Source organism: Diplotaxodon limnothrissa, linkage group LG23 (assembly GCF_057381915.1).
Source record: "Diplotaxodon limnothrissa isolate DT_005_m linkage group LG23, D_limnothrissa_male_GT1.1, whole genome shotgun sequence".
In the NCBI taxonomy this organism is placed as follows: domain Eukaryota; kingdom Metazoa; phylum Chordata; class Actinopteri; order Cichliformes; family Cichlidae; genus Diplotaxodon; species Diplotaxodon limnothrissa.
Window position 1 is genome coordinate 26,952,410 of NC_140617.1, and position 144,179 is coordinate 27,096,588.

Consider the following 144,179-nt stretch of genomic DNA (forward strand, 5'->3'; position numbering starts at 1 on the left):
TGCGAGCGCTCGCAAAAGTATTGCGAGCGCTCGCAATAAGTATTGCGAGATCTCGCAAAAGATCCCGCTCCTTTTTGATAGCGTTTCAGTTGAAGGGTGCGGTGCTACGGTACGGGGCTCCATACGGTGCGGACATGGAGGAGGATTTAGAACATTTCTTGCGGTCAAGAGAGGTCCCACACGACGACATCATGCACATGCAACAAGACAAAGTACGTATAAACAACAAAGCATTAAACACCGCGGTTCAAAAGGCGAGTAACTTGTTGAAAAACCGAGGTCGTATATGCAGGCCTTTAATGTTAATTCTTGTAAATATGTTCAGGTTCATTAAACATAACTCGTTAAGTGCACATATGTTTTGAAATTTCAAATCGTGTCCAAATTCATGGGCTGCATCCTCCCGAGGACTCGGGCTTCGTGGTCTACGTGGGCCGGGTTCTCAGAACGGCTGGGGAAATTGGACGGTCTAGCCTTCTGATTAGCGTCACCGCTGTCTCGGTGGAGTGTAATAAGCTCGTCCGTCTGCTCCTTTCTATCTAAAATATAAGACGACACTGGAGTAAATTCTCGACCATCTCGCACTTCTGTTTAATCAGTTTTCTGTGTGACGTTGATTAAGCGCTGTAAAACCAATGTGGAACCCACCCGGGGGATTAATAAAGTTTTATTTTATCGAATTTAATCTAATAACTTTAATCTCAGCCAAACCGTTTTACTCACGAACAAATGAAACACTGAAAAAAGCCAAACATTAACATTTTTAGGTTGTCTAAGTGTTTTATATATTAAGTTTAGCCTGAGTAGCTAAAGTCCGCGGTGATCTGAAAATAATATGCCGCGAGTTGTGCCGTTCTTGGCGGCTTTAGTGACCCTTGAGCTCTCGGCTACCTATCGAGCTGGTGGGTAACAGACATCAAGGAAAACGTCGAAGCACTTTTGCAAATATGCGATATCTTGATAAACCGAGAAGATATTTCAAGTTTATACACCCACGTTCTCCCCTGAAATGTGTTTAAAAAAAATTTGTGACCCAGAAAGATTAATAACGGTCATTTTAAAACTTATTAACGGCCGCCATTACCGGAAACTGGAGTTTGGCTGGGCCGCACTTTGAATTCTGGGATATGGGCCACGAAGCACACACCGGACCCATCCTTCAAATTCGGTGAAAAGTGAATGTAATTCTTTGTATTACACCCCCTGGCATATGTTAATTTTGTTCTGGTTGTATACATGTTCTGTATACTGTTTCTTAATAAAGTTCAATAATTTAAAAAAAATAGGTGAAAAGGAGGACGCATTTGTCTGCTGCATTCGGAGGAGTTTACGAATTTAAAATAGAATCTTTGTAGAGATTGCCAGAATTGTTGTACATTTCTGTGCAAATAAAAAAAAAAGGAGTCTACGAAATTGGATAGCCTTCGGTGCATCGCTGTGACATAATCGGTCTACAAAAGCGTCCTCAGGAGGATGCAGCCCATGAATTTGGACAATGTGATAAATACAGTTTAAAAAAAAAAAAGAGGTTGCAGCCCATGAATTTGGATGTTGTTATCTGGCTGTGCCATTACCATGGTAACATGGACAGCATGGCACAAAATACTTGGTGGAACTTACCTTACTTATACCTTACTAGCAAAATATTTTTTAGTAACGTAGTATATTGCTACAGGAAAAATGATTCTATGTTTCTTTACCTTCTTTTAAATGTACAAAGATGCCCTTTGTCTGTGGTTAGATTAGTTTAGAAGTGTCTTTTTAGACTTTCCCAGCAAAGACATATTGTTTCGGGGACATATTGTTTCAGATTGTTTTATCTCTCCCAGCTCTCTGCTGACGAGACTAGCACCATATATGGAGTTGTTTATTTTATCTGTTTATTATTTTCTTATCCTGTTCTCACTGTCTCTGTGATTTGTGCCTATAAAAATGCCAAGCCACTGTCCATGGTTGTGGGTTGTTTCCAGCAGCTCACCCGTGTACACGTTAAGCATAAAAAAGTAACTTTGTCTCATTGTGTCTCTATTCCTCCTGGGTTTATTTTTGCAGGGTTTTCTCCCAACATATATAAATATCTACTACTATTACTATACTAATACTAACACAGCAACAGTAAAGTAATAAGACAGAAGTTGACAGAGTAACTTTTGATAATGATCATGAACAGTGATTAAGAACTCTATTCTAATACAGTTAGTATTCCATGTGTGCTAGTGTGGCTTCCTAGAGTAAAAGTATATTAATACCATTTCTCTAATGTTTTATGTCTGCAGGTGGATAAGGCAGTGCTGTCCGTCATGACTGATGGACAAATGGCAAAATACATAAGGACATATGGTGACAGACTAGCTGTCCAGTTCTTCTGTCAACAAACTAAGTACAGCACAGATAAAGAGACTGTTCTGCAGAACCTAAGAGATAAAATTGCGGCACGGAAAGTAGGGCTGCTCGATTATGGCAAAAATGATAATCACGATTATTTTCACTGAAATTGAGATCACGATTATTTGACGATATTTATTTAACCCTTTAAGACCTACTATAGAACCAAGTCCACCAGAGCTTATATTATTTTTTTTTACATGCTGTAGTGCCATTTGTGGGAGCATTTCAAGTTGCTATACATCAATACAACTGTTATAGCCCATATTTTAATAATATGTATGCATTAAGTGCATAGTAATTACATAAATTGCAAAAAAGTGCAATAAACTACAAAAAAAATTGAAAATCGCTTTTGTTTTCTTTACATATATTTCTACTTGGAGAAGTTTAAGAGGTTTATCCCTCAAAACTTTAAATACAATAAAGTTGCAAAAAATAGTTTCCCACCACAGGAAATTTATTTTGAGTGTCTTCATAGTTTTATTTTGGAGATACAGCAATTTTTATATACTGCAGGAAAAACAAAAAACAATCCTATGATGCAAATTTGCAAAGAAAACAGCATGTGCATCATTTCACTGTGGGAAGTGTTACGAACAGCTGATAGGAACGGCAAAGCGTGTTTCTGGAATATTATGTTTTTGTTCCTGCAAGCGCTTTTTATGCAGTTTTTGCAAAGCTATATGTGGAACGAAACCGTGACCGAGGACAAGCTGATGGCATAAGATGTAAGTACAACTCCTCCGGTTTCATATGCAAAACAAATTATTGCGCTAGCTTACACGGTTCAGGTTCTACAGGGATTTAAAAATAGTTACACAAAACGGAGCGTGCTGCTCTGACCGGCTTTAAAGGGTTAACAATGACTTTAAAAAAATAATATAAAATAGTGTGCAACACCACTGAAGTTTTTTTTTTTTTTTTTAACTCTTTTCAACCAACAGCAGTCACTCTCCTCTCCAAATAACTTCTGCTTAGCTTTCCGAGCTTCCCTCGGGTCCTCTTAATCAGCGGTCTCCAACCTTTTTTGCGCCACGGACCGGTTTATGCCCGACAATATTTTCACGGACCGGCCTTTAAGGTGTCGCGGATAAATGAGGGAGGGGCTAATAATCGGCTCAGTCATTTTTAATGATCGTTGAAAGCCCAGATCGTAATCGTGATTAAAATTCGATTAATTGAGCAGCCCTAACGGAAAGTAAGATCAAAAACCAAAGGAGTGCTGTGTGGTTCATCAGGTGTGTTCCAAAAGCAAAGTGAAGGGATGGCAAGACAGAGAAATACTGCAGCAGAGAAGACCTGCAGAAAAATAGAAATCGGATGGCTTCATTTAAGCAGTAATGAATACCGTCAAGTGAGAACCAGAAATGGTGGAGGAACAAGACATGCAACTGTGGAAAAAACTACAACTGTAGCTAAGATTTTGGAAATGGGAAAGGACCTGTTTTTTCCAGATGGGTACTCGCCAAAAGGGAGAGTTGAAGACTTTGTCATTGATATCTGTGATTTTAAAAAAAATCCGATTGCTTTAGATGACACTGTTGGCAAACTTTATGAACAAACCAAATTGAAGCTCCTGAGATTTTACATTTGCACGAAAGATGAAACACTGTTAACAGTTCAGTCCTCATCTGAAGAGGATTTTTCTGTCAGCATAACTGAAGAAGATTCACCGGTGACATTACTTGGATTTGACAGTGAGACAGATGATTTTGTCCCAGATCTACTTGAACATGGGGATTCATCTGACAGTGACACTGGCAAACAGGTTTGTTAAAATAAGAAAGTTATTATTAAAAATAATGATCACTTTAAAGTTACTGTATTTTGTTGTGTTTAGTAGTGCTCGGTGGTAACATGCGACATTTTCTAATTTTGTTGTACTATTGTACTAGGTTTGACTGTGCAACTGCAATAAAGAGTTGTCTTATTCAAGTGCTTTATGTACATCTACGAATATTTGCACTTCTGAAGGATGAAATTATTCCAGGAATTTGTTGTTGACTTGTGTGGTAAGGTACATTTAATACATCTGTGAAAGACTTACAGCTTTGTATTCATTAACATGTACAAAATGACTGGCTGCTGAAAAAATAATTGAATTATTTTCGTTTGTGTCTTGTGTTTGTTTTCTGGTTCACAGATTCACAATTTCCAGATGGAACCCAATCCAAAAAAACTGAAATCACTCTGTGAGGCAGTGACAACACAAAGTCCAGGAAAATCCCATCATATGCATTCAACCCCAACAGACATTAAAAACACTGTCGTGGGACAGCGGCAGCAGACTGACTCAAGTGATCATGATTTCCCTGACCACTGCTCTGAAATTATTGATCTGACCAGTATAGTTCCTAACAAATCCTTCAAACTAGAGTCCTGGGCCAAACTTCCAGAAGATTTGGAATGTCGTTTTCCACACATAGACGAAGCGGATACGGTTGTATGGAATCCTGAAGAGGATCTTGTCAGAGCAGATGGTGATGACACAGTCGTGATAACCCTGAATTATGTCAACAGTGAGGATCTCAGACAGGTAAGACCATGGACAGTTGTGGTTGATATGGTTCAAGTGTGACAAAATATGGAAATTTATTAATAATCAAATTCAGTAACTTGCATAGTTCTGATTTTAAAAAAGCTGATCATGCATTCCTGCTTGGACAAAATTTAAGCATGTGTGTTATTTTCTGTAATATTCTTTTGGATCTTAAAAGAAATAACTTACAGTACTGTGGAAGAATTGCTCGATTTCTATTAATCAGAATTCATCTCTTGTTTGTTTAAAACTTGATTTTTTTGCAGCAGTAATACAACATTTTAAGTAGCAATAAGTACATCAAGATCTGATAAAAACCTGTGGGATTCCACTGTAATATGTCTTTTTACTCTTGTAAGTGAGACATGTAGGCTGAAAATAAAGTGGTGTATTTTTGTTCTATTTCTTAATACCTATTGACATATTTTGCAGACTTTTTAAGAACATTCATGACTTAGAATAGGCCAAGGTGTCTGTTGTCAATTAATGCAATACTTCCTTCTCAGAATGCCGACACAAATGGATTACCTATGGATGGTTTCCTGCTACCATTGTCTTCAGCTAATGGCTTGACCACACCCCATATGCAGTCAATACAAGAGGAAGCACCCCAGATTGCACAGGTAAGATGGATCAATTCAGGCAACCATAAACACCTACCTTTACATACTGTAGAGATGCCAAAAATGTCATGCTATTTTCTGAGGATATGGCAGTTTGTGGGTCTATTTGAATTAAAAGGATATTGTCAGTTGAGAGACAATTCCAGTGTTTTACATTAACATAAGATTAAACAGGAAATTTAGTCTTGAAATCAAATTATTTACATAACACAGCAGTGAGACATTGTTTTGGTGTCACTATTGTGTTCTCTACCTATTTTGCACAGAAGTGAGTCTTCTCATACATGTAAAGAACACTTGTATAATTTTCTGTGAGGCATACAAGGACATCCATCAGGCCACAATGTTAATGTTATATATAAATTGTCAGTGCAACCATGGTTTGGGAATGTACAGCCCACTAAAATTAGACAAATAAATTTCAAACTTTTTCAGAACATTGATATTGTGTAATCTGTACAATTCATTTGCATTTCTTATGGAATGTGCATGTTTTGTCTTTTACTCAGGACCATGGACTGAATTTCATCGCACAAGGTTTGCGTTTAGATTCAAGCAACCAACTTTCCCCATCAAATTCAGGAGACCCACAGAGCCCCCTACATGTATCAATTCGCAGGATAAAAGTTGTTGATGATCTTTTGGCTGTATTTATGGACAGTCGCATTCTGAATGTGACTTTAAAGATGAACTTTGTAAATGAAAATGCTGTTGATGATGCTGGGGTGTCAAGGGAGGTTTACACTGCATTTTGGGAGCAATTTTTGGAACAGTGTGAAGGTGAAAATGAACGAGTTCCAAGGCTGAGGCCAGACTTTAGTGAGGCTGAATGGCAAGCAGTTGGGCAGATATGGGTGAAAGGCTTACTAGACCATGGTGTCTTTCCAGTGAGGCTGTCAAGGGCTTTCATTTTAGCCTGCATCCACGGAATGGACTCAGTTGATGTAGACATTCTGATTGCATCGTTTCTCAGCTATCTGCCTCCTGTTGAGAGATCAGCTGTTGAGAAGGCTCTCCAAGGCACAATGGATGAAAATGATGAAGAGGACCTGCTTGACCTTTTTACAAGGATGGGTTCCCACTTCCTACCACCTAAGAACAACATGCAGCCTGCCATTGAAACAATGGCTCATAAGGCCATTCTCCAAGAGCCAAAGTATATAATGGATTGCTTCTCCACACCCATGGCACATCTGCAGCTGAAACTGGCAGACAAGGAAAGTGTGTTATCTCTGTATGAGACAAAGAAGGCCACAGGCAAAAGACTAGTGCAGCTATTTGAAGCAACAAAAATCATGCTGTCTCACGGAGAACAAACAACGTTTAACCATCTTCAGCGTTATGTTAAAAACGCTGATGAAACCAAAGCTGAAAAAATCCTGCGCTTCTGCACAGGATCTTCTGTGATATGTGTTGACAAAATTTTGGTGTGTTTTAATGCTGAAACTGGGCTCAACAGAAGGCCTGTTGCTCACACCTGTGGAGCTACCCTTGAAGTGCCATGCACTTACAGTTCTTATCCTGAATTTCGCACAGAGTTCGACAATGTCCTTTCCAGCAATTACTTTGAAATGGACATCATTTGAACTTGATGAGTGTACTAATGGTTAGAGCTGTAATTTTTATTTGTATGATTATCCTTGAGTTCATAAATTCTGTCTTGTTTCATTTTGTCATTGAAGCATTTGATATATTCAGCCGTATAACAAGCAGTCACAAATTTAATTTTCTGATGGTTTAGTTGTATGTTAGGTCAGATTTCACAAGGACTCTTTATTGTTTAAAATTCTTTGAAAATGACCACATCTTTAACTTCTGTTGAAAACAAGGTTTGTGTTTAGCGTTAGAGGGACAGATCACATCAAAATTTGCTGTACACATTGTCATTATTTTCTTTTACTCCAGCCATCAGCCAGAATAAAGGCTCGCTTTTGTTTTAAGTTGATTGTCCTCTCTCTCTCCTTGTCTGCTTTTGGGTACGTTCTCTCAACACACCTGCATACCCCGCAGTGACACACATTGGCTTGCTGTTTATCCATCTAGAATGTTTTGTCGTGAGTTGCCTAGTTTTGGGAGATATTAGCTGTAGAGATCTCTTCCTTGTTGAAAAACAACATGAAGCTACATAAGGTCTACATAAGGACTTTGCTACTAAGCATTAAGTACCATGTGAAACGAGAGGGGTAGGCTTGTACAGTCAATATCTCTAAAATTGGGCAACTCACACTAAAACAATGTGGATTAAGGAATACTACAGCTAGCGAACAGAAAAATTTGTAAATTTGATTTTAGGGTGAAAAGTCCATTAATATTAGTAAAGAATGTCACTATGGTTGCGAAAGAAGTTATTGAAAGTTAATGATAAGACCCTGTTTACAAATTCTTAAAGCTGATGTGACCTATAAACATCATCTTGTAACAATAAGTCCTATTTTCCCTTGATTAGCTTCCAAAATGTTTACTAGTTGTTTTGTTAAAAATCATATTGCCATCACAAGTTTTTTTTTTTTGAAAGGACTTTGCCATAATGTGACATACAGATGATTCACAATTCTTTATACTGTCTTATATAATTACAAATTAACAAGCAATGATAATCAGATTTAACAGTTTCTAGGATAAACAAGATTGTAGGCCAGGATTTCTAATTAGATTAAATAGTATATATGGTTAATTATAAAGTATTGCTACATTTTTGACAGATTATGCACTTCTGTCTACCTTTCTCTGAAATTAAAGTGCCTGGGAACACAGGCAGTCAATACACAGATGTTGTCGATATGCTTTTGTCATTTGCAATTTTTTAGTTGTCTGTACTACATAGTCCAAAAATAATTAGAAATTGATTAGATTTCAGTTTATTTGTCCGGTAGTTCAACAACACATCATCCTTTCAGAAGTGGTGAGTTTTGCAAAAATAGCATTCGAATGAAATTGCTGTTCATCAACAGAACAGGTGGGTGCAAAGAATTTGTTATTCAGCTGATAAAATAAGCTTCAGATAAATTCAGTGACAAAAAAAGAATGTTTATATCTATTAGAAATTCTAAGAGTTCAAAAGGTCTCTATTTAGTTCTTTATTTTTTTAGTTTTGTTTAACCAACATTAAAAAACTAAAGCTCTTCTGGAATCAGAATAAATAGTTTAAAAAAAAAGAAGCAAAAATGACATGAAATAACTATATTTTTAGCCAGAGAAACTGGAGTTCAGAAAAATGCCAAGGTGCCCCCTCTCAGATCATGATGCCCCTTAGTACCATTTCATGTAGCCTGCCAATGTGACAGTTGGCGTTATAATATATATAAAGCAGCAAGGCATAATATCATATCTCTTCGATTTTAAACAGTATTCTAGCCAATATCAACAACTAAACATTCCCATCATTAACAAATACAGATGGTGTAAATAAAAACCAACTCACCATTTAAAAATTATTACAAAATACTCAACATAAACCACCATTATCTGATTAAACACTGTACATTAAAACTCCTAACACATTAAATTAAGATGTCTTATGTTTTGATCCATGTATCAAGCCAAATACACAGTTAAAGTAATTCGAAGTAATACACATAGACATGGAACTTGATAACATTTGACAGAACATTACAGTGTTTTTGTGCTAAAGAACACTCAGAATATCATTAACAGGCAGAGACTCCCCTTTATACTTTAGTTCACTGACCCTCCTGGAACACAACAATAAATATTTCTATATAAGATATTCTCATAAATGACTGTGTACTAGAAAGCTTACAGTTTACAGTCTGTTTAACATCCAGAAGTTAGCTTTCGCACATATCACAGGTCAATTTTGAGTAATGTTCTCTGCTGCAGTGTATGCAATTTACACTAATGCCATGATGTTCTCTCTTAAATGCATGTACAAGTTCACAGCCTGATATGAGTCTGTTGGTGGAGTCAGATGGGACTCAGTCATGATGATATTGCACAGTTCATATACATCGGGGTCACATGGTTTGGTCAGTCGAAAAACACACTCAGTTTTACACATTTCAACATGTTCTTCTTCAGTGGGGCAAAGGAAGTCTCTTGTCCCGTAGAGCTCAGGTAATGTATACATTACATTAGGTCGACCACTGGGGATATTGATGTTTGCTGATGGCCTGATGGAGTGTGTATTCCAAACCTGTGCAGTGTCATCCAGCTCATCCTGTTAAAAAGAATACAGAAATTTAAGAAATGCGATCGCATGTACGTATATACATATACGCAAATCACGATGAGACAACTCACTCACTGAGAGGAAGGTTTATTAGATTTATGCAATTTATTATTTTTAAACAATCATGTGCATTTTTGTAATCATGTACTTTACCTAATGTCATCTGTACAAGTGTTTCACACACTAACTACGGTTACTGTTATGCTGTGATATCTTACATTAGTACTATTAGTCTTATTACTACCTGCTTGGCTCATCTACTCACCTCATAATAATCAATTTGTTTTATGTCACTGATCATTGTATTTTGTATTTGTAAGTTATTTTGATATCCCAATCGAAATAATTCCAAATTGTAAATAGTTAATATTATAGATAAGAAAATTTCATATGCCATGTCAACATAAACAACATAGATGTTACTGTAGTCTTGGTTGTTGAGCTCTTCCTTAAGGCGGCCGATTGCTTAAACCTAAATTATAGTATTTACACAATTTTTGATTTCATTTACTCCCTGCTCCTCTCACCCGCTTCTCCCTGTCTTGTCTCTTTCTTCCTGCAAGTCTCTCCATTCCCTAAACCTGGTACAGGGCCCTATTTCAGGAAGTGAAAAACGATACTCAGGGTTGAGTAACCCCGAACTGTCCAACTCGGAATATTCGGTTTCAGAAAGGCTGATAACAATTAGTTCAATCAACGCGGAGTTGCTTTAACCCCAAGTTAAGCACGCGCACGAGGATACATAAAGCCCTTATTAGTGGAGCACAGATTAAGCGAGTCACCATGGAGACGGAGGGAAAGAAGGCGCGGTCAATGTATTTTACAGCGCTTGAGGCCGAAATTCTGATGGCAGCATATGCCGATAACATGCAAATTTTGCAGAAAAAAAGTAACACAGCCTCAGCTGCAAAAGAAAGGGAGCATGCATGGCAAAAAATAGCCGACAGAGTCAATGCGTGAGTGTTAATTTAAACATTGATCTAGGGATTTCCACCCATTTAACACGTTATTTATTATATTTTATTTTTTATTTTATACATTTTATTTTGTGACGTGATGTGAGCGCAGGTGCAACCCAACAGGTCCCAAACGTGCCTGGCAGCAAGTAAAAATGAAATATAAAAATATAGTCCAAACAGGTAAGGTGTAATTGTATTATGAGCCATAGTGCTTGGTCTGTTTGTCCTATGTAAATCAATTGCAGTTAGAGGCTACATTAATTGTCTTTCTGTAAACACTTATTAAAATTATCTGAGCACATTACAAGTACATATTTGCTTACTCTGTATGCTCAAATGTGACCCGTTATAGCCACTAGAAAAAAAACGGAGGCCTGAAAAACAGGTGGGGGTCCTCCACCACCACCACCACACAGAGGCTGAGCAGTTGGCTTCCACATTTGTGATAATGGGAACACCACAAACGAGTACAGGAGACGTTTCACTTCCTCAGTTTCCTTTATCTCTCACTCACACACGCATGCATCCAGGCACGCAACAAAACATATTTTCATCAAGGACTCCAGTCACCCCAGCCATAAACTGTTCAGACTGCTTCCATCAGGAAGGAGGTTCTGCAGCATCCGGTCCCGTACCAGCAGACTGAGAGACAGCTTCTTCCATCAGGCCATCAGACTGCTGAACACGTCATAGACACCTCAGCTTCACTACTGGAACTTCAACGTTATGCACTCCACACTGTATATAAATGCCACTTGTTTTGCACATATTCAACTCTGTATATTTTATATATTTTATTATTATTATTATTATTATTATTATTATTATTATTTATTTATTTTTTTTACTATTTAATTTGTAAAAATGTGTATACACACACACACACACACACACACACACACACACACACACACACACACGTAGGAAAATATTTAGTATACACATCCAGAAATGCATACACTATTATATATTGTACATATATTTATTAGTTTCAGGTTGGCCATTCTTGTATTTTGCTCGTTTGTGTTGTTGTGTTTGCACATCTCTGTTGCTTGTGGGGCTCGCACACAAGAATTTCACTCGCATGTGCTGTGCCAGTGTGCCTGCACATGTGATGTGACAATAAAAAGTGATTTGATTTGATTTGATTTTATTAACTCACCTGGATGAGTCCCATGCAACAAAACTGAAGGAGGTTTTTGTCCAGAAACCCACCATCAAAGTACCCGTTGTCTCTGATGTCTGCAAATAAGGATAACCAGAACTCCAGACACTGGCTGCGAAGAAAACGCCACCAGTATTCAATCCTTTGATTGGCGGTACTTGCTCCCTCCAAGTAACTCTCAGGGGTGTCGTTAGGAGCCACGGGCACAAGGAAACGCTGAAAGCCTCTAACATGGCCATTTTCAGTTCCAAGATCGCCCCTCACAACTCTAGGGCAGCCCTTTAAACGCTGCACCGCTTCTATGTAATACCCCCCGATCACTTTCGGATTACTATTTGTTGTGTATGCATTAAGCCAGATTATTTTTCTCGAGAAACCGTCAATACTACCATTGATACAGATGCCATATGGCTTCAGTTTGTCGTAGGAGTCCATGTGCCAGATGAAATTCGGCCCTTTTGAAAAATAGTTCCTCCGCCTGAAACGTCTTGCTTGCCTCAGTGCGACGCCTCGGGGATCCAGCTCCTTCAAAACCAAGCGCACATCCTCTTTCCTCACGCGTAGTCCATGTTCCCTGCATTTAGCGTACATCCATCGGTATCCGTGAAGCTGCCCAGAGTACTGCAATTGGTTGTCTATAAATTCAACCAAGACGGCCAGGTCAGAGTACGCTTTGTGGCGAGTGTGTCCCCTTGCGCTAAGAACTCTCTTCAGATGTCTTTCGCTTATATGAAAACTGTGTCTAATGCAAAGCACAGTTTTAATGTCTTTATAGTTTAGTCCAAGCTCAAAGTAAAAATCTATGAATCGCTCAAATGGGTGTGTGTCCTCCATCGCTGTGGTTGTTTCTAAGGTTTCAGTGCTGATTTGGAGGTCTATGGTACAGACTTTTGCGAGATCTCGCAATACTTATTGCGAGCGCTCGCAATACTTTTGCGAGCGCTCGCAATACTTTTGCGAGATCTCGCAATACTTTTGCGAGCGCTCACAATACTTTTGCGAGATCTCGCAAAAGTCCGTCTTAATTTTTTTTTTTCTCCCTAATTTTTTTTTTTTCCTCCGTAATTTTTTTTTCTCCCATGTCCCCTGGGGGGCTCCGTAGAATCCCAATTGGTATGTAAGTGTAACTTAAGGATTGCCTGTGTGCAAGGGTGTTTTCCAAATACTTGGGAACAATCCCTTGGAGATCAACAAATTGACCATTTCTTACAACTGGATTTACAAAAGTGTCTCTCAGATCTTTGATTGTTACTGTGTCCATAACAAAAACATCCCTGAGCAATGACGACTACTGAGTTTACAAATTAATAGTTAAAAGATTCATTCACTTTTACCGAACTATGTATTAATTTTCAATTTATCTTAATTTCATACGATTTTTATATTGACAATAATTCCCTGTCATCTTATTTTACTGATTTTAGTTACCCTCTGCTTTTGTTACAGAAATAAGGAAATCATCCTCGGGCTTTCATAATTCCCTAGTAACCGCCTAAGAAGTGCAATTTCAACTGCACGTGTCGGTGTTTTTACATCATAATTGTGTAAAATTACAGAAAGTTTAGTTAGACTGTCCTGTAATTAGGGATGGGTACCGGTATCGGTTCTGACATAAACGGTAGTAACCAGACCGAAAAGCACATTTCGGTGCTTTATTTTTCCTGAGCTGTGATACACTTTAGATTCTAGCCAATCATTTTACGTTTCCGAGGAGAGTACGTACGTTCTTTTAGAGCAGAGCTACAGATTAAAAACGCCCAGGGCGAAGCGGTCAAAAGTCTGGCTGTACTTCACAGCAAAAGATGCAAACTCAGCAGCCTGCAACAAGTGCTTTAAGCTGATACTGTGATACTGTCAAAGGAGGTAACACCTCAAATCTGATGAAACACCTGGCGACGCATAGCGTTTTTTTTAAAAGCCGAGAAATGCGCCGTATTTGATAGCTTGCTGCGAGACCTCACACCGAGCACATCTACTGCGGGTGTGGTGCCTGTTATCGGACCCGGAGTTAGCAACATCCCCCAAAAACCCGAAGAGGAGAGTCCTGGCCCCTAGCCCTGCCAGTGTAGCAGAAATGATGACGGATGATGATGGCAGCAGCAGCCGTTCTTCTCTGCGTGAGTAGCTTAATGTTGTTCGTGTGTAATTTACATTGAGTAGGCTCACCACTAGGGCTGGGCGATATATCGAGTTTTTAAAAAATATCGATATATTTTTATACGAGATATAAGGTGTGACAATATCCTTTATATCGATATAGTCTATGTTACGTTATAATTATCCGGTTGTTCAATGATGACGCGACGAATCCTACTTCCGGGTCTAAAGTAGTCTGCGTTTAATATGGCTTTTGTGTTGTTAACATGTTTAATGTTATGTATTTTCTTCGATTTGATCTCAAAAAGCTCCTAAAACAGTCAGTGATCCCTGTTGACCTCCCTCAGCTTTTATTACCGCTAATCATTTATTTAAGCTCAGTTTTTAAAACCTTAGGATGTATACCGCCCAGCCCATGCAGCAGTATATGAATGACTAACCTCGTATTCTCTCAGTTGTTCTCCTGGCTGAAGTTTGGTCCTGTTACAGCATCCTGCCATGCGATTACATTTGTTCCTGACCACCGAGAACACTCACGTTAACTTTTATCGAGTGGAAAAAAAGTTAGCTTGTTTATATTATGCTAACATAGCTGTGTCGCTAGCGGTCATTATCATTATATACCAGCTAGCCAAACTTCAGTAGCCCTACAAACGTCACTGCTGTTTAGTTTTCTGTCTTCATTTATGTTGGAAGTGATAGCAGAGCTGTACGTTTTAATTTGTTTCCAAAACCCTGCAGTCAGGACATGCTATATTGTATTTAGATAGAAGCTAGCGAGCTAACTTCCTGCTAACTTCTAACTCCGTTAAATGTCATAAATTCCGTTTTCATGGATGCCTGGATGTTAAACTCAATTGTTACACCTGGTAGAGCAGAACGCTGATCATTTTATTAAAGATGAAGACTTTAGACAGTTTTTCAACTCTCAGTAATGCCATAGTGATCGTTTGATATATGGACCTGCAGCGGAGTTTAGACCCAGACACGGCTAGTGACGTCAGACTGAACAATCGGATACTTGTGGAGCCGCAAGTTTGCCTCTCTTTCGTCCACTTTTGTCTTTACGCAACGTTACTCGGCCTCGCCCCTCCTCCCCCATCGCTTCACCTGCAGGAAGCGACAAGATGGACACGGCAAATCTCCGTTAACGAGTTACTGCACATTGCCGTGCGTGGGGCTGGACGCCGTAAACGTGTTAGCTAGCTAACCACGCTAACGAGCTAACCACGCTAACGCCATGCAGCCCAGAGGCGCTGCACAGCCTAAAATCCTTGCATTTTCTCAAAAGTTGACAGCGCGCCTTATGTATGAATTCTGTTTGTGCTTGATGGCCGCGAACCGATTTTATGTGGTACACAGCGCTCAGCAATCTGTCAAAAATGTTTTAGTACAACTTTGGTAAGCTATGGTGCTGCACCGCTTGATGGATTGTCAGAGCATTACGGCTACCGAGGAGCCTTTGCGGAGTGATACGTACTGTGCTTCAACGTAATATTACCCTACTGTGTATAAGGACTATAAATGGCACCTGTTAAGAGACGTGGTTACAAGAGGATTTCAAACTCAATGCTGTCAGTCACACAGTAGAAGTTGGGAACAGAGCAGCTGTGAAATCTGTCTTTGTTACTATGCTCAGCGTCTTTTAGTTTACATTTTGACTGCACAATTGTGAGCTTTTTGTTATGCACAAAAACAACATTGTTTTCTTTTATTTATGGAGCATTATTATTTAATAAATGCTCATAATTTATTTTTGAGTAAATCTTATGTACATCTATGCTCTATGTTAATAAAAGTGCCTGTGTGACATCTGGGACACAGCTTTGACTAAGAACTCTCTTTTTGTTCTTACTTTATGGCTTTTAAAAAAAATATCGAGATATATATCTTATATCGCCGTCCAGGTAAAAAATATCGAGATATGAATTTTGGGTCATATCGCCCAGCCCTACTCACCACGTTATTAAATTAATGCATGTAAGGTGAACTAGCAAACACCGTCGTAGTTACATGCGGCCTTCACCCTGGCCAAAAAGGCTAAAATGACCAAAGAAAAAGTGGAAAACGGTTAAACATGAGAGGTTTTTGGACAAAGTTTGTGTTTTTTCCATTGTTTAAGCACTGCTTCCAGCCAAGAGTGATACCATATATGCCCTCTAGCTGCAGAAAAGGCTAACATTGTTATCTTTTTACAAAAAAACAGCTGAACATGAGAGGTTTTTGGACCAATTTTGTGTTCTCCATTCTTTAAGCACCGGTTTGAGCACCGGCACTGTTTCAAAAGTACCGGTTTGGCACCGGTATCGGATAAAACCTAAACGATACCCATCCCTACCTGTAATTATAAAATATATTTTTGTTGACTGATATTTTTTTTACTGAAATTTTTATTGTAGACAGGAACATTTGTTGTTTAATACTTTATCTAATTTGGTCTAGTATGAATGGCTGTGGAAGAGGTATTTATTAGCAGGAAAAGCTGTAAAATTTATTTTAAAAAATACAGTTAAAAGTCCAAAACTTTATACCTTCCTTCATATTCTCCAAAGCTGGAGTCCTTGTCAAGCCAATATTTCCCCTATTTCCTCCACATTTGCCTTTATTTTTTGGCGTCAATGTAAAGAAATTTGCTCTTGGTATCTCATCGGTTTAAATAAAGGTTGCATTGACTCACTACACAATCTTGTGGTCCAAAGTGGTATTACATCAAAGTGCAGCCTAGTCCTAATCTTACTTCTGTTGATGTCTCTAAACATAATAAAAGACACTTTAGACATAAATCAGTCTTTTCTTTTCTTTTGACTGATTAATGTCATTTTGGGAAGTTACACAAAGCGTGCTTTTACAGAGTTTGCAAATTACAAGCACAACATACAGTTTAAGGCCCACAAATGAGAGACAATTGAAGTTTTGATATCATTGTTTTTATTTTTATTGTACAAAAATACATTTTTCTCTTCGAGCAGCTTCTCAGTATGTGCGATGTGCAAAGAACACAAGTTGTCAGGTATTCAAGTACTTCTTACTCATTGGATTTGGAGGTAGGCCTTCATATTTCAAAACACAGTTATGAGGTAGTGTGCAACAGCTCCCAGTCATAGTTTAGTGCTGGAACAATAAAAATTGATGGATCCAGCTGATTGAGAAGGATTAAATACACTCCAATTTAGAGCAAAAGGAAGCCTATCGCACAGTGTTTTTACAGTGATGAGGAAACCGTGTAACAATGCAAAAGTAAACATTTACGCAAAGAACTTTATCTTGAAATCAGGCCAAAAACATAACTTCTGACGCACATACAGTTACCAGGAAGTTTCCAACTGGACCTTCAAATTAAGAACACACTGCTTATTTCAGGAAACCGTTTTAATGCTAAATGTCCTTCAGTATCTAAGTGTATCCAGATTAACTGGAATTGACCTCCCAATTTTGTGAAATCATGCAAAGCACGCTGAAAATAACTCAACCGATCCTTCACTAAGTTCCCATAGAACTAAACGACACTCTTGTGTTTAATGGGATATTTTACCCCACAAAGGAAGTACTTTGTCCTGGAAAGATGGCAGCAAAACAAACTGCAGAGTCTGACTTTAGTCCACATTCATAATTCTTTTCAGTGCCAAAAAAAAAAAAAGAAGCTTGGCATCACAAAGCTTCTAGGCCAAAGCTGGTATTACTGATGTCAAACACCATCAGTCAGTCACCGGTGCTGATGGCAGCTTGTTGACGAAACAAACACATTCTTGTACGCTCATCCAATTCAGTGTTGTGGGGCGGCTGGAATCTATACCAGCTACCAGAGGTGGGATACACATCCTCATACTCAGATCATTACTATTCAGATAATCTGGTCTATTATTGTAAAATATCAAATGAATAACAGACCACTTTTCCTTTAGGAGACATGGCTTTCTCCATGTGATCTGTTAAAATGGTGGCATTTGGGAATTTGGGAAGGAACAAAAGGATTTTCCAGAGTGCTTTGCATGCTGGGATCAACTCATTATAAGGTTTTCTTGCAACATTTTCACTTTACGAAAAATATGCTCAAAAATTAACCAGGTAGACATAAGAAGAGTGGAGTAAGGAAACAGCAGTGTAATCCAGTGTGTAAATTTCAACATCTTCACTGACTGTTGTACTTCTGGGGGATTAAAGTCCTGAGATATTGACATGCAGGGTTTTTTTTTCCACATGTATATGAGCATTTTTGCAGTTCCCACTGTTCACTACTATAGGCAACACATCAGTTAATGCCCCTTTAAAGCGCAAGGTAACACTGAACTGACAGCAGCCACTAGTTTAGTTGTTTTTTTTTAAGAGGTCAGACATAGGGTGGTGGGGTGTCCAAGGGGTAGTTTGTACTATTGGTGGGACCAAAATAGCCCCACGTCAGGTGCTACTTTACACATCGGCTCAGGTTACAGTTCAACCAAAACACAGAGGCTCCAGAAGCACATGAGCGTGAACAGAAAGTGCTTTTCAGTGTTTAAATCTGTCCTTAGTTTTCTCGTCTCGTCCAAAAATAAAGATATTTATATTCATATATGTACAAAGTCCTACATGTAAACAACACCACGGGGTGGTGGACTCCTCGCCTGTCTGGTGCCAAGAAGTTTCACACAGCAGCTGAGTGTTTCGCTCCATCTCTGAGCTGTGGAGGCAAAAACAAACACACTAACAGACTTCAGTGAAACCACCGTCACAACAACTGCATGATCCTCACCTCTAAACAGGTCAGTTAAAATGTGTGTTGTTACAGATTTTTACCTTTAAATGTAACAGCGACATAATAATCCCGATCCTGTGGCAGATTCTGCTCTGCATTTATAACCGTAAAGGGTCCGAGCCAGACTCCAACACATGCTGTAAACACTTGTGACCCACACGGATTCACAAATGTTTCATGAACAAAGAAACATTTGTGATGCTCAAATCATTAATTTAAAGTCTGCAGCTGGGTTGAGGGCTCTTGAAGGCACCACAGCCTGATTTCATTTTGTGGTGTCAGTCAGTAAGGAGACAGGTGCCACTAGCTATGTAAAGACCGTGCATCATTGGGTCTGCATTGAGCAGATCTGTGTGGTTTGAGGACCTGAGCAGACCCAAACAACAAGTGATAGCGTCTCACGGAGCCAGAGGAATCATGGATGTGGCTAAAAGCATCTGTGGTACATTCTCCCTGTCCTTTAAAATGAGATTTCAATTGTACAGTAACATCAAACGACAATGCGAAGAAACAGTGTTGACCTCCTCAAAGCATGACTATAACTATATACACCAATAAATTTAAAAACATGCAATAAAAAACATCCTAATTATAAATGTCAAAAACTTTTTTTTCATGTCTTAACTGACTGTATATAAAAGATGGACATAGCCATGTGGGCTCAATGTGAGAGTTTTTGAGCCAGCCTAAAGTGGTGTATTATGAGCACTTTGGCTTGTAACCAGTGTTTATTTTGATTTATTTTAATCGACTAAATGAATATGATTATAATTGACTAAACCTAAAACTGACTATAAAGTGTAAATATTTGTCACATCAAATGCAAATTTTGTTTTCATGCGAAACAAAGAACATTGAAGTTGTATAACAACAACACCAGCAACCTTGGATGCTGAAAAGTTGTATTGTTTCTCTTTGGCAGATCAAATGTGCCATCTAACCTTACTGCACGAGGAAATTCATTGTGATTGGATCACTTCCAACCTCATCCCGCCTTTTTACACAATTGTTCTGATTGGGTCTCACCTTTCCAGAATGTTTTTATCTCATTTTTCTTTGTTGATAAATGTGTCAATACATTTCATTATAATTTTTGTCCTCGTGCATGACTTATTAGTTCTCCTCACCTCTTCTTCCTGTTAAAAGGGAGTTTTTCCTTCCCACTGTCACCAACTGCTTGCTCAATCTTCTGATTTCTGGGGTTTTCTCTGTACTATTGTAGGGTTGCTACCTTACATTGTAAAGCACCTTGAGGCAGCTGTTTTTATGATTTGGTGCTATATAAATAAAATTGAATTATTTAGTCATCTTGTCATAACAAAAGGTGAAAAGTATGACAAATTATTATTTGGCAAACTTAACAGTGGTTGTAACCAGACTGTGTCCATAAATTTTTCTTCTTCTTTACTTTATTCCCTCGTGGCTGACTCTCATGCTTCTGTGTTGCCACCATATTGTTACGTCCCCTAATTCATGTTCATGGAGGCAGGATGTGCCCACAATTAAAATGATCACAGTTCTGAGTATTTGCAGGCAGTTTGCTTTGGGTTTATTACAGAAGAATCTGACCACCCCCTAACTGTTTCTTGCCCCCCTCCTTATGTCCACATGCCACCCCACCCCCAGAAATCCGAGAAACGTCCCTGGCACTAATCGACTCTATGGGTGTGAGAAGCCACTCACCAGCTTCCTCTGGTTGCTGAGGCAGAAGGTGCAGATGGGCCGCAGGGAGGGTGCGTTGAGGGCGGCGGGGCCGTGCAGGATGCTCTGGTAGCGCAGGCAGGGCTGTCCGTCCAGGCAGTCCTCCCCCAGCAGCAGCACGTTGGCCAGGTGGGAGATGTAGCTGGAGGCCAGGCGCAGTGTCTCGATCTTGGAGAGTTTCCTGTCGGCGGGCTCGGTGGGGATGAGCGTGCGGAGCGCCGTGAAGGCCGTGTTCACGCTGTGCGTCCTGTCCCGCTCCCGCGCGTTGGCCGCCTGCCTCTGTTTGCTCACGCCGGGCAGACGCGAGTCTCCTCCGCTGCTCCTCCTCCGTCTCCTTCTTCGTTTCGGGGCTCCCTCCTCCTGGACCACCTGCCCCGGCTCCCTGCGCGGCGTGCAGCCGCCGTCGGAGCTGTTGCTGGCGCTGTCCAGGTCCTCCAGGTCTGAGGTGAAGCAGTCTGGCTGCACGGTGCACTCGCTGCCGGTGGACTTCATCCTGGCTCTGCTGCAGCGTGACTGGAGCTGCTCGGCCGTGCGGGCGGCTCGCTGAACACCACTTTATCCTGAGGGTGAAAATAGCTCTGGGGGTCGAGCAGCTGCCGCCGATCCGGTGACTTAGGGGGCCGGCACGCCATTTGTAATGACTGACGGCTGCTTTCTGGATCGCCAGCCCGCCACGGAGAAGAGAAGACAGGTGGAACGTAAAGGGAGTGGAGGAGGGGGGCACCTGTTGTGGTCTGGAGGATATGGGTTTAAATTAGGCTCCACCGAGGTGGGGCTCCCCTCAAGGCCAATAGGCCATATTCCATATTTGATTCAGACTGAAGCTTCTGTCCACCGATATCTGTTTACACTTTAATGGAAAATAAAAACAAAGCAACAATTCTGCAAATCATTTTCAGCAGCTTTCTCGTCATTTCTTCAAGTCGTCTTCAGGAATAGTTCTCCAGGCTTCTTGAAGGACATTCAAAGCTCTTCTTTGTTTCTGCCTTTTGTTCTGTTCTCTGTCAACATGATCCCACACTGCTTCAATAATGTTGAGGTCCGGGCTCTGGGAAGGCCGATCCATGACTGATAGTGCTCCGCTGTGTGTTTTTCTGTCCAGGGATGATTTTACTGCATTGGCAGTGTGTTTGGGATCATTGTCATGATGAAAAATGAAGCTGTTGCCAATCAGATGGTCTTCCATGGTGGTTTAAAATCTGATGGGACTTTTCTGTGTTCTGTAATTCATGAATTTTAACAAGATCTCCAACACCACTGACTGAAATGCAGCTCAAACCATGACTGTGTTTTACTGATGGCTGTAGACACTGTTGTAGCTCTCCTGACCTCTTCTGTACATGCTGATGATGATTTGGACCAAAAGTATTTGGTGCATTCATCACTCCATCAGACCTGTTGCCACTGATTTTAAGTCCAGTTCTTGCGTGATAGTTTTTCAAGCTTGCTGCTTCTTCTTTTGTCCAGTTTCCTCAATTTCTTTAAGGACACACTGCACACCATGATGAGATATGCCAGGTTTTCAGCTCATAGCTCTTTGGGAATCACTTTGTTGGTGCAAAAATACTATTTTATGTCAATCTGTCTTATCTTTGTCATTTTCATAGAATTGTCTAAAGAAATAAAAACAAGTTATGTGTTTTTATGAGGCTGTTAGTAACAAGGTGCCTAAAGAAACACATTAAATGTGGTTCTGCCTCTTTTACAGATTTGATCCACTATGGAGCGTTTTCTCTTCCTTCCTTCTTTTTCATGGATGAATTATCAATGTTAATATTTACTGAAAGGAAACCATTTCACAGTGATTCAGTCTGGACCTCTTTGACTTTGAACTTTACTGTGTGTGTGTGTGTGTGTGTGTGTGTGTGTGTGTGTGTGTATTCACTGGCAGCTCTCCTGGCTTGGCTGTCGGCTCCGAGCTTCACTGAGTGAACAGTCCAGGTGTTTTCCTCCCTGTCCGTCCCGTCCCTTCCCGCTGTCTGTGCCCACCACGATGGACACACACACACACACCTCCTCCTCCACCTTGCCGAGTGCCATCTTTGGCGGTGGATATAAATATCTGTGAACACACTTGTGTGTGTGTGTGTTGCTGAAAAACCTCTCAGCCTATCACTTTCATTCAGATTAGACTTGAAAGGGGAAGTGAGTTTGGGCTTATTGATGAAATTTAATCTTAACATAAACATTTAAATTTCTCAGATTTTTTTGTTTTTGTTTTAAATAATCTTGATATATTTGTATTGTTGTCACCAGAGGGCAGTTAACTCCCAATCATCATTTCCACTCTTTTTGGGGGGTTTTTTGGAGAGCGCAAATAACCTCCACAGATATGTGTGAGGCCCTGTTGCCACAGGAGGCCAAACAGGATTTAAATGAACATACTGGACTTAAAAGCCCCCCATAACCTTTTTTAAAAAAAAGTTAATATGGAACAATTGACTCAAAACAGCAGAAAAGTCAGCTGGCTCTTTTGCCTTTGGCTGAGAGAGGGAAGGAGAGGAATCCTAATTGGTGTTGAGCTAATGCAACCTCATTAATCTCTTAATCCTCCTTTCCTCGCAGCCTTTGTTGCCCCGACCTGCTGGCTGTGAACTTGTCTGGCCCCTGCAGCAAAGTCAAATGCCTCTCTGCTGCTGCTCTCAGCCAAAGTACTTATTGTAAAACCTTATCTTTAAGAATAGTTTAAAAGTTTACATAATTAACTAAACAATCAGCAAAATGTGAAGGAACAACTGGAGAGTTTATTTCCAAAGTGTTTATGTGCTGTGTTGTAGAGATAAAAACTAAAGCTGAACTAGGGCTGGGCTGTACATTCATGTAATACCATCTTGTACCAGAAGATGGTGCAGTGAGTCAGCAAACCCTTATTTTGCCAGACACCCTTTTCAGACGTTCTTATTTGCAATGACAGTCTGCCAGAAGTTAAGCAGCAGGTAAAATGCTGCCCCCGTGGTTAAAAAATAAAAGAAAGAAAACGAAATCTTGAATTCAACAAAGCTTAATTACAGAAGGTACCTGTAAGGAAATTAACAAATTAAAAGCATCATCAAGTTAAAAATACACCAGATCAGTGACGTAGCTAAGGGGAGGGCCTCAGGTGCCCCCTCTAAATTCCTTCTGGAAGTCATTTTTTCTGGGAAACAGCCTTTTTCTCTTCCATGCACCATAGTAAATACAACTGTAGACTTATTTACTCTTAAACTCATATAAATATGGAGCCATCCATTTTGTTACATGTCACACCTAATGAATTTTTATGGAAGCAGGAAGTCTGTCCACAGTCTGAAAATTCAGCAACTTGTAATGATTTAATCACATATAAGTGATTTAGTTTGGTATTAATACCCCCCCCCCCCCCCCCCCCCCCCCCCAAGTTCCTGTGCCACCCCATCTAAAAATTCCTGGAGACAGCCCTGCTTCCATATATATGCAGGTTTTTAGGAAGGACAACAAGCGGTACCTCTAAAGGAGCTTTATTTTCTTACAAAACAGCCAGTAGCCAATGCTTTGATAAGAAATAACAGATTATACACTGATTAAGAAATGTACAACAGCAAATATGTGACAATATAAAACAACAAAGTAAATAAATAAATACTCTTACTGAGGTTTGGATTCACGGTGAAAAGGACAAACCCTGAAGATTTACTGTAAACTGCTGTAAATGAGTGAAAGAACCCAATGAGTCAGCACAGTTAAACTCTGAGGACGTGTTAATGTGTTAGGGTGACAAAATATCTTTTAGTGTTGGGACTGCAAATAATGTTGAACCTCAGGTGAGGATTTTTCCTTCTGAAGTGTAGGTTTTGTAGGTTTTAGATGTTAATCAAGTCTGGAAAATAGTTTCCCTCTGCAGCTTAAGAGCAATTTCTCATCGGTGTGACCAATTCCCCAAAACAAACAAACATAAAACAGGGGTCCGTTCTTCGTACCTCGCTTACTACATCCAAGATCAAATCATCGTGCTAACTTTGAGCTCGCTATTCCGGTTCTCCGAACACACCTGTTGTTGACGATTAGTATAGCTGGATGAAGTAATGTGAGATCACTGGGTGGCTTAACAGGGGCTACGCATCGATAGTAGAAACATTGATCGGCAACCCTTTGATTGGTCGGCGAAAATGTCGAAGGAGTGCGCTCAGTATTTTTCGGCAGCAGAGCAAGAACTCGATTGAGGGATTTCAGGAGTTTCAGAGTTTAATTAAAACGCAAGGGAACACTGCAAAGGCTGCAAAAGCAAGGAGAGAGGGCTGGCAGAAAGTTGCTGACAAATTAAACTCATAAGTAATTTATTAATAATAATAATAATAATAATAATAATGGATTGGATTTATATAGCGCTTTTCAAGGCACCCAAAGCGCTTTACGATGCCACTATTCATTCACTCTCACATTCACACACTGGTGGAAGCAGCTACGGTTGTAGCCACAGCTGCCCTGGGGCAGAGTGACAGAAGCGAGGCTGCCATATCGCGCCATCGGCCCCTCTGGCCAACACCAGTAGGCGGTAGGGTAAATTTATTATATTACACTATATTATATTATATTATATTATATTATATTATATTATATCATATTATATTATATTACATTATATCCTCTTTCACATTAGAGCCACAACAGGACCCACTAGAACATGAGAACAAGTAAAAGTGAAATATAAGAATATTCTACAGAATGGTAATATTTATCACTTATATTGCTTTTCGTCTCTTGGAAAGAGACCCTGAAATAATCTGTTTGTTTGTTTATAACAGCAACCAAGAAAAGGGCAGCGCACAAAAAGACAGGTGGTGGTCCTGCACCCCCTCGTCAACAAGTTGGTTAAGTAAATAATACCCTCACGGGAAAATCGACATCTCTCTATGAGCACACTGTCGCGCTGAGCTAAAGGATCCTGTCTGTCCCGCAATATACGCTGGATTCTGAAAACTCTCCTTATCAATCTTGCACCTTCCGCAATGGGTGGCTCGCGTATACGGACAGGACATGGCTGCGACAGGCTTCCCAAATCCACCTTCGCTTTTATAGCCGTGGTCTCTCATCTTGATTACATGAAGTAATTTACTATTACTACTCTAAAATACGAATTACATCTGAAATAATCAAATACATGAAATAGAATGATTAATAGTACATTTCCCTTTTTGTTAGGAAATGACCTGTATGTATCTGTATGGAATCAATAAAAGGATCAAATACTGCATTAACTTTAGTTACATTGATAATATTTATTTATGGTGAAACAGTGGTAAAATATCGCTGTTGCTTTCGTATACATGAAGCGGACATACCTGAGTGGCCGCGATCTAATCTTGTTTACATAAAGTAAGCCTGCTCCCGAGCAGGTTTACGCTTACGGATCTGTTGCTATGACAGCAAGTCCCGGATGAGCTTTGGAGAACCGAACGATCCAAGATCACGCGAAATCGTCAACAATCAAATCCAGCTAACCTACTTAGCGAAGTACGAAGAACGGACCCCAGGTTGTCCACGTGTTAGCTTAGCTTAGCACAAAAACGAGGGATAAGCTGCCTTTTTCTCCGTCTTGTATGTCGGCATCACTAGTTTCCATGCTAAGCTCAGCTGATGGTGACCTTTGGAGTCTGATTACGTCTTGGTGCTTTCCAGATCACCTGAGGGTTTTACCGCCGGCTGTTTGGTGTCAGCCTCGTGTGATAGGCAGCTGGAAAAAACAAAACAAATAAAAACATGAGGCTGGATAACTACACAGATCATCACTGAGAAGCAAAAAGACACAAACAGCAGAAATTTAACCTTATTTTGTATCTTTTAGTTGGTGTTTTATCTCCCTACACTTGATTATTTTCACTTTTTGTACTTTTTTTGTCTTTGTTTTGTCTTAACTTCTATTTTCTGCCATTTTATCTGCATCGTCTCTGTTAAGACTTTTAGCATTCCTCTGTTTTTTTATATCTTGTATATCTTTTCTATACTGTAAATAATATTGTTTTAACTTTTGAATATTTCATTTTAATTCACCGTGGCACTTTGAATGCCTTAGTTTTACTTTTTCACTAATAATCCAATAATCACACCGTGACGCCTCTGCCTTTGTAAATGGAGGGACAGTAACTGCGTGTGCATATGTAAGCGTGTAAAACCTGAAGATAGTCAGATTAACAGTATTTTGTCTCTATCATTCTGCAATTCATCTGATGTAAATGTGAAAAAAGGCACATAACTTTGACGTTGGATGACGAACTCTGTATTCCTCGTCCACACGTAATTTTTATTTTTTCTTGTAAAACAAAGGGGGGCCCAGCAAAAAAAACTTTGGGAACCATTGGCCTAACCTAACACTCCTGCTCATCCTCCAAACCTCCGTAACTCCTGACTTCCTCTTTAAAGATTCGCATGCAGAACTTTTGTATGTCTTTCTCTGCTGAAATTCCTGCACTTTGTCTGTCCTCCAGCTGGTGCAAAACAAACAAAACAGCTTCAGTTACTGGGAAGTTTGAAAAATAATAACAATGATACATGACATGTGATTGTAACGTGAGGCTGGACTGTGGCAATGAACTGCAGCTTGTAAAATCCAAACATATAGAGCAGCATTTGGCTTCAATACATCATCGTCTGTAAGTGGCCAGTTCATGAGGACGGACTCATGTGTTTCTGTTTTTCTTCATGTGAGTCTTCTGTCTCTCATCTGCGAATCTGACAGTCTGGAAAAAGTGACGTTCCTCCAAACAAGGAGTAACAAATAAGAGGCCAAGACACAGAAAACACTTAACAAGTAGATGCTCTCCTCTTTAAACTGAGGCTCCATGTTCAGTTCTTACCCTCCTGGCGCAGAACGACCCAGAGAATCCATTCTGGCAGGCGCAGACATTCGGCCGGATGCAGCGACTGCCGTACAGACACTTCTGCTCACAGAGAGCTGAGACACAACAGCAACAGATACACAGTTAGAAGATCAAATAAATCAGTCCTGCTACAACGTTCTCTGTAAGATCCCAGCTGAAGTTTATCATTCAAGGCACAAAGAAAACATTTCTGAAACAAAATGAGATTTAAAAAAAGCTCTTACTTTATATTTAGTGGGCCTGTGAGAGAAACATATCTGTACTAACATGGACTGCCACGTCATTTGACAGAAATGAAAATGATCAACCTACTGAATTCAAAGACACCCTGAAAATCAGAGTGAAGAAATGATGCAGTGGGCTGATCCCGTTTCTTGGAATTTCATTGCAACAACTCAAAACTGTTCTCTGTAGTTTTTATGCAAGACTGACAACCTCGGGAACCTTGGATGGTGTCCCAGTCTGAGGTGCAACCTTGTGGTGTCAGATGGACCAAAACATAATGTCCAAGAGGAGTTCTGTTGAGTGTGACAACGAATCAATGGTATCGATGCCTACGTCCTCCATGCATCCTGCCTGTTCTCACCACATGATGCTGGGCTTTGTCGCGCACCAGGAGCAACCCGGGACTCACTGCGCCATTATATGGTCTGACAGTCAGTCCAAGGATTTCATGGCAGTCAGGGTACGGTTGTGTAGCCTGCAGTGGTCTGTGGGATATTCCTCCCCAGACCATGACTGACCCACCACCAAGCTGTTCATGCTGAACGATGTTACAGGCAGCCTAACGTCCTGCACTATAACACATCAGACCCTAAACTAAAGTAACTGTTTGTGTCCTGGGATCTCCTACATGATCCTGGACACAGCAAACTTTCTGACAATGGCATGTATTGATGTGGCGTCCTGGAGGAGTTGGACTACCTGTGCAACCTCTTTAGGGTCCAGGTCCAGCCTCAGTGTCACTACTGCTACCAGAAATGACACTGAGGCTAGCCAAAGGCAAAAGTAGTAAAAAAAAAAGCAGAGTAGGAAGGAAAAGCTGTGAGTGTCCTTCACCTGTAAGGCCTTTCCTGTTTTGGAGGTTGTCTTATTGTTGTCCCTCTAGTGTACCTATGAGTGTGTGTTTGGTTTTGATACTCACAGATCTGACACAGCGTGCCATGCCACCCTGGGGCGCAGTGGCAGGTGTTTGGACCGACGCACTCGCCTCCATTCAGACACTTCTGCAGACAGCTGGCTGAGAGGACACACGATGACAGAAAGCTCTGAACATCATCATCATCAAATATTTGTTCTGTTTTTCATTCACTTAATACATAATGTCAATTAACAAATTGACATCTACATTTTTAAATAGCTGAGGTGCAGGGCTGTGCTCACACCCGACATGTCAATCACAGCACACAGCCACGGCTCTCACAGCTGGAGTCCAACTGAAGGATGTGTCATGTGGTCTTTGTGGTCACAGAAGTCCACACAGAGCCCCGCCTTCACTCTGATGACACATTTAAATCACTTCGACCGGAGTAGGACTTGAGGGTAACAACAGTTCTCCTAAGAAAGCTTGAGCAAGTCAGCAGGTAACACTTATCTGTAATTAATCTCTTCTTCTTTTGAACTTCTGTCTCTTAGGTAACTGTTACCACTCTGCGAGGGTCAAAGGTCAGTCAAGTGAAACTCTGCAGGCACTACACCTGATGGTTTCCACATGTGAAGCACCTCTGCGGAGGTGTTGCCAGGTCAGTCTGAGAAACTCGCTGCGTGCTCAGGAGGTCGGCACGAAAGCAAGGCGAGAACAGAGGAACGTTTGCAGTGTTGTTTGTCACCTCACAAAAACTACAGAGCAGAATTTCATGAAACCTATTGGAGATGTGGATCATGGGTGAAGCAAGGACCTTAAACTGAGCAAAAATATGTTCTTATTTAATGTTTTTCATCTGAGGTTGTATTTACCTCATTTCCAGTTCTGCTAAGGATGTTTTTTATCCCCAAACATGTAAAACCTTAGAAGTGAAAGAGGCTGTACTCTGACTGTAGGTCAACATAAGAAGAGAGCAGAAGAAGTGTTCAGGTGTTCGTGTCTGCCTGAGCGTTACGGATCATTACACGTACGTTTGTCACATCTCTTCCCTCGCCAACCGGACAGACAATCACAAACATCTGGACCAACGCACCGCCCACCGTTCATGCACATGGGCTCACACACACCTGGAGAGGAGGAATGAGGGAGACAGTTTTAATCAATTAATTCTTTAGTTTGTCCAAAACATGACAGTAAAAGCACACAATCTGGAAATTAAAGTGACACAAGTTCGTCCACTTCGTCATCTTTAAAAGCAACTGAGTGATAATTAAAGTAACTGGAGCATCTGCAGACAAGGAAGATGACCAGGAGATGAAGAAGAAGTGCTTACTTCTCTCACACAGTCTCCCTGTGTACCCCTGCAGACATGAGCAGACGTTGTTTCTCATACACAGACCACCATTTTTACAGGGAGGGTTGCAGACAGCTGGAGGAGAAAAAATATATTAGAAAAAGTCCTGTTTTTCCTATATTATTGCACTCCAGTAGCTTTGCATGATTAACAGCTCAAAATAATCCTTATTTATCTTCTACTGGGCCCCTCAGCTCATCTTTTTTCTGAAACAAGGCCTCTTAGCCCCTCCCCATTTAACCTAGCTTTCTTCTGATTGGCTAGTCCTCACCAACAGACATCTGTAATGTCAGTATTAGGATAAACAGTCTCTATTAATACACTACACATACATAACCTGATTATTTGAAAAACTGGTCATGTTTAATATGAGAATCAACCACTAAAACAGTATTTTTGTGATTTTGAAAAAGGTAAAAGCAGAATAGCTCCCAATTTAGATGCTTTTAGACACTTTAAGCTTTGAATCTAGCCTGCTGTAGATTTACCGTTCTGACAGTGTGCACCATAGAAACCGTGAGGACACTCGCAGGTATTCGGTCGAACACACGAACCTCCGTTCAGACAGACAGGGGAGCAGAGAGCTGGAAAACAAAATTTGCAGTTAAACTTTACCCTAAACTTAAATCAGATCTTTGCCCCCTACAGCATGAGTAACACAACTCACCGGTCTCACAGGACGGTCCAGTCCAGCCTGGTGTACACATGCACTCATCTGGAGATGCACACTGGCCTCCGTTTTGACAGTGACGGCTACACACCACTGCAACCAACAAAAAAAAAACCATTTATTTAATTCAATTCAGTGGATTTTTATGTTGATTTTTGTGGCCTTGACGAGTTTTGTCTCTACAACATTAAAGACAAAACTCCAACAATCAGACAATCCCCTTTGAACAGCACTTAGCGAAAGTGGGGAGGAAGACCTCCCTTTTAATAGGAAGAGACCACAATAACAGTTATGAAAGAAAAAGTTTTTAAAAAAAAATATTGTAAATTAAGACCGTAAAATTAGAAAGAAATACCCGAAACAAAAGAACAATGTATACAAATGTACTGCTGTTTTAAAAGATCTTCACTGATATTGATATAAAAGAAGTAAACTCACTTGTTTCACATCGAGGACCAACAAACCCGTAAGGACAGGAGCAGGTCTGCAGTCCCACACAGGTGCCTCCATTTTCGCATGGTGACCTGCACAAGGCTGCACACATGGAGTTTAGAAATGAGATGTAATACTGACATGTTTTTAGTGCATGCTCTTATAGACTGTAAATAAAAGTGGACATAACCACTGCGACATCAGTCATTGGTTTGTGAAGACTTATTTTGAGAGCTCAATATTAGCTTCACACCCACACTTACTTTGTATTGGTGGAGCTGGAATTAATCTGATCTACGTAGCTAGCTTGCATGGTGTTCAATTACATCTATCAAAATACATACCCGCTAATTAGCATTAAGTAACAAAAAGATAAAATAATGACGATTCACAGAACATGTGGGACTGCACAGCAAACCATATTACCTGTCTACTAAAAATGCCCCAACAGGCACCAACACTATAAACATAGTCCAAAGGTCCAGTTAAATGACTCTGATTAACTAAAGTGACGGCTAGTGCCTGTATTCACTGAACCCTGTGTAATTTTAAGCCTTAATACAGTTTAACTGGGTTACTTATAAAGAAATAGTTTTCGTTTTAGGCTGTAAATATTTTTATTTCTGCTGTAAATTTGGATTTTTTAAACATGGGGCTCAATGGGATTGACATACTTTTTGGAGGCAGCCTCAAGTGGACATTAGAGGAAGTGTAGTGTTTGTCACTTCACTTTTCATCACCTCAGGTTGTTACTTGTATACATGAGGTGGTGTTATTTACAGTATTACTTAATGGTTAAGTGAGCTTCATAGCAGCTACCAGAGGTAGTTGAAGAATTTATAAGCTATTATAAAAGTTAATCATTCTTAAGTTTTAAGCCTTTAATTAATTTGTTGTCTCAGTATGTTATACTAAAAATGTGCATTAAATAGATCCTGAACTGGATTAACTTGGAAACAGAAGCAAACGTTACCTTCCTGACAAGTCTCTCCATGGTATCCTCTGAGACACTGGCAAACATTTGGTGCAATGCAAACCCCACCATTCTTGCACCCCGGATCACAGATGGCTAATAAAATATGGGAAAACAATTATTTTACACTTAAATTATTAAAAAATAAATTCTAATGCTATTGCTTTTTACCTTTTTGGCAGCTAGATCCAGTGTAGCCTGGTTTGCAGCGGCATGTGTTGGGCGCAGCACACTCCATGTTCCTACCGCATGCATGCCTGCAAACAGCTTGAAACACAGATGGGGAGGAGCGTTAAGATGTTAAACCTACATATATTTTTCTATTAGACTGGTTTATCTCTCTTTTGTGGCACATGGACTACATACTAGAGATGGCACATACCACTTTGTTATGTCTGATACTGATACTGATATCATAAATTTGGATATCGGCCGATACCGATATGAATCCGATATAGTGTGTTTTTTAATCAATAAAACTGTTTTTTTAATATCTTGCTGCATTTTGTATAAGTTCAAACTCAAGTTAAAAAACAAACAAACACTAAGGCTATTCTGTTATACCTGTATGCAAAAAATACACTACAACCAAAATATTTCATAGTTCAGCAATACTGATCAATCTAATAAAGTTAAACCTACTCCATCCTCCCTATTCTGGTATTTTAAAGAGTAAGCAACCTAACTAATAGGGTTGCAAACTTCCAGCAAAAAAAAAAAAAAAAAATAGGGAACCACCCCCACCCTCCACCTCATGATGCTTAATCGACGTAATCAACTTTAATTTGATGCAGTGTCAAAAAAAATTCACAAAAATAAAAAATTTTTCAAGAATAATTAAATAGATTCAACGTCTTTCTTCAACAGAACTGCAGACTGCACAGATGGTACCTTCCCAAAGGAAAAAGTACTATAGCTTACTAGGGTATATTAGACTTAATAGTTACTATATACAGTAATGGACTTCTATACATTTTACATCATATTAAAACTTTGGGTGTAAGATTCGGATAATTATTTATTAAAAGCTAGACATTTTAAGTGAGAATAAGAAAGAAAAGTATGTCTTTGTGCCCCCTTTTCCCTGTTCATGCCCTATCGGCCCCCCTGGCTAAACTTTGCTAGATCCGCCCCTGCACAGTTACCAGCCGACAGCTACATAGAAAAAGATCCTGGTGTAGAAAGTAATATTAAATAAATTCTAACAACAGCTTATCAAGCTTAAACGTGCTGCTGTTGTTCAGCCGCTGGTTTCCTGTTTGTGGCGCGAAGTGGGCGATAAACAAACAAGAGAGTCTCTGCTTCCACTTGTCTTTGCAATAGGATGATGTCGGCGTAAATGTGCTGTCATATTCGTTGTGTTCCCACTAGTGCTGTCAGCGTTAATCTCGTTAAAATGGCATTAACGCCATAACGCGGCAAATCTCCGTTACCACGGATCGCCCCGTGCTTGGGGCTGGACGGCGTCAACACGTTAACAAGCTAACTGCGCTAACACTAGTTCCCACAAATTGAGCATTGCGTGGCACATCCGACATACTGTTTTACTTTTGTCCATGACGTGCTTACCATCAGGGTCATACTTCACATGAAAACCAAGATAGTTCCAAATGCCAGATCTGAATGAGGGTGGGGCAGGTTCAATTTTGGGCAGCATTGAGGCAGTTGCCATGTTGCAACGAGCTTAGCTTCTGTCTTGCTAGCTTGTGTTGTGCTCAGTGGATCTGCACTCGACAGTGCAACCTAGGCGGAGTAGTCAAACACAGATCCACTGAGCACTCAACACAGACAGCATCGTCAGAAGAAAAGTTGATAAAATAAATAAAAAATGTTGTATTGTTCAATACATATGCGTACCGAACCGAAAGTACTGTATCGAACGGTTCAATATCGATACGAGTATTGTTGCACCCCTAGTAAAGACCCTACAATAATACAACTGAACATGCTGCAAATTTTAGGTTTGCAAATTTGCATCAGAACTGTCAAGAGGGGTGATGATTTGGGCTTGTTCCCAGCCCCCGGACCTGGGTACCTTGCAATCAGTGAGTTCACCATGAACTCCTCTGTATACAGAAGAATTCTGGAGTCAAACCTAATGCTTGGCTAAAACTGGGTCATTTAACAGGACAATGATCCCAAGCACAGCAGCAACAGAATGGCTGAAAAAGAAATAGAATCAAAATAGTCAAAGTCCAGACCCCAACCTGAACCTGCCAATTTTTTTGGCAGACCCTATAATAGTCGTGCATTAACAAACCTTCAAACCTCAATGAACAGAAACACAGTGATCCCCAGTGACGTGACAGTGACAAATTAAGTCATATATGTTTACTTCATGTTATTGCTGCTAAGCTATTTCATGGGGTGTACTTAGTTAACACAAGATTGCTGCAGAAGAGTCCTGTTGAAAACTGTTTTTCATAGCTGTATCTTATATGAATAATAACACCATTAGAAATTGGTTCTGCCGATTTGAGATATTTGGATATCAAAGAGAGAACAAGTTTACCTTTACAGGTATGCCCATTTCCAGTATATCCTACTGGACACCTTCCACAGCGGAAGCCCCCATCCTTAGCTGGTTCACACTGGACACCAGGAAAACATGGCCGTTCAGCACAAGCCATCAAATGTTCGTCAGCTAGTGTACCACTTCCAGTTGATGACTGGCTGGATGTAGATCTTTGTGCCTGGGAGCTATAGACCTTGTCGGGTGTTGTGAGGGTCAGCACTGGCACAATCTTCGGCATCTCTGATCCTGGCTCAGTTTCATCCCCGTCTGCAGAGAACTCAGACTCAGAAAGGGAGTAGGACAGAGAAGTGAGGGCTGCTGTAAGTGGGAGGGCAGGTCTTGGTGGAGTCCAGGGTTTGGTCTGGGTGGATGTCAGGTGGTTGAGCTGATGCTGGGTTGTTTGTTTAGCTGCCGTTACTCTTCCAGGCTGAATGGAGAGCCGAGGTGCAGCGGCAGTTACTTTAACAGGCGTGGCACCAGTAAGAGCTCCTTCAGACTTCTGGAAGATGATCATAAAGTGAGTAAATGGACTTTAATGTCCATCTGTACGATTTTCTTTTAATGCTTTGAACAGTTACCAACTCACCTTGGAGACTGTTACATGGGGCATGACAATCTCCCTGGAGGCACTGGCGTATGTCCCAGTGTCTGATCTAGGGTTGGCACGTGTGATGTGAGTATTTGCAGCGACATCCCTTGAAGCAGAAATGATGGCCTCTCTTCTTCCTGTGCCACCCTCTCTACCTGATCCTGTAACTTGGTGCGACCTAATGAAGGATGAGGACAGGTGCTTGACACCATACCTGTTGGGCAAGTTGGGTAGGTGGACATGGACGACTTTGCTGCTGCTACTTCCATATGAGGATCGGCTGGACTTGCCTAGTGTCTGCTGCTGAGGCAGGTGATTGGATGCTGAGGAAAGGGATAACGGTCATATTAGCTTGTATATCACATTGATGACACAATCATGACTATAATTTATACAACTGCCCCTGGGATATTGTTCCTACACAGTTTTTGGACACTCCAGAACCTTCAATTTCCCAGATTACAAATTTTGCTAACAAAGCAGTCCATGTCCTTATTAAATAACCTTGCCTGAAAAGAGTTAAGTAATTTTTATTTCTGAACTTATATTTCTATGATGGAATTCATGGAGAAAATGCTGTATGCTCAGCCTTTTTCTTTTTTAGACTAAGCCACTGAAAATTTCCGATCACACCTCAGGACAAAATATGCTCTACACAAACTTTTTAATGATGACGTGCTGCCTTTAAACTCCAGTAATTGTGCCATTTTGTTTCCAGTAAGATTTAGATCTACTTTCTTGCGAACCCTCTTGAGGATTAGGCTAGCATCTAAGGCACTGTCCTGAAAAATGGGTTCTTCTCTTCATGTACAGCCCCAATTACTTATGGTGTGCCTCAAGGTTCCAGTTTAGGGCCTATTTTATTTACCTTGCATATGCTCTTGCAGAAATCTAATAGTTCATCCACTTCTTTGCTGATAGAATCCGGATCAAGCCAAAAAGGCATTACTTTTAAGATCAACTGCTTGTAGTTTTTCTACAAAATAAGGGAGATTTGGCAGTGCCTACTCTGGAACAATCAAATGTTAAGTCTCTAATGAAACGAAACCCCCAAAGATATGCATGTTTTTGATGGCCTTCACATATTCTTACTGTTTATTATATTTTAGTGTTACATTTCTTTCCTGTTCTGTCTTGTTTTTAGAATACCTTTGTTAATTTTATTTATATTTTGATTTTATACAACTGGATCCTGTATTCTGTCTTTCTTTCTATTTTTTCGATCTATTTATGTTCTCCACAGTGGTATGGACAGCACTTTGGTCATCTCCAGTGGTTTAAAAATATGTTACAGAAAGAAATATGATTTGGCCTTAACTAGAGTTAAGTAGAACAGCAGAGTGGCCTCAGTTACACAGGCCTCAGACTGGTGTGAGGGGTTATTGGCAGTTGCTGTGAAATAGATTGCCAGTCACGCACACTAGAGGCCTGTCACAAAGCTGCTTGCAACTACCAGTTACTAGGGAAAAATGTGTATTTTCCCAACTGATTGGTGAATGGTTGCTAGCTGTCTGTAGGTGAAAGTGGTCACAAAGAGAGTGCAGTATGAAAACCCTTGCCACTAGCAGATTGCTGCAGTCACATGTATTCTTATGACACTAACCTGCCTGCAAACAGTATGCAATTGCTCACAAAATTAGTGAAATTTGAAAAAAAAATTGTCTCAAGATGTAAACAGAAAATGTTTAACTTCAAAGTAAAAACTGCAACCAAGACATTTTAGAAGGTGCAACTTTTCAAATGACTGCCACTTCCTATTCATGTTGGATTTTTCACAGTCTCACCACTCTGTGAGTAGTTGGTAAGTATTTGTAGACAGCATCTTCCATACAAACAACTGGTGACAGCGTCCCAGTGACCAAAATAATTGTAAGGAGGTTTTCAGGGCAACATTATAAAGTTCTGTGTGACCAATTTCACCTAGCAACAGCTCGCAACCTTCAGCAACGACATGCCAAGCGGTTTATTCATTGGTGGTTAGCAGGGGTTTATTGATTGGTCTCTAGGCATGCATAACTGAGGTTTTAGCAATCAGTTTCATTGCAACCAGTCAGGGAATATAAATTTTTCCCTAGCGGCCAATGGTTACCAGGTCAACCAGCAACTAGATCTGAGGTACTGAGCCCTAAGATATTCATATTTCTACCCCAAAACGTAAATTTCCAGTCATAGCTTTGAAATCTTTACTGAGAAGCATTAGATTACTAAAATATGCTAAAGCAGCAGCTTTGGGTGCTACAGATCATGTCATTATAAAGCTGCCATTGATGTCATTCTGCTGTGTATCGCGTATGTGTCGCTGCGTACTAAACACAGCTTGACAGGCTTAACAGAAGTTTGACAGGAATCTGCAAAACGCTGCGTTAAATGATAAAATACAGCAAAATAAAACTAAAATTGAAAAGCAGAACATCTGGTCAAACGATGACATGCTGAAGGAAAAAAGCATGTCTGCTTTCAGTCCTTGGACAAATAAAAGTAAAGAGAAGAACAGCAAAGCAATTTAAGCGATTAATGTCTTGTTTGTGGTGATGTGACTCTCCAGACAAACACAGTCCACAATAAAGGGATTTAAGTTGGAATCAGACTGTCTCTTTAGAGTTGGGAGCCCCCCCACCATCTCCCCTTGTGTGAAGTCACATTAAGGAATCTGCTGTAGAAACTTTGTGGAACCGACTCAAAAAGCAATGCACCAGAGGTGGTTATTTCATTCAGGCAGTCTCCAACCACTTATGCTGATTTATCTCCTGCAATAAATGACATTCTTTCCAATCAAGAAAAACACATAAAGCAACATCAGGGAAACCAGAATATAACGAGTGCAAAATAAGCTCTTAAAAGCAGACCACAGTGTATGGAAGGATGCACATTACTGACAGATGTTTTCATCAGATTAATGCTTATTTTTGTCCTTTGAAAAACAACACAATGTGTTTTTGTACAAAGAATCGGAAGAATATGCTATATAGAGCAGACACCCCAATTTGGGCTGCTTTTGTGACTCAATTACAGCATTGACCAATCATGTGTGGGGCTAGATGTGACCCAAAGGTTATGAAACACCTGATGTCCAGCCAGTGTAAGTAGATCTATGGCTGAATTAAGCCAACAGCATTAGTTAGTTTAGGGTTAAAGGAAACTTCAACTGCATTCAACTGCTTTTTTTTTCTTTTCTTTTTTTTAAAATGTCCTAAAGGCCTGTGAAAAACTCTATAATCACTCTGGTTCCTGCAAAGTCCCTGACAAGACTTAAAAATCATGGAAGCTTATCCCCAAACGCATTAAAATATTAAATGTAAAAGCTCCCTCACCTTCCTTGGAGTTCTTCATGCAGATGCGACCGTTGCCATAAAGTCCAGGTGGGCAGCGGCCACAGACGTAGCCCACATGTGGCGGTCTGCGGTTGATGCATTGAACCCCAGGAAAGCAGGGCCTGCTGGCGCATGTAGCTGATAAACTGACAGCCAAAGACCTCACTGATCCTGGGAGATAAAGTTGTATGAGATCAATCATTGTCCTATAAGAAGGCTCGGATTGTAGCAAACACAATCTGCATCTCTGACATCTCTGAAAACATACAAATAAAACTGTTGCAAAGTTCATTTTTGCTTTCTTTCATTAGTTCTAGTCTTACAAGTATCAAATATTAATATACTTACAAATATCCTTGTGTGCGCTGTAATGGTTCAGACTAGAGTAGTAATAGGCAATGAGGAAAAAATCAACGATTACACTGACGGTGTTCCACCTTCAACCTGTGGGCGTTCACTTTTGATCACAAGGCACACAGGCCTCCTTGTGGGAGGCAACGTGTCTCCATACAGTCGCAGTCTGACCTCTCTCAAACAGATTGGTGAAGGTTTACAAGTAGTTGCAAACTCATTTATAAATGCAGACAGACTGCCAATGAGTTTATCACAGTTAATCCCGTATTATCATAAACAGTAAGTAACTGACGCATGTAATTGCCAACTTGACTCCATTCAATTGCAACCAAGCCTGATTTGATCTTATTGCTTGTTTTATAACTATCTTGATGCACTGATGACTCATTGAAGACGGCAGCTGACTGCGAGTGATCACAGATCTGGTCCTCGTCTTTGAAACAACCATTTCAAGAAGCAGCAAAATTGAAAGTTGCTCACAAACGATCGCAATGATCTTGGGTGTGCCATGGTCTCCACTGATTTTCCTATTGTGACTGCAGCATTAGCTCTGTAAGGTAACATATCATTGAACTACAGTTTTCCTGAATACAGAGTAAAAAAACAATATTTTTTTTGTCTAAATTGTTTTTGTTTTATGTGAATTTCCCTGTTTCTGAATGGTTGTTCAAGCACACACAGTGGTAAGATCTCCAAAAAAAGATCACATTGGTCGGTTGTTCCTAACATCTGAAAACGACCTGTTTAAGTGTTCTCAAATTGAAATCCTGAATCCCCTTAGGGCAGCTTTTATAGCTAAACTAAAAAAAATATGTATACTACAGTATGTGAATTATTTTCCTGGTACTTATTTTAATGACTGTGATAAAACATTATGGCCAGAATGACTGAATGTTCCCTTTTAAAGTCTCCTTGTCTTCATATTTGCTTGAGGCTCAGCACAGTGTGATACCTCGCACATTAAGGAAAACTTAAATGGAATTTATTGGAAATTTGGGGCTTACCTGCAGCTGGTCTATCATGATCTGATGGTGAAGCTACAGTCGGAGGATTGCTTGTAGTATTTCTGAATTTAGATTGCTCCTGTTTGACTCGGCGTGGAACAATCTCTGAGAGGTTCTTGAACATGTCTGTGTTAGTCCTGGATAGGTTTAGGTTAGCTGCTTGAGTTTCCCGTGAAGAATCAATATTTGTTTGGGGAACGGTTGGTGTTTTGCGCCTGCTGGTTTCTGCTATTGTGACTTCAGGGCTGGAGCTAATTCCTGCTGTCCTTGTCCAGGTGGTTGATTTCATTTGTGGGTCAATTCTTGGAACTGTTTTCCTGGCCTCAGCTGTCATCTGCGGGGAGCTACCGCTTGAGGTCTTCAGGAAAGCGCCTGTCTTTATTTTGGGTGGTTGGAGCAGAACATCTGGTGTCTCGTAGCCAGTCATATGAGGAGCAGATGTTGAAGGGAAGGCAGCTGGACTGAGAAATACTGTAATAAGAAAGCCACTAATTATGTTCTGGATTGCTATCCTCAATTTTTACATCCAATTGAGCATCAAGATCACCCACTTCAGAACACATTGCATTAAATCAATAATAAAGGACCAAAAAAGAGAGATGGTACAGTGAAGGATGTGGAGGTTGCTGTAAATCAGAAAACCTGGAAGGGCTCAAAAGGTTACGTTTAATGAACTGTGACTCCCAGCAAGAGACGAGACCTTGGGTCAAGTTTGTGTAAAGATATCTCTTGCCACAGTAGTAGCAGAAAACCTCAACAGGCTTCAGACATGGCAGCAGGTCAAATAATCTGACTCATCCTGCTTTACTACAGCAAAGACTTCTTACTTACTAGAATTAAGGCAGATTCAATAAGACTTTGGAGTCTAGTTTTGAATGCCTCTCCAAAACCTTTACCTTTGACACTTGACTTTTCTCAACTTTTTCATTAGAACTGAACTTCCTTCTGCCCGGTTGACTCGTCAAAACTACCAATGACGGTTGATTTGTCAAACCACAACTGATTAGTTGGAGAGGTTAAAGGGTTTAAAGGGTTCGTTTCATTAATCTCAAGGTAACTGCTTTGTAGCTTTGGGTGTGTATTGCTAAGTTTCTTTTCTTTCTGAATAACCTGTACTTAATGTGCAATTGTTGTGCAACTGATGATCTGGAACCTTCAGCATCAAATACTAAAAGACTGAAGTGAGTTTATGAATGTATTTGAGCCTGTATGTATACTTTTGAGCCTTTTTGGATTATAAAAAATCCAAAATAAATTCAAACTTCTGCACACAATTCTTGTTTTAAAGACATATGCTGTCCAATTATTCCACCGTGGAAATAGAACATTTCAAAGAAATCCTCAAAAGAACCACATTTACTATGACATTCATGCCGTTGGTGAGTGGATCTAAACTTGTGACCTGCTTGTCATTTAAAATTTAAGGACCTTGTCCAACTCCACTGACACACAAAGTTATGCGTCTTAAAATGAACTGAGCGTAGAGGTCAAACAAGTCAAGCTGAAGGCCCTCAGTGGACATGTGGAGGATTAAAGAACAAAGGGGATTAGGAAATCCAACTATCTGTCCCTGTGAATCTTCTGCCACAAGGTCCCATAAAAATGGCAAATAATATGCTGCTGAGTTTAATTAATGTTCTGTGCTTTACTGTAGACCCAGATTTTTTTTCCTTTTAGGGGCAGAAACTCCTGTAAACACACACCACAGAGTTCTTCTGTTACTGGAAGGATAATGTGACTGCAGGAATGCAACATCAGCCCCAGTGCTTACGCAAATAATATAAAGCACCTTGAGGCAATATGGTTAATTTGGCACTATGTAAATAAAACTGAATTGAATAGAATATGGATCAACATGATGTCTTTTAGGTGAGAATTCTGGGGCTTTTTTTCTCTTTAGATCGTGAAAGCAACTAATTTAACCCTGTATTAATATTCACCTTGACAAGTATGGGTACGTGCACCAGTGTTGTGCTTGCAGTATTTAGTATTTATTTATTTATTGTCATTGTCAAGAACAATGAAATTACGTTTGGGGCTTCCATACAACCCAAAAAAAAGAAGAAAATAATAAATACCCCTTAAAGCATGCTGTTAACTTCTCATCTTCAGTTAACAATATCTTTGTAGTTAAAATCCAGGAACCAAAAGTGAAACAATTCCCGTAGACACCCATAAATCCTGGAGTTAGGAACGTGACTGCTCTGCCTAACTCGGGGGTGTCGAACCCCAGACCTCGAGGGCCGGTGTCCTGCAGGTTTTAGATATCACCCTGGGTCAACACACCTGAACCAAATGATAAGTTAATTACCAGAGAACGTCTGGAGAACGTCAAGACATGTTGAGGAGGTCGTTTAGCCATTTAAATCAGCTGTGTTGGATCAAGGACACATCTAAAACCTGCAGGAATCGCCCACTACTGATCATTAAATAGAATGCAGGTTTATGGCAGGATTTGTATTGTGACAAGTATCTTAATTGAGATAGCATTTCTTCGTCACGTCACCATAGCTGCCTAAAGACACGGTTATGTTCCTTGAATGTTGGAGAAAAAAGACAGATCTCTGCATGCCTGAAAAATAATAACTGATTAGCCATTAGCCTTGAAAATTTTGGAAACACCCTCTTTGACCTAAAACAAAGTGTGCTTCAACATCGAGGCATTTCCCACCGACTGGCACAGATTGCAACAATATAAAGGAAACAAATAAAGCTGCAGGTTTGCAACAGCAGAAGTTACCATATTATGCATGTATTTTTATATAATTACTGAGTTTTGGTGGAAGCCAAAAGTCTTTCCAAAACAACGTGAGCAGTCACAGTACAAGGCAGCACTATCAGCCATCTGGTTTCCATTCACTGCTGAGTGCTCCTCCGGGACACACGGCTCCAATGAACGAATTCACTCTTTTTTTGGATAGCTGCTTTAATTTAAATGTAGTTGGAACAACAACAAAATTAGCTACAAGTTTGCTGGAATGCTCGAACCAATATCACAGCAACAAACAGATGAACATATGATAAATGCTGCTGGGAAATGAATAGAGAAATTGACTATTTTTTTATTATGTGAGGCTGTAAACTGTACAGAGGGGCTACACCCTCTCAGACAACAGCAGTGTCTGTTAAACTCAGGGCTGTTTTGGAAAGCAGGATTAACTATAGGAAAATAAGTGGTCTCGTTTGGGTGCCGTGACGCCACCTGACGTCACTTAATCACGCCTAGCTTCCTTTCAGTTTCTGCTCAAGACATATACTATTGTGTAGGGCTGGGCCATATTATACCGTTCACGGTAATACCGGTATAATGTTAGGCAACGATAGGAAAATGAAATATCGCGATAGAATGGGAGTAAAACGCGCATGCGCAGTGCCTTTGTTTTCATACGCACATGGCCGATTGTTGAGTGAAACAGATGAACCAGAATTGGTTTGTAAAAATGGTGCAACTTCCGTGATGTGGAACTGGTTTGGTGTTTGTCCGTCAGATACACAACAAAGCACATTTTTTTGCAGAACATGCAAGCGGCCGTTCTAAGATGCTCTTAAATCTGGGAGTAATCTGGGTCCTAAACTCCGTATGCTTCAGGTCAAACAACACTGCAGCATCACTTAGAGTTAAAAACTGTCTAAATTCTTTCATCTTTAATAAAACGATCAGCATTGCTGCTTTACCAGGTGTAACTATAAAGTTTAACTTCCAGGCATCCATGAAAACAAAAGTTATTACATTTAACGGAGTTAGAAGTTAGCAGGAAGCTAGCGGAAGTTAGCTCGCTAGTTTCGCTAGTTACCTAAGCATGATATTGCATGTTCTGACTGAGAGATTTCTGAAAAAATTCAAACGTACAGCTCTGCTATCACTTCCAACATAAATGAAGACAGGAAACTAAACAGCAGTGACGTTTGTAGGGTTACTGAAGTTTGGCTAGCTGGTATATAATGATGTGCTACGTGATCGCTAGCGACACAGCTATGTTAGCATAACATAAACAGTGAAGCTGGAGGACGAACACTAACACTTTTCCACTTATAAAAGTTAACGTGAAGGTTCTTCATGGTTAGAGACAAATGCAATCGCATGGCAGGATGCTGTAAACGGACCAAACTTCAGTCAGGAGAACAACTGAGATAATCCATCCACAATACGAGGTTAGTCATTAATATACTGCAACAACATGGGAATAGAGCAGCTACCAGAGAATTCAACATTAATGAATCAATGGTACAGAAGTGGAGGAAGCAAGAAGAATGAGTTTAATAAAGTTTGATTTATCTGACTGCTTTGTTTCGCTTAATGTGCCTTATAATCCCGTGCACCTTATGGTCCGAAAAATGCGTACTGCACACTGCAGTTTAATGTTGCAAAGCACCTCTTTTTAACTTCAGTGGATATTATACATGGTTATGCTCAGGATATGTCAGCCCATTTCTACTGGAAATGCCTTTTGGTTAAACTTTCAGCAAGGAATTTGCATTTGCACTGTTACATTTTTATAAAGCTTTAATGTACATAAAAACCAGCTTCTTGTTTAAGTGAAAATAAATGGAAGGTTGTCTTTTTGCGCTAGTAATGTTGTGGAGTTGTATTTTGTCTTGCATCAATTATATCGTCGGTTATATCGTTATCGCAAATTTTCAAATATATATCGTGATAAATATTTTTGGCCATATCGCCCTGCTCTACTATTGTGGTCAGAAGTTTACATCTACTCATCATGGGCACGAATGTCATGGCAATTTTGGGCTTTTAATGATTTCTTTGAACTGTTCTTTTTCCAGGGTGGAATGATTGCACAGCATGCAATGGGACAATGCTGTACAGCACTGTACAGTTAATGACTTCAAAAAAACAAGAACTGGGCGCACACGTTTGAAGTTGTGTTGGATTTTCTCTAATCCACACTGGGCCAAAAGTGTACATACAGGCTAAAATACAGACACACACTCCCACTAATATTTTGTCGGGTCCCTTATGTCATTTAGCAAGTTGCACCTCGACCAGATGCGTTTGGTAGCCTTAACCAAGCTTCTGGTTCAGTCTGGTTATCTGACCACTCATCATGGAAGAGTTGGTTTGCATTAGGGTCAGTTAGCCATAGACTTCTATACAATCTGGCTTCTTCCTGAAACCAGAGGGGTCACCCCCTGCTGGGTATTATAAATAATGCACAATTAAAGAACTTCCACACAGCCTTAATATTTCCAGACCTAGAAGCTACATTTTCTGTCACTTATTCTGGTGACAGGGGCAGCAGTTTAAGCAGGCATGCCCAGACCTTCCTCTCAACAGCCACCTCCTCTCTCTTATGGGGGGCAGAAGCAGATATATTCCCAAGCCGGCTGAAACACATAATCTCACCAGGTCTGCCTAGGGGTCCACTCCCATGCTGGGAAAACCTCAATTAGCAGGCATGCAGGAGGCATCCACCTCAATGGCTCCTTTAAATGTGGAGGAGCAGAGGCTCACGAATGAGTGTCTCTTAGTGGAGCTCCATTTTTTATAAACTGCCTATGGGTAGTAATGCAGTAAGCCCATACTTACCAGTGCACGAAGTCCCATTTCCCACCATTCCTTTGGGGCAGGGGCCGCAGCCATAGGAGCCAAAGCTGTTGAAGCACTGCACTCCCGGAAAACAGGGCTTCCTTTCACATTCATTGATATCCTCCAGACACGTTAAACCTGCCAAAAACACACACAGAGGATGTTGATTCTGTAATCAAAAACCATCACTGGGATTAATCCTCCGCGACTGCAAACATGTGATGTCAGAACAGCCCAGTGTGTCTAAACAAAACAGCCTTAAACATCAAGGGCTTTTATTTTGTTCATTTTTGATTAAAAATCTTTAGGTTTTTAATCATTCTTACCTCGCAGCCCTGCAGGACACTCGCACCTGTACCCACCGGCCACGTCGATGCACTTGCTGCCCAAGCATGGAGCCGACAGACATTCGTCTATGTCGTCGGCGCAGAGTTTGCCCTGAGTACCCTCGGGACACACACACAGGTACTTCCCACTGCCGGCGGGAAAGTTAATATCCGTCACGCATGAGCGTCCATTCTGGCAGCCACACGGCACCACGACAATCTGTGTTGCAGATGGGAAACACAGACACTGCTGAGGAATGTCTGGATTTTATTAATATCTAACAACATCAGTGTATCACATTTACATCAGCAGACTACTGCTTAGCAGCTTATCCCCACTCTACCTCCACAGTGAAGGTGCTCTGGGCGTTACACTCGTCAGACAGCGTAAAGCGGACAGAGCTGCTCGTCCGGAGCCCCTCCTTCTCTGGAACTGATGGGACCCTCCAGATAAGGAGGCCAGCAGGGGAGAGGACAGCACCTTCTGGTCCCTCTTCCAGCTGGAAGAGAAGGGCCGAGCCCTCGGGGTCCGATGCAGTAAACTGGAAGACGAAGTTCTCGCTGGAGAATGTCTGCAAGTCGCTTTGAGGCCGGTGGAAGGTCGGAGGCTTGTTGACTGATAATGCAGACAAAAACAGACTGAGATGCACTTCATCCCACCTCTTATTCCCACCGTACTATTTACTGTCTTCCTACTACAAGCGTTTGATGACAGGAGCTTCCTGTGCTGAAATAAGCTCTTTACAGGGAACCCTGGTTTGGCAAAAACACACCTCCAGGTTTGTTCTGGAACAATCATTGTAAGCACGCATGACCGCCTCTGGACTTGAGCTTTTCTTTTCTTTTCAGCTTTATTTCCCAGTAATGTTTTGGCTGAGGCTGAGGTATGCCACATTAAACAAGAGCTAGACTGAAAATCAGTGGCAACAGGTCTGATGGAGTGACAGATCCAGATTTGACTTTCTTGGTTGAAATCATTGTCAGTATGTACAGAGGAGGTCAGCAGAGAGCTACAACAGGGAGTGACTACAGCCATCTATAAAACACGGTGGAGGCTCTGCCATGGTTTGGGCTCCATTTCAGTCAGTGGTGTTGGAAAACTTCTCAAAATTGATCAATTATGAACACAGAAAATATTTTGAGCTACTATGCAATGCTATCTGGAAAGCATCTGATAGACAGTAGCTTCATTTTTCATCACAACAATGATCCCAAACACACTGCCAATGCAATAAATACCTGGATAGAAAAACACACAGTGGAGCACTATCAGTCATGGATCGGCCTCCCCAGAGCCCGGACCTCAACACTACTGAAGCAGTGTGGGATCATGTGGACAGAGAACAGAACAAAAGGCAGAAACATCCAAAGAAGAGCTTTGAATGTCCTTCAAGAAGCCTGGAGAACTATTCCTGAAGACAACTTAAAGAAATCACAAGAAAGCTGCCTAAGAGAGACAGACTGTGCTGAAGAATAAAGGTGGTCACACCAAATATTGACTTTCAAGCTTGTTAGAATTGTACAAACTCATATACCTCATATACTGTATGTACATACATGTTTATGCGTTTCCTGCCTTCCTAAAAGAGGATTTTCACTTTATTTTGTACTAAAGTGTAAACCGATATTGGTGGACAGCAGCGTCAGTATGGATCATAACTGTATATTTATTATATAAGATGAATATACAGCTTAATTTTTATAGATGCATTCAAGTTCATCTGTATATTGTGTTTTGTTCTTGTGCATTTATTCCTCTGTTTTCTACTTTGTAGTTGAGTTTTGAGACGTGAAAACTGAGAAAATAAAATCCATTTCTACATTTTAATCCTTAAAGTAAGACTAACTGTTACGCTGGTCATTTATTCCAGCGTCCCTTTGCTTTTTGCATGAATCTTGCCTGTCTGTGCTGCTGTGGAAACCAACCATGTGATTTACTCCCGCTCCGAGAGTGGTTAAGTGGCAGGTCAGGGCATGCTGGGAAACCTAAACCTCTGCTCCTTTGATCTGCTAATGGAGACAAACAGGACCACAGTTGGATGGCTACCACTGCACTGACACGGTGAGATAAATGCCTTTTTTCCCTGATGTTGTTCATCTCGAGTTGACTGGAAGGCAGATAGAAAACCAAGTACACGGGCAGAATTTAATGATGGTTCTGAGTTTGTTTAGGTAGAAAATGTTGTTCTCCTTTCAGACGGTGAGATCCACTTCGAGTTGTGTGTACCTTGGTTCACAGACCAGGTGAATTTGGAGGCGTCTGGGTCACAGAGGAGGCAAGGACTGCTGGGATTGGAGTCTCCTGCTGCAAAACACATCCCATCGATGTTGCATGTCCGCTCCTGACAAACAAAGAGAAGCAAACAGATCTGCTTGTGGACTCACTTTTTTTTCAATATTAGCATGTTTTCACATTTTAAAACACATTTTTTTCAGGTGTTTTGTTTAGTGATGAACAGGAAATCAGCTCTAAACACACATCTCTACTGAAGTTAATTCAGTTTAGCTCAGTCTTGGCAGCCACATGTCTACATACTGTTTGTCTACAGCTGTTTGTGTGTTTTTGCTCTGGGCTGTTTGTCTGTCTCCCATAAAACACAGTTCCAGGAACAACAGGACCCCTCACGTACCTCTTTTACACAGAATGTAGAGATTTAAAATAGCCAACTGCTGCTGCTGCTGTAGTCGTCCAAGCAGCAGACCGTCTCGCCCCCCCCAACAGCATGTAAAATGCCTCATCACACTTTTCCACTAAACACCCACTGAATCACATCTGCATCCTCAATCAGCATCCCCGACTAGCACGAACAAACGTTGGAGTGTCCAGGTTTTCATAACATGTCACCTGTTGAGACCATGTGAATAAGAACAGACCAGCAAAAACAGAGCAGGCTGTCTCACAGCCTAATTTATGGGCCTTTTGTCTCCTCCAGTGCCTAACAACTGTCCCTGTGCCCTTCTAGTACAAGAGTGTTTTGCCGTTCTTCAGCTGATGGCTCGGAACAAAGTTTATTTTAGCAATTATGATTTTGTGGATACTTACACACTATGGTTAGTCTTATTTATAAACTGTAAATGAAACAAGGGTATGCATTTTGGTTTTCAAAAAGAAGTTAAACCATTGTGAAAGCTTTGTAAACAAAAGAGAAAAATGATCATACGTCTCACTTGACCCATCCATCCACCCATGACCACAGTAAACATTTTATGATGAGTTTATGATCTTAACTGCTGGTTTCAAGTCTAAAGCTTCCATCACACGGGCCTAAGGACTAGTTAGCAATGATTTGCCAACCACTGGTTGCTAAGAAAAAGTGCAAATTCCTCAACCGGTTAACGAGTGATTACTGGCAGTTGCTAGCATAAAACTGGTTGCCAAGATGTATATGGTGCTTTCAAAGGGTGATCTACTGACCTGCAAGCACTGTCCACCCAGAATTGTCATAGGACCACTTGGTCAATGGGTAACATATAAGCCTATTGGCCCTTTGCAATAACAAGATAACAATAACAAGATAATAACAAGAAGTTTTTAAATTATAAATGTAACTCAATTACAATAAAAGTACGGTGGCCCCTAGAGACAAAGTACGTACAAACTCCAAAACACAAAGGAAGTGCTCCAGGACGCTAGGGGCAGTGTTGAGCTCGATTTGCAAAAAAAAAAACCCGGCAAGTTTGTTGCAAACACATGGAGTTGCTGGAAAACACCTGCAAGGAAAGAACAACCACACTCATGTATATTCAAATAATTTAAAAAAAAAAGTTCATTTACCTGTTACTACCACACACCAAATCCGGTCGTTGGTACTTCCTGGCTTGTGTAGCTACTAGGTAACAAAAGCTTGCACGTGCTTCGGAGCTTGTATGTGCTTTGGAATTTGTATGTGCTTTGTCTCTAGGGGCCACCGTAGAAAAGCATATAAACCAAGATTAAAACTTCTGAAATGTATATAGTGACTGAAACTTTACAATAAAGCAACTGTTTCCTATGATCGACATCAGGGCAAATAAAGAATTTTAAAATTGTGAAAAGTAGCAAATGGGATTTCTCAAATTAAGGGCTCCAGATGGACAAACATCCATATTTTGGCATTTTTTCGACTTCCCTACCCTTTTCTGAGTGCTTTACAAACAAAAAATAAAGATGGCAAACAAATGATGCCAATTTTAATAATGAATAATAATAAAAATAATACTTTTCATTAAGATGTTATCCATCTTAATGAAAAGTATTTTTATTAGCTTCCCAAGAACAAAAACATTGCTCCGTCTTGCATGCGAGTTACCTTTAACTTACAGAGTCCAGAGCGTGAGGCCTCACAGACCTGACAAATACCATCGTAGATTGTCAGCGTCTTTGCCTGGCTGTACTGAGAGCCGTCATTGCTGACCTAGTACAGAAAAAGAGGAAGGCGATAACGCAAAGACCTTTAGACAAAGCAGTCAACACCTAACAAAAGAGATTTTAATTCCAAGTGAAAATGAGAATGAGCCTTGCCTTAATCTCCCAGCGTGCGTATGGTTTGTCATCCATCATAAAGTCTTCTGTATTGATGGCAGCAGTGCTCAGAGATGGTACAGCACAGTCTAAAACCTTGGAGCTGAGGAAGGTGGCTTTTGTTCGCTGTTTTTCCCCTGGAACCCACGCTTTGTTTATGTACTGCAGAAGGAATTCAAAGGAAAGGTGAACAAAACAGCACTTGAACTCTCTTAATTGATTTTAGCCTTAGCCTCATCTCACCTTCAGTCTAGTGGCATAGCAGCTTAGGTCAGGAGAGTCAATGAAACCGAGGCCAAAGACCCGAATGCTGCGACAGTCGAAAACTCGAATATCACAGAGGCCACTGTTCTCCAAATCGGTTATCTCAACCGGTTGGCCTATTAGAAGAGAGACTGCTCAAAGGCAAGTTTTTTTTGACTTGATATAACTAATTTCAAGTTTTAAGAGATTAGTATCAGTGTGACTTTTAATCTACTTTACTCTGTAGTTGTATGTTTGGTATATGTATAACTGTTCCTGATACTCACTGACAGCCAGGCTGCAGTCATGGAAGCTGTAGTTGGGAAAACACTGGCAGCCCCACTCTGTACACTCTCCATTTCCATTGCAGAAATTGGGGCATCGCAGCGCAGTAATCACTTCCCCATGCATTCCCGGTGTACTGGCCACCTCCAAGGCTCTGTGGGTCAGATTTTCCAGCAGCTTTCTCTCACATTCATTCTCCAGGTATGGCAACAGCGCCTCTTCCCATCCCAGGTCATCTTTAAGCTGTAGGTCTAGCATGCAGAGATCCACTGCCTCACCAAGGCGGCGTCCCAGCAGCTCCCGGCACACTGCTCCAACAGTGGAGTTGACCAAAGCCAGTTGGCATACTTCAAGGGCTTTGGCTGAGGTGAGACCACTTGGCGTGGGCCACTGGGGTTGCACCTCTGGTCGAGCTTCCACCTGGTGATCCTCTGGGAAAAAGTAGGCGTAGCTTTCCAGATCAGCCTGGCTTAGGCTCTGTGCCATTAACACAGGCTGGAATGACGCCTGTCTCTTTGGCCTGTCAACAGAAAGCAGAAGATCCTTTCTGAACTCATCGTCCAGTTCAGGATCCCTGTCACTGTTCTGATTATTCTTGCCGTGAAACCAGAGGTGCCGCCTCTCGACAGGGTGACTGCTGAAGGCAGATATATCCAGAATGCTTTCCTCTTTTTCCAGGCTCTTGATGTATTCGACTGTTGTGTCCATTGAGGGGAACACAGATGTGTAATCCACATTATCATATGCTATGCAGTCTGAGTGAGCAGAGGGATTGTACAAGTTTCTCGTCCCCCTTCCAGCTTCTTGAGAAGTGCTGGATCCTGTTTGGCACCGACAGAAAGGCCTCCTGAGGTCCTGTGTCATACCAGGAGGTGTTTTGTCAAATAAACTCTCACCAGGAGCTATCCTAACACACACAAAGTAAAGGAAAACAAATAACGTTGTGGAGACTTCAGCTGAATTATGGTGGCAATAAGGAAAGATTAGAATTCTGAAAATTAGAAATCTACACTGTGTCCCAGACTGACCTCCAGGTTTCTATGAAGCTGTGCAAGTCATCAGGGCCATAGAACCCACCATCAGAGGCCTGGAAGTCATTGTTGCCGTTCCGGTCGAAGGTGCCACAGAGGCCTTGAGTGTTTCCATAGTCCACGCTGGGTGCCCGGACAGACAGGCTCATCCCCCAATCACCAACATCAGCCCTAACAAAGGCCCCGGAAGGAAAGATCAACTACAAGAGGAGAGTCACATCCAACAGCTAGTTAACATAGTCTCCTCATGCATTAAAAATTCAACTTATATGACAGATCTGAATGAAGGACAGATCATTCTTGCATGATTTTACCATGAATTTAGCCAAATAACTAGACACCAGTTTCCAAATGTCCAGATACCTACGGTGACCTTCTTCCCTTGGTGGGACTCCAGCACCCTGACCCGACTCCCCTCACTGTCACCGAGGTTCTTAAGATCAAGCTGTGGCCTCGTTTCCTGCGGTTGCCCATTGCACATGTCAAAGATGGCAAGCTCGTTCCCCTCTCGCACTACAACGCCGCAGTTACATGCAACGGAGTAGTGTCGACTGCTGCAGTCCCACTGGCGAGAATGGACTTCGAATTCCCTGGAGAGGCTCTGGTAAAGGACAAATGTGCCAGTCTGGTGGTTCTCGTAACGCCTGAAAAGGAAATGCAGATTTTTTAATAAGAATTTGAAGACTTTAACTGTTGCACTAACTGCCCTATAAATGGATTCATTTAACAAAAGCTGGAGGTAAGTTACCTGCCATCTAGTGTAATGATATGCGGGTCAGTCAAAGAGTAGCACGTGGAAGTGGGAATATCCTGGACCGTGACCTGGGGGTGGGAGGTAGAGGTCACCAGAAGAAAGATTAAGGGGGCTATACCCTCTGACCCTGTGGTCTTAGGCTTTGATGTTTTCACTGAACACAGATGAAAAAGCTCCTCAGAGACAGAGTGTCTGGAGGGCTGACATCACATCTTACATAATGTCACCGCTTGTATGGACACAACTAATGACCGCTTAGAGAGGCGCTCTTTAAGTATTATGTCAAACCATCAAACAAGTGCATGTTTGGTCCTGAACCACAACCTCTCCTTCAGTGTTAAAAAGAACTGTATAATTGTGTGTATGTGTAAACAGTATGATGGAAAAACCTGCTATTTGGAGCCATTGTAGTACTTCTCTTTAATTAAAGTAATACTTTCATTCGACATTTAGCTTTAGAAGCTGGTCCTCTCTTCCTGTTAGGCATAATGGAATCCATTGAAATGCCACTTGAAGACCCTCTATTTATCCTGAATAAGTCCAGGAACCCATTTAAGGACTGTGTTTATTGTAGGACCCTAGCACAAAGCATCCATGGTGCCACAAACCCAGCTTTTACCCACTAGTGACCCTATAGATCTTATTAAAAGCTCCTCAAGGGCCAGAGGAGAGCCTTTGTGTGACAGTTTTTCCAAAAAAGAAAGTCCTCTTAAGGTTGCTCCACATGCCACATTTAACTTGCATGCCTCAGATTCCAGCTGTCGCCCAAACCTCCTCAGGGTTTCCTTCCAAGATCCTCACGAATGGTTTGAAATTTATTTCAAAAGTGGAAAAATCGTCAAGCATCTCTCAATCTGCCTCAAGGATATTGTGTAGGACAACTGTAGCTGCAATTTCTAGCTCTTCAGATCCCAGCAGACTCTGTATTCACCACACAAACAAACCCATTTCCAAAACTTTGTACACATAAAATGTAAATAAAAACAGAATGCAATGACTTGAAAACTTCATATAATCATATTTTATTCTGTTTTTATCCACACGAACAATCTGTCGTTCTAAATGACCTCACTCACTTTGAGGGATGTCGGGACGTAGCTTCTCCAAAGGCGTGGTGCAGAGGGTCCAGGCGAAGCACCGATCAGGCTCATGCGGTTCCCATCACGTGTGAAATCAGTCACAGCAGTGACAAAAAACTTTGCCCAACCGCAGCTGCCTTCACTGCAGGTGTTTGGCTGGAGCTGCACCTGGCAGGCGGACAGCACCACGTTGGAGACCTCATGGCCCAGGCTGTCTGTGGATGTCAACACAGCAGTAAATTAATGTTAACAGACAGCACACAGCTGCCTGCACAACTGTAATGATGTCTTTCTTAGCCGGCTTCAATGCGATGATGTACAAGGTGAGTCTGGGAATAACAATAATAAGATCCCAGAGGAAATGAGAAATGCTTGAAATTGTTTTGATTGTTTTATTAATGCGCGACTGTGGCCTCAGTAGTTAATTCAGCTGCTCTAATTTGTGTTTGGTGATTTTTGTTAATTACCCAATAACGGGTACATTAATGCTTAAATGGGGGCAATATTTGTCCAACTGTAGTGGTTGCTGCAGGCAGTACTTAACTAAATTGCAGGTTAACCTTAAATATACTCAAGCTGTAGATTTATTATGTCCTTGCAGATAAAGGTGATGACACAGACTCTATCTCCTGTTTTCCCACAGGTCTGACCTGGATTGTTGACAGTCAGAGCCAGAGGGACTCCACACTGGTGGCCGATGTTGGAGGTGAAGCAGGGGATGGGGACGGTACTGTGGACAGTCACCTCGTGCTCCTTACTGTTCTCTGCTATGTGGAGCACATCTGGAGAGAACTGAGGAGAAAGGAATAAGAGTCTATGAGGTTCTCACTGAGAAATGAAACCAAACTGGGGTTTTAAAACAGTCAGAGGAGGCTTTACCTTCAGCCCAGCGTAGAAACTCTCACTGTCTTTTGAAGTCGATCTTGTGTGGCTGGAGTTGGCTCTGAAAGTCGACACACTGCAGGAGAACTACAGGGGAAATATCAGCTGAAGCATGAAGTCTGAATCAGCTGCTTTTAAATCGTTTTTTCATCCGACTTAACAACAAAGCCAGACCCCAAAACCCCTTTATGGTTAGAAAACCATCTCATCTCTTTATCCATAACTATTGGTTTCTTATCTAAACCATTTATCCACTACCTTTAGTGGCTACTGAAGAACAAGCATGATGATGGGACATGAACAGCAGAAACTGTAGCTACAAATAAACGCATGCATCAAATAGATAAATAACCAAACAATGAGCAAAAGTGGTTGGACTATGTCTCTAAACCTAAACATGCTAGATACTGATAATGGACAACAAAAAAACAAAGAGACTTTAAAGCGATGGCTACAGTGAGTCTACGTAGAGGTCGGCCTTCACTCAAACTTTAACCTCAGTCTGGCTTCTTGGCTAGCTTTGTGTTAGCATCAGCAAACATCGCTTGTTAAACTATGAATCTGAAAACTGAGAAACACTAAATCTGGATGTTTAAATAAATCATTTATCCAATTCTTTACTGTTAGCTACAGCAGTCGGTTTACCTAATAATGTCTAACATTTTATACATTTTAACTAGTTTTTCAGTTGTTTATCGTGCATGTTTGGCTCAAAATCTAAATGCGCCGCTGATTTCCACTGCTTTTAGTTTTTTTACACACTTACTAGTTTCATATTTTTAGCCAGCAATATCAGCTGTTAGCATTCTTTTAGTGACCAAGTCCAACGTATTTTCATTTTATAATTGTTTTCATTTAACTCATGTATGCATTTATTTTCTTTCAGTTGCAGTTTCTGCTGTTCAAGTCCCATCATCACATTTGTCCTTCATATACTTTTTTCTTGTTGTCTTTTTTCAGATCAGTTGAGCTAATCTACTTCTGCTACAGAAGTACACACTGGGGTACTTGTAGCCCTTTCTGTGAATCACTGATCTAAGAGAAGTAAAAGATGAAGGTATACTGGAGTTTGAAACCACCTTTCACATTTTGATTGCTCAAACAAACTTGAGCTATGTAACTGTCAACTGATGTGGATAAACGAGAGTGGAAGAGTGCATTACCTTTTCACACTGTGTTATGAAAAAGACCAGCAGTGTGCAACTGTCACTGTATTGGTGATTCATCAAAATGTTTCCAGATATAGCTCATAACACAACAAACCAATGCTCCAAAAGCACTAATATTTAACTCTCTTTCATGGTTTAAAAGAAATGAAGATGACCTCTGACCCTGCCCAGCTGCTATATCAACACACGCTAAAGACGAGCCCCATGAGCAAACCCAGCCCTGCATAACATCTGCTAGACCAAACTAACATAACCCCGGTGTACAGACATGGGAGCAACGTGGTCCACAGCTGCAAGATGACAAAAACTGGGAGTGACATCACCTCGGTGTCAAATGGTATCACGCTGAAAAATCAAATAACTTTGTGTTTCCTAGCAACATATCACTTCTCAAGGAAATGAAAGCTATCAGCAGCCTGCACAGTCTGGCTGTATGGAAATGAGGCTGTGCAGCAGCGTGTTGACATCCTGGAAAGACAAAGGTCAATCATAACAGTTTTTACTCCAGTGCAAGGCAGGAGTGCAGCGACTCAGCGTCAGCTTCAGCTGCAAGAAGGCAATCTTGTCGACAGCTACTCATATTTAGTTGTCATTTTAACCAATCTTCGGATTTCTTTATTCTTTTGCTGCTGTCTGGTTTTAGTGCTATTAGCAATTATTCTTCCTAGTAAATCTTCAGTTCTTCTGATTATTGTCTTGCATACTGAGCTTTCAAAACAAAGCTAAATTCGATCCTCCTAGGACACAAAGATGACGTCAAAGAACATCCACGTGCTAAGGTTTATTGAATAAACTCTTTCCATCGCCCTAAAGGCAACCTGGTAAAGAAATAAAGCTGCTGGCATTCTGATTTGATTATTAATAATAATTTGGAGCATTCTGAAAATAACCCAGAACTACAACAAACCATAAAATGTATCTGGTATTTTCGTGCTACTGTGAATCTGCTCTCTCCTAAGCCCTGAATGCAGATGGTTCTTGGTGCTGGACACTTTTTGTTTTTTGTAGAGTTTTGCTGAGGAGTCACAGTTGAGAAGGTGTTGGTAGCAAAATAGCAAACACTACCTGCGAAGGACAAAACAGGGTTTGCATTTGCTTAATTCAATCTTGAAATCATAAACTTTCATTTGGCTTTTTGTTGCCTGTTAAAAAAAATCTACATTTTTAAACAATGACCAGGAGGACATCTTGACCCACCTATCTGGTGGCTATGTCGCAAACCCCAAGAAATGACCAGATTACAAGATGCAGACAAGCCAGTGGGTACTGTAAGGTCTGCCTCTGTGTGATATTTTTCAAAGCCATTTTTCCCTTCTCAAGATAATTAAGTGTTGGGCTATTTTTCCCTTTGCTTTTTGGAACATCTGCATAAACACATTTTGTGGGCCTCCTAATAATGCAATCTTTCTGCTGAAACTGGATAAAAAAACAAACAAAGGAAAACTTTGGCAGCCCCAAAACCCAAGTACTCGAGAATTTTGAAAAAGGAAAGCCACATGGACAACTCTGGAACCATAAAAAATACACATTTTGGGATTTAGGCAAATGATAACGTGCAAAACTTCTCTTCGTCTGCAAGAAGGCATCATCCAAACAGCTGACAAGATGGTATCTCACAAGAAATATCGATATTTAATGTCTATATTTAATATAACCCAAACACTTCCTTTATCGTTGTGCAAGAACAGCTACACTACTGCATGAATGAAGAGTTGCCAAGATTTCAACATAAGAAACAGCTTTATTTTATATACGTGCGTCGGTTCATGTAAAAATAACTTCCTAGAATTCACTGTGAAGATGTGAATGGAGATCGGCTTAAATGGGACACATATGGAGCAAGGCTTTTCCAAACTGCAACTGATTTAACTTCCCCACCCTTTTCTTGCATTCTCTCGACTGCATATGACACATGTTGCTTCTCTGCGTTTTCTCTGTGAGCCTGAACTCATGAAAAAAAAAAAAATCAGTTCAGCATGATCATGGGCCACTCGAGGAGGTCAAACCCACCACATGTGCTCCCCAAAACTTTCAACACAGTCTGGCAGGAATTACCGTTTCTCCAAGCCTGAAGCGAACGCCATCCATCTCCACCACAGAGAAGGGCTTCAGCGTGGCTTCCTGTCTGATCTCGGCCTTCATGCTATTGCTGATGTGTCTGGCCCAAACCACCTGGAAGCCCAGCGTCTGGCTCCATGGTGGCGAGACGAAGGAGCACCTCAGGTGGACGCTGTGGCCGATGAGCTCCGCAGTGATCACCGGTCGGGAGGGCAGGGACGGGACGGCCTCTGAAAGCAGATTTGGGCAGTTGCTGAAGTCACAATAATCGGTTTTCTTTTTAATTTTTTACAGTAAATTGAGGATGCAGGGACCTTCTTTATACAGAGATGAACACATATTTTAAGAGTCTTGTACCTTTGCATTGACCGTTGTTTTCCACCTCCCCTGCTGGGCATAGCCTGGGCCCCAAATCTGAAGCAACTGAAAGATGAGATTCATCAAATATCTTTCTACTATTAGGCTAAAAACATATACCATAATTCATCTCTGTAATCTAAGAATAAAGTTAATTCAGTGAGGTTTTCGTTTTCTCATCCAAATGAATCCCTTAGAGTGGCTTGGCCAAACCATCCAACCTCAGGTTTCCTTTATTAGGGTCTTGCTGATATTTCCATCTACATCAGCTCCAACACTTTCATTAAACTTTGAACTTCTACAGCAAAAATAAAGCAGATGAATGCTCACCTTTTGCACAGTATCCCATGCACCCCTGCGTTGGCTGCAGGTAGTAAACCATGAACTCTCCACAGTTTCGCACCTTGACAGGGATACGGAAAAGGCAGCAGTCTTTGGAACTTCCGTGGAAGAACTGCCAGGTGGCACAGGCGGAGAGCTGGCGGATCTCGCCAGGACGTGGCAGTGAGGTGTCTTTCAGTGACAGCCACACCGGAGCCTGGGTACCACAGCGGTTCATCTGCAAGAGGCCGCAAACAGAAACAGTCATTACCTTTATAGAGGTGGTTATTATACCCTGCACCTGTACTGGAGGTGTCTATTATATCACTTGTTTGAATGATAGATATTTAATGGTGCTTTTTGGCAGTGAAGGAAGCAGTCAGTGTAGAGACTTGAAGGAATGTGAGCACAGACACCTCTGTGACAGAACTTGCTTGTCATTTTGACCATTTTACCTCAACACAGGCGGTCGGCATCTCTGCTGGCTTGTTGTTGATCCAGAACCTGTACCAGCCTGGTGACAGCGAGTGGTCACAGATCAGATCCTGGATGGCGGTGTTCTGGATTTCAGTGGAGTCAAAGTCAACACTTCGATAAGGATTGCTCAAACTCCGATGACCTCCCGGGTAACACTCTGGAGCTGAGAACAAGAACGACAAAGATGTCAAACTGAGAACTCGTGAAAGGGGTAAAGACGGCAAAATAATGTGGAAAAGAATTTGTTCATATGCCTTAAACAAAAAGCTACAGAGAGCGTATGTTATGAGAACCTTAAGTTGATGATGTTCTCTTGGAAGCTTGCCTCTGCAGGAAAAAGCAGTGTTTTCAAACCTTAAACCCCTTCCTCTCAATCCATCTGCTTTGAGCTAAATTAAATGAAAACTGGACATGATTAGATCAGGTCTTTATCTGTGTCAGAGTCCTGCTGTTTAGTTGTGTAAAAGACAGACATTGCAGAGGTAGACAAAACAAAATCACAAGACTTTGGGTGAAAACTTTTAACTTTTACTCTTTTTTTGTTTCCTACGCCACTTCACACTGACCTATGAATCACTCAAGGATAAAAAAGGCCCCACCTCAAGTGATGCACCAGCGTTGTATCTACACATAATAGACAATTTAAAAAAAAGAAACTGATTTAAAATGTATCTTTAGGCACTATGTTACTAGCAGCCTTTCAGAAAAACACATCGTTTGTTCCCATTTTTTTAGTTGGATCTATAAAAAAATGCAAATGTTCAACAGTGAGTGTTTACAGGCAACTGTTAAACACGGTGGAGTCTTTGTCATTGTTGATGCTGCATTTCAGTCTGTGGTGTTGGAGATCTTGTCAAAATTGATGGAATATGAACACAGAAACAGTGCCATCAGATTTTGATCCACCATCTAATACCATCTGGAAATCATCTGATTGGTAACAGCTTCTTTTTTCATCATGACAATGTTCCCAAACACACTGCCAATGCAGTAAAATCATACCTGTATAGAAAAACACACAGTGGAGCACTATCAGTCATGGATCGGCCTTCTCAGATCCTGAACCTCAACATTATTGAAGCAATGTGGGATCATGTTGACAGAGAACAGAACAAAAGGCAGAAACATCCAAAGAAGAGCTTTGAATGTCCTTCAAGAAGCCTGGAGAACTAGCGAACTCAAGACTTTTGCACACTAAAGTACACTCAATATCAAAGTTAATTAATTCTCAGTCTTGCAAAGCCAGAAAAAGGTGAAAAAACAATCAGTTATACACTAAACGGACATAAGCCTCGGTTTAAAGTTGAGGATGAAGGATTTAACTGAGCAGGCTTTAGTTTTAACTTCAGTATGACCTTCTGATTTGATCTCTAAACCCAGGAGTGAGAAAACAGTGTGTTTATTATAACAGAAGAATTATGTGACGAACCAGTAAGTGACCAAAACTCAAAGCTGTCTAAAGGAAAAGGTGACAAACAGAAACAATTTGCTGTTTTGTGTTAGGGTGTTGAACATCTCACCGCCACAGGTTATCTAAATTGCCTAGAATAACAGAAATTCCAGTGAGCCTCTCGCTTCTCTTAACTCGCCCCAGGAAAGGACGCTAAAACCAACGGCACATGACAGGCCTCTGAACACCGCCTGCAGCTGGAAGCTGAGAAGACCGGAGGAATTATTTCCACCAAACACGTACTTTTCCACACCGCCACACTCCCAAAAGCTCTACATCTGTGGAGTGAAATAGGTCAAACTTGTCAGCAGAGGTCTTTGTTAACAAACCTTAGAGGCAGATGAGTAAAGTCACATCAGGGAAAACAAATGTTCAGGGTATTTAGGATGTTTTAGGAGCCACAAAGTCATGATTGGGCAGGGTAAAGTTGCCGCCAGTGATCCCAAGCCTAAACAAGGGCTTACCGGCTGGTCTGCATGCTGACAGCCTCTTGAAACCAAATGCTTTTGTTTACACTGTCGCCTGTCTGAGCGTCCACCTCGTCTGGAAGCTCCGCTGACAAGATTCGAGGTCACAGGTTGTCCAAACAACTAGGGCTTCAGGAAGGAGGTGCTGCTGGCTAAACTGTTCCAATTGGCGTCTTAATGAGTTTACAAAGAAGTGGGGGAGGTAAATGAGTAGCCCCCCTGGGGGGTTTAGAGTTATCCCACTGGGAGAGAAGACCCTCAGGAGCCCAGATGTGCAGGGACTTAACTGGGAATACTCCAGTTACTCCAGTTTCTCAGCAAAAGTGTTGTGTTATCACCAAGGGAGTTGTTGGCCTTTTTCCCAGAGGGCCCACAGTCAGAAACTACACAGTCAGACCACCAGGGAAAGGGCAAAGAGCCTGAATGAATTGTGAAAATACTAAAATGATAGGATGATGATGAGTTACTCTCACTGATGAAAGCATTTTTTGTGAAGGGTAACACTTATAATGCTTCATTGTCTTTATTTAAAAACACGGTTTGAAGCAGTAATGATAGATAACCAGAAAATACATATTTTGCCACAAGTTCCTTAAAGAGGTTGGAAAGTGGCATTTATACTACTGACAGACCCCGAAACTCTTTAATAAAACCTCAGACTTCAGGGAAAGTGAAGAAGTCTCGCATTGTGTTGGATTGTTAATCTCTAGTTAGTCTTGGGGAGGAAGAACTTTAAAAGACAGGAATTTCAACAGGATGTTTCAGGAAGAGGATGAGGACAAGTGGTTGTGTAAAGAACAGGTAGTTATTAGGACATTATTACATGACAACATGAGTCCTCTGTACTCACAGGTCGGCCTTCACCTGTCTTTGAACCCAACCTTCATTTGTTCTGAGCAGCACACCTGTAAAACCTTTTTATCACTGGACAGTGATGCTGTTGTGTTCATAAAGGGGACCAATCTCTCTCTCTGTCACACACACACACACACACACACACACACACACACACACACACACACACACACACACACACACACACACACGCTAAAAACCTTGAGACTTATAATTCACATATATACCTAATGATAACTTTATTAGGTACATCGTTTTAACTAATTACATAGCAGCAACTTAATGCACTTCGGTATGTAGCCAAGTCAAGATGAACGGTTAAAGTTCAGTATGAGCATGAGATTTAAGTGACTTTAAATGTGGCATGGTTGTTGGAGGTTCAGCTGGTTTTAACACTTTTTGTTCATGGTACATCTGCAAGGTCAGCAGGTTAAATGTACTTTTTTACTTGATAAGCTTTTTCTTTTCTTTACTACTGAATGTCACGTACAAATCAATAGAAGGCTGCTGTCAACAGGACAAAATGTGCTCAAATTGTGGTAAACTTTGCTTTGGCACAGTAATGTCTGGAAACCTCTGGGAAGACCCCACAGTGTTTCATTTTATGACTTAAAGTTTACAATGGTGTGCTTTGATCTGCTGCTGGACGCCCTGCAGACAAAGATGTGAGCGAGATCAAGACAGGGTGACAGGTTGGAGTAAACTGAGCGCATTTTTGTTACAGTCAGGACTCGTAATCGGCACAATTGCAGCTCCAAGATTTTCTTTGTTTTGGTCATTGCATTCACTCCCATCCTAAATTCTGACAGCTGGGAAAACAGCAGCTCACCAAATCTGACCTTTATGCGCACCTTTTTACAGTCCTCTTTGAAATCCCAGCAAGGGAAGAAGACCAGGGAGAGCAACAATCCCTTGAAATTACTGTATAATATTAAGTAACAGTGAATTATACTCTTTAATGAGTCATAACTCTGTGTTCTGATCTTGTTTCAATTATGACCACTTAACTTCCTGCTCTCTTCACCAGTTTGACATTTTTATTTCCATTTGGGTTCAACTTGCCACATTTTTTCCAAATGATAATCAGCTCCATGTTGGTGAATTAAAGCCCACACATGCATGACTTTATCTCTAAATGATGGGAAAAGAACCCCATTGCATGAAAGGGAAAATAAACTTGTGATCAGATAATAATTTCTGCACCAATTAAGAATCTTTTAAAAACATCTTTAGATCAGAAGGAGAGAAAAAAAAATCTTTTCTCCAGATTCAAACATCTAATTATTGTTTCTCTCTGTTTCTTTGTGATTGGCTTGGCTGTGTTCTGGTGCCTTTGAAGGGTCCATTTAACCCTTTGGAGCTGAGTGATGGGAATGCAGTCCAAGTCACGCAGATTTCTTTTCTTTTCTTTCTTTCTTTTTACACGTAACACTTTCTTATCTCTGCATTCCATTTAAGAACACATTTCGAAGTCCGCTCTCAGTCTCGCTTTTTGCATCTGCTTCTATTTCAGCTCAGATCACGGCAAAGTCTTCAAACTAGTCTTTAAAAAGACCCGGTGCGTTTAAACAAGGCATGCACTTACCATGTTGCGCTATTGCCGCTAATTGCACGACCCCCAGCAGCAGAGCGATGCGTAAAAATCCAAAGAACGACAGGCGCACTGAACCAAATGCGCAACAGACCATGACTGCGGCTCCAGGTTAAACAGATGCAGCAGGCTCGGACCAGTCCACGGGTCCCATTGAAAGTTTGGAGAAATGTGGCGAATTTGGGGCAAAGTGCACTTTGTCTCTCCTCCGCGCATTCGCGTTTTGGTGATTAGAGGAAAGCTTGCGCTCCGCTCGCGGGAGACTGGCTTTCAGATCACTGAGAGAGAATAAGAAGAGGAGGGGAGGGGGGTGAGAGTAAATCACGGAGATGGTAGGTGGGTCCTCTTCTCTGTAATCCCCCGAAACATCACGTGGCCACAAATAAATTAATCATCCATCCCATTCGTCTTCGTCAGAGCTGCACAAACACGCCGTGCTCCTTGCAGGCTGTTTAGACCTACGGCTGGAGAGCCTGGGGACGCAAAGCTGTGAGTCAGTGTGAGCAAAGTGAAACTAAAACAACAGTTTAAAAAGGGTCACAGAAGCCCACCAGGGAGAACATGTGCATGTTTCGTAACGTTCCCCTCCTCAACCACAGCGCAATTACTTTTAAGTCTTTAAATCCCATTTTATGTGTTTTGCCGCTTTCTGCACATGGATGAAATAAACACGCATTTTTGAGCAAAAACATCACAAATTTTCGCAGAGACAATATCTCTGCAGCAGACCGCGCACACTGTGTAACTGCAGTGCATATGTGCGCTCCTGTGCAGCTGTATGTACTCAGCGCATGCAGTGAGAGCACGAGTGAAGCTGCGGAGGAAGTGAACGTCCAGTCAGGCTTTACTTTAGAGGAACAGGATTATAAAATGATGCACGAGAAATGAACAGAGTTACTCATAACTCATAGGTTGTTAGCATCGGTTGGGACACTGCAGATAAACAAAGAATGCACTGATTTAGAAGCATATATCCAAGCAAATGCTTCAAAACTGTTGGCACAGGGGGCACATGAGAGCCCCAAAATGTTTTCTCATTCTTAATTGATATCAGATTTTAGGACCTGTTTTGTCATGTTTCTTGTTTTGCAATGTTTACATTGTTCCCTGAGTCTGGACTGCAAGAGGTTTGGCAGGAAATATGCTGGACTAAGAAAGACCTTCTGTTAAAAAACAAAACCTCAGGATGACGGCGCATATTGCTTCAAACCTGGATAAGTGTCGTTCAGCTTTAATGGTGCCTTTGCAGATGTGCATGTTACGTCTGGCATGCGCGCTAATGACACACCCACATACCAACATGGACGGTAGCTTTGAAGTGTGACCTGATGACAAGTCAGATCATCCCTCTCGTCTTATTAGTTTCCCACTTCACAGCAATCAGCTCAGTCCACCTAAATAAGGGGTTTCCTGGCTCAGAGTGCGTCTTTGGGGTTGACTTACGGACGATCCTCCTGTTGGCGTTGTTCCCACATCATGATAATAAATGTTGTTCCAGGTTCAACATTGCAAGTGACCAATCACCTTCTTGTGACGTCATACTTCTGCGACTTCTCGACCTTAAAACAAATTTTCTTCACTTGTGCCCGCCTCTGTCTGTCAATCCAGCGCTCCACTTCACTTGCGAGAAACCGCCGCCTGTCCGCCGAATTTGAAGTCCTTTTAGGATAGTTTTTAAACGGTAAGCATTATACATATGTTCCTCACTTGGCTTGCTGTTTGTTTGCTAGTGATAGGCTACTTGACGACAGCATTAGCTAACCAGTGTTCTCTAGACCAGCGTTCCCCAACTTTTTTGGTGTTTCGTGGCGCAGGGTCAGGCAAAATTGCAGTAGCTTCCCTGATCATTTTACAAACATAAGTGAATAGAATTTGAACTAAAAGGGCTAGACTAATGGTTGCATGCTGAATCTATGAATCAAAATATCACCTGGAAACATAATTAACTGGTCCACAGCTGTGAAACTGGACATGAGTTCTTGATTCCATGGAGATTAACAGTAATCCAGAAATTAACAAATTTGTCCTGGGCCATCGTGTAATTGTTGTCCCAGGGACGACATTTACGCGGTGTCCCAGTTAATTACGTTTCCAGGTGATATTTTGATTCATAGATTCAGCACACAACCATTAGTCTAGGCCTTTTAGTTCAAATTCTATTCACTTATGTTTGTAAAATGATCAGGGAAGCTACTGCATTTTTGCCTGACAACATTTTTATGACAGCTATATTCACCTGTACATTTATTATATATCATAATACATTGACATGCAATTCTGTCTGGAGAACACTGGTTCGCAAGTAGCCTATCACTAGCAAACAAACAGCTATCCATTTCAGCCATTTCAAGGAAAATATATGTATAATGCTTACCGTTTATTAAAGAAAAGTATCTTGAGTGGAATTCAAACTGCTGGATCGGCGGACAAAAGGCGGTTTCTCGAAGAACATTTGTTTCTGAAGGCGGGTAGTTTTCGAAGTCGCAAAAGTATGACGTCACAAGAAGGTGATTGGTCACTTGTAATGTGGACCCTGGAAAAACATTAATTATGATGATGTGGGAACAACGCCAACACGAGGATATCAGATCGTCCGTTGACGTTCATACCAAAGCAATCCTAGTCTGCATAGAGTTTACAGCTAACAACTCAATGTTAGCTTAGACCAGTCATGCAGGTCTAGAGACAGTTTGGCAACCTCTTAGCAACGTTTGGTCGCTAGGGAAAAATTTGTATTTCCAAAGTTTTGGAGTTCGCTGGTAGATGCCACAGATTATGGATAACACTGATTCCTTCAACAAGAAAACGAATCAGAGATCATTTCTTATCAGGACGTTTAGAGGCTCTGGAGTTACCCACAACGTTTTGGAAAGAGTTTAACTCGGCTTGACTGAAAGCATTTAAAATCCCAGTCTCCTATGGTAACCTGACTGTGGCGATTAGGAACAAACAGGCAGTTCTCAACAGGATTGTCAGAAGTACCAGAAAGATTTTTGGTCACCAACGAACTTCATTGGATAAGCTGTATCACCATGCTGTCTGTAAGGAAAGCCTGGTCTATTGTTGCATACCGAGGAAACACTCTTTATTCGGATTTTGAACTAATGCATCTTGAAAAAGTGTGAAATCAACAACTTTCAAAAGGTGGAACTTTTACTTCATAGGCGTCAGACACGTCACAGTTCCTCTACATCTTAGAAAGTAGTTTCATGAAATTTACGGCGGACAGTCTTATGGCAAGCAAAGTAGTCACAATGCAACTAACTAAACCATTTAAAAAATCAAAATACATAAATTTGTATTTTATGCCTGAGTAAATTGTGTAAATAATTGTTTTAAATAAAATATAAGAAAAAAAAAATCCTAATCATTGCTGGTGATTTTCCTTTGTTGGAAGGCTCTTTATTTGAATGTAGGAAACACTCAGAGAAGTTGGTGACTTTCCTGGATTCTTTTTCTTTTCTTTCTTTGTTTTGAGTTTTACCTTTGCATCTGTGGATGTGGAGCTCATGCACTGAATTACGTTATTCTGAAACCCCTAGACTCTCTCGGATTCTCTTTTTACTTAGTATTTTCTTCATTCTCTTTCCCATAAACACATATCAGACGAAAGGGATTGAATTATGTGGGAAAAGCCTTCAACTTCTTCTGGTGTGCCACATGATAGGAAAGCCCTTCTGAATAGCAGCCATTGGAAAGCCTCTGTTCATTATCTCTTCATGTGACTAAAAACAGTTTGTGACTGAGATGATTTCGCCGCGGGGGGGAAGCATGAACCCGGAGAGCAGAAACATAGAAGGTTGCCCTCCTGAGTTTAGAGTAAATATCAGGTGCTGGAGCCCGTGGAGACAGAACGACATACCTTTCCACTAAATCAAAGAGCTGAGAGGAGCAGCAGGTGTTCTGCAGTCCCCCTTTCATTGAGACTTCAGCTCTGTGAGAGAATCTCAGATCTTTAGCTTTCAGACTCACAGGGGTGGATGTTTGTAGCAGAAACATTGTGAAAACTGTATAATTTGTGTCTCTGTGTAGATGGCGAAAGAACGTATTATTTGATATATGGTGCTGCAGCAGTGAAGTATTACATTTAACTTAGTAACCTTTTAAAAATGGTTGCTGAGATTCAACCCAACAATGTTCCTTCAACACAAAACCTGCTTTAAGAGGAAATTTGTTGAGGTCTTTCTGCCTGTTATTTTCTGTTTATCCTGCCTCATTTGTGTGACGCCAATTTAAAGAAGAAAACAGACAAAGAAACTCGAAAAATACATTTAACGTCACAATGTGCCCAAACAGGTGTTTTCAATATTTTAATGCTTATGGCAAAATACATTAACATCCACCAGGGGGCAGCATTTTACCAGCATGTTTGTCGAGATGTATTGAATGCTAAACTGTTGAACAGTTGAATCCTTCCGCCTTCTGCTTTCAGGTAACAAGGAAATAATATAATATATATAAAAAAAAAAAAAGGAAATAATATACATTTATTCATCTGATTGGTGGCAATAAGTCGAAATTTTGACTCATTAATTTGAAATTCTGAGCTATGGATGACTTTTTTTTTCCAGTGCCCAAAAAAATCTTCCATAGTACGACCAGTTGATGTTTTCTTTCGCCTTCCAGCGACTTGCCTGATTAAATAAATACAACAGTAAGTCGCTGCACCATCTTGTGGCAGAAATTGGTATTGCATAAAAGTGCAGCCTGGCACTAATTTGCAGCACGTAGATGTTTTAGACATGAAGACGTCTCAGTGCTTTCTTCAAATTCTGTTATAGGTATTTTTTTACAGGTCTTTATGTATTTTTAAAACAAGATAGGACATAAGTACATTTAAAGTACCAGTAATATCACTGTGTACAGCATGTTGTCAAACATACTGTACACAGTTTTTGTTTGGTAAGTCATCTTTTTCACACCTGTCCTGGAGACATTTCATCCAAATTAGACTGCAGACCGGTGGTGGCTAACTCCTGGCGGGTTAGAAAACATTATCTGCCGCCTCCTTTGATGTTTGTGCCCTGAGAAAGGACAAGAGCGGGGGGATTCGAGCTCCTGCCTCCTGAGCACTTCCAGATGTCACAAATCCTCTTTTACTGTGAGAAAAACAAGGGAAGAACATACTGGAGGCCTGTCTGGAGCTACAGTGCTCCCAAACATCTTGCAACCATACCGCTTTTGCACTCTTAAAAAAACGTGAGTCATTCTCGACATGTCTGCTAGTCTGACTTTTATAAACTCAAGCTTGGCTACTTCTAAACATGGCATGTTTTTCACACCAGATTACATCTTTTCTGTTGGGGAAAGAATCAAAAGCTTTACATCATTTTTAAGAGCGCAGTGAGAGGAAAATGTGATCACTGATTGCTTTGTTTACATCTGTTAGAGGAGTTACGACAAGCTAATTGGCAATTATTGCCTCCAGCCCTTGTGGGAAACACAAATGAGGAGCTCGTTTTCTAAAGCGTTTCATTGTAGCGCTGGGGGAAACGATCACAACTAGAAAGTTATTGTTCAGCATCTCAGGTCAGAGGTCAATCAGCTTGAGATAGGTGTTGTCTGAGTTGAACTGATGTGATTTTTAAGCCGCCAAGAGATTGTAACAGATTTTCAAGGATACAATGTTAAGTGATTTAGGTGACTTTGACCGTGTCATGGTTGTTGGTCTGAGTATTTCAGAAACTACTGATCTGCTGGAATTTTCCCATACAGCTATCTCCAGAGTTTACAGGGAATGATCTGAAAGAGAGAACCTACCCAGTGAACAGCAGTTCTGTGGGAGAAATTGCCTTGGATATGTTGGAGGAGAATGGCTAGACTGCTTAAATAACAGGTAACTTAAATAACACTTGTTAAAACCAGCGCAGAAGAGCATCTCAATAACAGCAGAAGAGCAAGCTGGGTGCCACTCCTGTCAGCTAAAAACAGGAAATTGAGGCTATAATTCACACAGGCTGACCAAAACTGGATAATAGAAGATTGAAAAGCGTTGCCTTGCCTAATGAGTCTTGATTTCTGGTGTAATATTTGTGTGGTAGGTCAGAATTTGGTGTAAATCAGTGGTCCCCAACCCCTGGGGCATGGAGCAGTACCGGTCCGTGAGTCGTTTGGTACCGGCCTACGAGAGTTGGGGCTCGGTTGTGAAATGTATGGTTTTCAGGGTTTTTATCGTTAACTCAGTTTCCCTGGGTCTTTTCCCGTGTTGTAGTTGTGTGTCTTGTTTTGCAAGAAATATTTACGCATTACCATAGCGACCAGAGCGCATTAAGGGACAGAGAGGAGGATGTTACTCTCATTGTTGTTGGCACATTTCAGGAGGACGCTGCTAATAAAGTTACACAATTACACAGTGAATTCGTGTTTATTATTATATTTACAAAACACCACAGGTTTTTTCTTGGTCGTATCATTTTATTTTGTTGTATTTATCTGCAACACCTTAAAGGCCAGTCCGTGAAAAATATTGTCTGACATTAAACCGGTCTGTGGCGCAAAAAAGGTTGGGGACCGCTGATGTAAACAACATGAAAGCATAGATCCATCCTGCCTTGCATCAACAGTTCAGACCCTTTTTCCCTTTTAACAGGAGGAAACCTCCAGTAGAGCCAGGCTCAGAAGGGGCATGTCAATACCTTTGTGACTACAGTGTACCCATCTTCTGATGGCTGCTTCCTGTACTCCACAGTCACCAGATCTCAATCCAATACAGCACATCTGGGAGTGGAAAAGGAGATTCATATGATTGATGTGCAGCTGACAAATATGCAGCAACTTTGTAATGTCATCACATAATTAGAGACAAAATCTCTAAAGTGTTTTCCAGCACCTCATTGAATCTATAATGAAGAATTAAAACAGTTCTGACGGAAAATTCACGCCAGTATTGACAAGGTGTACAAAATCATAAAATCTTCTAAAAGTACCAACTGATTGTTAGGTGAAAAGGAAAAACCCACCTCAAACATCTTCACATGTTGGATTTGATTCAAGAATAAAGTTGCGTCTTGCAGTGAAACAGAGGTGTACAACTTAACACCTTTAAAACATGACTTAGTGTTGTCCAGCCAGCACCCTTCCTGTGACACACGGGCCACTGCAAGGTGACTTTGACTAGTGTAGTGCCTATAAGAGATGTTTAAAAAACTCCTTCTACTCAATAAATCTATCATTTGAAAGACTTCTGAACATGCTGGCAGAATGTCTGTTACAGAAAATCAGTCAACGGATTTGATTTAGTTAACAAAGCCAGAGAATCAGTAATTAAAACCCTGATTGCTTTTTCACTTCTGCTCACTGTCCTCACTTTCAGAGGGGATTTGTCTGCTCCTTTCTCCCAGACAAAAATCTTGTGTCCATTTTATTCTATCAAAATTCGTTAAAACCAATAAAACTTTAAAAGAGTTTATAGTTTTTACATGCACGCGATAACATTCAAAAACAGTGGTAGCAAGCATGTTTGGAAAAATTCCCAACACTGCACAACATTGGCCTGAGGCAGCATAAAGAAAAGCAGAAGTTTTGAACTCACACACACACACACACACACACACACACACACACACACACACACTTTTTAAAAATGGTTTATGGCATCTTAAAGGTACAGTCAGTAATTCTGTACTCAGATATACACACAGATTAATGTTTAATGATGTCTCCCAACAACTGAGTTCTCATAATACTTATAATCAATGTATGAATAATACACAGGAGCAGGTTTGCACTTTGTGGAAGCAGCCACGTTGCTCCACCATATTTGAATACAGTGGCTGTGAAGGACGCTGCTGTAGCCAAACTAAGAGACCTGTGACTAAACTTTCACCACTGTCAGAGTTTGAAGGGAATGGACCAGACATGGGACATATTGTTAATAATGATTTGCTGCCATCTAGTGGACAAATGGCAGAAGCCTGAAAGAAAAGGAATGACAGCCTCCAGCTCATCACCGTGCAACTCAAGTCAAACTTGGTGGTGTTTATACTTGTATAAATCAGCAGTTTGAGAGCATGCTGAAGGAAGAAATAAAAAAAAAATCTTTTTTTGCATGGACACAAAATCAATAAAGGAATGTTTACAGTTTGATTCCGGCGCTGGATGGGAGTAAATCCTCACACAGCCTGGCTTAGCATCCGTTGGAAAGTCTCAAAGCAGAAGAGCGGACACTGATGCAGCTACAGAATAACGTCTTTTGATCACATGGCCAGCTCTGTTTTCACGTGGAACTTCGCTCTGTAAGTTTGTTCCATTTTCATACATGAAACAGAAACCACAAAATGAGGAAGTCTTTCCTGCTCTGCCTTGTGTGTGTGCGCACAGGCGAACTTATGACAGGATATTAAAGAGCGTGTTTGAGTATGTGTCATAGTTCATGAAAACAATGATTAACCTGATAGTGCAAACAAAGAGCTCAAAGAGCGTTTGCAGAGGACACGATTCACTCAGTCTGACTGCTGAATGCATAGAGGAAGCTCATCTGCAGACCAACTGATCCAACTGTGAGTTACAGCTTTCAGAGCTCGAAAACTTCCACTTTACAGCAGAATGAATAAATAATGAGGCATGCAATGCTTTAACAAGAACAATTGTCAGCAGAAAAGCCTCTAAACTCAGTGTTTAATTGTAAAAGAACTGCAGTGTTATTGATAAGGAACGCAGAGACTTATCAGGCATATTAAAAGGAAGCTGCCTTGTGCTTAGACAGTGTGAAACAAAACATTTTAAAGGTGTTTGGGTGTACTAATCTTGCAGAATGTCATGTTACAGAAAAATCCTGGTAAAGGTTTTTTAAAAATTTGTGGTTTAAAAATGAAGAAACCAACTCTGGAAAATCAAAAATTAAATTTCTTTCTATATATTGTCTAGTTTGTTCTTTTGAGGACTCTTGGAGCCTAATGATCTCAGCTTTGATCAAAAGTCTCTGTCTATGTTAGCTTAGGAGGATATTGCAGACAAGCCCTCTGAAAAGATCTTAGTGATTCAGCTGATGGATGTTGATTATAGACAGAGGAAAACAAAGAGAAAAACAGAAGGAAATACGAGTTTGTATTTTAAATTGATTTGACAGACCAACACTTTAAAATATGAACATACAACATTTAATATGGTTGCTTCGTGGATGTGCAAGTAGTCACCAGTCTTTGCATGGATCTTCTGTCCTGATCTGCTGTTGACTCTCCATTACTGGCCAGTGGTCACACATTAACCCAGCATAACCCCGTTGTGTTCCATAGGAGACATATTGGGGCTAAATTTAGGCCAGGGAAATGTCTGGATATGCCCAGAATCCAGAGGATATGTGGGGGTAGGTACAGACAGGGTGGAGTGCTGCTGCAAGAATGGCACTAGGTTGGAGCACCTCATCTCAGTGCCTCTGTCCAGTCAGATTTCCACTAAGAGCAGTCAGATCAGAGACGGTACTCTAATGGCTGCAGGAACAGCTCAGAATTGAATCCAGCATGCCAGCAGCCCTGCCTTGGCCAGCGTCAGTCACTTGTAGCATGTGCATTGAATATAGAGGTGTACAAAGGTAAATAACCAATCAGACCAATGACTAAAACATAACATTCACATTTCAACAGAACAGGTTTGGGGTTCGTATGATATTAAAATGATGCAGAGAAAGAGATTTAAAAGAAAGACTGAAAATGTCCTTTACAACACAAATGATCCCATGTGGATAATGAATCTTTCCAGAGTAACAGTGTTGTGATTATAGGACAACCCAAACTAATTTGTATCTTTACACAATTCTACAGCAATCAGATCTAAAAAAAAAAAAAAAAAAGGACCCTTGAAACAGTTTATTCCTTTATTACTAGCCACTCTAAAGAGTAGCTAATAATAAGCCCCTATAAAGGTGGACGAATCCTAAAGTTTGCACCTGGACCTTTGACATGAGCTCTAAGAAAAAACAAAACAAACGACCTGTTCTGCTAAGAACACTTAAAGTTTACTTTGGGTGTATTTCAGACCACAGATGATGTTAAACTAAGAGACCTGTGACTAAACTTTAACTTGCCCTTAGAGTTAGTGCTGTTTTCGGGACATTTGGTCAAACAAGGAATCACACAGTGTCTGTCTACATGTGAGCTTAACTACCAGAAACACCAGACTTGGGTTTTTGTTGTTTTTTTTGTTGTTGTTCCTTTACATGTATCTGTAACACCACCACAGAGGATTTTAAATTAAACCCTGAAGGCAGACTTTTAGCTTTAAGGGGAGGAAGGTCAGACAATGTCAGTAAACACCTAAAAAACAGATCTGGAAGTCTACGCACCCAGAGACTGCAACCCTATTCCTAATAAAGATAAAATGTCTTCCCTAACTGATGCTTTTCCTGCAGGTCAGCAGCCCACCGATCCCTCCACAATGGATGAGTTTGACGGCTCGACTCCCAGCGAAACTGTGAAACGAGTGTCTGACTCTCTGGGCTGCAGTCCAACCTCTGCAGAAGTGGCTGCTTACTTCGATAAACATGACAAACTGCGACACTTCAGGGAGGAATTTCTGGTGCCGAAAATTACAGAGCTGCCGCCTTGTGAGTGAAAAATGTTTCATTAAGGTTGATGGAGAAGAATATTTGTTATTAGCAGTTGTTTAATTCTGTTGATGTTTCTTTAGCTGATCTCTCACTGGTCAATGGTGCCAAGGACTGCATCTACTTTTCGGGCAACTCGTTGGGGCTGCAGCCTAAAAATGTCAAGAAGTACCTGGAAGAGGAACTGGACACGTGGGCCAAGATGTATGTTAATGCTTACATTTGATATTTAACCAAAGGATGAGGCACAGTGGCATGTATTGATGTATTCTTTTACAGTGCTATCCATGGACACACAATGGGTGCGAGACCTTGGGCATGGGCTGAAAACAACATTGAGGAACTGATGGCCAAAGTTGTAGGTAAGAAACACTGACGCTTGGCTGGTCCCTCTAAAGTAGGTCAGGATTTTTGGAGAACACGATGTTTTCCAAAGCTGCAAATTTTGGCTCACCTGAACTAGTCTGACAATGGCTGTAACAGTTGACTGATTAAGAAAACCCAAAAGGCAATTGGCGTTTTTGAAGGAGTTTGGGAACTTTCTAGCACTGCACTTCTCACAGTTTTGATACCGTTGAGTAAATTTAGAATCAGAGTACTTTGTTAATCCCTAAGGAAATTATGGAAGACCATAATTTGCAGACAACTTGCCATCATCCATGCAAGCTACCACGGTCATGGGGTACACATATTGCCCTAGCAACTGGTGGTTACCAGGGGTTCACAAACTGGTCTATAGGCCTGTGTGATTGCAGCTTTAGCAAATACTTTCACAGCAACAGCCAGCAAACAGCTGAGGAATAACGTTTTTTCCTAGCAACCAGGGGTTTCAAAGATGGTCACTGACAAGTCTCTAGGCCCGTGTGACTAGGACCTAAGCTGCTTTAGCCTGCCCACCGTTGGAGCTCTTCTGCAAGTAGCTTTACACCCACGACTATTTTTCCCAATTTGCTCTGTTTTGTTCAACAGTCATTTCTGTGTCTTTGAAAGGACTTGAGAGGTCCAAGAGCAGAACCTGCCAAAGGAAAGATGGTTATTTCCAACGATTTTAGTTGGAAATAAGTCTCCTTTTCACTGAAAATACTCATAGTGGTCCTAATAAAAATGTTTTCTAAAGCTTCCATTTTAACTTGAGCTAAGTGTTGGGTGGTTCAATCTAGAGTTTCACATTTGTGTGTTCTTCTGTGATGCTCACACACAGCTGTAGTTTTAAAACAGTCTGTCCCATTTACCTTAGCTGGTAGTCACTGCACTTTTCCATCCAGGCCTGTTTTGAAGAGTGCAAAGTCCATCTGTGATTTCATTCACAAGTTCTGGATGAGGAAGACAATGACAAGAATACATGTGATCATTTGAGTCCTTCAGATAAAGATGACTATCCGGTCGTTAAGTCTGACGTCACTAACCGTGTCTGGGCCTAAACTTGCTGCAGGTCCATATATCAAACGATCACTATGTCATTACTGAGAGTTGAAAAACTGTCTAAAGTCTTTCATCTTTAATAAAATGATCAGCGTTCTGCTCTACCAGGTGTAACAATTGAGTTTAACATCCAGGCATCCATGAAAACGGAATTTATGACATTTAACGGAGTTAGAAGTTAGCAGGAAGTTAGCTCGCTAGCTTCTATCTAAATACAATATAGCATGTCCTGACTGCGGGGTTTTGGAAACAAATTAAAACGTACAGCTCTGCTTTCACTTCCAACATAAATGAAGACTGAAAACTAAACAGCAGTGACGTTTGTAGGGTTACTGAAGTTTGGCTAGCTGGTATATAATGATGTGCTACGTGACCGCTAGCAACACAGCTATGTTAGCATAATATAAACAAGCTAACCTTTTTTTCCACTCGATAAAAGTTAACGTGAGTGTTCTCGGTGGTCAGGAACAAATGTAATCGCATGGCAGGATGCTGTAAAAGGACCAAACTTCAGCCAGGAGAACAACTGAGATAATCCATCCACAATACGAGGTTAGTCATTCATATACTGCTGCATGGGCTGGGCTGTAGTTACATCCTAAGGTTTTAAAAACTGAGCTTAAATAAATGATTAGCGTAATAAAAGCCGAGGGAGGTCAACAGTGATCACTGACTGTTTTAGGAGCTTTTTGAGATTAAATAGAAGAAAATACATAACATTAAACATGTTAACAACACAAAAGCCATATTAAACGCAGACTACTTTAGGCCCGGAAGTAGGATTTGTCACGTCATCACTTAACGACCGGATAGTTTGACCATTTTGTGAACTGAAGGTTTCAACAAAAGCTACTATGCTTTAAATAACCTGGATTTCCTCATTTCTGCTGTTACTGAAATGAAATGAAAGCCTTGGGGAAATTTCTCAAACATTCACATATTAATTAAGAACATGACTCATATTGTCTTTCTTCTTTTGTTTTTGACAGGAGCTAAAACTGAGGAAGTGGCACTGATGAATGGTCTGACAGTAAATTTACATCTTCTGCTGGTATGATACAATCACTTACTGTTTCACCCCATTTAAATGATGAGATATACAAACATAACACACATAGTTCAACAACTTTCAAACTGAACAGTAATGTCCTTCAATTATTCGGCAGCTTTCCTTCTACAAACCCACTAAAACTCGACACAAAATCCTTCTAGAGGACAAGGCCTTTCCATCTGATCACGTGAGTACATCCACACATGATCACATTTTTCTCTCAAATCCTCCCTTTGGGGATTTTTCTTTCCCTGATCCATGAATTCAGCTTTACTAGTTTTGTCTAACTCAAAAGAAAAATTAAACTTCACTGGATGATTAGTTGGGGTCTGATCTTGTGTTTCGCACCAGTTTTAACACTCGAGAAACATTTCTAGCCCAAAGAACTGACATTAATTGAAGGAGGAAGGTTTTTGAGATCTGTCCAGAGTGTACATTAGAGATACCCTTGACCCTATGTTTGTTAAGTACAATACCAATTCTGAAAAAGCTGTGTAAAATATGAATAAAAACAGAATGCAGGGATTTGCAAATCTCATAAACCCATATTTTATTTATAGTTGAACATATGGACTGGTTCTCATACAGCACTTTTCCACTCAACTTTCTACTCAAAGTGCTTTATGCAATATGCCATACCAGCACATGTTTTCTACAGCTAGGTGTTTTCTATCTAACATTCATAATCTAATGGATGCATCAGAGAGGAACTTGGGGTTCAGTATCTTGCCCATCAATACTTTTGCATGCAGACTGGACCTAAAGGGTCCTAAAAGGGCTTAAACGGAGTCTTTTCCTGCACTCAGTGTTTCTCTTACTTGTCTATGGTGTAAATAATCTCTTGTCTCCTCAGTTCAAGTTGGTCATTAACCGCCCTGTTATGTTCGTTTCTCAGGAACACTGTTTGTAGGTCAACTTGACCCAGGGCATGTTTACTATGTTCATACCTGATTATTAACTCCATTACTAACCATTTCAAACAATAATTGGTGTAAATGGTGTTTATTTTTACCTCTCACAGATCGTGGTTCAATGAGGGTAATTCACTTGTTTTTCATAAAAAATGCATTTTAAAACATTTTTAATGCACATTAGAAAGACCTGCATATAAAACACAATAGTTTTACATGACATTGATTATTTTAAAATTTTGTTTTATAATTTACATTTTTTTTCTTTGTATGTAGTGATGTAGAGAAAGTAACATGTGACATCTCTTCTGTTCTGGGTCAAACTGACTTAAAATCAAGACTAATGACTCAAGAGGATTTGTACTGAAAGTAAACTCTAGAAAGAAACAAAAGAACAAAAGAACAAAATAAGGGATAGCAATATGAACACAGTGTGTGTGTCTGTGAGTCTCCACAGCACACAAGTGACATGTCGTTACATGTTGCAATAGTAAACACTATCCAGTGTTTAGAACCAGAAATACACAAAAATTAATAGGTGGAAATGAACAAGGTGCATGTGTCTACACAGCACATGAGGGACATTTCATCACTCAGGAAAGATCTCCGCCCAAATGACAAATGTGTTGTAGGCTGATACATCGATGTTGTAAAAGATGACAAGTGGCCAGCGTGCAGTCATTCACTTGGTGCTGTAGGACCCTGTGACTTTGTCCAAGTTGTCAACCCACCCTTTGGTGGCACTGCAGTCTAGAGTCATTTCTGGTCCTCTCGTGTGCTGATTTCAGCATTTTTGTACAAAGTGCTCATGAGCACAACTTTTTTCCCCTTTTGGTGGCAATAAGGTACCAGGGCTGTAGTGTCTGTGAAGGCAAATATGGAAGACTGAGGGGCCCTGTTCTTGGTTTTCAGCAGCTCAGCAGAGAGTTCTGTTCTTTCGGACTGTTCTAACCATTGTGAGCTTTCTCTTTAGAAGCTCCTGAACCAAGTTGTAGTCACAGGTTATGTTGTGCCCCTGAGACCTTGTGCCATATCAAGCACAACCTTTGTGACATGATTCTTCTCTGGGGCTCTTCCAGCCAGCTTCCCAGTGTTAACCTGCATGTTCAGTGTATAGCTGGTGTTTGCATCACATGCTGCCCATAAAAGGTTCCTGTCCTACCCACTTGTCCTGGGACATGTGGGTAACACATGGGTTGTACATATGTGAAAATGCACAATTTTTATTTTATATGTTGATTACCTTTATGAAGCCAAGCACAAGAAGTTTCATACTGAAAAAATACTTTAAACTATTTATTTTAGATTTTTACAATTTAAAATGGTTCAATTTGACTTGCAATATAACAGGAGGGTTAAATCTTCAGTGTCCTTCTTGAATCTCTTTCCTCAGTACGCTGTGGAGTCGCAGATCCGTCTGCGAGGACTCGATCCTAAGGACAGCATGCTGTTGCTGTCACCCAAGCCGGTAACACACTGCACACTTTTATCTAAACTAATTTCTCCATGGAGGAACAATTGATGGATAGTTTTCCTCCCCAAAGCAAATCCTCAGGTCATCTACTTCACGTCACGTGTTAGCATATCACTACTAAAACTTTCACAGCATCTTAACTTTCAAAGATGAAGAGCAGTTGCCGACCTATTGAGTGCATTTCATGCTGTTATATGAACAAACGTGTCTGTAGCTCTGTGTCAGTTAGAAACTAAACACAGTTTAAATGACAATGCTGAGCACTTTCTGTGTGTTCAGGGAGAAGAGACCCTGAAAACCGAGGACATCCTGGAGGTGATCGAGAAGCAGGGCGACTCTATCGCAGTGGTAATGTTTAGCGGGGTTCAGTATTACACCGGCCAGCTGTTCGACATGGCCCGCATCACTGAGGCTGGCCAGAGGAAGGTGAGGAGAGGATACTGTAACCCAGTGGTTCCCAAAGTGGGGGGCACATTACTGGGGGGCGCAGTATGAATAAAAAAAAAAAATGCTTGAACACTGCTAGCACAATGGACAAGTTTTTGACGGGGCTCCCACACAAACGCAAAGCAGAAGATGAAGCATCGCCAAATATGTTTCCAAACCAACTCCCTTCCAAGCCAAAGACTTGAAAATATGGTGAAGCATATCTTGCCTTTGGCTTTACCTGCACAAGTGCCAAGGTAGGTCTCCCCGGCAGAGTTTGTTTCCCCTGCATCAGGAGCACGCGCTGGGCTGTCCAAATCACGGACAAACAGTATCCCACATTCTTGATTAGTTCACAAACACGTCTTATAATGACTAACTACTCCTGAAATTTTGGAGATGTTAGCTCTTTATACAGTAAAGCTACAGATTTTCTTGTAAAACAAAGGGGGGCCTAGCAAAAAGAGAAACCACTGTAAGCAAAAAATACTCAATGATGTTTCAATGAGGCCTTCCAGTCACCAGAACTTTCCAATTTTCTTGTATTACTTAAATGAGAGTTGACACTTACATAAAGAAGCATGTATATGATTTCTCCCGGTGCTTTCATTATTTATTTCCAAAAAAGTTCAAAAGAACAGAACAGATGGAGAAAAGTACCAATCGCAGATCTGCATTTCCAGCTAGAGTTGGTGGGTATCACACCCACTGTGCGAAGTTTGATGGGCCAACAATAATACTGATGCACAATTTTTTAACTGAGTGAGTTTTGCCCACTGTGACTCTGACTGACCAACGTTAACAACAACGCTATTCCCTTTTTCCAATTGTGTGTTTACACCCAAATCTTTTACCCATTTTCATCTCAAATTTTCACCGCATCTCGCCATCATTTTATGAAATATTGGTGTTATTTGCAATAAATCCCATATTTTTTGATGCAACTCTTCAGTTGTGAAACTTTCCGGCCTGACCAAATGTTTCCTTGAATTGTGGAAAGAGTCAATGTCCAAAGAAAACTTAGAAGTCTCTAGAAGTCCTGGAAAGCTATTGCTCAAGACCACTTACAAAAATGTGAAGAAAGTCTGTTATCTTGGAAGCAAAAGAAAAATTAATCAGGGCCTTCTCGAGACTTTTGCTTTGTGCTGTATATTAAGTTGTTACTGTGTCCTCTGTTTGTCTGTCAGGGCTGTTATGTCGGCTTCGACTGCGCCCACGCGGCAGGAAACGTCGAGTTGGAACTGCACGACTGGGGTGTCGACTTCGCCTGCTGGTGCTCCTACAAGGTCAGCTGACAGGAGACTTCTAAAGTCCTGCTCACTGTTTCATCCAGACACAGTCCAGAGTGAATGAGACTCTGTGGAGCTGTAGGACAAATGTCCTTTCTGAGGAATATTAATGTTCTTTCTGGCAAAGGTTGAGACAACACAACCAGTTCCGATTTTAGACGCTTATACCAGGGTGTCAAACTCATTTTACATCGTGGCTCACATACAGTTCACTTTGATCTCAAGTGAGCCGGACCAGCAAAACTCCCATTTAATCCCTGAGATATTTTAATGTAAGAAAAAGAACTTCAACAATAGATCTGTTTTTCTATTTGATAAAGAAATGGTGCTGTAGTAAAGGAAAGAAGTGTGGCAGCATGACTCTTTGGGCTTAAAGTTTAAGAAATGAATTACAGAAAATTTCTGGTGTCTCATTGTCCACACTGTCCTGTAATTATGTAATTATTATAAAATCAAAGTTTTGTTGTTAATATACAGAATATTTCTTTGTTTTGCCAGGATGCACAAAGCAGCTCATGAGAGAAATTAAGCACACAAACCTATCAGGGTTAGATTTTTCTGAACTCAAGAGTAAGAAATCATGCAATTCTATAACAGATACTGAAAAAACTGGAACTACCTGTCATTTAACAGTTTATTACTTATTTATTTTGGTTTATGAATGACCATGGGGGATGTCTTTATCAAAAACCAATGGAAGGGGCCTTTAAAGATCAAAAGCCTTAGGTAATTCAGCTGATCTCCCATTCAATAACTTCTGTAGTGCTACTTTCTGATCTCTGTGCAGCAGTGATGTTACATCTACCTTAGCGCCATCGCTGAAAACTATGGATCATTTAAACTGAAAACTGCTTGTTAACTGCCATAATCCTTCACATGTAATCCAGGACAGTTTGAAACAGAAATTGATGTAAGAGCAGAGCGAACAGCCTAAAAGGACAGAACGGGGCGTGTGAAAATGTCCGAGATTATCTTAATTTCAGACAAATTTCACAGACTTTTTTATTCATGTATCATAAAGGCAGCGGTAAATACTTATCTCCTTATCACCATTCACTCCAGCTTACTGAGGACTACCTTGCTCACTAACTGCCCTGTTAATGAACTGCAGGCGATTTCAGTACAATTATCAGATAAAAGTATAAATGAGAAATGCTTTGTGATGACTGTGGCTTTTTTGTTTGCAGTATATAAACTCAGGTGCTGGTGGTCTCGCTGGGGCGTTTATCCATGAGAAACACAAACATACCATCAAACCAACGTAAGAAACATTCCTCACAGACATTTTAGCTGGTGGGGATTTTTGTTGGTAGGGTATCCCAGATATCCTTGGCCTAATTTTGGCACTCTTGGTTCAGTCACAGCACTGGCAAGTGACACCTTGAGTCAGTCACGGCCAGATGTGGGACATCTAGGATAGTGAAACTAATATCAAATGATAAAATATATCAAACTCAAGTATCTTTCTCTTAAATTAGTCAAAATACGTTAATAGACATAGGATTAAAGATTGGATTAAATAAAGTAACACAGCTCTCTGTTCCCGTGTCCTTCAGGCTGATGGGATGGTGGGGACATGACCTGAAGTCTCGGTTTCAGATGACTAACGGTAAAACTCATCACAGATTCCTCACTGACCTCTGCCTCCTCAGTACCTCTCTCAAGCCTGCTGTGTGCTTTTAGAGTTGCTATTTGCTTCCATCTTGTGGTCTCATGTGAACATTACACCTGCAGTTCTGCCTATTTGGAGACCTTTATGTTTAGAGTGTAAAGAGCACACCTCTCAGGCTCTGAATGAACTGAATGGATCCTGAAGCTTTGAAAGGGTTCTTGACTTTTTCCTTCTGTTTTTAGTGATGGAGCTGCAGCCTGGAGTGAGCGGCTTCAGGCTGTCGAACCAACCAATCCTGCTGGTCTGTCCACTGCAGGCCAGTCTGGAGGTACTCCTTCTAGACATGTTAATCAACCTGAATGAAACGTATTTCATAAGCTTGCTAGGGTTCAAGGATTATTAGCATCTATTTAGTGTTCGGGAATTGTGAATCGTTACAAATTATATGTAGTTTGTGTAGTAAATGATCTCAAAACGACAACTATATTACGTGTACAATATATGCGCGCCATTGAAATTACACGCATGTTGTGGACATTATATGCAAACCATTGACATTACATGTGTGTTATGTGCAGGTTATTGAAGTTACATGTCCGTTATTAACATTACAAGTGTTATGTGTATGTTTTTGTCATTACGTGTATGTAATGTATGTATGTAGTGCACTGACACTTTGGGGTAACTGGAATTGTTGTCATGCATATCTGTAAGTAAGTGTTTATCAAACAGTGATGCTAATAGTGCCTGTAGTCGATTACAAGTTGAATACACAGCTTGAAAAAACTATATGTGTTCATTATTCATCTCTTTCATTGTTTAATTGTTGTACATGTCTATTTAATGGTTATTTAGTGTTTGCTTATTTCAGCAGTTTATTATTTATTATGGAAACTTGTTTCTGCCACTGAAAACAAGCATTTTTTGCCATACATAAGTTCAAAATTTGGGTTATTATCTCGCCTTAATTGCTCAAACTTATGGAAATAACTGAAAAATTGAGAAAATTCCTTTTTTAAAATTTGAGAGAGTAATCTAAAATCATGTCTTATGGAAGGGAAAAATGCTGTTTTCAGGCTTCCTTAATATATCAGCATAGTCTTGTACACGAAAAAAAAACCATTTGCCTGAAGTAACATCTATTTTTCATTTTCTTTCCTCATACACGATTTAAATCTTGCCAGGTGTTTAACATGACCACCATGCAGGCTCTGCGCAAGAAGTCCCTCCTACTGACAGGCTACCTGGAGTATCTGATTAAGCACTCCTACACTAAGGACCCGGCTCAGCCTCACAAACCTCACGTCCACATCATCACACCGTCGGACCCTCAGCAGAGAGGCTGCCAGCTTTCGCTCTCCTTCTCTGTTCCCATCAAAAGAGTCTTCGAGGAGCTGGAGAAGAGGGGCGTCGCTGTGAGTATAAACCCCGATATCTGTTTCTAGTACAAGCCTAATCAGGTAAAAATACAAGAATGTAATTAATTTTAACATCAAATGTAAATTTTGTCTTTTTAAGTTCTGTGTTGTTATCATCAAAAGTTTAGAAAAGGGGTTGGTCACGTATTTGGCATCTTAGCCAGTTCAGTTTTGTATTTGTTTTCTTTTTTGGAGCCAGAAGTGTCCAAAGTTTGTGAATTCAGCTTGTTTTTATAAACCGATACCTGATCATTAGTGCCAAGTACATACAAATAAAACATTAGCATTTAACTCACTAAAACCAGAGCACAGACTGGTGGAGGATCTTAGCAGCTAACTTCATAAAAACAACTATAGGGACATGCTCGCTTTTGTAACTTGCCTACAGTGGCCATTGGAGGAGCTCCAGTTTTTGGCACTTTAATTCCTTGTGCTTCAAAAAATGACCACCTGAACAATTTTGAACTCTTTTGTCATTTCCTGTCTCATAGTGTGACATGAGGGAGCCCACCGTGCTGCGAGTTGCTCCGGTGCCAATGTACAACTCCTTCAGTGATGTCCATCGCTTCATCAGAGCGCTGGGAGAGGCTCTGGCCGCCAGCAAGCAAGATTGGGAGAGGAACTGACTGCTACAAACTCCTGTGTTTTTTCATGGTTATTAGGAAGGTTGTAAAGCATCATGCTTTCTTTAAACGCCTCAGGTCTCTCATTTTGTGCCTTTTGGAACCATTTGAGCCTCATTATCTTCACTGTATTTTTAAACTTTTTTTTATCTGTTGCAGAGATATTTGTCATAAATTCTCAGAAGTAAAATATTTTTGGTGACAGTTTAAAATAAAGCTGAGAACAGCCTTCAGATTGAGAGAGAACCCTGACGTTCCCTTGGTCTTTGTTTTGTTCTCTAGGTCTCTCTTTGAAATTGCACATAAAATATGGCTTGTTTTGCATACCTACCTAACACACCAGTACTTAAAGCCTTATTGCAAATTTTTGCAATCTTATTGTTTTTTTGAAAATTATTTTTTATTATTTAATAAAGTATATTAATGTAATATGACACAGGGCTTTTGCATGAACAGTAACTGAATACATGACTAGCTGCAGTAAAATAAAAGATGGATGTACTCACCAAAGCACGACCCACTACTTTGGAAAGTCCCAAATTCGCAATTTTATCCATTGCCGTTGTGGTTTTCAGCCAATAAAGCTGATTCTGACAGGAGATACACTCTAACTGTGACTACTAGTACATCAGTAGTACATCAGTGCTTCACATACTTCTTCAACCTGCAGGTTGGCACAGTTACCATGTTGTCAACCAAAGACTACACCATGAAATCGGTATGTGACCAAATGCTACGAGACAACTAACCTTCAGTTTTAAAGCTGTGGCTTTAAGTAATGGTAAGAAAACTATTTACACAATTCTATGACACCACAGCGATGTGAAATGTATCGCTTGCATTTAAAATAGCGAATTGGATATAAATCCTTTGATTTTAATAGATATTTAATATATTTTCTTATACATATGGTGATGTGAAAAAGTGTGAAAAAGTATTTGAACCATTCTTGATTTATTAGCTTGTTGCTATTTGATCAAATAAAATGTAATATTAGACAAGGATAACTCAAGTACCTGGCCCTGTGTGAAAAAGTACATTTAAAAACATCAGTAATGATTTTTTCTTAGTTATTATTATTATTGCTATTTTTACCTGCTGGTTATACAAGTCTTTTCTCGTAGTATTTATCACATCTAAACAGACTATTAGTGTTAAGGTGTTAACACCGGTGTCACACCAATTATATTTCTGTATATTTCTTCTATATAAATGATCATAAACATCTCATTAAAAAAGTGACAATTCTCAAAAGTTCAATGCTATTCAAATAATGAACTATTTGTATAAGTAGGAGAAAACTAAGAAACAACCCCATGGTTGTTTATTGTACACTTATATATAATTTATTAATAATTAATGATTGATGAGTGATTTCTATGTCAAAAGGCAAATTAAAATTTAGTTTTTTTTAATTTGGAGGACATTTTTCTTATTGTCATGGCTTAGCGCAACAGCACATGGGGAAACACGATGATGCAGTTATATTGAACAAAAGTTAGATCCCACATTATGATTGCAAAAACACTTTCTTTGAACAGCCCGTATCAGAATGCTGCCGTAGCTCTCACTCCCCTCACCCCTGTGACCCTCCTTTTCCGTGGAGCATTTGGGCACGACACCCAGCGAGCTCACAGCATGAGGTTTGCAAATTACAGCATTTTTTTTTTCATTTGGGCTGTGAGGGAGGAATCTAATGAAACCCTTTTTTTCTCCCCCTCTCTCTTCCTCACCCGTCTGTACATTACACACATGAGTTAGCCGACAGTCCTCCCCTTACCAATTAACACCTACTTTATTATAACGTTGACTTCTCCCTAATGTTCTTGCATGTGTTTATGCACTATTACCTTGACGGATGCCTCTTCCACGATTAGACATAATTGGCATATCAATATGCAAAACCTAAATGGATTAACCTTCTTTAAAACTAATGAGCACTTGGATGCCCAGCTGGGGAATGGACCAAAATTAGCATTTGTCATCTTTTTGGGATGATGTGAGAATAAATAATTGAAGAGTGGCTGGTATTGTCTTTCCTGGGGCTACTTAACCTTACAGTGACTGTACTGTAAAATGGAGAAAAAAAAAAGAGAGAGCGAGAGAAGGAATATGCAGATTTACTGTCTTAATGATGACCGCCGGCTTGCTGGGTTCACACACACATGCAGGGGAAAAAAAAAATACAAAGTAGCTCCGTCTTTGCTGAGGGAAGTGGACAGTTTTGATCAAAGAATTGGCAAAGTAAGGTTTAGTTAGGCAAAACAAACTGTGGCACTTTTGAAAGGTTTTTCATGATCAGTAGAGGAGGATTAGAAATATACCCCAGATCTAAGCACTTATGGGTAGATTAAAACATTTTTAAACATCAAAACATGGGTGTAATAGAAGAAGTATTTCCAACATGTTATTGAGCTTTCCTAAAATTAAAAAAAGTTAAAATTATTGCAGTAGATTGTAATTTGTTGCTAAAATAAATTGCCCCAGAGGAAGGGCAGTGTATAACTAACTTACAGTGACTTACATATGAAAGTTTCAAATGTAAGTATTTAAGTTAAGATCAGGAAGTATTTTCAGGAGAATGAACATAAAATAAAGAGATGCAATGTTGTTCTAAAATACATTTATGAAACTGCTCCAATGGTTACAGAGCTTTTTTGCTATTACAGTGAGATATTTACACCTCTAAATACTCCAATTCAGGTCAGAGTTTTAGTCAAGATACTTCAGTACTCTTTGTTTTTAACATGTTTTCTTAGATGAGCTTCAGAAAAAGACTGAAAGCTGTAGGGGGCAAAAAACTGCTTAGCTTGGGTAGCACCAAGACAAAAATATCTCCCGAGTTAGTTTTAAACTTGTTGTTAAAATTTGGTTTCTAAACTGTAATGTCCAGCACTAAAAAGATAGAAAGACTCGCACTATGAAGTCTCAGTTTCTCAATGAATATGTCACCATGAGCCAGTGAATTCTGTGTACTGCTCAACTCTGTGAAAATTACACGGCTCCAAGAAAAGCTTGGGCATGGTGTGGTCTGGCAGGAGTTCAAGGTTGTGTGATCAACTGACAGTTAAAACATAACTTTTTAAGTCCAATATCCAAAGTAAAAAATGCTCCAAAAGCTGCTTGCGTGTGGCTTAGTAGGTCAGAGAGCAAAAAGATAGTTTCGGCTTTTAGAGACAAAAGTGAACTTTGGAGTTTAACATCCAAAAGAAAGACTGCAAGCTGGCCAGAAATCAGATCAAACCTCTGACCTGATAGGTGAGGGAACATGGTTTTCTGCAAACACACAACTATTACTATTACTTGTGGATGACTTTTAATAAAATTACTTTGCCAAGTACTGAAGCCGTAGATGAACTATTAACATTGTTTGCAAATGCTGTACTTAAAAAAACATTACATTATCCCGTGGCGATGTAGCTGATGACATATTAATACATTGCCCATCAAAGGTGACGGACAGGTTGACAGATGAGGTCCGACAGGAGTCTCCATGGAATATGATGACACTGTGATCTGCAGTGAGTGTAGGGAGCAGGTGGAAGAAAGACTGGGGAGGTGGAGGTATCCTCTGGAGAGAAGAGAAATGAAAGTCGGTAGAATCAAGACAGAATACATGTGGGTGAATGAGAGGCAGACAGGTGGAAAGTTGAAGGTGGATGAGGTTAAATACTAGGGGTCAACCACTCGAAGCAACAGACATTGCAGTGCAAGAGAGGTGAAGAAGAGAGTGCAGGCAGGGTGGAGCGGATGTAGATGAGTGTTAGAGGCAGAAGTAGGTTCAGATGTGAAAGAAATACTTCATTTGCTATCTTCAGCTGAACAACAGAACTTGTAGGGTAGCATTTATTCTAGCAAACCTTTTAAACATTTAAGTTTCTAATAAATTTCACAAGTTAATGAAAGAGCTGCACATTCAGTCAAACCGACTTCAGATTCACATTCATACTTACCCAAATTGTTTTGTTTCTTTGTGCTTCACCCAAACAAATCCAGGTAAAAGGCCAGGCTGGCAAACAGGAAGTGGCAGTTGTATTCAGGGCGCAGGACTATACCAAGTGTGACAAAGTACAGAGGACGGATTGGCTGTTTTAAAGTTTCCAAAGTGGAAGAGATGTCCTACCCGGTACCCAGTATGAGTAAATGGGTAAATGCATATATTTTCTAAATCTTTGCAAACACATTGATTATACAGCACTATACTGTATGTCGATTATATCAACATACAGTGTTGTGAGTTTGAATAGTACTTCCAATACTAAGAGTAGGAACGCATAAAAAAATCTTGCCAAATGATTAAAATTGCAGCACAAACTAATATTGGTTATCACATACAAAGATATTTTATGGATTCCAGTCAAAGCAGATGTAAAAGAGTCCGATATCCCCAAATGTTAATCTCTTTTAAGTTAAACTGGAAACTAACTCAAAGAAAGAACCAATGTTGTGTCTACACGTAATTAGATCTTTAGGTGTTGTAGCCAGTCACAAAAACGCATCATTTGTTCCCATTTCTTCAGACATAAAATAGTATTTTTGCACCAACAAGGTGATTCTCAAAGCGCTATTAGCTGAAAACTTGGCATATCTCAGCATGACGTGCTGTGCTTTCTTAAAAAAATGTATCTACAGCAGATAAGCCAAGTCCTTAAGACACAGGAAAAAATCCAGCATCTTACATGGGCCATTGTTGAAGCCGCAGAGAACAGGACAAAAAGCAGAAACACCCACAAAAGAGCTTTGAATGTCTTTGAAGAAGTCTGGAAAACAGGTTGCCACTATTGCTCCCCGATTGAGAAGGTGACCCATATGCCAAAAACTACTACAATGACCCAGTTTGAAGTTCACCCATGTCCTGTGTGTCATTCCCCCCTCACTAATATCCTGCTTTCCTGTCAACTCTCTCTGGATTGGCCTACTTGTTAAACACAACAAAAGCTTGGAGAACTAAATAAATGACAAGAAAATCTCAAAATATAAAGAAATGTGGGGTGGCTCAAGAGTTTTGCACAGTACTACATGCCATGAATGAAACGAAGAAGAAACAACACTTTATAATGTCTCCTGATGGGTTGGTTAAGCAGAAAATAAACTTAAACCGTGATGTTCGGCTGTTTTATCCCATAAATGTCAGATTTTTAGGAACAGGAAGCTTCAGAATCCAATTTGATTAAGAGCACTCAACAAAAGAGCTTCCTAAAAGTTCACTCAAACACAATCGACCTTTATTTCAGGTTGACTGTACTTCTGCCTCGCCCAGACAACATCACTGGTCATATTTTAATAACCCAAACCTTTGATTGGATTCTGGCATCCTTCTGCTTTCCGTGCCTTCAGTCTTCACATGAACGCACACGCAAAGCTGAACTCCCCAGGCTGAACGCTGGTTGATGGTGGCAGCAGTTAACAGGTAATAGGGATTGAGAGCTGCATGAATCAGAACTAATTACCTTAAATAGCCACAGCCTCGGGCTTATTTTTCCAGTCCACGTCTCTCCAATTTGACAGCTGGCAAAGGTAGCTGCTGCTGCTCCAGAGGCGGCGAGGTGCTGTGTGGGACTTTTTCATCCCATTAATTAATTGTAGAGCAACTAAACCGTGAAAAGCTACAGACGGGAACTTTACTGACCGCTCTCTTGGCAGGTCTGCTGTGACAGCCGCCGAGGGGAAGCACCCACTAATAGAGTCAGGTAAAGAATGAAAATGGTGAAATAAATTTTTTTTTTAAAAATGTGACTAGATTAGTTTTGGGTGGTTTAACTTCATTTGAGGCAGAGCTGAACTCGGAGCTATCAAAGAATTCCATCAAATGGAGTTTAAAGTGGATAAAAGCAGCTTGTTGTTCAAGGGTTTTGTTTGAAGAGCAGGCTTCATGAATAAGAGACGAAATCACAATAGAGACAAAAAAAAAAGGCAAAATATTAGCCGAAAAGAAAAAAGGAAAAAAGAAAGGAAGCAAGGGAAGGGGCGCTCTGTGCTCAGATGATTTGGAATCAGATACTACAACCTTGTTAGCATCGCAAGCTTATTTCCATATTAACGACCCCTTCAGAACCTTCAAAGTAATGAATAATTGACAACAAATGAAATGTTTTGATTGTCGTCAGCGCCCGGCGTGTTTAATGTTTCATATGTTGCTTTCCAGCTAATTATGGAGATGGCACATTTGTCAGAAATACGTCCCCCTCGCAACCCTGGCGCAACCCTCCCGCCGTCCTCTGCAGATGCCCTGTGTTTTCAGGCAGGAGGGAGGGGTGCAGACAGACACACGCACCCTGTTGTAATTAGCTAGCAGGGAGTGCTCGGCGACCTGTGAGGGGAGTCGAATGGCGTCCGCTGCTCACGGGTATTGTTTTGGCTGCAGACACAACAGAAGCTCTGCTGATGGGGTGTGTGTGTGCAACAAAATGGAAAGGTAGAGAGTGGGAATGCAAGTACAAAGGTACATGAAAGGCTTTTCGCACCACTTTTCCTTGATGGGGTTGTGCAACCTTGTCAGACTTCAGCAATGTTTTGATTGTAACGTCTGTGCAGACCTTTCTAGATTAGACTCACTGCATTTGTTTTAATCACAAAAGATCGCTTGTTGAAAAGAACTAAAACAAAATATAGCCTTATATTGTGTTAACCCCCACATGGGACCTCTGGGGGTCGCCAGCAGTGGGTAGCACCAGGAGGGTGGAGTTTTTGGTTGAGGCCTTAGAGGATTCTTATGCTCTGTTGGGGAGTTTGGTATAGCTGTCAAAGTAAGACCTTCACAAGGTTTCCCAGCAGAACATTGGAGTTTAAGAAGAAGCTGTCTGCCTCACCTGTCGGTGGATTTTATGTTTGTCAACCAGGTGACCCGAGGCTGCTCTCTGTTTACTGCAGATTTTTTACTACCATGTATTGAGCATGTGAGAGTTGGAGGGTCCCATGTTGCAGACTGACTGAAGAAGAAAGTAAGAACAGCCAGGAGGAAAAAACAATAAAGAAAGAGAGAGAAACAAAGAAGGAAAGGGATAGATGGAAGAGAAAAGGGGTGAAAAGAACAAGAAAGGAAGAAAGTTCAAGAACATAAAGAGTAAAAAAAGTAAGAATGTAAGAAAGATGAAGAAAGACAGAAAAGGAAAGAAAAATCAAAACACGAGGAGAGAAAAAAATCAGCAAAGAAAAAGTACAGAAATGAGAAAAGCAGGGACAAGCAGTAAGTGAAAAAGATGAAGTTAGAAGGAAAAGAGGTTAAAAGAACAAAGAATAATGGAGAAAAAAAGAAATAAAAAGAGAAAATGTGAGAAAAATTAGAAAAAAGACAAGTAGAGAAAAAGATAAAAAGAATAAAAGAGATAAAAATAGATATGGGGAAAGAGATAGAAAGGAAGAAAGAACACAGGAAAAGTAGAAAAAGAAAGCGTGAGTGCAACAAAGACAAAATGTCATGGTCCTGGGCCATGTGGGCCCAGTATTCTTAGTTTCTTGTATTTTTGTATTTCGTTCCTTATTTAGGCCATGTTTCCTAAGTTGTCCTGTTGTGGTGTTCCTTATTTGACTTCCCCTTGTGACTTTTATCCCCTGTGTGCCCCTCTATGTATCTGTGAGCCCTCATCTCCCCTCCTTGTTTCATTCCATGTTTCCCCAGCCCACTATGCCCGTGCTCTCTCTCTCCTCCTGTTTGCACCTCTGTGTACTTCCTGTTTTACTTTGACAGTCTCCCGTCAGTGTTGTTTACTCCTGCCATGTCTTGTTATGTTTATCTGTGTCAGCTGTGTTCCCATGTGTGGCCACTTCCCCTGATCATCCCTCTTGTGTATTTAGTCTCTGTGTTTCATGTAGTCTGTGTCGCGTCGTCTGTGTTACCACCCCCTGTGTTCCGTATCTCCAGCCATAGCTTTTTCTTAGTTTATGTCCAGTTTAGGTTTTCTGTTTGAACTATTACCCTTATACTGCCCTCGCTCTGGTTTGTTCTGTTATCAGCCATAATAAAAGGCTCGCTTTTGTTTAATCCACTCCTGCATCTTCGCTTGTGTTCGCGTCTGGGTCCAACACACACATTCCCACACGGTCTATCTCCACGGACCGTGACAGTACGACGCGACCATGCCGGACCCAGCGACACAAGAACGGGAGATCATCCGGACAGTGGAGTCGCTATGCGGCAAGTGGTTGCGGCGTTCCAGAGAGGAGGAACGGAACGAGTTAGCCCGCCAAGTAGGGGTATGCGTGTCCGTATTCCCTTGGTTATGGGAGGCGCTGCATCCCCTCGTCATTGACTTTCTCGTCTCCTCTCTCCAACTCTGCCTGCAACTGCAGCGGTCCTGTGTGCGTGAGCCGTCGCCAGAGTCATGCGGTAGCTCTGTTTCCCCACTGCCTCGTGAGCCCGAAGCAGTCAGAGTCGGTACGGTGAGGCTCACCGCCGACACACCCTTGGCTCACGCTCCATCGGCTTCCGCATCCTCGCCACCGCCTGACTGCACTACGCGGATCAAGGAGATGCCAGCGGCTATTGACTTCAGCGAGGAGGAGCGGCAGCAGGTATTACGGGCGTATCGCGAGGACGAGCGCCGTTGGAAGCCCTGGCTCATCCCCGAGGAGGAGTTCTCGCCAACCGCCCCGCCTCGCACCTGCCGCCCGCCCTCGCCGCCTCGATCGGACTACTCGTCTCCTGCTGTCTTTCTGGCACGGATGTGGTTGGAGGACGAGGAGCCGGTCGCTATGGAAAGTCAGGTTTTGTCCAAAGCCGCTTCAAGGAAAAAACGGCATTCTCGCCGCCGTCGCGCACCGCTACGTCCCGCCTCGCCCCCCACGGAGCATCATGAGGATGCTGTGGGGATCCTGGATGTCGATCTCGAGGAGCAGCAGCACGCCGCATACGCGCAGCTAGAGGAAGAGTTCGGGAGGGAGCCGTGGCTCGCCCCTGATCGTGATGAGCGCTCTTTCCGGGGAACACGCCTGGCTCTGGGGGGCCCTCGGAGCTGCCAGGGTCTGCCACCCCTCACCTTCCCAACAGCCAATGCTTCAGCCTCAGTGGCTCCCTCAAGGAAGAGGCGACATCCACGTCGCCGCAGCACCTTGCAGCAGCTGGAGGTTGGTGGAACCCTCGTTTCCTCTCGGACTCCCTTAATAATAGAGGTTAGTGACAATCTTTCGCCTCAAAGTCTTCCTGAGTTGCTGGAATGTGACTGTCATGAAGGGTTCGCAGATGCTCCAGAGATAAAGACAATTTCTACATGTGGTGGAGGAGCGATAGCTACCCAGTGCTCCTCAACACCACCCATTCTCTTGCTAAACGACGAAAGTATTGATCACGAACTCATGTTTGGTGTGAAGGGTGGTGATATAACCTCTGGTCATGAGCGGTGTGACTTAAATAATGACACCCTGTCTGTACCCAGTGATCAACCTGACTGTTCCTCAGCTCGTTCATCTCGTGACTCTACTACTTGTTATGAATTGTGTGAGACCAAATTATTAGGTAAACCAGAGGAGAACAATTCAAAGCAGCCTCTGAGTGATGCTCTCACTCCTGTACTCAATAAGCACAATTCACCTGAGTTCTGTGTCCCAAGTCAAGAGGACAGTAATGGCAATGTGGGTTATGTTCTGAACTCTAAGAGTGAATTGTGCCCCCCCAAAGAAGATGGGGGACACATGTCTGAACCACGTAGCTCCAGCACCCCGCAGGGCGCAGTGAATGCTGGGGCTGAGATCTGGGCCTCCGATACTGTCTCTAATGATCATGTTTTACCTTCAGTTTGTGTAAATCTGGAATCATGTTCTTTTGTTTCTTCTAACTCATTTCAGGATGGGGTGTTTGTTGGGAGCACTACTGATTTAGTAAGCTCACAGTCTGCACCACCACTGGCAGCCACAGCTCTATCAGACACTGCGTTAGCTGCACTTCCATTCATAGATGACTCAGAGTCTCTGTCTAAATCAACTTCTGGTGGGGGGCTAGCTGGGGAACGCAGGCCTGAGACTGCCAAATACCAGGCCGAGCTGCATGATTCCTGTCAGTCAGAGCATAATAAGGCTTCAATCCCCTCTGACAGCATCTCTTTTGATTTGTTTGTGAGTAATATGGTCACTGCTAAAGCTACTGGCTCTGTCAAACCAATCACAGAAGAGTGTATTCAGACTCTTGGCGTTAACCTAGTGCCAGCCGTCCCATCAGAAGGAAGTGTAACTGCTGTACGTGTAAGCACAGACTCTAATGAGGTTACAAGTCCACCACATGACTGCAAAATGAATGTGAATGTGTCTTCTTTGACCAGTTGTGCCAACTTAATGGATGTCCAGGAACCTAGCCGTGAACTGATTAATCATGTTTCTAGGAACGGTTCAGTTATAAATACAGCTCATGTGGTCGAACTAGCCCCTTTGGTGACTGAAACCCTGTCACAGGTGGAGACTGAAGAAACGTCACGTTGTCTTCCTGTGACAGAGGAAATAAACAGTGCTGAGAGCCTTGGGGGTCCACCTTTCGAACAGGGTTTGTCCATAACAGTTAACTTGTTTGCTAAGAATGGCGAGATTTCCGCTAGAGATGGTGCAGAGACTGTTACTGACTCTGGGCAATATTATGGGGTAGACGCTGCCTGTGTGTTCAAGATTAATCAATGTAATTCTGGTGAGAGTGAGGCAGCCAATCTGAGTTTGTGTTTTTCTGCTTCTGAGATAAAAGAACCAAAGACTGAGAATAAAGACTCTGGCTTTATGTTTGTGAAGGAAAACCAAAATATGAATTTGGACAATGACAGGCAGACCTCTGAAAGGAACACACACCTAGTACTTGGCTGCGACACCACTTTCTCTCAGACTGCCATGGACATTTCTGTTCTGGGTTCTGAACCCGACAGTGACCAAATGACTAATGTTTTCAGGGGCGATCTGGTGGGAAATGAACCATGTGATGTTACATTACATTCCCCAGAGAGTCAGCGGCATCTTTCTTCTGCCAAAGTAACGGCTCAGCCCCCTGTTCAGCTCTCTGTTTTGCCAGGGGTCTCCATAACTGCTCATCCTGCATCCGTAGCTGAATGCCTGGGTGTGCCACTCCGGCACCCTGCAGCAGCCACACCTCTTCACGCCACGCCAGCTGGAGGGTCCGAGGGGCCCGTTCAGCCACCCGTCTCCGCTGGAGGGTCCGAGGGGCCCGTTCAGCCACCCGTCTCCGCTGGAGGGTCCGAGGGGCCCGTTCAGTCTCCTGTCTCCGCTGGAGGGTCCGAGGGGCCCGTTCAGCCACCAGCTGCTCCACCGGCAGCCTCGTCCACGTTTGCTGCAGCCGTGTCTTCATCCACGCTAGCTGCGGCCTCCGTGTCTCCGTCCACGTCGCCGCCTGGTCCAGCTCCAGCCTGTGCTTCGCCTGGTCCGGCCTCAGTCTCAGCTCCTGCTTCACCGTCGCCTGGTCCAGCTTCGACTCCGGCTTCAGCCTCGTCCTCGTCTGGCCCAGCTTCGACTTTGGCTTCTGCTCCTCCTGGTCCAGCTTCAGCCTGTGCTTCGTCTGGTCCTGCCTCGTCTGGTCCTGTGCTCACCGGGCCATGGCCAGCACGCCTAACACTGGAGAGCCGCCGCTGCCTTCCGCGCGGCCGGCCTCCTGAACTGCTCCGTCGTCTCCTTCGCCGCCGCCGCTGCCTTCCGCGCGGCCGGCCTCCTGAACTGCTCCGTTGTCTCCTTCGCCGCCGCCGTTGCCTTGCGCACGGCCGGCCCCCTGAACTGTTTCCACGTCGTCGCCGTTGCCTTGTGCACGGCCGGCCCCCTGAACTGAGCTGTGCTTTCCTTTTTGTTTTCTGTTCCGAGCCCTCCGTCCTGGGCCCCCGCCGCCCGCCCTGGGTCGTTTTCTGTTTGGTTTTTGTTTTCCTGTGTTTGGGCTGTCTGGAGCCAGCCCTTAAGGGGGGGGGGGGGGTGATGTCATGGTCCTGGGCCATGTGGGCCCAGTATTCTTAGTTTCTTGTATTTTTGTATTTCGTTCCTTATTTAGGCCATGTTTCCTAAGTTGTCCTGTTGTGGTGTTCCTTATTTGACTTCCCCTTGTGACTTTTATCCCCTGTGTGCCCCTCTATGTATCTGTGAGCCCTCATCTCCCCTCCTTGTTTCATTCCATGTTTCCCCAGCCCACTATGCCCGTGCTCTCTCTCTCCTCCTGTTTGCACCTGTGTACTTCCTGTTTTACTTTGACAGTCTCCCGTCAGTGTTGTTTACTCCTGCCATGTCTTGTTATGTTTATCTGTGTCAGCTGTGTTCCCATGTGTGGCCACTTCCCCTGATCATCCCTCTTGTGTATTTAGTCTCTGTGTTTCATGTAGTCTGTGTCGCGTCGTCTGTGTTACCACCCCCTGTGTTCCGTATCTCCAGCCATAGCTTTTTCTTAGTTTATGTCCAGTTTATGTCAAGGATCGCTGTGTGGCAAGCAGGAGGAGGACCCAAAATGCAAAACTCACACACACGGGGATGAACTCAAAAGGCAGCTTTATTGCCGAAGAGGCAGAACATAGGAAATACAAAACTAAACTGGGAAAAGTAAACTAACACTCGGAGAGAGAGACACAGGGAAATCCACGCAGCATGAGGGACGACGTCACGCTGAACAGAGGGAGACGCAGACAGAAATACACAGAGGGTTAACGAGGGAAGTGGGAACACACGGGGAACACAGGTGACACTGATAATCATAACGAGACAGGGCGGGGTGAACTGAACACTGACGGGAGAGGTGAAACAGGAAGTACAGAGGTTCAGACAGGAGGAGAGAGAGCACGAGTAGAACACCAACGTAACAGGCAGGGGAGACACGGAATAAACACGAAAGGGGACGAGGGCTCATAAATACATAGAGGGCACACAGGGGGAAGAGAGAGCACGGGGAGAACTTAGACATAATGGGCAGGGGAAGCATGGAATAAAACATAAGGAGAGACGAGGGCTCACAGATACACAGAGGGGCACACAGGGGGTAAGAGCCATGAAGGGAGAACACTTAGGGAACAACACAACAGGGCAACTCAGAAAACATGGCCTAAGCAAGGAACAAAATACAAACATACAAGGAAACTAAGAACAGTGGGCCAACATGGCCCAGGACCATGACAGTTTAGGTTTTCTGTTTGAACTATTACCCTTATACTGCCCTCGCTCTGGTTTGTTCTGTTATCAGCCATAATAAAAGGCTCGCTTTTGTTTAATCCACTCCTGCATCTTCGCTTGTGTTCGCGTCTGGGTCCAACACACACATTCCCACACGGTCTATCTCCACGGACTGTGACACAAAATGAAAGCGATAAAGACACAAAGTAAAACAAAAACTAAACAGAAAAGAAAGTGTAGGAATGTAAAAGAGAAAGTGAAAGAGAAATACAAAGGAGAGAAAGATAGTCAAGAAAAAGAAACAAAGACAAGGTGACAGGATAAATGAAAAGACAACAGAAAGAAAGAATAAATCTATGGTTGTTTTGTCACATCAGGTGGTAAAAATAAACAAAATAATACCATATAGTACCACCTCTGTAGAAAACATGTAGGGACCAATCAGAACAAGTAGTGAGGGGAAGTCCCCTGTTACCAGTTCATCTGATATCATCAGCCTGGTATAAAAAAATAAGCTTAGTGTCTCTAATCTGAGCCTGAAATTATATTAAATCTCAGCTGTTCTGTTTTTTTTCTCCTTTTTTTGCCCCCCTTCATCCCTGAAAACATCTTTTCAGACACGGTTAGTCTGAGATCAACTTGTTGTGCAGACACCTTGTCTCTCCGATGCACCTTTACAAGACGACAGACAAACCGGAGCTGACAGAGGTCGTCTGTGTCACGCTGACAGACAGCTGGAGAGAGCGTGAGCGCTATATTTAAACTGCGAGTGTTTGTTTGTGTACATCTGCGTGAGCTCGCGCGTTTATCCGAGCATGAGTGTGTGCGCGATGGTTCAGTCAGGTCAGTGTATCCTGAAGACACTGTCAGGCAGGATTGATTTCCTCTCTCTCGATCCGTGGACACGTTCCTGTAACACAGCTGACCCCCCGAGTTGCGTTACCTTGTCATTTTGCGACACGGATCAAAGCGGAGACGAGCTGGAAATAGCCACACGACGACCTTGAACTCTTGGAGGAAGCGGTGGAAGGAGGAGGAGATGTGAGTGCCAGGGCAGAGGTTCAGTTCAGATTTCAAGCAACAGTTTCCAACTAAAAGTGAGCACACGTCAAGGGCTGTACTACAACTTTGATTTATTTATGATGTTTTTATTACACTGCGATGACGCCTCCGTGCGCTTTCATATGATCTATTACTGTGTTTTTTTTAAAAAGTTTTTTCGAGGCCAGCTTTGACCTTGGGCGCTAAAAGTGAAGGTCAGATTCAAATACTTAGCTAACCTAGGTAGTCATATCCTCCAAGGCCTATAAAGGTTGAAAATGATCCATAAAACATCATGGGTAATATAAAACTTTTAATGATTTTCACATTTGGTGCAACCTTAACCCAATTTTCACCTAAATTAAATCAGCTCGGACTGTTATTGGTATCTACCATCACACGAAATTTGAACATGATATCTTGAAAACTGTGGATGCTACACCGCTAACAAACAAAAAATGGACCCAATTACAAACTCCCTCCCTTCAGGGTAGAACAGTGAGCTCAATATACATCACCATTTTTTAAAGCTTATAACCAGTGATATTTGGAGTCACTGGTATTCACACATGTGACTTTGTGTTTCATCAGAGCCTGACTGACCAAACAAGTCTGAGTTATCGGTAAAACTTAATCTTTCTGAACGCGTTCTGCCTCAAATTTACAATTGATAATCAAAGATATATATGTGTGTGTGTGTGTGTGTGTGTGTGTGTGTGTGTGTGTGTGTGTGTGTGTGTGTGTGTGTGTATGTATATATATATATATATATATATATATATATATATATATATATATATATATATATATATATATATATAAAATATATAAATATATATAAGATATACCTTGTAAAGCACTTTGTGATCTTTTATCTAGCAATATAAATAAAATTTTACTTACTTACTTATGTACAGCATAAAAAAACACTCCTATTATTCACGTTAATATAAATAAATGTTAAGACTTTTAAGTACAGTTAAGGCTTTTATTACATGCAGACTGGATTTCTGAAATTAATCATATACTGGACTGAGCAAAACACTCACATCTCGATTGCAGCTGGTTCAAAATGGTGCTGCTGACAGCTACACGGAAGTGTGATTGAATTTCATCCATTCTTGAATCGTTTCACTGGCTTCCTGTGAAGTACAGGATCAGTTTCAGTATGATGCACAGACTTCTTCACATTAATCTATCAGATCTTTTACAATCCTAAGGCCCATGCCGCTCACTTTGGCCCACTTATCAGCAACTTCTAGTCCCAGATTCCAAATTCCAGATTTACTTTTACAGGTGACTGGGAATCCCCAGGCGTACCTCCGAAACTCTGGAACTATCTTCCTCCTCACATTAGGTCCTCTTGCTCACGTCACAGTATTCAAATCTGAACTGGAAACATCTTTTTATTAACTTTTTCATTTTCAGATTATTTTCAGTTTGTTGTATCAATTTCCCCAGTTCATCTCTTTTTACTACTGTTATTTTACTTTTTATCATTATTTTCATGGTAAAGAGTTGTATTGTCTTCATCTGTTATTGTATTATCATTGATTGTTTTACTTGTGCTGCAGCACTTAGGCCAGTGTCTGTTGTGCTTAAATGTGCTACATTATTAAACTTACTTAAAGTCCAGCTTTAAATCAATATGGACGACTCAGCAATGTCCAATATGTAAAAGTAGTGATACCACAGTACTTTTAATTAAGGGGTTTATTTGAGAGTAAAAACTTAAACCGGTCTTGAAGCAACACGTGAAAAAAGTCATGAAAAAAAGTCTCGTGTGTTGTAATAGTGAGCACAACTTTTTTTTATTACAGTCTGAAGCCTGTATTTTCTTGTAAGATTTTCTCTGTTTACTCCAGGAGATTTTTTTTGTTTTACAAGAAAAGATCATGCAGTTTGAATTAATATAAAAATAGTGATACCACGGTGCTTTCACGTAAGGATTTGAGTGAATTGTCAAACTTGTCTCAGAGCAAAACGTGAAACTTTCACGAAAAGCTATTTGTTCATGTTCTCTAAGTTAGCAATATACACTAGCCACATCATAGAGGCAAAGCAATAAAGAAGACTAGGATGTACTCTTAAAAGATAAGATGACAGATTAGGTAACACAGTTTGTAACCTTTACTAGCATCCTAACCCTCAACCCTAATCCAGCCTACGGCTCTTCAATGGGGGGGTCACAGAGTCCCCAGGAAAAAAAATTGTAAATGTAAAATAATAAAATAAATATTCTTCTGTAGCAATAACAAATTGTAACATTAATTATTCTGTAGAAATTACACAAGAATATCCAGTAATGTCCCTGCCTACAATTAAACACATTCACTTACCAAAGTGAAATCGGGGGCATCTGCTGTGGCAAATGGGTGCAAACCTTTGACCACAAACTTAGTCACTGCTCGGTGACATTCGTCTATCCTGGCCTGAAAGGAGACGCTACCGGTAGACTGCAGCGAGAACTGCCAGCATCTGAGCCAGACTCTGTCTCTCTCATCATGGTCACCTAAATGCACAGTAATGGCAGGTTTTGTAATAAGGCAGATCGCGCTAACATAACATGCACTGTTAGTTGATTATTTACCTGCCGCATTAACGGGAGAGGACGTGCAAACGTTACCGCTGCTGCTGGGTTGAGATTCACGAGTCCGGAGAGCGGAATTAAAAACACGACATTCATTTAAGGTCATCACGTGTTTTGTGAGCAAATGCTTTTGCATATTCGTAGTGTTTCCTCCCTTAAATGAAATATCTACTTTGCAAGTATTGCAAGTTGCCCTTTTGCAAGTATAACCAAACTTTTGAGCGTTTGAGCCGCCGTGTTTCCTGCCAGGTAAATAACGCTCCGCAACATGGTGACGTCATTCGGGGCGACTGGAATCGATACGGGAATCGTTTGCAAAAATGGCAAACAATTCCAAGGAACCGAAACGGTGGGAACCGGTTCTCAACAAGAACCGGGTTTCGATACCCATCCTTAACTGGAGCCGCAGACACCAACATACTGAGTTAACTATGTGCTGTATATTATTCGCATTAGTGTCCTTATTAAAGCCATCATCATTTAAACTGCTGTAAAGTAAAATCTCAGCTGCTTAGTTTTTTTCTGTGCCTCTGTAAATCACTCTGAATTGCTTTGTACTACACAGCTAAGCTTGACTGAACCTTGTGTGGCTGGAGCCCTCAAGGTACACCCTAGACAACAATTCATGCTCACTTACATATGATTTACAGTCATCAGTGAACGTAACATGCATGTCTTTGGACTGTGGGAGGAAGCTGGAGTACCCAGATAGATAAAGAAAATATTTGGTTCAAGCTTATTATAACAAATCCAGATGTCAGGTCCAGCAGTTAAAAGAACCTTTTCTTTTATACCCGTAGCACATTTTATAAAGTTGAGTTGTTACAAATATCAAGATCCAAAGTAACTTTTCAGTGCTGATGCTTTTACTTGAATATTACTCCACTATACTCACAGAAATGGGGAACATCTGACTGGGAAATTATACAAAATATTTTACAATTACCTAAAGCTGCACAGTGCTTATTTTACATATAAACATATATAAATTATACATATGTGCAAGAAATGAGCACTTTTACCTGTTCTCACCATAGTTTTACACAAATATATCTTTTACATAGTTTAAGATGTGGAGTATTTCGTAATATGTTAATGCTACTTTAAATCAACTAAATGGATTGAAAACTTTTCCCAAAGTTTTTACATCCTGACACATATTCTGGGCGTGAAGGTTTACATGTTTTGCAGTGACCCTTTAACCCTCTTTAAAGGCTGTCTTTTTCTAAATGTTTCTGAAGAGGACAGCAAGCAGTATGAAAAGGAAAGAATGATGCAAAAATACACAAAACTGAATTAAAAGCATGCAAAATGCTGCAGTAAAGGGCTGAAGGAAAGCAAAAACATGCAGCTTTAAATCAGCAGTTTCCCTCTGAAGTTCATGTGCAACACTTCCACCAAGCAGCCAGTAGAGGGCAGGACAACACCGGGAAACACACAACTCTAACCAGCAGCAGCAACCTTTTTCAAAGTGGAGTCTCACAGGGGCTCTATGTGACCTTTGACCCCAATCAGCTGGAACCTGTTGGTCTCAGAACCGTTACCTTTACTCTGTTATTAAAGATGCTCTATCCTTCCTAAAAAAAATCCAAAAAACAAAAAAAGAAACCCCCCCCCCCCCTCCCCCACTTTTTCTTTTTAAGCTTTGAACTTTGTGCTGCTGATTTTTTAACTTTCAGATTTTTCTCACGTTAAAAACACCCAGCTGTAATAAAAACAATATCAGAAGCCTCAGACTCCTGGAGATAACATTACAATGATCAAATATCACATTTTGATTCACAAAGACACTTCACATGAGTCCAGATCTCTGTAGCCTCCATAAAAAAACTGCAGAAACAGCTCAGTTTGAACTGTTAAAAGTCACTTTCTCTTAAAAGGAAATGAAAGCCTGACTGTGGAGGTCAGTCCTTTCTTTTAAACCCTGGTGTCCTTGTTTGATTAAAAAAAAAGAAAAAGAAAGACAGAAAGAAGCAAGTTGCTCGGCATTAAAATTAAATCTGTCATTTAAATCATTTTGATTTGAAAAACGAGTGCCAGTTTTCTTTATTCTTTTATGTTTATGCTCCTATTTATGCACTGTTTATCTTAATCTCAACATACCTCAACTCAGCAATCTATATACAGCAACCTTCCAAAGGCATTTATTAATTAACTTACTTACTTACGTTATATGACAAAAAAGTTTGCAGACACCCTTCCAAAGATATTTAGTTTGGAGAAAAGTGATGACTAGCTGAAACCCCCAGGAACATTAAATCCTGTGACTGGGTAAATAAAGGAGGTAGACAACTGCACAAACCCTCATACATCAGGGACTTTGGTATGCTCACATACCAAACATGTTTATGTCTGTGAGGTTGACTGTCACTGGGCTGGATTTGCATCTGGGGCAAAAAGTGTTACTAAAGCTCAGAGGTATTCTGAGATTTTGATATGCCAGACTCCAAAAACACACACAAATTAGTCAGGTTCGGCATCTTCACTCTGGAGGATTTTACTTTTTTTCAAAGCAAACTGAAAGCTTCATTTCTTTTTATTGACTTACAGTCTTTAAGCACTGCTTTCTACATTTGGTTATTTTACCCGTTTAATTTATTTAAAGGTCCTTAATCAGAAAATCTAGTGTTAAAAATAATAGCAAAAACCTTTCCAAATTAATTGAACCTATCAACAGAAAGAAAAAAACTGTTATGGCTTTATTTACTAAAATCTGTTTAATGTGTTGAAGAGGTATCAATTAAAGTTGAAGCAGACCTTGGTTATACTTTCATGTTATAGCACTTTGTCCCAAATAATAGCACAATGAATCAATGTGACTTTTAACCAGGCAAGTCATAAAAAACATGTTCTTATTAACAAAGGCAAAATTTAGGAAATTAGCTTAGCTAAAAAAGCATTAAACAGTCTGAAAATACCTCAGCCCAAGCCCTTGTAAAATGTTATTTATATTCTGCAAGGGAAAATAAAAAATATTTAAATTCAAAGTTTTTAAGGTCTAGCTGCCATTTAAAGTAATGCTGAATATCAACAATAACGCCTCTTACAAAAGGTCAAACAAAAATGAGAACAATTTGGTTAACTCTCGGTAGTGCTAAACGTCACCTAGCATAGATGTGCGCTAAGGTATGCACACAAGCTTCCACTGTTAGACTGAAAATTTAAACTTAACTGCACCTCTTTGATTAAGTGTATAAGACCTGATACTTCAAATACGTTTTTAAAATACAATGACTGCACTTGACAGAGTTAAACTAAAATCAGAATGAGAGAGTTAATGCTAGGTAGTGCTAAATATCTTCTAGCATTGATTTGTGCTAATATTAGTAAGGGATACTAGCCAGTGACTACTTTTAGACTAAAAACAACGCAATGATTTCTACAGACCTTTGAATGTTTCAAAGGAACAAGCCACCAGCCACTCTTTTTTTAAATAAATATATTTTAAGTATTAATCAAATACTAAGTTTTCTTACTGTGTTATGTAGCTTTGTTTAGATTTTTTGATGTGCATGCTAGTTCTGTAGTAAAATGTATCATTTTAAAGGTTGGGTGATTTTAAGTGTAAAAGATTTTATACTTAAAACAAGTTTTAAAAATACTTAAGGTCGCGCTAAAGTATAAATCAGCACTACTATTAACAAAGCAGGCCACCTAGATTACTCTATTGGACTGGAATTTTAAAAGTAATAGCACCTTTTTAACTGTATAAAGGAGGAATAAATACTCTTCCTGACAGTAAACCTAATACTGGAAAGTGATAGGATAGGTAATGCTAAGTTGTAGCATAAATATATGAGACAGTTTCCATTTCTAGACTGAAGATTCAAACCTAATGGTGCAGCAGTTTACTGAAACCTTTTAATATTGTGAAGGAATAAAAGCTTTTAGATTTTAAGGGTGGGCTGATATTACGTGTATGAGATTTTATTCTTGAAACAAGTTTTTAAAGCACAAGAACCTCTCCTGATAAAGTTACACTCAAATTAGAAGAAGATGGTTAATGGTAGGTAGTGAGTAACTGATATTAGCAAAGTAGGCAAACTAGATTCCACCTTCAGACTGAAAACACAGGTGTATCAGCACAGGGGTTGCTAGAGAATAAGAATTCTATTGAAGGACCACAAAAAGAAAGAGGAAAAAAAATCTTTAATAACCTTTTAACATACTTTAGCGCTTGTGGTTTAAGAAGGAACTGTAGCTTGTTAACTAGCATCAATTTATGGAACTGGGAGATTAGGACTACAAATAAAGTGGGACAATAAAGAGGCTTTAAGACTGTACCTGGAAGCATTACTATTAACATGTCATATAGTGCAAATGCCATACAGTAGAGACTCCATATTCTATCCACAGATCAGCTGATCGACCTCATTTCATCCACTGTATTCTAAGAGTCGCCTGCGTCATCTGGTCCACCATCCTCCTCCTCCTCCCCTCACACACACACACAGAGTGAGAAAGTGCTGAGGCCCAGCTGGGTGAGCGAGCTGCTCCTGCTCTTTCTCTCTCTCTGAGAGCTATTTGGTTGGTTATGGATCCCTGAGGGACGCCGCTGCCTCCTGTGAGTGGGGGATCCATGCCAGGCCCTCGGTCGAACCCTGTGTGTAGATGTGTGTGTGTGTGTGTTTGTGCAGACGTAACTCTGGCTGGCACTTTCTCAAACATGTGCCAAAAGACGACCAAACAGCAAGCGTGTCTGTTAGTGTGTGGAGATGCGCTCATGCAAACACAATGCAAGGAGAGTTCAGCTTTCATGCTGCACAACACGACTTTTAAAAGGCCAAAACTAATGCTAATTGTCTGCAAATCTGAACATTTTAAAGCTCAAAAATAAGAATGTGTTATTCTCATAGAGACTGTGTTTATTTTTTAATGCTTCTGTATTTTAAAATAAAGAGACTAGTACTGGTTTGAACCCCCTTTTTGCCTGCAGACCTGACTTGCTTCTTCATTAATTAAGACAGAATTAAGAGTTAATTCTGTCTTAATTCTTTGGCATAGATTCAACAAGGTGGTGGAAAAACTCCTCAGAGATTTTGGCCCATGTTGACACGACAGCACACAGTTGCTGCAGATTTGTCGGCTGCACATCGATGATGTGAATCTCCCGTTCCACCATTGACATCTGGTGACTGTGGAGGCCATTTGAGTACAGTGAACTCATTGTCATGTTTGAAATGTGACATTATGTTAAGTGTGGAAAGCCTTGTGACACCATGTTACTTGGTCAGCAACATTGCTCACGCAGGCTGTGGTGTTTAAACTTGTTTAGTTGGTACTAAAGGGCCCAAAGTGTAGCAATAACCCCCACACTATTATACCCTCAGCATCAACCTGAACCATGGATACAAGGCAGGATGGATCCATGCTTTCATATTGTTTACACCAAATTCTGACCCATCTACCATCTTAATGTTGCATCAAACATTGAGACTCAGGGAATGTTCCTTCTGTCTTCTATTGTCCAGTTTTGGTTAGCCTGTATGAACTGTAGCCTCTCTTTTGTGCTCTGAGTTGACAGTGCCACCTGCTGTGGTCTTCTGTTGCTACCGAGATGTTCTTCTGCATACCTCGGTTTCAACAAGTGCTTACTTGAGTTACTGATGCTTTCATATCAGTTTAAAGCAGTCTGGCTACTGTTCTCTGACCTCTGAATAAGCCATTTTTTATCCTAGAGAATTGACACTCACTGTAGTTTTACTCTTTTACAGACCATTGTCTGTAAAACCAAATGATGGCTGTATTGGAAATTCTCAGTAGACCAGCAGTTTCTCAATAACTTTGATTAGCTTGTCTGGCAGCAAAAACAACAATGCCACATTTGGCTGAACAGGTGTACCTGATGAAGTAGCAACAAATTGTGATTCAAACTTAGTACGCCTGATGTAAAATATGATGTTAGGTATAAAAGTATAAAAAATTAATCTGTGAAAGATTTCTCAAGAATGTCTTGATGCATTCTCAATAATCCAGGTAAGTAAATCTCCAAAGGTTGATTCTGTTTATCTGGACAAAGAATGAGAATTTGTAAAATCATGGTGAAGGAACTGACCTCCCAGCCCATTGTTCCTTCAGTGGGCTGGTTTCAGTCATTATGCAAATGTACTGTTTATAAGATTGGAGAAACCTGCAGTCAGCTGAGACTGAAGAAGTCGCTTGGATGAGTGATGAAACGTTTCTCCCACTGAAAACAGAAAACAGATGAACAGAATCAATCTTTCGAGATTTCTCAAGAACCCATCTTCAGACACTCAGACTCAATTCAGAAAGAGATGGTTAACATCACTTAGTGCTAAACAACAACTTAGCATTAATCTGTGCTAGTATTAGCATGGCAGGCTGGTAGTTCTAAAAATAAGAATGTGAAAGCTTTGGATTTCCAAAGTGTTAAATGTTATGGGACAAATCCTGCGGATTTTCAATAAAGAAACCAATTATAACATATTTGTGGTTTTCTAGGTGTTTTGCATTCCTGTGATGGTGCAGAACTTTTTAACAGTAACGTTAGCGCTGTTGCATATCTTCAAATTTCAAAACTTAACTGATGCCATATACAGAAGTTTGATGATTTTGGTGATTCTTAACCAGAGTTAAATTATGATTAAAGAGAGTGTGCTAACTGTAGAAAGCATTAAAGTCAATTACCATAATTAAGGGCTATTAGCAACACAGGCTAGCTAGTTTACACTTCTAGACTGGAAATACAAATACAACAATGCAGCAGCTGCTCCAGAGTGTGAAGAAGCAAAAATCCATAATACCCTTTAGCATTTTTTATTTTTACAAGCTAAGGGAGGGAACTAGCACCTCACTTAGGCTATTTTGATTAATATTTTTATGCTATAAAATGGTAGCTCATGACAGGAGATGTGGTGCGATAGGTAAAAAACAAAACAAAAACAAACAGACCTTCTGATGGAGATAAGAGAGTTTAAATAGTAGCTTTATTTAATTTATCTTGTTTTTTCCCCAGTGTTGCTTTAAATCATGTTTAAAGCCACCCACATGGAAAAGAAATAGTAAAAACTTATATGATTTCCTCATGAAAGTGACCACTTTCTCATTACTTTCATATATTGTTTTAGTAAGTATCCAAAACATACAAGTTTCATTTATTTAATTTTTCAAGGGATGTTATATCTGTTATATATATCTTTTCCATATGGACATACACACCAATAAAACTGAAAACCAATTTCTGTTTGCAAGGATATATATGGAAGAGCTGCACAAAAAATGTATGGTATTTACACTGCTTTCTTAAAACTGTATTTTTTTTCCTTATAGAAAATCAGAGAAATCAAATGTTACATATCATTTTCATATCTGCAAAATAAAATAAATACAATTGATACATTTATTTTAAAAATGAAATATTTGTATTCTCTCTTCTATCACAATTGATTATTTATCAGGTCAAATTTACTGCTTCACTCAACTTTTCTCTTAAATTTCTAATTATTAGAATCACAATTTTTGAGTTTGACAATCTGTTTTTTTTTTTTTGGAGGAGGGGGGGGGGGGGGTTAAAGTCGTCAGTTTTACTCATCCCGTTCTACACACTTTGCCAGTTGCTGTATTCCGTTTTAGTCACCAAAATGGTGTTTTGCTTCTTTTGCTTTGATCATCCGACGCTTCAGTCTCGGGAGCGCTTTCAAACTCCTTCTGCGTTACGAAAAAGTGGACACGGACTGTTTGCAGTTATGGGAGACTGTATATTTTGACCTCTTTCTACACTTTACATTCTTCATCGAAAAACCTGACGGATGCAAATGCTGTTGTTCGTGCCGGGTTTTAATTGTGTCGATCCTGCTGCTTTGGCTCTTTGCATATGTAATAAAACTACTTTTCTTTTCACCCCCTGAGCTCTAAATTTCTAGCTCTTAGTTTCAGTTTCTGCGTCGCCTTTTTCTGGCTTCAACAACTTTGTTCCATTTCTCATTCTCTGGCATAATTACAGCTTTATAGCATTCTCCACCGCTCGGGCATGCTGTAGATATCACCCCCTCCCTTCTTCTCTGTCTCACTCTTTTTTCTTTTTTCTTTTTTTTTGTCTTTTTTGGTTTGGCTCTCATTAATAATTCACAGAAAGAGACTGGGAAATTTTAGTGCAATTTGCAGCTGCTGAATCCCAGTTATTGTTTTGCAGGGTGTTGCACACAGAGAGAAAACCTCGGACGAAGGCTTTGTAGCCCTGAATGTAATTTGGCTGCATGTATCTGACAGGCCTCACATCATTAGTGGGAGGTGAAGTAGATGCAGTGGGGGAAGCTTTGTCCAGACAGTCAAACACACTGTCCTCATCTGTCGCTCCAAAGCCCCAACACTCTGTTTCCTTAATGCTTTTAGATGCTGTTTGTTCATATTTAGGCCTGATAACTATCTATGTTTTATTCCGTTTGTTTGCATCCGACCAGGCAGACGCTGAATTATTCAAAGTGGGCCGAACGCAAAGAGGAAACTTCGGGCTGCTTTTCTTTTAAAAAGCAAAGACCACAAGCTACTTTAAAGAGCCACAAAGAACAACAATGGATGGTTTTATCTAAAAAATGTTCTTTAGAGCATCCTAAAACCATTGTTCTTCATTTTTCTTTAGCATGTCTGAGTTTAAAAAAAAAAAAATCGAATAAAAATGCGAATAAAGTGCACTGAAAAACATCCAGACTGATGCGTCTCTATCTGACAAATCAGCAGGTGAAAGATGAGAATCAAACTTTTAAACCTCAAGTGTTACCTGTTGAAAATCCAGCCATCAACAGGACCCGTGACCTGACAGTATGTTTAAAACTAATTGATTCAAGCAATGGGCCAAGCACGTATCATTTTATGCTTTCCTTTCATTTCAAATGGTATTCTTTAGGTCTTACATACCTCAATCAATACACTGTAAGATATAAACGGTTTACATTTAATTTTGCCCACGTAAAGTTCTCAAAAAATAAATCAACAAAATTCCATCAACTTGGCTCACTTTCCTTACACTTAGTTGAGCAAAAAAAAATCACCATACCGTTACACCATATGGCTGTTTTAACAAGTGCCTGGTCTTATAGGTCACAATATACCATCATGTAAAGGCAGTATATGAAAAGGTAAAGAACGTTTGAACATGTCGTCATAAATTTGGTAATTTTAACCTGAACCTAAAATGCGACCTGGTCTCATATAATTACAATATTTAATGAATACAGTTATTTTTTTGTCATGTTTCTCAACATATAAAATATGATCTTTCATCAGTCTTTTCTCGTTAATTAAAAGACAAATAAGTCCACATGTAGCTGTTGGAGCAGCGGCAGTAAAGTAAGTTATTTCAGCTTTTATACCACTGACACAAACTTGAGTCCTTCAATCCACTTTCCACACATCATTTATACGATTTTAAGTCTTTATGATCTGCATGTTTGTTTTATTTTATGCCAGACACCGTTCTCGACGCACTTCTCCTAATTGATCTGGGTTTGGGACTGGCGCTGGTCATTAAAACTGGCTTGTGGATTACTTGTATGATATTTAAATAAATTGTTAATCCAAAATATGTTGCTTGGTGAGATTTAGGCATTAAAAATGACTTCCTTAGGGTCAGTCATTAAAAATAATAGAAAAAGATCACATTTTGTAAAAAACACAGCATTTGCCTCATCTTTGAAAGCTTTGTTTTCAGGTTTCCCATGATGACACCTTCCTTCTTTCCAAAACACTGAAAAAAATGTATTTCGTACTCACAGATATGAAGAAATGTAACATTTCGTGTCAATGAAAGCAGACTTTTGCTGAGAACTCGTGTTTGTGAAATAGACTAGGGTATATATTGATAGAAGGGCCAAATTTGTTGTTATTACACATGAATTAAATGTAAAACTCAAAGAAGCAAATTTACATATGCTATTTTAATAAAAACAAATGTTTTTTTCTTGTCCTACTTCATCTTTTTCGCTTCTCTGTGGTTGATCAGATTTGTGACAGGATTAATTTGTATTGCAGGAGATTGCAGCCCACATTATTAAATATTTTCGGGAGATTTACACAAAAGATTTTAAAGAATATCCAGTAGAGGGATTTTGTGTTATTCCACTGCTGCAGGCATTACAGGGCACAGATTTTCCTTTCAAATTCTGAAACTTAAACAAAAGTTGTAGCTGATATTTTAAAAGAAAATAGTGCAAGTTGTCCATTTCAAATGGGGTTCAGCAGCAAGTAAGAAATTACAACACTTTTGACATGATGAACAAATTGCCAACTACAGCCTTTTAAACCTTAAAATTGAAACGATTTAATGGATGAACCACTTCTAATCAGATCCAAGGATTTGTGGTGTTTTTTTCCCTGCATTAGAAGATCCCAGTTTAGTCCCGATCTTTAGTTAAAACCTGTAAATATGTCAAATATTTAATAAAATTTTACACTTAAAAAATTTATCCTTCAGTCATCTTTACTCATCTTTTTAAATTCTGTTTAAAAACTGTTTAAATGCTCAAAAACATTCTGGATCATCTTCAAAACTTTAAATTTAACGTTTACAGTGATTCTGAAAAACACTGTGATCTTTTAAGGCTTCAGTCCAGAGTCTTTTCATTATTTTACATAAAACTTATTAAACTTATTCGGCTCCTCTGCGTTTAAAATCGAAGACGAGTGATTTGTTTATCGTGTCGTTTGCCAGTGTGCAGCATGCATGTGCGTGTGTGAATTCACCATCCACTGAGACAAAAGTCCAGAGGCTGCAGGGCTCGAAGGAAAGCAAAAAAAAAAAAAAAGACAGAAAAGAAATCTAAACCTCTGCTTTTCCCTTGTGATTTCGCCCAGCCTGACCTATTTTGCGCAGAGTATCTCATAACCGGAGAGTTTAGGACTGTTTAATGCTAGGTGACACAGCAGTGTCCTGCAGTCTTTTCTTTCTTAATCCCTGGCATCTTCGGTAAAAGATCTCTCGGAAGAAACAGCGCTCGTTTCTGGCATCCAGCTGCCGGAGGGAAGGGGAGATTGTCAGGGCGCATTTCTTCCCTGCTCGCCAGCTATTCCTCGGGAGAGCTGTGTGTGTTTGTGTGTCTGTCTATGTGTGTGTGTTTGTGGGTAAATCTCCCCCTGTTTTGTTGGCAGGTTAGGTAAACTGAGGGGATGAAGAAAGAGAGGTGGCAGCTTTCCCCCTCCTTGGAGAACAATTCCACCTTAAGCTCTTTCTGGAAATTACAGGAATGTTTCTCTTGTACTGCTCTTGTCACCTTGCCTCCAACATGGCCACAAACAAGCTGCAGTGAAACTCACTGATGCGTTTGCTCCAGAGCAGTGGAGGAAGGAGGAAGAAAAGGAGGAGGAGGATGCCCGGCGGGTTGGTGTTTCGTGTCATCCTCTGATAGCGGGTTTTGTTTGGCCGGAGGTGGTTTGTGCAAAGGGATGTTGAACGCGAGGCTGACTGCGAGTCCGGTAATCTCGCTGACCTCCCTGCCCAACCGCCGAGGAGGAAACAGTGTGAGGCTGAGGTTTTCCTCTCTCTGCTAGTCATTTGGCGAAGCTGGGACACACCGGAATCCATATTTTACCCTCTAAACTCTGTGTTTAGAGTTAAATGGTCACTCAGGATCATAAAATAAAAATCTCCCAAAAACAACTAATTAATGTACTTTAGTGGAAGCATTTTATGTCATTTTTTGGTCGTTTTGGTGAAACCTAAGAGTAGTGCCATTTAAGATATTTAATGAAGGCCTTGTGCAAATTATGGTCATTCCAAAAAGTCAGATCTCTGAAAACACCAAGATGGTGAAAAATGCTCAACTCAGTGGGTGACGTCATACTGGTTGCACCCATCTTTACAATGCTAGAATGACCCAGAGACGTACAGTAGCCTCATAAATACTCAAATACTGGAAAAGACTAGAATGAAAGAATCTGTGAAAGCCAACTCAAATATAGTAAAGAGAAACAAAAAAAATAGTTGTAGCAGCTTCTGCAGTACCAATTGCTTACTCTAAAACTGCAATGCAATTACAGTAACCACTCTTCAGTGCAGTTAGTGAAGATATCAGCTCAGACAGCAAGTTTGTTACATCTGACTATAATGTAGAAGCTCTGAGATTTACTGCTTTACCTAAGATGGCTTACATGTAGTTTTTGGAGTGTACACCCAGCTTGATTTCATTATAAGGACAGAAACAATGTCTCAGTTACACTAGCGTAAAGAGAAGAATGGCACTTTCTCCTATGACTAATAAAAACTGGTGGTTGTCTAGTGATTCCCTGTATTTCAATCAGTCAGTCAGGGGTGGGGGGGGTAAAAAGGGTAAAAAGTACACCCTCTTTGAATTCTAAGACTTTACAGTTACAGGTTAACAGACAACAAGTATTCGAGAACACCAAAGTGAAGATCTCTGAACACATTTTACCGAAAACCACACAGCATGTCAGGACAAACACCTCATAACAGCAGTTAAGCATGGTGGTGACCTGGGTCGTGCAGCAGGACAATGATCTGAAGCACAGCAGAAAATCTATAACAGAATGGCCAAAAGGAGAAGAATTAAGATAATGTAATGGCCCAGGCAGAGTCCAGACCTCAACCTGACTGAAATGCTGAGGTGGGCCCTTAAGAGAGCTGTGCATGAACCTCAATGGACCGAAGCAATGCTGTAAAAAAAGAGTTCCTCCACATCAATGTGAGACTGATAAAGTCATACAGAAACTGATTACTACAAGTTGCTCCTGCTAACGGTGGTTCTGCAAGCTCCTGAATCATAGGATTAAGGATGGGAATCAAAAACAAGAACCGGTTCCACTGTTTCAATTCCTTGGAATTGTTTGCCATTTTTGCAAACGATTCCTTTATTGATTAAAGTTGTCCCGAATGACGTCACCACGTTGCTTGCCACAGCAGAAGCCCCCGATTGTCGGTAAGTGAATGTGTTTAATTGTAGGCAGGGACATTACTGGATATTCTTGTGTTATTGGTACAGAATAATTTATGTTATACTTTGTTATTGCTACAGAAGAATATTTTATTAATATTTTACATTTACAATTTTTTTTCCTGGGGACCCTGTGACACCCCATTGAAGAGCCATAGGCTGTGGATCTCTTAAGATCTCACTGTTGGGTTTGTAAGGCCATGTTACTCCTAAATCTCTATCTTGTTCAAAGAGAAGATATAAAACAAAGTTCCAAGCTAATCAACCTTAGTGTTCTCCTTTTTAAAAAAAAGAATCGATAAAGAATCAAATTGTTAAACTGAATCAAAAATGGAATCGGAATCGTGAAAATCTTATCAATTCCCATCCCTACATAGGATGTACTTATTTTTTCATATTATTCTGCTTTTTGACTTAATTTTGTTCATCTGAAATGTGCATTTAAATATTTTTAACCTCCTAGGACCACATTTTGGGTTATTTAGACCAAAATACTAAATTTTGCTCTACAAGGGCCTGATATCCTTTTACGAGGACATTATACTGCTACTGTTCTATCAAACGTTTTAACGAATATCCTCATATGTGGCTCTTATTTTTCTTAAAAACAAAAATAAGGTAAAAAAAATCTGGTAATTCTTTGTTAATATCAAAGAGAAATTAAAAATGCATGCTGTTGAAAAGTTCGGGTCCTAGGAGGTAAAATTTTGTGAGAAACACATTTATTATGTCCTGACACATAAAACCTTAGAATTGACAGAGGCTGTATTTTGTTTTTGCCGCGACCGTAGTTCTGGCAACCAACTTGGACAAACAGAAGTTGAGGATGTCACTTTTAATCGTAAGGTAATTGCAAAGGTCACCTGATGCAAGGCAACCATGTCTCTAAATAAACTCAGATTAACTGCAATCACTCTGAGACAGATTAGCAAAGGTTTGCAAATAATTTTGCCATTTGATTTATAAACAGGCAGATTGCCAGCATGTTGCTGCATCAGTAAATGCAGTTAATCTTCAAGGGCCTTGGCTCAGCTGGCTGTATTCTGGTTATTAGTCAGTGATAATGTGAATTTCTCTGTAGTATGACTTTTTGTGTATGTAGATGTCAGTTTTACCGATTTATTACAGTAAATCGCTGTTTTATTATAGATTGCATGTTATTGCAGACAAACCGACAGGAGACTCACTCCATCTTTTTGCCATTTCAACAACATATTGATACAACAAGGGTGCTTTGAAGATGTGAAGATGTGGTCCCCATCTTCAAGAAATTAGAATTTATTCCACACAATTACGGTCTCCAGGCACTGTTTTCCATATTGGAGCTGTAGCATAAAATGCAGAGGAAACCAGCTAAAAAGTCAGTGATGTTGGGTGCATTTAGGTGCTCCTCCACAGTGGAAATCACACTCAAGAGCAGCAGAGGAACTCGTCTTTCTGCAACAGTAGATAAGGACGAGGTCGACCCCCCTCATACGTTCCATCTACAAGGAAACTGGGCATCCAGGAAGTCCAGAGTTTTCCCCAATCAAAAGTTCCATTAACCTGGAGCACCGGGAGCTAATTGAGAGCGGGAGAGGGTGAGATCTATCACGGCGTCATTTGAGCCACAACGCCAGCTGACTTGCCGGCGTCAGTGGACGTCACACGGTGACACATCTGACATATTTGTAATTATCTGGGATAATAAGAAATGGAATACAGCAACAAAAACAAGCGAGCGGATAGATTTGGCTGGGACTCCGAGTAAAAGACAATGAACAGGAAGATTTCTCCAGCCTTTGATAACCGAGATCATGTTTTAAGCATTAGGAGACGCATAAGAAGTGGAGGGGGAAAAATCCACAAATCTGCATTACTGTTTTGAAGATTTATGAATCTCAACTTCACACGTGCTCTTGGTGGAGGGAGATCACGGGTTCATTATGTTTTGCACCATTTTCTGATGGTCGTGTCTGTCTTATCTCTTTGAGAGGGTGAAAGATATTCTAATCTGTCGCCCCAATAGCCTTAAGCCCTAGTACGGCGAGTGGGCCAACTTTTGTTCCACATAATCCCTCCACCCCAGCGAGGGGAGGTCATGTTTGTCAAAATGTGGTGAAGTGAACATGGAATATTTTCCCTTCCACCTCCTCCTCCTCTTTCTTCTTCTTCTCTGGCTTAATTTGGAATTAAAAATGCATGCGATTTTGAACTTTAGATCTCCAGAGTGAGCTGTAAACAAGTATGAAATTAAGTGTCTTTTGAAATGCTGTGGCAGGGACGTGGATCGAATTGAGAGCCGCACATTATTGCGGGTGACCAGAGTGGCCTCTAGAGTCAAATAGCTCAGGATGCTGACTAAAACAAAGAGGACCACAGGATCAGCTCTGTGACAAATGCAAAAGAAAAATATGGATTTTTAACTTTCACATCTCCTATCCTGCGAGTCTGATTATGGCATCAACTTCTTAAGTCAGTTCGATGTTCCTTAAAGATTGTATGATTGCTCTGCATCAGAAGTGGGAAGTAACAAAGTGCAAATACTTTGTTGCTGTACTTAGAATTTTGGAGTATCTGTACTTCTGTATAAGTATTTATGTTATTTTTTTACTTCCTACATTTCCACATAAATATCTGTACTTTCTACTTGTCACACCTTAAAACGGGCTTGTTACTTTAGATTTACACATCTGAGGGACATTTTTATTTCAAATCACTGCGCATCTTCAAACATCAGGTCCACTGCCGGTTCAGATAGAGGGGGAGGAGGTGGAGGTGGTCAACAAGTACAAGTACCTCGGGCTGTGGGTGGACAATAAACTGGACTGGTCATGCAACACAGAGCACCTGTATAAAAAAGCCCAAAGCCGACTGTACTTCCTCAGGAGGCTGAGGTCTTTTAACATCTGCAGGAAGCTCCTGAGGATGTTTTACCAGTCGGTGGTTGCTGGAGTACTTTTCTATGCTGTGGTGTGCTGGGGGAGCAGCACAGCAAAGAAGGACTCATCCAGGCTGGAGAAACTGGTCAGGAAGGCTAGCTCTGTGGTCGGCATGAAGCTGGACACTCTGGTGACAGTGGCAGAGAAAAGGACATTAAAGAAACTGATGGACATTATGGACAATGCCAGGCATCCTCTGCACACGGCCATTAACAACCAGAAGAGTCTGTTCAGTGACAGGTTGCTTCTCCCAAAGACAAGAACTAACAGACTTAAAAACTCCTTTGTCCCACACGCCATCAGACTGTTTAACTCCTCTCTGGAGGGGAGAGGGAGGGGAAACAGGAGGACAAAGGAGGGGGGAACAACTAAGCTGTAGTGCCTCTTCACCTCACTGTGCAATACCTTTTGTGCAATACTTTTGTAAATAGTCAACGGTGCAATAGACTCAATACTTGAAATGTGCAATTCACTTGTATTTTTATTCCTATTTATTCTATTTATCCCCTTCGTATATTTTATTTATATTGTCTCTGTATTTATATATATGTGTGTGTGTATAACTCTGTAACTTCTGTCGGTGCTGTGCTTTTTTGGAAATCGAATTTCCCAGAGGAACCCACCCGAGGGATTAATAAAGTTCTATCTAATCTAATCTAATCTAATCTAATCTAATCTAATCTAATCAAACTGATCTGAGCCTAAATGGAGGCATGTATAGTGCTATGTTCAGGAGTTAAAGTGGACCTAATTGAGTGTGGATGTCCATAGGTTGTGGTCGTGGTACTTTAGCATCTAGCGATATAGAAGAGGAGCATGCAGAAAAGGAGCAACGTTTTTAAGTGGCAGGTAATTTCAAATGTTTCTGTCAGCTCAACAAATATCAGCGAGCACACAAACTGTTTGCGTGACTGCTATCTCAAGGTGCAGCAGCTGTATTTCAAAGAGACAGAAAAGAATGAGAGCTTACTTCACTCAGAGATGGAGAAAGATAAGAAAGGACAGGAAGGAAGAAGAAAGGTTATAATTAAAGGCAAAGGCTGCTCAGGGACATTTGATAAATGGACATTTGATGCTTACATGTAATGTCCTCATTTTTAAAATAAGATATTTAAGGAATATATGATGTGAAGTTGTGAAACGTCCTGCTAAACAAACAAGGTCTATACTTGCGGTATTAAAATACAGTTTAGTGGAGGATAGAAATTATTGTGAGCTGTGATTCTTACCACCCACGTTAACCCCAGACTGTACTGATTTTTTCTGTTTAGGTGTGCAGACAAAGTGGGAAAAAAATACTCATATTACTTTACTTCCAATATTAATGTAGCCAGGACCTGGGAGATACAACTGGCCTTTCAGATGATCCATCTGCTGTTCAGTGAAGCCCCATCAGAAATGGTCTTAGTGGAAGAGTGTCTTTCAGGAAGCTGTTTTTAAGGAGCTGAAACAGGGAGAAAAGGCTGAGGTATGGAAACAAATACTGGTTTTATGAAGTGATGACTAAAGATTTGACATTTTATTTGCTTTAAATTGTCATCAATGTGTTCGGAGGCAATCAGGAGACAGTGAGTGTCTATAGCCATCTGTAAAACATGGTGGAGGCTCTGTCATGGGCTGCATTTCAGTGAATGGTGTTGGAGATCTTGTCAAACCTGATGAATTGTGAATGCAGAAAAGTACCATCAGATTTTGATTCACCATCCAATACCATCTGAAAAGCATCTGATTGGCAGCGGCTTAATTTTTTATCATGGCAATGATCCCAAACACACTGCCAAAGCAGTAAAATCATACCTAGATAGAAAAACACACAGTGGAGCACTATCAGTCATGGATTGGCCTCCCCAGAGCCCGGACCTCAACACTACTGAAGCAGTGTGGGATCATGTTGACAGAGAACAGAACAAAAGGCAGAAACATCCAAAGAAGAGCTTTGAATGTCCTTCAAGAAGCCCGGAGAACTATTCCTGAAGACTACTTAATTGGAGATTATGTATCTGAATTTCAGGAGCGTGACCACGCCTCTAAACACGCTCCTTCTGGTTGCGATCTATATAGGTGCCCCCCAGTTCTGCAACTGTTCATTCTCGTTTACGTGCCCCACCCTCCCTCCCTCCCTCCTTGTTCTCAATTCTTTAACTTCTTCACTTCTATTTAGTACATGGGGATCTGCCCGGCCCGGGAGCCGTCGCCAGTCCCCATCCAAGCCTCCGTCTCCATCTCCACCACCAGCGTCTAGATTCCGGCGGTCCTGCCCAAATCCCTGTCATTCAGAATTCAGAATTTAATTCAGTATATCAATAAATCATGTTCAACTCCTTATTGAAATCGCTTCACCTATTCCATATTTTCCTAGCAACATATAAAGAAATGAGGGATTGGCTCCATCATTGTTTTTGACATATTTAACTCATGATTAAAGTCATTAGTATTTTACTAATCTGTTCATAATGGCATCATTGCTTCTGGACACATTTTGATTTCATTGGTTTATTGAGTTATTACAAAATTTGCCAACAAACAGTTGTTGTGATCCATTGGATGCATCTCAGGCACTGCTATTAAAACTTAACCCACCATGTTGGAAACTTGGAGCACTGGCCCATGTTTATTATTCAGTATAGCCTGATGTTCATGCACATCAGTAAACTGCAAAACTAAGTCAACCTTTTCAGCTGTGCTAAGAGATGAATACTTTACTCCAGTGACCCAGATCAAATAAAGTCTTTACTCAAAGACCAAAATGCACAAAATTATATGTAGATGTTGACTTCTTGCTTTCGTCATTTACACCTCAGAGCTGCTTTATCCGCTCGTTTCAGAGCTGCTTAAAATCTCCATTGCTAACATTTTCTTCTCTTTCCCCTCTCCGTCTCTCATAGTGCCCCAATATTTACATCTTTTTATGAGCTCCGCTGCTCTTTGCTCATTAACAGCAGCAACATTTGTCCCTCTTTAATAGCAGGTCGCGTGGAGGTCGTGCAGCACCTTAAGTAAAAGACGACAGATCCTGTTCTCCCTCAGGCCGCAGAGAGAGACTTGTTAAGCAAATCTGCATCGTAATAGGCGATTAGCATTCATTTCTGTGCCCTATTTATGCACAGTGAAGTAGCGCACTGGTGTAGCTCCCTACTGCTTCGGGTTTCTCAGGACTGTAAGAAAGCAAAAGGACTTTGAGAGGAGACAATACTTCCAACATCCAGATCTGCCTTAAGGAGTCACTCCACAATGATTTAAGGGATTCAAGGTGTCGAGTGGCTGTTAACCCTGATTAAATTGCATTTTTCAGAGTCTGCAGCCCCTCAGTCCTCACTCAGAGTGTGTCTGTGCTCTCTCAGCTCTCCTGCCAACAACACATGCCTGCAGCTGTGAGGAGTTTGACCTGCGATTACATTACATCTCAGGTATTCCAGCTCTGAAGCTCTCACTTTCACATCACTGCAGCAATAAAACACTCACGTGTTGGGAACGTATATGCAAAATAGAGACAGACTTGTCCTAAAAAGTACGAAAATATATTACACAGAAGCCTGAAAGTGCATTTTCCTTTTCAGGCTTTTATCTGATTCTTTGTTCTTGTTAAGAGCTTATGGTTTAACGTTTGGACTGTTTTGGGCACTGGCATTTTGGATAATATTAAGCTAGGAGGTACTGTATTTGGATGAGAGGGTGGCGACTGTTTGCAATGAACTTGCAGTCTCATCGCTTTCGATTTGGTTGATTCTAAAGGCAGCGACCGGGTTTGCAAACACACTCGCACGTTGCCCTCTTCAAAGTGAATTTGGTGCATCAAGGTGGCGACAGGACAGAGTCATGTTCGATCAGGCTGTGATTGAATAGAATTGCTAGCTTGACCCCATTCAGTCCACTTGTCATAATGGGGCAATGAACTGTGATAACTGTGTGCTGTCAGAAATTCACAATAACAATGTTACTTTTATGTAGGAATATAATGCAACCAGTTGGCAACCACTTGAGCTGAGTTCCCTATAGCAAAGAGCCCAACTCATCTGTCTCACAGATGAGTTGGGCTGTCTGTTGTCAGGGTTCCTGGGTCGGTGACCCAGTGTTTTCAGTTTTATTCATGTTCAGTTTGTTTTGCCACTTCATGTTCTCACTTCCTGCTTTTCCTGTGTCAGCTCGTCTCGTGTGTCATTAGCCAGATTATGTTCAGCTGTGTACTCACCGGTCTCTCATTATCATCCTCATCAGTCTATGTATTTAAGCCCTCTCTTCCCTTCAGCCCTTGTCGTATCATTGATGTTATGTTGTCGTTTCCGCCTGCGTTCAGCCAGCCAGCCAGTCAGTCCTTCAGTCAGCCAGCCAGCCAGCCATTTCCTACCTCTGTTCTGTTCATCCACTCCTTATAATAAATCTTCACCAGTCTTCACCTACCTGCGAGTCCTGCGTTTGGGTTCCTTCTTCCTCGCCTCCACACAACGCCTGACAGAATGACACGACGCGTGCCACGAAGACACGAGCATGACCCAGCGGACTCCGACCTTCTCGAGCGGCAGGACGCAACGCTTTCCATTTGGGCGGAGAAGCTCAGGTGGAAACAGCAGCTCTTCTCAGGGAGTGAGCACGTCTTTGAGGGGACTCGTCTGGCTCTGGGCGGGCCTCGGAGACGCCGCGCTTCGGCCGCTCCCTCTCTCGCCGCTCCCTCTCTCGCCGCTCCGCTCCTCGCTCACACACCCGCCGCCTCATTCGCCGGACCTCCACCTTCGCCACGGCACAGCGGCTACGCCTCCCACCTCGGCTCAACGGAGGCTACCGCGCCAGAGGCTCCGCTGTTTACCCCGGCCGCTTCCTCTTCCCGGAGAAAGCTGCGCACACGCCGCCATAAAATGGACTATTTCCAGCAATTCCCGGTGGTGAGTTCCAGCGACTGTTTTCCACCCTCATTTGACTCTCCACTTAAAACCAATAATAAACCCATCTCTGATTCCTGGGATGTTTCCTTCCTGGAGGATGTGGACTGGGAAGAGTTTTTCTGCTCTGCTCCCTCAAAGACTGTAAATAGTGGTGGCAGAAGGACCAGCACAATCCCCAATAAACCTGCCAGGATCACACACCCACTAACTATTTCCACACCCATTACTCAGCCATTTCCCACCAGCACGGCGGCCCAGACTCGGCCTTCCCCTTCAGCCGTTTCACCTCCTCAGATGGCTAGGGTCCAGTCTACACCCACACCAGTGCCAGCTCCCAGGAGGAGGGCAGCTGCGACCCAGTCTACCTCCACACCCGCTTCTGTTTCTCGGGTGGGGATGACTGGTGTCCAGCCACCTCCCGTGCCTGACCTTCCTGGAGGCTCGGAAGAGCTAACCGGTCCACCTACTACTTCACCACTTCATCCACCTCCTGACCCAGCCTTTCACGCCCTCGCACTATCCCTAGTTAGATTAGCTGACCTGTCCCCTGCCCAGGCACCAGCCTTACTAGCGCAAGCTGTAGCTTTATCTCCGTCACTAGCTCAGTCTGTAGCTCAGCCATTAGCCACACCAACCTCAGCTCCGTCGTCAGCCTCACCTACTTCTGTTCAGCCCTTAGCATCTCCACTCCAGTCAGTTCCCTCACCTGCTGTTCAGCCTTCACTCCATTCCCCTGTCCTCCAGTCTCCTCCTGTCCTCCAGTCTCCTCCTGTCCTCCAGTCTCCTCCAGTCTCCTCCAGTCGCCCGTCCGCCATCCTGTTCAGTTCCCGGACCTGCAGCCACAGCACCCAGAGCCAGCTTTGAGCTCTCCTGCGCCTCAGCCAGGGGTTTCCGCGCCCGCTGGCCCGGCCTGTCTCCAGCCAGGGGTTTCCGCGCCCGCTGGCCCGGCCTGTCTCCAGCCAGGGGTTTCCGCGCCCGCTGGCCCGGCCTGTCTCCAGCCAGGGGTTTCCGCGCCCGCTGGCCCGGCCTGTCTCCAGCCAGGGGTTTCCGCGCCCGCTGGCCCGGCCTGTCTCCAGCCAGGGGTTTCCGCGCCCGCTGGCCCAGCCTCAGCCTCTGCTTCAGCCTCTGCTTCGCCTGGCCCAGCCTCAGCCTCTGCTTCAGCCTCTGCTTCGCCTGGCCCAGCCTCAGCCTCTGCTTCAGCCTCTGCTTCGCCTGGCCCAGCCTCAGCCTCTGCTTCAGCCTCTGCTTCGCCTGGCCCAGCCTCAGACTCAGCTTCAGCCTCTGCTTCGCCTGGCCCTACAGCTGCTCCTCAGTCTCCGCCGGCTCCCACGCCGCCTCCTGCAGCTGCTCCTTGTCACCTGCTCAGTGGCCGCTGCAGTCTTCCTCGCGGCCACCCGCCAGACCTGCTCAGTCTCTGTCAGACACAAAGGCCTACATCTACTAATTGCTGCCAAATAAAACACTTAGATTATCTGCAGTTAACAGCAAGTCAGATAATCCCTGAAAACGCTCCAAAAGGTGCAAACCCAGTGGACACGACATGTTAAATGACTTGGAGAATGTCCATTTCCAGGTGAATATGTACAGTTGTTATGAAGGGGGAACCCAACTGTAGAGAAGTCATGCATGTAAATTTGGACACTTTAAGTTGACTCGTGTTTAGAGGCAGGTTCAAGTGGCCATGAGAGTTGTAGGATTTGCAGGTTTTGGTGCTGTGGATTTTAGCATCAGCTTTCAGGTCTGAAGGTTAGCCCCTGGTTTTGGACTTTGAGTTTTGATGCTTCAACTTAAAGCAGAAAGTAAGCTGTACTGCAATTTTCCACATAAGAAATCAAGTGCTTTATAGAAGGAAAGACTTCCCGGAAATGGAGGATATAAATAAAAATTCTAAAACAGTGGGCAAAAAGGGAACATACAACTTGAAACATACCTTTAAAGGCTTGTAGAAGAAATGTGTGCTGTATGAAACCTTAAGGTAGATAAGTGAGATTCTTCTCCAGAGAACAGAACTGTAAACTAGGCTGTTGCTCCTTCAACATTAGGATCACTACCTATCACTAGGATACGAATTTTCCAGCTTTATAATTTCTGCAGTATCCTGGCTGTTTGTGTGTTTCTGGCACTTCACACACTTCTATTTTACTTGTACTTCTAACAGTTAGTCCAGCTCAGCATGCAGCTTATAAAACAATCCAAACTTTGCAACCTCAAGGTCGCAGAGGCCACGAGTTGGCCGAGCCTCCGCAGTCACTGCAGTCATCTACTGGAGCGGCCGACAACTTGACCAGGGGAGCGACCCCCGGATGACGGATGGTGCGCGGCCGGAAACGAGCGCCTTTATCAGGCTGCATTATCCTCCACCAGCCGATCCAGACAGGCCAGATTTTTATCGAACTGTATTGGATTTAGTAATTTCCTTTTCCAAGATGAATGGATGGAGATACTGAGAGGAGAGGGGGTGGGGGTTATTGTCTACAACCCCGGGGTGATTATTACTTATGATCCATTTAGTATTTCAGGCTTGTCCCAACACATGCTGGTTATAACTCTCGGGCCACCTATCTGAGAACGCTTTGATACCAGGAGGCTGTTTAACACTATGCAGTGTTGCTTGGGAAAGGATCAGCAAGAAATGACAACATTTAGTGAAATGTGCAGATTAGGTCAGTGTAAGCCATGTGAATACTTCATTTCAAATTTAGATAACAGGACAGAGATTATCTTTTTCAAGTGGGTGAAAACTGAAGAAATTGGACTTCTAATGTCTCCAAAAGTGAGCCAACGCCATAGACTCCCATGTTAAATTTGTCCAACTTTACAGGAAAAATAAACATGTTTACAGCCTGTGTTAGTTCCCCCTTTATCACAACTGTAAAGTGGGTGAGTCTTTTACAGGTTTCTGTCCTCCCTGAGCTTGCGTGGATACTCGAGCTTCATCTCACAGTCCTAAGTTCGTGGGGTTAGTTTAAGACTGGAGACCTGTCCAGGTGTATTCCACCTCCTGCCTTATGGCAGCTGGGATAGCCTCCAGCCCAGCCCTGGCAGCCTTAATTAGGTGAGAAGATGTCTGGGTAGAACTTTAAGTCCAAGAAGCTCAAAAACACTGAGTTTAAAATCCTCAAAACACCGGATAAACAAAGAAACTGGCTTAAGATATCCAGAAGTGGACTTTACTAAGAAAAGTCCTCAAGTCTCTCCACTGATGCTTGCTCTGTTATTTATTATATATATTTGGCATGATGCGATCACACATTTAATAAACTGGTCCTGGCCTCTGGGCCCTGTTTTGCCCATGTGTGATCTATGATATAATAATAATAAATACCTACATTTAAAGGAGCTGACCCTATGTTTGGCATTGATTTACACCCTGTGATGCATACTTTGTACTGAGGTAGTTTCTGCTGCTGAGGATACAAAAAACTCCTTTATTTCTTCTCTTGGACTCTATATTTAGAAAGCCACACGTGCAAACAAACAGAAATCGTGGTATCTGTTCATTTTACCGCTGAGGCCTTTTTCAAGCTGCCAGCAAGGCCTCTCCATAAACTCACAGTGTCATTAGACGCTTTGGATTAAAGTGTTCACCAAACGGCATATGTTACGTTCCCCCTCCTCTGTCTCTCTGTATCTGTGTGTATAAATCCCACGGCTGTGAGCACACGGATGGGGAGGAGTGGGGGTAAAACACCTTACGCTGATGAAAGCTGTGTCAGGTAATTTCACACTCTCACACGCGTGCAGTCATGTCGGCCTCCCCCAAGCTAACTCATTACCTGCCTCAGCCGCCGGGCGCTTGCAGGATGCACCTTCTGGAGACGCTGGCGTTAAACAAGCTGCGCAGGTGGATGGTTGGGTGGGTGGATGGGGGGGGGGGGTTGCTTTGGTTGTCACAGGGTAGGGGAGGGTTTATTGTGGAAAATGCCGCCTGAGGGGCTTTTGAGTGGTGAAAACCCAGAAAAGAGCCACTCTGACAGACCTGAGGATTCTCAAATGGAGGGTAAGCCATCGAGGCAGCCACGCTCACCTTGTAGCAACCAGGACGATGGGAACGAGACCAGGGTTGAGCAGGGTCGAGGTTCACCTTTTGCAGCGACAGTATGGAGGGGAGAAATCAAGGTCCGGGGCCCCGCCAGCTGTCCTTCTCCTGACAAACAGCTCCCTCCTCCAGCAGCACTGCCACCCTTACAACCTCCCTGCCACGCGGGAGCTGTCAAGAGGAGGTGGGGGGGACCGGACCTGCCAGCATGCATCTGGCTGACAGGCGACTGCGAAGGTGCACTGCGAGCGCACGTCACAATCAATAACCCCTGCTGAGAGCGATGGACCGAGGGGGTGTACATGCTCCCACCACCTCTCTGTGTGTTTTTATTTTTGTACAGAGAGGGCGGAGGCGGTGACTTGTCACCTAACCTAACAACACATGCTCGCTCCGGGTGTTCGGGAGTTTGTTTTGAGAAAATACATATGCACCGTGTGCAGGCGTGCATGCATGCATGAAGAGCGAGTTTTGGAGGTGTGATACTTGATGTGATAAACTGTAGGTCAGCGTTTGGGGGAGAGTGAGGCGGGGATGTAGGGAACAAGCAGAGGAATGAAAGGTGGTAGGTCTGCGTCCAAAGAATTCATTTTTTAAAGAGGAATTAAGGTCCTCCTCTGGGAATGAAAGGTAAAAAGTGAAGAATTATATGATTATAAAAACTGAAAACATTCTACACTATTTATTTTAAAGTTTTAGGCCTCAAAACTATTCAAGGTAGCCAGGAAGGAAATATTACCATGTGGTTGATGCAGGGTCAGTCCAAAATGAAACCAGCAAATTTGTAGAACATTTTCTGCTCGACAGTCTCCAATTTGCGTAAAATCTGCATAAAATTCAATGCATGCATATGAAATTTCAGCTTCATATATCAATTAATTTTCTTTTTTTTCTCTTTAAATAAATAATGGGTAAAAATTTGTTTGTTTTGTTTGTTTGTTTTTTTCGGACATTAATATCTGAGGTGACATGATATGACGATCTCACAAACTAATTAACAATCAAATCTGACATTTTCACTGCTTTTTTTTTTAATCATGAAAATAAATTAGGAGCTCTAGTATATTAAAAATTTGACTGTTGTCTGGTTAAACTATAGAAAATTTGACCCATCCTGTAAAGTCTAGTATTGGCACACACAATAACAAAAACCTGCACACTGCAAAAGACAACAAGTGATAATTAGTGAATGGTATATAGGCGAGTTACACAATAATGCAAAATAAAACACGTGGAATACAATTCCAGATGAAAATTTTAGTAAAATAAAATTTTTATTAAACTTCCAAACTGAATTGAGCAACTGTGACACTCAATCAATAAATCAACCGATGGTCTAATGAGAAATGAACAAAATTCTGGAGTTTTCAGAAAATAATTTTATTAAATATATGCCATATTTTCATTTCCAAGACCTACTGCTGTGGAGTGGTTCACGGGTTCAGATTAAGTTTAAAATATACAATTTTTTTCTCTCAACTTCCAGAACTGTCTTGGCACTTCCAGGCTCCCATACAAACCGCCTTTTTACGCTGCAGTGAATTGATTTCTTGGCTAAACCTGTGAGTATATGTAATTTTTCCACATTAGGCTGTTAACGCAGGCCCGCACCTGCATAGAAACCCAAACTCACTACAGCTTTCAGGTTTATCAAGGTGACACTAAGCCGATTTTGTTTGCACGCGTGATTATTAAACTGAATATGTCTCAGGCGGGAGGAGGGTGATCAGTTGCTTCGACACTTACAGTCAACAGCCTGAGCCGCGGCTAACACCCTGAAAGATCCGTTACGATTCCTTCCCAGAAAAAGGGCAGCAGAAGAAGACCGAGACGAGGAATTCCTGGCACATCCACAGAGCCGTAAACAGATATAACAAGTTCCCTCCATCGTAAGATGAGAGAATGTCAATGGGGCCTGACACAGAGACACCCGACCGCCGATTAATCGATAGCTGACATTACACCTCAGCTTGTCAAGCCTCTTCAGCCGAGAGTATTAAAGTTTTGCATTACAAATGAGGTCCTGCTGCTGCTCCTGGATTCCCCCCCTCCTCTCTCCTCCGCCTCCCCTGATAAGTCATGTTTACCAGTGCTGCTTATATTTTGAAGAGTAATTATCCAGTCACATCAAACCTTAATGAACCTCATTTCACTAGCAGCGAGCAAAATTAAGAGGTTTTTCTAATATATATATACATATTTTTAGCAAGTGAAATCTAATTTTCTGACAATTCAAGGAAAACTGGGGCTAATTACACTGGTTCTGCTGCCGTGTTCAAGCCACAAAAAGCCAATTTATATGGGGAACATGTGCTATTCTGCAAGATGGAGATGGCTGGTTCATGGCTTTTGGACGTGTCATGTCGTATTTAAGTCGACAGTGTCCTCCTCCTTAAGGTTTTCTAAGCGCTGACAGATTTTCCAACTGGGCAAATTACCCGGCTTTGATACCTCGCTCATCTTCTAAAGCCAATCAGAACATGTTTACCATTGCTACCAGAGAAGGAAAGAAGTTTTATCATCTGTGTGTGTGTGTTTTAAAAATCTTGCCTGTGATGTGGCCCCGTCGCTACAAGAAAAAGGGGAGGGGGCGGCACCCTTGTGCCTTTAATGAAGCGCTGAGCAATTATCAAACCTTCCCCCACCTACTGATCGCCGCTGTCGTGAGGGGTCGGCCAGCAAGATGCAGGCTTTTTAAGTCACATTTTTACGCTCTGGTTCGTTATGGGGACCAGGCACCATGAAAGCACTTGTCAGGATGTCACCCCTCGGCCTGAGCTTGTTTGCTGTAAACGTGGCCTTAAAGGTCCAAATATCCTTATCATGAATATAGAAACGTGGGGAATGAGGGAAAAATTTGGAGCTTCCACCTGCAGATGTATGGCATTCATTTCTTTGAATTTTTCTTCCAAGTGGTGTTGAGCAATAGTTCTCCAGGCTTTCTGAAGGTCATCAGGAGTTTTTCTTTGGACATCAACTGCTTTTTCAGTCATTTTCATTCAGAGGAATGCTTATTGTGTTTGTTGGGCCATTTAACACTGACCTGTGAATGATTCAAGCATAACAAAAGACTCCCAACTCAAGGGATGAACAGGTGCTGTCTCTACATATAGCAGAAAACTTAGCAAAGAACCAATTTGTTCCCAATTCTTTAGTTAAATCTACAAAAATAAAGCCAAAGACAGAAGTTTGACAGAAATAAAAAAGTATTTTTTCATCAACTAAGAGCTGTTAGCTGAGAACTTTGAATATCTCAGGATGGTGTGCAGTGTGTCCTTAAAAGAATCTGAGGAAACCGGACAAGCAGAGGGTAAAAAAGAAGTAGCAACGATTTTCTGATCAGGAAATGACCTTTTTCTACAGAAATTCAACCACTGTATGACTTATAGAGGTTTCACGTTGAATACAAGTATGTTAAAATTCTAATCTAAAATCTTTTTCACAGCATCCTCCTTAATAATTATACAGTTAGATGTGGACTGCTGTAGCTGTACGGCCTGTGCAGGTAAAGGGATTACTGTTTTAGTCCTTTGCGTCAGACTTTCATTTGGTGCTAATTTATTCACAAACATTTCAAGTATTTGATAAATGAAGGGTGCTTTACCCTTGGCTCTCCCATTCAGGCATGCTGATAAAGTCTGTGGGTGTATATCACAGACATTAGGTGAGAGGTGGGGCATGCCCGATTTACCGTCACATTAACACCTTGATGTGACGAGTCTAATGAATCGCAATTTAACTTGTGGAGCAGTTCTCTGGACAGGTTCAACCCCAGAATCTTCTTGCTGTGATGAAACTGATGCACCAATGTTCTACCCGGCTATTTATTTTACTGGCTAATTCATGTAACTAATCTCACAACGCCATTAAGTTAGTCATTCAACAGTCAGCGCTTCTGTGAACGAAAAGCACACAGATGAAAGTGTCTAATCTCGAGGGACTGACTGGCTGGCAGTGGTTCCTGGACGTTTCCAGCTCTTGCTGGGTGAAATCGGTTGGAAAGAAGGTGCTGCACCAAAAAGCTCCAACTGGTTGCCTGTTGTTTCTCATGTTTGTCTGCAAATACTCACCTACTACTAAAAAAAAGGGTGACACAAATTCATCATCACTTCTATCCAAAAACTAGTCATTTCTTTCTAGACATCTAGAGAAGCTGAATTTTTGAGGATCCAGCTTGAACAGCGACAAAAAACATTTTCTGTTGAGATATTATTCTTTGTGTGTCTTTCTTCAGATGACAGAAGAACTGAAAATTTAGCAGCTGAAGGACCATATCCATATTTATCATCTGGCTTTAGAGCTTTACTGCTAACAAGACGAATGCACAAAAAGCAACACCCATTTCAGAGTTTAAGGTTTGAGTAAGTTAAAGTCATACAGGGCTGTGACATGGGTTTGGGTTCAGATGTGTGCGCTGCGTAATGACTGCTTGAACCTACTGAAGGAAATCCATCTGCGCACTGGTGTCTGTGAGGGTGAGAAGTTTGTTTGGGTCTGAACGGCATGAGCCACACATCGAGGCAAGAGGAGGGTGATCGAGTTGCAGAGTCGGAGACGGTGTGCGTGCATTCGGCGGGATCCCACACACACATTCATCCCGCTGGAAATGTTTAAATCTGCGGACGTGGAGGAGAAAAAAGGAAACTTGTTGAAACGGTGAAATCCATCCAGGATACTCGAGCCGTTCCCTCGCTGTGTGGACTTCTCCTTCACGGCCTGACCGAGGCAATAAAACTCTGACTCAATCTCGTGAAATATGCAGCAGTGCCGCTGTGGTCCGCTGCTCCACTTCCAAACACATCAGCCCCGTATTGTTACAGCTCTCTGTTTACCTTCAGGCCCCGACGCTCTTCATTTTTGCATCGCCACCTGTCACCGAGCTCTCATTTATAACACGAGCGGGCTCCTTGGCCTTCCAAACAATGCCAGAACTGTGAAACTTTCTGTTATATTTATACCAAAAAGAAATATAAATATTTGAACTAGCCTTTAATGGGGGGTTTTGTGCATTCCATCATATCGTACACAACCTCAATTGTTACCTTGGACGAATGGTCGGGTTGTATTTACTTTGGGGTCTTGTGAGTGATATCCGCATCGATGCTGTTTGCCATATTAGTGAGCTAAGACCTGAGGCTCTCCAGCTGATCTATTGCGGCTGTGTACACAATTTAGACAAAAACCCTGTTTATACTGCAAAAGAGGTGTATTTTGTAAGCCCTGCTGTATATTTAATTGTGAAATATTTCCTGTGACCAGCCGGTGTGTCCTGATGGCCTAATATAACCCAGAATGCACCTTCAGCTGTGGGAATCACGGCATTTGGTATCATTTAGTTAAGTTTGTAAGCACTTCTTTTTATATTATTAATAGGTCCTACCAGTGTAGGATTTGTAAGACTGATACCGATGTCGATATTTGTTATAAATCTGTTATAAAACAGATACATTGGCCGATCTTATATAAACAAAACAGACTTTAGTTGTGTGTAATGTTTTGTAAGATGGCCTACGCTAGAATACATTTTATTGTAGTGCCCCAACAAATCGTGGATTACTTGTTTATGTGCGGTCCAACTGTGAGCGGATTGGCTGGTTTTTGTCTTCCTAACATGCATTGGCAGCAGAGAAGTTGCAGAGTGCCCTCTGGAGGACAAACTATCCAATATCAACTAGAGATGGCACGATACCACTTTTTTATGTCCGATACCGATACCGATATCATAAATTTGGATATCTGCCGATACCGATATGAATCCGATATAGTGTTTTTTAATCAACAAAGCTGTTTTTTAAATATCTTGCTGCATTTTGTATAAGTTCATACTCAAGTTTAAAACAACAACTACACTAAAGCTATTCTGTTATACCTGTATGCAAAAAAAAATATTTCATAGTTCAGCAATACTGATCAATCTAATAAACTTAAACCTACACCATCCTCCCTATTCTGGTATTTTAAAGAGTACTTAGCATAAATATTAAGCAACCTAACTAATAGGGTTCCAACTCCCAGCAACAACAAAAATAAATAAATAAAAAATAGGGAACCACCCCTCACGCTCCACCTCATGATGCTTAATCGACGTAACCAACCTTAATTTGATGCAGTGTGAAAAAAAATGCACAGAAATCAATTATTTTTCAAGAAATATTAAATAGATTCAACATCTTTCTTCAACAAAATTGCAGACTGCACAGATGGTACCTTCCCAAAGGAAAAAGTACTATAGCTTACTAGGGTATATACAGTATATATATATTAGACTTAATAGTCACTATATACAGTAATGGACTTCTATTCATTTTGCATCAAATTAAAACTTTGGGTGTCAGATAATTATTTATTAAAAGCTAGACATTTTAAATGAGAATAAGAAAGAAAAGTATGTCTTTGTGCCCCCTTTTCCCTGTTAATGCCCTATCGGCCCCCCTGGCTAAACTTTGCTAGATCCGCCCCTGCACAGTTACCAGTGTCAGCTACGTAGAAAAAGATCCTGGAGTAGAATGTAATATTAAATAAATTCTAACAACAGCTTATCAAGCTTAAACGTGCTGCTGTTGTTCAGCTGCTGGTTTCCTCTTTCTGGTGCAAAGTGGGCCAAAAGCAAACTAGAGACACGGACTCGCGACAGAAAAGCCGATCAGCTGATCGTTAAGCAGTTTCATGATTGAAGTAGCAGCAAGAAGAGGCAGTCGCTTGTTAAGCTTAATGCAGGAATGCTTTACAAACATTCAGAGATGGACTTACACACTTGCTTTACTTCTCTCGGGATAACTTTGTCGGAGATGAAATGCCGGGTTGCTAGCGAAGCTCCAAATGCTATCCAGACCACCGACCGGTCCTGCATGCCACAGCCGCTCTATCACGTGATGCATACTGCTCTTACGTGCTAACGTTCTGAGGTGAGTTACGGCGTGTCGCAAGTTTTGTGAGGTGCTTTCGTGATATTTAATGGATCGGATTACATTTTTTATTTTTCTCCGATATCCGATCCAGTAATTTAGGTCAGTATCGGACCGATACCGATACGTAATATCGGATCGGTCCATCTCTAATATCAACACTCATGACATGATTGAAGAGTGTTTCTCCCATCTGTGTTTTGCTTTTTAAATTTTAATTTATCATGCCAATACACCAGCAAACAGCCAATATCATAATATATCTGTAGACACGCTTTTAGGGTATTTTGGTATCTTGAATGTCTTTGAGAGATGATTCTGCAGAAAACAAATCACTTTTAAAAATTATTTGTGCCAAAATACTTAAAACTAAATAACTTTTTGTCACATCTTCTCATGCCTTGGTTTGGGTTAGGAAAATATCGTCTTTATGACCCCCAGAATCCATTTGTCTGAGTCGTGTTACTCATAGACATCATAAAAGATGGACTTAGTCACCAAATGCATCTTGTTTTGATCACTTATATTGAAGCTTTAAGGTTAGCATTTTGCTACTTTTGTGTTGTTGTTTTTTTTAAATAATTGCATGAGTGGGTAACATGTTAAGTTATCAACTAAGAGTAGCTGTTTTGGTCTGAGTTGCAGGGGCAGAGAGGCCCAGATCTCCTTCTACAGTTGTAGATTCTGGGGGTGACACTATTCACCCCATTGCCTGTCCAAAGGCAGCTGAGAGCAACTGAGAGACATAGCATGTGCTCCATGCGTTATAGCATGTTATCCCAGTTGGACATGACAGAAACAACTCGCCAAGCAGGCATCCAGAAGCAGTGTTGGTCAAGTTACTTGAAAAAAGTAATCAGTAACTAATTACTGATTACTTCCCCAAAAAAGTAACCCCGTTACTTTACTGATTACTTATTTTCAAAAGTAATTAATTACTTAGTTACTTAGTTACTTTTTAAAAACACTATTTACAACCTGAATAGGTGATAAAGCGATAGATCTTTCAGCCCAATTCTACTTTTTCTACATAATCCATCACGCAAAATGTAATCAAATGGAAAAGTCTCTTTTTTTAACTTGTTTTATCAGTTTTAATCTTTTAACTTTATGCATCAAGCAAAAATTTAATTATATGCAACATTCTCTGACTGGAAGAAATTTGTTTAATATTTAAACCTATTTTCTACACATTCCAGCACATAAAATTAAATATTTTTTGTGTTTACACTCAGTCTTTCAAATAGATGCAAGTAAAACACAGCAGGAAATAAATAAAGTCAAAGACTCAGCGGTCCTGTTGCTCTATTTTCACCTGTAAAGCAGGACTGCGGTAGGCGGAGGTTTACCCTGGTGCAGGTGTGCCACAGCGGTCAGTGGAAGAATCCGCGAGTTTCTCTGTGAGTTTCCCATTACTTCGTTGCTTGCTCGGAAGTTTAGGGGTTTTTTTCACTGTAAAAAGAAGTTTTCTTCCCACGCACGATGGACGCTAATGTTTTTGTCACTTTTTATGGAATCAAACTCAAAGTAAGGTCAGTACTTCCACGCTTTAAACGCTGCACGCTCATACTCTCTCCCACAATCGATATACGATCCATTGTTGATCTGCACACAGCTCTTGTCACTAACGGCGCACTCGCTTACGTCACTGTCGTGAGACATTCTCGCAAAGAATCACGGTTTTAGTAACGCAGTAACGCAGCGTTCCTACGGGAAAGTAACGGTAATCTAATTACCGTTTTTGCAATAGTAATCCCTTACTTTACTCGTTACTTGAAAAAGTAATCAGATTACAGTAACACGTTACAAGTAACGCGTTACTGCCCATCTCTGTCCAGAAGGCATCGAAGGCACATCCTGGACTCTGAGCTCGGCACCCTATCTCTGAGTGAGACTCCATACACCCATCAGAGGAAGCTTGTTTCTGCTGCTTGTGTCTGCAATCTCTTGGCCGTAGCTGAGGGTGCCAGTAAATCCACAGCTTTACTTTCACACTCAGCCACACTCTCTTTACCACAGCAGACTGGTGCAACATCCTCATCACAGCAGATGCTGCAAACATCTGTCTGTCATCCTCCCTGTGGTAACTGACCTGCAGATATTGTCCAAAAAGACTCCAGGTACTGAAGACGAGATTGTTTAAAGTAGCAGCGCCTGTAACACAAAAATGTATACTTACTGTACAGTTATCATCAAGGTGAAATCCATCCATAAAGACCAAAGATGGAGTTTATACAGTTGCTTGCTGATAAAGCCTATTCATATCTGACCACTTATATAAATAAGACTATATGGAAGCCTTAAAGCTGCATACAAAATGAATGCTGATTGCATTAATTGTTGAGCTGCAGACTCATCCAGGTCCTGCAGAGATAAGAACTAGGATGAGTCCTGGGCCTGATCAAGGTTATACCCAGGCTACCTGGATGATGCTGGCACTGAAGGGGATGGAGATTTAAACTTATCAACAAATATCATTAAAAAACTCTTTTGTGCATGAAACAGCGTCAACAGTCCCCTCGTAGGCTGCTTTCTAACACAAAGTTAAACTTCTACAAGTCCGATATTGATCATTTTACAGCTTTTAATCTGCTTAAGAAACATCTTGTTAACATTGAGAGTCTTTAACAGTATGAATTGGTTTTGATGCTGACTGGCGTTGCAGTTCAGAGCTTCCAGCATCACTGTCCACGTGATGCTGCGGCCGTGACACCGTACTGTATCCCAGGCAGGATTTAGAGATCTTTGAAAAGAGGCAATTTCAGATTATCGTGGCCTGATCTGTGTGGATGTGTCGGCCCTGTCAGCTGCGCGTGGATACGAGCAGGACACACATGGTTTAGGAATGCACAGATGCCTCGCGTTGTCGTTAATCTCCCCGAGTGGCTCGCGTCTCGATGGCATCCATATGCAACTTTAATTTCAGCACTTCAAGCTGCACGGGAAGGGATAAAGATAGCTTTTGAAGATTGCTTTTCATGTTCATCTGAGCGTTTAAGTGTTGCAGAGAAGATCTGGACTGCTTTTTTTTTTTTTCTTTTTTCCTCTTTTGTGAGGCAGGAGTTCGGCTTCTGCGAGACAGTTTGAAGCATCTGAAAATGGCAGCTTTAGCGGCAATTTCCTGGTATTGTCTCCACGCTAACGAGATAAACACTGTGTGTCAATCAGAGCGACTTCCAAAAGGTGTCGTATTTCAAGGTTGAGCTACATTTTGTGTGGTAACAGTGAGCAGTGGATGGTAATTTTGTGGAGAGAACTTGACTGAGCTGCCAGCTGTTTTTGGACATTTTTATTTTGGAGCGTGTTCTTTACCCTCCAATAAAATGCCCAACTTCAGTATTCCTCTCTCACATGAATATGCTTCGAACAAACAGCCCTAACATCCATGTTATACGATCCCCATTGTTAAATGTTCTCTTTTAACTTCCATCCAAATCAGCTCGCAGAGGGCCAGTGCTAAAAAGGATATGGAGCTTTCAGATGGCACCTAAGTGCTGTATCGCGTAACCGCCGAGCCTTTTTATGGATTAACAGTTTATTCCTTTTGCTGGAGCCACACCAAAGCGCCCTGGCCCTGTGTAAAATACACTGCTTTTGGTGAATTATGAGTGTGGCCTTCGTCCAAGTGCCTGCGGCCTTCCTGTTTATTTGTACGGCGGCGCAGGTCGGCAGCGAGGTGGGGTCCGACGGATCCAGCTGAGCATGTGTAAACACTCATCCTGGGAGCTGCGGTGAAAGTGGCTATTTTCCTCCGGCGAGGGGATTTTTTTTACTGCCCATTGTTTTTAACAGTGAATCGACCTCTTAAAAACATTGGACGCTCTCTCATGGCTCTCCTGTGGCCCAGAGAGTGCTTTGTATATGCCTATTGACAAAATATTTCTGTGTTATGGCATGTGTGTACTGTGACTCGTATAAACTAGAAAAGGAACACAAGTGCGCTGACGGGAACATCTCGCTCATTTTATGCAAGCGTTCCCTGGAAAATTCTGCGGACAACGAGCTTTTTAGAAAAAAAACAAAAAAAAGACCTGTGTCTTGTTTCACTGGAAGCTCTCAGGCATGCTGATAAACCCCCTAACCTCGAGATATCATAATTGTCATGGTCCTGGGTCGTGTGACCCAGTGTGTTATGCTTAACCTATTTTGATGTTTATTGTTTGCTTAGGTTCTTTAAGGTAGTCCAGTCCTTTTTGTAATTATGTTACCCTTGCATTACGTCTCCCTTGCCCTTCGTGTGGTTATGTCTGTGTGTCTTGTACTGTCAAGTTCATGCTGTCAGTTATGTCACCTCCCCCTGTACTACGTCTCCCCGGTTCATGTCTCATGTTTCCTGTTTTACTTTGAAGGCCTGCATTCACTGTCTGTGTATTCAGCTCACTCCTCCTGTCCTGTCGTTAAGTTCATGCGTGTCAGCTGCGTTCCCATGTGTGGCCACTTCCCCTGATCATCCCTCATGTGTATTTAGTCTCTGTGTTTTTTACAGTCTGTGTCGCGTCGTCTGTGTTCCCACCCTCCATGTTTCCATGCCCGGTCTGTTGCATTCTAAGTCATAGCCTTACCTTAGTTCATTCCCAGTTTAGGTTTCTGTTTAGTTATTGCTTTTGTGCTGCCCTTATTCTTGTTTGTTTCTCTTGCGTTACCAGCCACAATAAAAGGCTCGCTTTTGTTTAAAGTTCACTCCCGTCTGCTCACTTGTGTTCGCACCTGGGTCCACCACTCACACCACCGCACGGTCTGTCACAGCGGACCGTTACAATAATATGTCGAGTCCTGGCAATCACGGGACAAAAAATAAACATTTTCATTGACAAATGTGTGAAAATTGTTACTTTTTTCTCCCACAAAAGTCAGGTTTGCCTGACTTTTCTCCAGAACACAGGGTTACTGGTCCTCACTGATAATGATTTACACTCCCACAGCATTACCCTGTGGGAGGCAGGCAGGGCGCATCTGCAGTGTTTTTGCAACATTTCAGTAAAACTAATGCAAAAAGTCACAAGATTTCACAGATTATCACACTATTACCATTTGAATCACAAAAACCTGAAAAAAGTAGGTAGCTCAATATTATTGAATTATACAGGACACTGAACAAAGAAACCCAAACTGTTTTCAAGACATTTCTAGAATTGTCTTAAAATGCTTTGGACATGAACTGAAATAATTTGATTTTACTGGCAGATTTTGTCTCCTGATGTAATTAAATCAACTTCAAGGAGTCATTAAGTGTTATATTTTAAGGTAAATACCCTACAATAATAGAGAGAAACCCCTCAAAACAGATGACTCCCTATGAACAAATGCTTCACGACAGTGGGAAGGAAGAACTCTCTTTTTACAGGAAGAAATCTCTGTCAGAACCCAGCAGGGAGAGGCAGCTATCTCCCATTACCAGTGGATGGGGTGGAAGAAGGAGACAGGACAGAAGAAACAGTGTTGAAGAGAGTCACAGGCTAACCAATACGATCTGCTATGTGCAGCACTTGGTGACTGTGGGAAGGAAGAACCACCTTTTAACAGGAAGAATGTTGTTAAAAGGGGGATGAGAACATAGAGAAGAGGAAAAAAAGAGTTAAAGACATGCAGTACTGTCATATAAATCCATGGGATGTAAAAGAGGGGAGTAGAGAAGAAATGCTCAGTGCATCATGGGTAGTCTACCAGCAGTCTCAGCCGATTGGTTGCCTGGGTCACCTGATCCAGCACTAACTACAAGCTTGATCAAACAGCTGTGTTGTGTGTAGTGACTGAAGACTCCTCCACATTGAAATGGAGCCGGTTGAGGTGACTTAAACATCTGACCAAGAAGCCTCCTGGGTGAGGTGTTTCATTCAGCTGGGAGGAGACCCAGAACATGCCAGAAAGATTACGTCTCTCAGCTAGCTGAGAGGATGTGGCCAGGATGGATGGATGAATAGTTTTAAGCTTAATCATAAAAGTAGAGAGGGTGTATGTCTCCTGACAACAAACTGGGTCCACTGGATTTATTGCAGGACTGAGGTATCATTATCAGTATCAGTGACATGACATTTATTTTGTGCTGTAACTGAACACAAACTGAGTGTTGAGGTGATGATGTTAGTGTGGGTTTCGTGAATCCATAGACACTTTCTCATTATGTTCTTTGACTCTGTTCTTTTATTGAAGGCAGAGTCAGTTCAACTACTATAAAGCTGAATTTTAACTCCTCACCTCTTACCTTTTTGTTTTTCGGACACAAAAATCAATCAGGAAATCTTTTATTACTAACTAATTGTTCTGGATGTGACTGTAAAGTGCAAAAATTAAGAGATTCATGCATTTTTCGGTTTCTTTTGCATAGATGCTGGGTTTTTCCAATGAGAAACTGTCATCTTATGTAACCAGCTCTGCCCATAAAACACGTCATCATCACTTACAAATACAGAAAATAAGTCTTGGCCTGGATATCTGTTCTCATTGGCTACATCAGAGGCCCCAAAGCATTGGACGTTGCTTCTTAGTCGTCAGATATTAGCAGATTTGCCCCAGATTTGGGTCATTTGGATCATATTTGCACAAATAATAAAATTAAAGGACAAAATTAAAGACAAAACTGGTCTTTCGTAGTGTATCTGAGAGAAAGCTTTCACCATTTGTACAAAAAGACCTGCTGAGCTAAAACATGACCCTTCATAAACCGAAGGATAAACGTACTTCAACCCCAAGCGTTCGTGGTACACAGTTGGACAGATGGGGGGACAAACACACTCGATCGTTGTCTGCATGTCAGTTTGAGCCCCGAGCATGATTGTGGGGACGTTTTTCAGGGTAACTTGTTTGTCTGTGAGGTGCAGCCGCCGCTGTTGTTTTTGTCAACATGATCCGGGTCATCCAAAGGCAAAAAAAACGTCAGTAGCATCAGAGGATTCACCGCAGCTCTGACTCAACAGCCGCACTCGCTGCGACATAACCGACATGACAACAACGATGACGGTTGTTACGGGGACCGAGTTCGGGGACAAGCTGGAGAAAAACACATCTGTAGGGTGGCGTTTGGGAGGAGGAGGAAGAGGAGGAGGTGGAGGGACGGACGGGCGGCTGTTTGAGTGTTGCCACTATGTGAAAGCTTCTCCGGGCTGCCCGTGCACTTTGACACCGGTATCCGAGTCCTGGAGGCCGTCAGGGAAAAGTGTGTTTGTTGCTGCTGAAGGGGTCTGGGAGCAGGATCCAAGCCAGGGGTCAGAGGGTTAGCTACATGTCCTAAAAGCAAACTGTAACCTACTTTCACCCCCCCACACACGCACACCACACACAGAGCTCACCAATCAGACATCCTGCCATGGAGCCCACTCTTCATGTTCTGCATGTTTTGCAAAGCCAAAAGGCCACAAGACACAAGAGGTAGTTCAGCAAACTTTAGGGCATCTGCCAAAGTGCCCGTGAGTTCCCACAGTGCCGTTCGCTTTCAGTGTGGGTGGCTCAAATCCCTCAGCCCTGCAGTGTTGGAGTGATCTGCATAAATGCTGCTAAAGTATACATTTTACGCACAGAGAGGTGTCTCCATGCCATGGAAGTTTAATGCAGACTTTTAAGGGAAAAAAATAGATCTCAAAACTGATCAGAGACCAAAAAAATTCAAAAAAGCACCAGAAAAACAGAACTATAGTTTGGTTTGAACAGAAATCTGTTCAAACAAATCTAGGATGATTGTTTAGGCTCATTTTCTTGTATAAACTACATACAGATGTTATGGACATGAGTGCACAGCAGTTGGGTCTTTATTTTCAGATTCTGTTTAAGGTCACAATTAGGCCCTGCCCTTTCTCTAATTCACCTGGGCTGGACTGAACAATCTGGTGCACTGGTCCTGGTCCATGTTTCTACTCTACCTGAGCACTCAAAGCACTTTTAAAGACGATCATTTGGTTTTAAATTTGATTTATGGTCCAACATTGGCAGAGAGAAGGATTAAAAGATTTAAGTGAATTCAGACATGCCTATTGAATGCTGATTGGCTGAATACACAAGATGGCAATGAAAGTCACCAGAGAGATAAAAAAGTGTGACAAAAAATTAATCAGATATCCAAAGTAAAGTTTACCACAGAGAGGAAGAAGCATAAAAACTCAATTAAAGATCAAAACAGTTTTCATTGTGTTTAACACTCAGTCATCAGTTTACCCCACAGGACAGGTTTGTATCAATTACTCCACTTTACATTAAAATCTTTAAAAGTAATGTGCATGTAATGACTGAATACGCCAAAGCCGAGACATGGCAAAATTGTGACCCTTTTTCTTAACCTTTAAGTGATGTTTCTTCAAAAATGATGTCCCCCTTATATAGTATCTATATATAGCCCCAAATCAGAACAACAGTGACGTCAAGGTGCTTTATTTTGTATGGTAAAGACCCTAGAACACCACAAAACCCCACCACTCAGACAGAACCCTATGAGGAAGCACATAGCAACAGTGGGAAGGACAAACTGATTTTTAACTGGAAGAAAACTCTGGCAGAACCAGACTCGGGAAAAGGGAGCTATCTGCCATGACTGCTAATAGCTTCAAGTGAGTTTGGCACCCCTGAGACTTTTCGACATTGCGATGTTTCCTAAGTTGTTGTGGTTTAAATGTATGCCTGGGATAGGCTTTACTTCTCTTTCTCCTTGCCTCACTGAAGGTTGAACAGAGCTCCTGCAGGTCAACAACATCTTCTACTTGTGTGTTATGAGGTGTCTTGGAAGCAGCATTGATTTTTCTTCCACTACAGAGGAGCAGCTGTCAGACATAGTGGTCAGTTTCACTGCCGCACCCCAGCATTTACTACACTGGTGTGGGAGGTCAGATTGTCAGGTTTTTAGGTATCTCTTTTCTCTAAATCAAATTATCGGTACAAAGAAAGGATTTCTATAGAGGAGATGAGGATGTTCAGCTTTTCCTCTACATGCCGCCTCTGTTGCCCTGCAGGCTGCCACCCCCACCCCCCGACCGCGCTGACCTCTCTACCATCTTTTAAGTCAATGCAAACGTACCAGCATGAACTCACAAGCAGAGACACGGCTGGCCTGTAGCACCAAGAACGAGATCTGCTCTGCTCAGGATCATCTTGCTCGTCTCCCTCTCAATGACTTGCTGCCAGTTTGAAGTTTGACTCTGAGGCGCGTTAGAGATCTTATAGGGTTTGAAGTCGAGAGCCACGGCACCGACAAGTACCCGCTTCTCCTTTCACCTCGAAGCGTTTCTTCTCCCCACCCCGAAACAAAGCAGCGAAATTGTCAAGTATCTCACAGATCAGGCAGAAAAAGAAAGAGGAAGAAAAAAAAGAAGAAGCGACTGTGAGCGAGGCGGACGTGGTTTCTTCTTGTGTTCGGGGAGGGTCAGTGATCACATTAAGGATGATGCTGTTAAAAATCTCCCTCAGACCTGATCTCACTCGTTTCCTTCTGCCTTCGAGCTCTTCTCTACCGGTGAAAACATGTCAGCACTGATAAAAAAAAGAAAAGATGACAAGCAGAACATATTAAGAAAGTGAGGAGCTGTTTGCTGCAGAGAGCTAGAAATGCAGAGCGGAGATATGGACTTTTACTGTGAACTGCATCCTGCAAACGTGGATTTTTGATTAAAAAGAATCTCAGGCAGTGAAATGGGTGTATTTGTACTTCGCATCCACTTTTGATTCACAAGAATTTCTGTGAAGTTATTTAATTCACTCCTTTTTTTATATATTTATACTATATTTAAAATTTGATTGTTTGAACTTTTTGTATCAATCCCCAGATTTACAAGAATTTTTTTGAACAATAAAATTACTGATGGTTTGTGTTTAGCATATATTTACTGGAGTAAATCATTGAAAATCATAATCATTGACCAAACTACAAACTGCCTGAAATACAGTGTGGACACAGGGTAAAGGAGCCGCAGGTATTTCCTGTGCAGAAACGTGTGTTTAATGTGCAGTTTGAACATTTTTCCTATCGTCTGTGTTAAAAAGTCCATGTTTTTCCTTCATTATCTATTTAGCTCAGGAGCAGTCCCTTTTCCAGAACCATGACTAGTTAAGTCAAAAGTAGGAAAGAGGGGCACTATGTTTGTCCAACATGATGGTATGTATTAGTTTCTGGTCTCCGACATTTAAAGTTTCAACATTAGAAGTGACCACATTCAGCTTAGGCCTGAATTATGCTTCAGTGGGAAATCTATGTTGTAGCTTATGATATAACTGGAACCTCCTCTTAACCCTGCACCGTAACCTCATGTCGACCCGACGTGCAGTTACATTTATCAGGAGGTGCAAGTCTGGTTACATGCATTTTGTTGGATATTCAAAATGTGTATTTTGCAACCAGTTGGCAAATGGTTGCTGACGTTTGCAAGCACGAAACTGGTTGCAAATAGGTTTACTGCACAGTGCTGTACTGGAAACCTGTTTGTGATTGTGAGCACATTGCTGTAGTTGCAGATAGTTTGCAAGGAAGATGGCTACTCGTCTGCAAGCGCTTGCAAACTACTCGCCAAGAGTGATGCAAACCAAAAACCAAAATTGGTTGCTTTCAAAGTAAAGGTTGTGACTTTGGAAACGCGTTGGTTGCAGCGGTAAGGGACGGCTTTTACTTGGTGAAAGTTTGTGTTGCACTTTCTGAAGTTTTCACTATTGTACTCATTCCACAGGGAGCTGCTCAGCCAATCAAATCATTTAGTAAGAGTAATTTTGCGAATGTGAAAATTCAGTGTGAAGATGTAGACGTTTTCTGAAAAGCTTTTTATTTTTGAAGACAAGACTTATTTTACTTGAAACGAAAAAATAAGATATGAGATATTATTGTTTTATTATTAATAATAAATAATAACAATAAAAATAGGTAAAATATTTAATTGAGTTGAATAGTTTTTTTTGTTCTTTTACTTGACAACTGTTAGGACCTTTATGATAACTGGAACCTTCTTTAATTTGATTGTAGTGCCCCTGATCTTGATGGATAAATAGCAAAATATGTGTATTTGATTTGAGGCTGATGATGTTTATTTTCATCTTGGAAACAGACAGTATATTGAATATGCAAAGTTTTTATTTTACACTGAAGCAAAACTGTTTGAGTGAGATCTGACAACTTTGTTTTAGGGTCAAATTGAGGTCAAAAGAGAAGTGAGCGAAGGCAAAGAGCAACAACCGTGTTCTTTGTTCTGCTATGAGGTTCTGGAAACTTTGCTCACTCTCAAACTAACCAATAAACTTGGAGGTGATATGGGTCGACTCGGCTTGGAGCCGCCCGATCGGGCCTTGCCTTTAGGTATTTGTTGTTTTTTTACACCGAATGCTTTCATTGCGATTTGTAAATAAAGTGGCTTCAGCTCATTCCACAGCCGCCTCCGTGTGGATTGGCATCGCATCAAAGAGTTATGCATCTCCACGATGTGGATTAGTTTTGTATTTTTTTCTTTTTTACAAAGACGAGAAGGAATAGTTTGAAAGTTGGACATTGTTTTATTCATGTAGCTTCCAGACGCAGACAGGAGGCTACTGGAGGCTACCGGAGGCTCTGTGGCATGGCGGGAAGTCAAGCGAGGAGAGATAAGGGCTGTATGGAGCAGCGGGAGAGCATCAGTTGGGGGAGAAATAGTTGAACAGTAACCGCAGGACACACCGCCGGAGACAAATATTCCATCAGAAAAGTTCCCCGATGCAGGCAGGAGGAAACTCTGAGTGCTTGTGAACGCGCCCCGTGCTCAGTTTGTCTTTGCCTTGCCTTGACACGGTGAGCTGGCAAATATGTGTTTTCCTCCGCGGTGATTGGAGATGACTTTCACCGCCTCGAATAAATCATGGCGGCATCTGAAAAGCAAATATCTGTTGCTCAGCTTATTGACAATGCAGAGACACTGGAGACTAAATAAAGAGAAAAACAGGGAGGAAACGAAGGCGGCCGCCCAATCATGACGCCTGCTTAAGACCTCATTGCTTCCGAGTGCTACTTTACTGTTGCAGTATTTTGACTGAAATCTTAATGCAATGAGGATTAAAAGGATTACAACATAATCTTGAATAATCCAAAGTGCCACGGACGGAGGAGCGCTTGTAATAACGCCGTAAAGCCCGTCCAGAGGTCTGACAACATTGTCAGTCACAGCGGGGATTAAATATTTGCGGGAAAAACTTTCGGCTAATGCCCGCAAACCATCGCTGGTGGAGAAAAGCGCTGGGGCCAGAAG

The 144,179-nt window shown here is 41.3% G+C and overlaps 5 protein-coding genes and 1 long non-coding RNA gene across 9 annotated transcripts; 2 read left to right on the plus strand and 4 right to left on the minus strand.

Annotated features, from left to right (window-relative positions):
• Positions 1-134: 134 nt before the first annotated feature.
• On the plus strand, positions 135-7,136 carry LOC146608228 (uncharacterized). Of its 3 annotated transcripts, XM_085348250.1 has the most exons (6): positions 135-212; positions 2,277-2,446; positions 3,592-4,156; positions 4,532-4,924; positions 5,434-5,550; positions 6,060-7,136. In XM_085348250.1, exons 1-6 carry the CDS (start codon positions 135-137, stop codon positions 7,134-7,136), a joined length of 2,400 nt encoding a protein of 799 aa, XP_085204376.1. The 3 variants fall into 3 exon arrangements, with proteins under 3 accessions (XP_085204376.1, XP_085204377.1, XP_085204378.1); XM_085348251.1 differs by lacking the exon at positions 5,434-5,550; XM_085348252.1 differs by lacking the exons at positions 2,277-2,446; positions 3,592-4,156.
• Positions 7,137-9,400: 2,264 nt separating this feature from the next.
• Positions 9,401-12,298, minus strand: LOC146608229 (uncharacterized). Its single transcript, XM_085348049.1, has 2 exons — positions 11,861-12,298; positions 9,401-9,727 (listed from the first exon to the last, which is right to left on the minus strand). Exons 1-2 carry the CDS (start codon positions 12,296-12,298, stop codon positions 9,401-9,403), a joined length of 765 nt encoding a protein of 254 aa, XP_085204175.1.
• Positions 12,299-16,855: 4,557 nt separating this feature from the next.
• Positions 16,856-21,160, minus strand: LOC146608230 (transcription factor 15). Of its 2 annotated transcripts, none has more exons than XM_085348354.1 (2): positions 20,376-21,160; positions 16,856-18,640 (listed from the first exon to the last, which is right to left on the minus strand). In XM_085348354.1, the coding sequence occupies exons 1-2, from the start codon at positions 20,883-20,885 to the stop codon at positions 18,446-18,448; spliced, it is 705 nt and encodes a 234-aa protein (XP_085204480.1). In that variant the 5' UTR covers positions 20,886-21,160; the 3' UTR covers positions 16,856-18,445. The 2 variants fall into 2 exon arrangements, with proteins under 2 accessions (XP_085204480.1, XP_085204479.1); XM_085348353.1 differs by having other exon boundaries at positions 18,511-18,617; positions 20,376-21,157.
• Positions 21,161-25,604: 4,444 nt separating this feature from the next.
• Positions 25,605-63,219, minus strand: LOC146608231 (von Willebrand factor D and EGF domain-containing protein). The gene is made up of 33 exons (XM_085347872.1): positions 62,898-63,219; positions 58,519-58,703; positions 58,073-58,301; positions 57,743-57,808; positions 57,383-57,615; positions 54,156-54,245; positions 53,927-54,068; positions 53,274-53,491; positions 52,192-52,265; positions 51,811-52,087; positions 51,441-51,643; positions 50,415-51,319; positions 50,128-50,264; positions 49,885-50,046; positions 49,673-49,777; positions 47,611-47,725; positions 45,728-45,999; positions 45,384-45,603; positions 45,058-45,195; positions 39,513-39,983; positions 38,155-38,325; positions 34,841-35,166; positions 34,252-34,753; positions 31,911-32,006; positions 31,740-31,835; positions 30,773-30,868; positions 30,332-30,427; positions 30,153-30,248; positions 29,644-29,739; positions 29,342-29,437; positions 28,371-28,466; positions 27,203-27,300; positions 25,605-26,082 (listed from the first exon to the last, which is right to left on the minus strand). Exons 1-33 carry the CDS (start codon positions 62,998-63,000, stop codon positions 26,062-26,064), a joined length of 6,231 nt encoding a protein of 2,076 aa, XP_085203998.1. The 5' UTR covers positions 63,001-63,219; the 3' UTR covers positions 25,605-26,061.
• Positions 63,220-71,346: 8,127 nt separating this feature from the next.
• On the plus strand, positions 71,347-84,003 carry kynu (kynureninase). The gene is made up of 14 exons (XM_085347840.1): positions 71,347-71,401; positions 73,249-73,443; positions 73,527-73,647; positions 73,723-73,805; positions 75,855-75,916; positions 76,032-76,103; positions 78,221-78,295; positions 78,581-78,727; positions 79,915-80,013; positions 81,204-81,277; positions 81,573-81,625; positions 81,871-81,956; positions 82,813-83,043; positions 83,538-84,003. The coding sequence occupies exons 2-14, from the start codon at positions 73,275-73,277 to the stop codon at positions 83,670-83,672; spliced, it is 1,407 nt and encodes a 468-aa protein (XP_085203966.1). The 5' UTR covers positions 71,347-71,401; positions 73,249-73,274; the 3' UTR covers positions 83,673-84,003.
• A 2,507-nt stretch (positions 84,004-86,510) lies between these two features.
• LOC146608233 (uncharacterized) lies at positions 86,511-100,548 on the minus strand. The gene is made up of 5 exons (XR_014905118.1): positions 100,360-100,548; positions 100,109-100,281; positions 98,819-98,911; positions 87,623-87,718; positions 86,511-87,240 (listed from the first exon to the last, which is right to left on the minus strand). It is a non-coding gene; the product is annotated as an uncharacterized LOC146608233 (long non-coding RNA).
• Positions 100,549-144,179: the final 43,631 nt, after the last annotated feature.

What these genes read in the sequence shown, in the direction of transcription:
- LOC146608228 (XM_085348250.1), top strand. Translation starts at nt 135, where the DNA reads ATGGAGGAGGATTTAGAACATTTCTTGCGGTCAAGAGAGGTCCCACAC. An exon ending in ATTGCGGCACGGAAAGTAGG is followed by an intron (nt 2,447 to 3,591) that starts GCTGCTCGATTA and finishes ACGGAAAGTAAG; the next exon opens with ATCAAAAACCAAAGGAGTGC. An exon ending in ACAGTGACACTGGCAAACAG is followed by an intron (nt 4,157 to 4,531) that starts GTTTGTTAAAAT and finishes TCTGGTTCACAG; the next exon opens with ATTCACAATTTCCAGATGGA.
- LOC146608229 (XM_085348049.1), bottom strand. Translation starts at nt 12,298, where the DNA reads ATGGACTCCTACGACAAACTGAAGCCATATGGCATCTGTATCAATGGT. An exon ending in GTTGCATGGGACTCATCCAG is followed by an intron (nt 9,728 to 11,860) that starts GTGAGTTAATAA and finishes TCTTTTTAACAG; the next exon opens with GATGAGCTGGATGACACTGC.
- LOC146608230 (XM_085348354.1), bottom strand. Translation starts at nt 20,885, where the DNA reads ATGAAGTCCACCGGCAGCGAGTGCACCGTGCAGCCAGACTGCTTCACC. An exon ending in TCAGCAACCAGAGGAAGCTG is followed by an intron (nt 18,641 to 20,375) that starts GTGAGTGGCTTC and finishes GAAGTCTGTTAG; the next exon opens with TGTGTTTGTTTTTGCCTCCA.
- LOC146608231 (XM_085347872.1), bottom strand. Translation starts at nt 63,000, where the DNA reads ATGGTCTGTTGCGCATTTGGTTCAGTGCGCCTGTCGTTCTTTGGATTT. An exon ending in TGGTGCACACTGTCAGAACG is followed by an intron (nt 29,740 to 30,152) that starts GTAAATCTACAG and finishes TTTCTCCTCCAG; the next exon opens with CTGTCTGCAACCCTCCCTGT. An exon ending in TGGCACGCTGTGTCAGATCT is followed by an intron (nt 27,301 to 28,370) that starts GTGAGTATCAAA and finishes GTTGTGTCTCAG; the next exon opens with CTCTCTGTGAGCAGAAGTGT.
- kynu (XM_085347840.1), top strand. Translation starts at nt 73,275, where the DNA reads ATGGATGAGTTTGACGGCTCGACTCCCAGCGAAACTGTGAAACGAGTG. An exon ending in CTGGACACGTGGGCCAAGAT is followed by an intron (nt 73,648 to 73,722) that starts GTATGTTAATGC and finishes ATTCTTTTACAG; the next exon opens with TGCTATCCATGGACACACAA. An exon ending in AGGCCTTTCCATCTGATCAC is followed by an intron (nt 76,104 to 78,220) that starts GTGAGTACATCC and finishes CTCTTTCCTCAG; the next exon opens with TACGCTGTGGAGTCGCAGAT.